Here is a 121,896-nt window from a genome sequence, read left to right as displayed (position 1 = left end):
TGCTACTATTAGTGTCACAGGACCTTTGGATGAGTGTTCTGTCTGTTTTCCACAGAGCCGCCTTTCCCAGGCTGTACAGACACAGAAATACATGTGAATTACCAATAACACCAAGAATATATATTCCCATTCACACACATTCACACATTCCACGTGCTTTTAGGAACGAAAGTGGTTGTTGTCATAAAGAGTAGAGCCAAAAAAGCAAATTTAAAAGGTTGGGGTAGCATCTGGTGGACACCATCCCAGGTTTCATCAGGGGAAAAGGTCACGATGGAAGGGAAGAACACACTGAAGGAAAAGGGGTTTAGGACGCGACAGTGTGAGAGACACAGAGACAACCTACAAAGAATTCAGGAGGAGGAAAAGCAAGTTGCTGAGGGGACTTGAAAAAACGTCATGTGAAAATTATTCCCTGGGAATTCCCTGGCGGTCCAGTTGGTAGGATTCGGCGCTTTCACTGCCGAGGGTTGGGGTTCGATCCTTGGTCGGGGAACTAAGATCCCACAAGCCTCGCGGCGTGGCTAAAAAAGCAGAAAGAAAGAAAGAAAATTATTTCCTTAAGTCCATGTGTTTGTTTAACCCAGAGATAAGATAGAAGGGTGTTTTCAACCCAAAAGAAAAATTGGGTCTTTTCTGTGTGTCCCTTCCCTTCTCCCCAGATGCAGAGCTATTTCCAGTGGGCAAAGAGAAATTTCAGTTCAATAAGAGAAAACTGCCTAACAGTGAGAGCCATCCAGTATTGGGACAGGGCTTCAGGAGCTAATGAACCCCAGAGGCCCCCGCGTTCTCGGAGGCTTAAGGTGCTGTTGACAGCGAGGTCTTGGGAATTGCTGGCTTGTTTGTTTCCACCTGGAGCACCGTTACCACTTAATGCTCTTGAATGTAATGTGGTCTTCTGGGAAACTTTTAATTTAATTATCTGTGAGCAGGCTTTTCCTGATACTTAATGAAGTCTTTACAAAATCGGCTCTACTATAGCTAGGTGGATACTAGTGTTCTGGTTTGGAGTCAGTTCCTCTGCTGACTTTCTCTCTCTGTGGATTCACAGGGGGCATAGGCATCAATTCAGCAGTAGCTAGAAGGGGAAACCCTCCAGCTTATCCCTAGGAAACATCAGTGAGAAAGCTCTTTTATTTTTATTTATTTCTTTTTTCTTTTTTTTAGACTTTTATTTGTTCCTAACGTTTTTATTGGAGTATAACTGCTTTACAATGGTGTGTTAGTTTCTGCTTTATAACAAAGTGAATCAGTTATACATATACATATATCCCCATATCTCTTCCCTCTTGCATCTCCCTCCCTCCCACCCTCCCTATCCCACCCTTCTAGCTGGTCACAAAGCACCGAGCTGATCTCCCTGTGCTATGCGACGGCTTCCCACTAGCTATCTATTTTACATTTGGTAGTGTATATATGTCCATGCCACTCTCTCACTTTGTCACAGCTTACCCTTCCCCCTCCCCATGTCCTCAAGTCCATTCTCTAGTAGGTCTGCGTCTTTATTCTCGTCTTGCCCCTAGGTTCTTCATGACTTTTTTTTTTTTTTTTTTTAGATTCCATATACATGTGTTAGCATACGGTATTTGTTTTTCTCTTTCTGACTTACTTCACTCTGTATGACAGACTCTAGGTCCATCCACCTCACTACAAATAACAACTCAATTTCGTTTCCTTTTTATGGCTGAGTAATATTCCATTGTATATATGTGCCACATCTTCTTTATCCATTCATCTGTCGACGGACACTTGGGTTGCTTCCATGTCCTGGCTATTGTAAATAGAGCTGCAGTGAACATTATGGTGCATGACTCTTTTTGAATTACGGTTTTCTCAGGGTACATGCCCAGCAGTGGGATTGCTGGGTCGTGTGGTAGTTCTATGAGAAAGCTCTTTTAACTTGTTTCCTTCTACTTCTGTTGCTCAGAGAGCCGAATGAGATAGAGAAAAAGCGAGAGATTCTTACCAGGCCATGCAGAGGGATGTGGGTGCATAGTGGGCATGGATTGGGTAGAAGGAAAAGAATAGGGAGCCGGAATGAATTTCCAGACCTTCTGGGCACAAGTATAGACAAAAAGGTATTTTATAATCTATTACACTAATTTGGATTAAATATAGCATTGTCCTGATGAATCAGAGCAGACGACTGGAAATTGACATACCTGTTATTTCAAATGAGTTACGATTAAGAACTACAACAGAAGTGTATCTTTAAGCCGGATATTACATTGACTTGAAACTTCAAACAGAGCTCCTTATAAAACATTCTGAGAAAGTTGCCTTTGGTGTTGAAAGTTCCCATATTTGGTTTCAGGCCAAAAGTGACTTTTTCCCCCCTGCATGATTTAATAATAAGGCATTCAGTCATCCCGGGGCTGCCTGCCTGTGAAAAAGCACCACGGGCCTGCAGGGCGCTCCCCACCCCCAAACATTCTTCACATTTCACTGTCACTGCCCTGCCTGTTCCTATTAATCCCAAGAGGGGTGCTCCCTACCAAGATTCCTGAATGCAGAATACCTCAAGGAGGGCCCTTAGGCTGACTGCGACCTTGTGTGGAAATAGAGACTCACCACCCTAAATAAACAGAAGGAAGGTTTATTTATGGAGAGAGAAGAGGGGGTGGGCACGGAATCTAAAGGAGCAGAAGCAGGGAGGTTCATTCCCAAGCCCTCACTTTAGTAGGGAACCAGTATGGACCCCTGGAGGCTCTTTTAGGGACAGTAAGGGAAGTGATGCAGGAGGACACAGCAACCGGATTGTGTGGCCTTATCACACTGAACTTGCAGGAAAGAATGTTAGGGCTCTCTCAAAGCACAGTTTCCCTGATGGGAACCAGGAGCCAACTCAAGCTGAACAAAGTTTGGCCCAATTTCTCTAATTTCAGAGTTAAGGGCAAGTGGTCCTTCGTGGTCCTAAAACAGGTCTATTCACCTCCAAATCCCATGTTCTCAACTACCACACCTCCCTGGCTTCTGCTCAGTGTAATCCTAGAATCCTCCCTGAGCGTCCAACCACCACCACCACCCCCAGCACTCTCTATCATGTTAGCCTAGTTTAATACTGTTTTCATAGCACTTAGCACATCTTGAAATTCTCTTGTATATCTGTCTACTTACCTCCCCTACCACCAGACTGGGATCTCCCAGAGGGAAGGGGCTGTGTTTTGTTAAATGCTGCTCTATCCTGATGCTAGAACAGTGCCTGGCCTAGAGGAAGTGCTCAAGAGATCGGGGATGAGTGAATCAATGAAGGATCAAGTGAATGAATGGATGCACTAAAGAAGTGGGGTAGGAAATTTTCATTGGTGGGATGTTTAAAATAGAATACCAAGGAAAAGGAAAGGAAAATTGAGATTAGTCTGTTTGCAACCTACAATCACCTACTGCTTGCCAGCTCTCGCTGCCACTCCCAAGCCACCCAGCCCTACCTCAGGGTTCGGTCCCTAAGCCTGCCTTGCGAGACACCTAGTGGCAGTGTGGTCAAGGGCACAGGGAGGAAGTTCCCTTGGAACATGACCAATGACCTTTGATTCTGAAGGGCTGAGCATGACTGTGATCCGCCTATAATCTAGCCCCGAAATTCTCAACCAGAGGGGACCTCCCGGCATCTCTGGGGCGAAAGACAAAGTGAGGAAGTGTGTGGAGTTTAACACGGTCTGGGTTCTAATGACTTGTTCGCTTTTGGATCTTTTAACACATTATCAGGGAGCCTACGTTCAAAAAAAGCTGTAAGGTGATCTAAATAATGGGATCGGACAAGACTTACAGAAAATCTTAATAACCAGAGAGAGTCGAGGATGAACCCGAAACTTGGAGTTTCAATGCCCAGGAGGACAGTGGTTTCTATACACCAAGATGGGGGATTTAGGACAAGCTAATTCAGGGGATGAAGCTAAGCATAATCTGGAATTTGCTGAGCTGCAGGTGGCAGGAAGACATCCTGAGGAGCCTGCAGCGGAATGTAAGTAAGCCCGTGGAAAGGACAGAGCTAGAGACACAAGCTAGAACCTCATACAAAATCTGCATCATGCCCCGTGGAACCACAGAGATTATATATCTGGTCTTTGTCCCTAGTTCCTGGCCCAGAGATCCAGAAACCCTTGAAATTTCCAGAGTGACAGGAATGTCTTTGTTATGCTAATGAAATGACTCAAGGTGGGTCCCTAGAGAGCTTCAGGTTGGGGCTGGTCACCAGAAAGACCAATCACCTGATCAGAGGGTTGGAATTTGGGACCAGCTCAACCTCCAGGAAGGGGGGACTGGAGATGGAGTTCAATCATGTGGCCAATGATTTAATCAATCGTACTGACTTAATAAGACCACCCCCTAAACTCTGGGGCTTCCTGGTTGGCGAACACCCTGGTGTGAGGGGAGGGGGCCCACCCAGATTCCACATGGAGAGGCACAAAGGCTCTGTGTCTAAGACCCTCCCAGACCTGGCCCTGGGTGTCTCTTCCATTTGTATCCCTTATAATAAAACTGTAATCCTAAGTACAGCACTTTCCTGAGTTCTATGAGTTATTCGAGGGGAACCCTCACATTTATTGCCAGTCTGTCAGAATCACAGGTGCCTGAGACTTGGGGCTGGTGTCAGAAGAGAGGGCAGGCTTGTGAGACTGAGCCCTTAACCCTGTGCAGTGTGACACTCACTCCAGGTAGCTGGTGTCAGACTGTGTTGCAGGACAACCGCCTGGTGTGCAAACAGAGCACGTCCGCGTTGCCACGTGTATTATTACACAATGGTTGCGAAGGTGTTCAGGGATTTTTAGAAGCCTAGCTCCAAAAGGAAACATTACTGAATTTTATATTTTCTCTCTCACCATTCTGAGCCATTAACTGACAATGATTAAGAAATACTAAATGTCACAATGGGTGATGATTTTGCACACATTTTATCCAAGAAATACAGAGTTAAGACGATCACCCTCATATGGGACACTCCGTTGAGGACAATCATGAAATCAGAAAGGAAAAAACTTAATCTTTATCAGCTCGGTGGCTTGTGACCACCTAGAGGGGTGGGATAGGGAGGGTGGGAGGGAGGGAGACGCAAGAGGGAGGAGATATGGGAACATACGTGTATGTGTTACTGATTCACTTTGTTGTAAAGTGGAAACTAGCACACCATTGTAAAGCAATTATACTCCAATAAAGATGTTAAGAAAAACCTTAATCTTTAAACTTTAATATGTAAAATGACAGACTCTGAGGAAATACAGGAAAATTTATCTCTGCTTAATTCTAGGCCTCTTTATTCCATTAATTTTAGGATGCCACTGATTTTTAAGATGATGAGTTTATAACAGACTTTTGGGGGAGATGGGGAAGGAAAGTAACACTGTCACATTAAATATAGATCCATTGTAAGATGCTATTCATTTCAGAAATGCAACATGTAAGAAAATAATCAAGTGCATCTTAGACTTGAGAAAATACGGCAATATAGTAGTAATTAAGATTGTCTTTGCTTCTCTTTCACTTTCAGATGATTTGCCTTAAAGGTGTTCAGTGTCATCGCTTTTCCCTTAATCCATTTTCTGTTCTAAAATATTACTGTCTCAAAGCATAATTGTTTATTAAAAAAAACCGTCTAGATGGGGGATAATGTGGCTGAGATAAAACAAGGGCCTATTTCATTCCATTATTAGTATTCTGAAAATCAAAAAAAAATTAATTTATCACATTAACTGAATTTTGGAAAATAATTCTTCACCAATTACCCGTTAGTACCTTCTATACTGACAGAAACCAGTTTTGTCTCATATACACACATGAACTGCAGGCCTTCCATGGAGTGAGCAGGTGTCATTTCCCCACTAGGTCCTATTTTTCTATATGGAGAAGATGACTCAGAAGACATCCCTAGGGCTTCTGGATTGCTACATCCTTTCCCACCTGCCCTCCAGATGGCCGGCCCAAGGGAGGTAGATCCATAAGATTCAGAATTCTCTTTTTAGGGCTCTGTGCACTAAAATCCCCTCATAACAAGTAAGTCAGTGCTATACCTTTCTGACCTTGAAATTTCTGAGCTATCTATATGAAGTTAGTGAACTGCCCAGTGCAAGAAATGGGCTGCTATTGCTATCAGATAGCTAACCACAATCTTAAACAGACCAAGAGGCTGATGACAAAAATGCTTCAACCAAGATGCGTGGTCCTAGACGCAAGAGGAGGGGATATGGGGATATATGTATACACGTGGCTGATTCACTCTGTTATACAGCAGAAACTAACACAACATTGTAAAGCAATTATACTCCAATAAAGATGTTAAAAAAATAAATTAATTTTTAAAAAATTACCTTAAAAAAAAAAAAAAGATGTGTGGTCCTTACCCAAACCGAAGCAATCTGTAGCTAAGCCTCATCTTCACCTGCCAAAATCTTACTGAAAATATGTTGCAGAGGAGCCAGGAAACATGGCTTTCACTGAGGTAAGACTCATACCCTGAGATCCCTCTCTTCAGGGGATTTAAATGACCAATGTACAAAAACAAACCCATCCACGTATTAAGAAGAAAGGAGTGCTGTAAAATCCAGAGGGATATTTTTAGGTGACCTAGCACAAACCCTGGAGATGATGCTGATTAGTTTACAATAACTGACAGAACAAGAGTGGGTGTTAGGTGAGGGGAAAGAGTATACTATATTTACAGACAGTGTAATTAAGTTACTGACAAGGGAGCTTTCACGTTGGAATCTGAAGTCACTCTGTAAACATCAATTATGTATCAAGATTCCTATAACGCAGCTCTGACATCTGCTTTGAGTCCTTGTTGAAGAACAAGCTCTGTGACTTTGAAACAGAACCCAGATGCCTTGCTCTCCACTGCCCTCTCTCAAACGAATAAAGCTTATTAGCACTCACACGCTACACAGGACTTGTAGTTTAAGTGATTTACAGTACAGTATTGAACTTATTACTAAAACAATCATTCCCTTATTGCTGTTTTAATTATCACTCTAAAAAGTTCTGTGAGACAAGGAAGGAAATTTTCATCAGAAATTGACAACGGAAACTGGCAAGGGTATTGCCACTTGGTGCATCTAACCTCTGAAGCTGGAACAGCCTGCGGGGCAATGTGTACCATCCCGACATTTAAGGACAAGTGAGGTGAGTGGAACAGTTAATACTAGTTTCAGATGCCCTTCTGGCAGCTCAGAATAAGGAGGTCCAGCCTCCTAGAAACCTTCAACTACATCTCTAGGTAATCAAAGCCACCCCTTGAGAATGAAGGACGTGTCAGACATTGAGAGGGTGATTTATAAGACAATCAAACACCCATCTCATCACACCATCATGTATTTTTTAACCAAAGCAACTGAAAATGAACAGATTCTCTCTTTCAGATGAGTTGCTTGCATTAACAGTTTTTTGTTGTTGTTTGTTTTTCTTAAAATCACATCTCTGGAAATTCTTCCCTGCAGCATAAACCATTAAGCATTCTTTACAGGACTCAGGAATAAACTCAATCCTTCTGGCTGGCTCAGGAACACTGGCACGTGTTGACAGCCAGGACCGGGCACCAGGAAACCATGTGCTAACTGGCCGCTCCATCCCTCTTTCCTCTTCAGCGTCTGCCAGGTGGAGCCCCGACTTCCAGAGCGATTCTGGCTCTTGGTCGCATCCTGCTTGTTATCTCTGTCTGGCAAACAACTACTCTGTGCTTCCAGAACAGGCACCGGTGATAAGTTATTCTCAGCCCGCTCTGCCAAAAGTTTTTTTGGCCGACAGACTGAGGAAGACTATTGTTGTTGCTGGCTGTTATCTCTTGCCGACTCTGCTTGGCAGATGTGCGACTCCGTCTCTCTGGTGTGGAAACAAGGAGCTCGACTCTGGATGAGTCAATACACTAATAAACAAGGGGCACGGAGGAAATAGCAACCAGTCTTGAAAACAGAAAAAGAAACCCGTGGAGGTTTACTGGATGCCGAGATGTTTGTCCTCCACAGCACGCCTCTGCTTTATCTCACTTCACAGCCTTCCTATCAGAGAAATGGGGAAGTTCATCGTGTATCAAGTGCGAATTGGCTGTAATGTTTGTGCGTTACTTACATAGCACGGAAAGTATTTTTTGGTGCTGGGGAGTGCTGTTTTCTTTCATGGCGAATTTATATCTTCGTCATTCATCTCCCCTTTGGTCGGACCCCATATTCTAGGAAGCCCTCAGTCTATCAGATGGACGTTTACTGTCTCCTGAACTGATCCCCCTGAAATCAGGGAAACCATCCTGACTGTGGCTTCGGAAGTGCCTGTGGTGAGATAAAAACGGCGCGTGGGAGCCCTTGCGATGGGGAAGGCTCTGTCTCTGAAGCAGAAGCACAGGGCCGAGTGGGTGCACATAGCGTGTGCCTACAAACACGGCATGATGCTGGATCCCATCACTGGCCCCAGGGACCAGCACCTCTCGGCCTCTGCACGGGTCACACGGGGCCAAACGCCAGGCTTCAGAGATTCAGCAGGAACCCCGTGGGCCCGCGGGAGACGAGCACTCAACCTTGAAGGTGTGGCGTGTCACAAGCGGAATTCGTGAGGACATGCAGGGGGACGAAGCCTGCTCTAGTCCCAGGACCACCTTCCTCTCAGAGGTCTAGGATGGACAAGAGTGGTGTCACACAGGATTGGGATCACAGGAGAGGTGGGACTTCCTTGAGGGACTCAGGGACACCTCCTGTCACCCTGTAGTGATACCGTCATATGAGGGTGACCAAATCTCTCAGTTTCCTCCAGAAAATCCTGGGTTGACCCTGGCATATGTATTCATAATACCGTTTTCCTCACTCCAAAGTGTCTTTATTCGGATGGTAAGCCCTCCTGTCAGTCCACACCCTTTCGGGGCTCAAGATAAGCTCTCCTAATGCCACAGCTGCAATATTAGGGCCACTCACCACCTGGGCTTTTATTGAATGTGGTTTCAACAAACATTTGCTCAGCACCATGGGGCACACCAGCTGCTGTGCCAGGCAGAGGGACAAGGACATGAATGTGAGACAGATGCAGGGTAGATGGCCACCCTGTGTGAAATGCACAGCAGAGGGACACACAAAATAGGACCTGGGCGCTGCTGAAGCGTCAGCTTAGGGAAGAGCCGCCCCCCCCCCCCCCCGCTTGGAGAATCAGCTGGGGGACATGCCGGCCCACAGGCGGGGTGGCGGTGGCGGCGTGAGTGGTGGGACCAGAGAGAAAACCATAAATCCGTGGGGCACACGTGTTTCTTGCTGTGCCCCGGGAGCCTCATCAGCACGGGAGAGCAGAGCGTGAACAGGGGCACAGGAGCCCCTGCCTTTTCCCCTAAAGATATGCACAATTTTTATTTCCAATATTTACTTCTGTCGGTGCTTGGCTACTACCAAGTATATAAAGTGAGTCCACTCTTCTTTACGACTGAAGATCAACAAGGGAAACTTCTCCCTCGCTTGTCCTTCCTCATTCCCACTGGCAGCAGACCATCCTCCTGGTGTTCTCATCAGCCGTCAGCACTGATGCAACACTGAACGCATATGGGTTTTTCTCATTATCTTTTCAGTGGCTCAGTGAACATGCCTGCACTTTTTTTTTTCAGTATTTTATTTTATTTTTTTGTGTGTGTCTCCATATAAATTTTATTTTTTAACATCTTTATTGGAGTGTAATTGCTTTACAATGGTGTAAATTGGAGTATTGGAGTATAATTGCTTTACAATGGTGTGTTAGTTTCTGCTTTATAACAAACTGAATCAGTTATACATATACATATGTTCCCATATCTCTTCCCTCTTGCATCTCCCTCCCTCCCACCCTCCCTATCCCACCCCTCTAGGTGGTCACAAAGCACCGAGCTGATCTCCCTGTGCTATGCGGCTGCTTCCCACTAGCTATCTATTTTACATTTGGTAGTGTATATATGTCCATCGTGCCTGCACTTTTAAACCTTGCTTATGTTCACCCTTTCTACCTAGAAGGTCCTCAACCGTCTCCTTCATTTGTTGAAAAGCCGATCACACTTTAAGACCCAGTGCATATATCGACTCCTGAGAGAACCCAATCCCGGTCTCGTGGGATGAGGATCAGGACTGCGCCTCATCTAATTCTCTGTATTGATCCTTGACGGCACATTATCATGTAATTAGCATGTCATCACGTCCTAGCAATTTGTGGACACTGTCCACAGCTAGACTCCGAATTCCTGGACACCTGACTCTGTCTCCGAGTCACCTTTCCAATTCTAGCATTCAGCCTAGAGTTCAGCAAATGATAAATCCTAGTTTGAATAAACATAATCATAGGGTTTTATCTTTTAAAAGTGTACAGCTCAGTGAATCATCCAGAGAGAACAGTCCTGCATGACTATCACCCGGTCAAGAATTAGAACATTACCACCACCCCACAAGCCCCAATCACTACATTCTCCCACCTCCCCAAGGATACCACTATTTCGACTTCTGTCACCACCAGATATTAGTTTTACTGTTTTGAACATGATATCAATGGAGTCATATCGTATATATAATTTTATATTTAGCTTGTTTCACTCACATTACGTTTGTGAGGTTCGTCCATATTATTATATTTAGCTGAGTTCGTTCACTTCGGGGGGGCAGTACATTACTTCATTGTATGAACATACCACAATTTATGTATCCATTCTGCAGCTGATGTTTATTTGGGTTCCTTCCAATTTGGTGTTCTTACAAACCATGCTCTGATAAATAGCCCTGTGTGTGTCTTACGGTACACCTGGGCTCACATTTCTGTTGGGAATGGACTTGCTAGGTCTTTGAGCAGATCTATGTTCAGTTTTAGTAGATAATGCCCAAGTTTTTCCAGAATGTGCCAGTTTATACTCCTACCTGCAATATACAAATTCCCATTTCTTCACATCTTGACCAACACTTGGTGTGGCCCATCCTTTAAACTGCAGCCATTCTGGTGTGTGTGTGTAATAGTGTTGCACTCTAGTTTAATCTGCAATTCCCCATGACTAATGTGAGTGGGCACTTTTTCATATGTTTATTGGCTATTTGGATCTTCTCTTTATGGGCTCCATGACTAATTTGTTTGGCTACAAATCCCTTGTTATACATGTTATAAATATGTTCTCCCACTCTGTGGCTTGCCTTTTTACTTTCTAACGTTATTGTTTGAAAACAAAAGTTGTAGATTTTAAGGAAGCCTAAGTCTTGTCATTCGTGGTTAAATTTTAGGATCCTGCGTAAGAAATCTTTCCCTTCAAAACTCATGAAAATATGCTCCTAAATTATCTTCTAGAAGCTTTATAATTTTACCTTTCATATTTAAACCTGCAGCCCATGTGGGATTAATTAAATTAAATTAATTATTTAATTAATGATTAATTAATTAAATTAATTTTTGCGTGGTATGGAAGTTGGGGCCACATTTTATTTTCCATGTGGGTATTCAATTCACCCAGAGCCAATAATTGGAAAGACTGTACTGTTTCCTACTGTTACATTTTTCATTATATCTCCTGCCCCTCACCTTTTTCTGTATTTTCTAAACTTTCATTTTTTCCATGCTTCATTCTGGATATTTTCTTAAGATGTTTCTTTCACTCCACAAGTTCTTGCTTCAGCTGTATCTAATCTGCTAGAAAGCCTATCTTATTTCCTTAAACATATTAGTCAGTTATTTTAAAGTCTGTGTAAGATAATGTCATTATCCAGATCCCCTGTGAGTCCATTTCTATTGTGCATTTCACTCTCTTGGGATTTAATCACATTGTCTTAACTCCCATGTGCATGATTATATTTGACTGAATTATGGACATTTTACATGAAATGTTGTAGAGAGAATTTAAGGCATCGGATGATGGCTATATTTCTCCAAAGAGGAATATAAATTTGCTCTCAACAGACATCTAGGGCTGTAGCAGTTTCAATTATCTCAATCCAAGCTGGGATTGAGGCGATTCACAGATGAACTACAGTGTCTGTGATGAATGGTCTATTTCAGTACGTACTGACTCCTTTCCAATCTAAAGTGTTTGAGGTATGCCAGCCTGCTGCCACGATGGACCCCAAACTCAATTTCTGGATCCCCAGTCCTGTGAGTTTGTCAAAAACTTTGCTCAGCTTTTCAATCTCTCAGCTACCACTTCTGGAACAGGCAGAGGTCCCTAAGGAAAAAATGGGCCCAAATGCTCATTTCTCTGTAATTTTCTTTTCCCTGATCTTGGCACTATAATTATTCACTAACTTGTTTGCACTCTATATATTCAACCAACTAAAAAAATATTTTATTGTTCTCTGAGGGGGGTTGATCTGAATTGACTAGTCTGCCCTTAACTGAAGCAAATCTCTACCATAAATGTTTTATCACTGCCACATATTAAATACCTATCCATCCATGGTACTTTGCTGAGAGCATAGCAGTGTACATAATACATTTCACGTAAATGAAGTGTGCAATTATTTCTAATTCATTACAGAATATATTTGCAGCATCACTTGTTAGAGAGCGTGTCATCACTGTGGGATCTGACAGGATGGTAGGGAGCAGACAGTGTACCTTAATCCCGTAGACTTTACAGTATGGAGGGATCATTTGGGTCACCTGGACTTCTTTCTCCCCATATGACAGAGGTAGTAAATGACCCCAGGCAAGGTGAGTAATTCATCCAAGATCATACAACCAGCTAGTGGCACAAGAAGATTTTTAGAACAGTTATCACACTTCCTAGAGCTCTGAGTTCTTCCTTCCATAACAACCTGGTTTGCTGTTTGAAAGCATCTACTTTTGAGTTGGAATTTCAAGTATGTTGATATTAGGAAGGAAATGAGGTTAGAGCACTTGACCTGATAGGACATTCCAATCATTAGGTACAACTTGAAAAAAAAAAAAGGCTTAAAGGCAGAAATAGGTTGATCAGGTGAAGAAACTGATGGATTGTTTTGATGAGAACAATGAAGAAAGCAGACAGGCTGCCCAGCTCTTAAAAAACATGCAGACGGTGAACGCTGTTAAGGAAGCATCTTAGAATAGAAAAGCGAGGCTCTTGTTTTGCTATCTGCAAAAGGAACTACCCTGTGCTTTAGTTTACAAAGCAATTTTTTTTTTTTTTTTCTGGCAGCGAGCAGCGTGTGTGATCTCAGTATGTGGGATCTTAGTTCCCGGACCAGGGATGGAACCCACACCCCCTGCAGTGGAAGCTCAGAGTCTTAACCACTGGACCGCCAGGGAAGTCCCTACAAAGCAATTTCATGCAACTGACCATAATAATGGTGAAATTGAGCAGGCATCACCGAAGGGAGGCAGTGGGCCACATCATGTCCATCAGTCAGTGCCGTGGTAAAAAGCAGGTCAAGACGAAAAGGAATGGCCAGGAAGGGAGGAGGGACATCGTACAAAACACATTCAAAGAGAAATAAAAGTTTTGTGGAAAATGGAAATTTTTTTCTGGACTCATAGATTTTATAAATGTGGGTTACCGTTTAACTGTACAGTACTCAACGTAGTCACAGAGGAGTTTGCAGCGGTTTTGTATCAGGTGCTGCGAAAGTCCAAAACATTATTAGTTACATTGCGTGTCTCCGTAACATCTCTGCTAGTGAAGACACCTGCTAGGGTGCTGGGGACTTTAACGAGAGACTCCTGGGAGGTTATGTTACTAGCATCCCTTTGGAGCCATATTCATTTGTTCATTCACATACTATGTCACTCACAGGAGAAGCACTTATTAAAATTTATGCTAGGAATGAAGGAAACAGATAAAAGACATGGTTCCTGCTGCCAAGAAGTTGCTTGCCTTACCGATGGAATTTCCCAGTACCCCGTGTTGCTCTTGGCTATGCGAACATTAGATTCTTAGATTTCTACTCAAGCTTATTCCACTTAGAAAACGAGGCCTCACTACTGTTCTCTGAGGTTGTCATTCAGGTATAAGGTGGGATCACAGGTCCTGTTACAGCACCTGAGTCACAATGGCAGCCTCTGCACAGTGACAAGACTGCACCCCTTTCCCTAAAACTGTGTGAAAACAGAGAAACAGTATCATAACATTGCTTTTAAATCTTCATAAAAAAAGAGAGCCAGTGCTCTGCCCAGGAAGGAAGAAAATAGCTGTATCACTTCTGTATATTTGCTAGGACGCTAATGTCAAAATGGGCCCAGACGTTAAGGGACACTGAAGCTGGGGTGGCATCGTTGTTTACAAGTCAATGGAAAGCAGATCAGATCAGACACCCAGTTCCTTGGTTACACTAGCCACACTCTAAGTGCTCAGTCCTCACATGGGGCTGGTTGCTGCCATATTGGACAGCTCAGATACATAACGCTTCCTTCACCACAGAAAGTTCCATTGGACAATGTTGGAAATGGACTGGGTCTCCTAAAACGGTGGAAAGTTGGGATTGCACATTGTGCCAGTGGGTTTGGCTAGCAAAAAAGGAATTCTAATTAGATATAATGAGAGATCTTCTTTTAAAAGTTCAGCTGGAACTTTCTAGCATGTAATTAAGCCAAAGAATAATGACCGAAACAAGTTTCTCCTGGCTTTGGGTGTTTGGATACCGACTGTTTTGAATCTTGTCTGTAGGACAAACAAGACGCCATGCCCCTGTGTTCGGCCACCAGGTGGGCCCGGGATCACTAACTGTAGACACCATCCAGCTACTGGCTGACAGCAAAGGCCCTGCCATGCAAAGCCCTGAAAAAGGCAAGCGGGGAATTCCCTGGCGGTCCGGGGGTTAGGAATCCGCGCTTCCACTGCAGGGGACCCGGGTTCGAGCCCTGGCTGGGGAACTAAGATCCTGCAAGCCATGCGGCGCAGCCACAAAAGAAAGAAAGAAAGAAAGAAAGAAAAAGGGAAACGCATTCATCCTGCACACTGAACAAATGCTCTGTCTGCCTGCGACTGTATTCCACAATGGGGGAGAAATGCCTTTAACAAGAGGGTCCTCTTATTCATGTGACTGGACACTTAAAGGTCTGCCCTTGACCTGATCACATGGGAGGGACAGAATGGAGTCCTTCGGCGGTGGGTTTTGTTAAGTGCAACTTACCTTGCTCACCTTGACGTAATATTCCATTTTACACCCCAGTTACTTGCTCAAATCCAAGTCAACCTGATACACATTACTCTTGATCTTAAAACATAAGACAGAGGTAGCTGGGTGCAGTATGTCTTGAGTCATGTGGGTAAACGAGACCTATAACAATGTCAAATAGGTAACCGGGGCTTAATGAGATTGGTCAGCACTAGTGTATGTCTTCTGTCTACCCCCTGGTGGAGGGATTCATTACTAGTTGGAGCCAAAGAAGGAAAGAGAAAGAGAAAAAAGCATGAATTATTTCCTGAATATCTATTCAGTCCCTCCCTCAGTCATCTGGGGTTTGTTGTTTATGCGAGACTGCCAGCTCCACAGGAGGGGAGCTGAGATCCGTTCTTTCCCTTTGAGCCCGTGCTTTCCTGGGAAAAGCAGGAGCAGGACAGCAGCAGGAGGGCGCTGCCAAAACTCTTCCCTCTGAACTGAAGGGCCCATCACTCTGGGTGCAAAAAAAGAAAAAAAAGAATGATGAGCTTTGCTGCCCTGGCAGGTCTGGAATCCTTCCTTTGGCTGTGGATGATATCTAATGATTCAGAGGAAGTACTGTCCATTCTTCAAAGCAGACCTAGCCAATTGTGTAATGTTTATTCTGAGGCACTGGAAGAAGCCAAAAAAGAAGGGAGGTTGGGGAGAAATTCCTTCCTTTGCAATGATCAGCTTACACCCTGCACCACCAGGTCTGATTACCCTTATCTTTTCTTGCATAACGACAGTGTTATGACTGCACAGAAGTGACCAGACTTCCAAAAAAAAAAAAAAAAAAACTCCAGCCACAATATTTGACTTTATGCCTCTGGCAGTAAATCCCTTAGACTGGCCACACGCTGCGTGAGAAGCTATTTCCTTTGATTTATTCATTTACCAGTTCTCACCTCCATCAGGTGTCCCTTGTTCTTACATTAGCGAAGGAGGTGAAAAGAAAAGTCTGTTCGACTCACAGACATAGAGAACAGACATGTGGTTACCAAGGGGGAGGGATGGATTGGGAGTTTGGGATTAGCAGATGCAAACTAGTATACACAAGATGGATAAACGACCAGGTCCTACTGTATAGCACAGGGAACTATAGTCAGTATCCTGGGATAAACCATAATGGAAAAGAATATGAAAAAGAATGTATACATATGTATAACTGAATCACTTTGCTGTACAGCAGAAATTAATGCAACATTGTAAATCAACTCTACTTCAATAAAATTTTTAAGAAAGAAAAGTCTGTTGGTATTGCATCATCCCTTTCATTTAGGCAGATTTCATCTAATCTAAATATCGTTTCATCTCTTTTTCTCATATTGCATACTGATTTTAAAAATTTGTTCTTTTTAAAAACTAGCTTTTTAAAAAACTGAGTAATACCAGGACCCAGTTAAAATTATTCAGGCACCACAATATATAGAAAAAGTAAGTATCTCTCCCGCTGCAGACCCTTGTCTCCCCAGGCCTCACCTCCAAGCCAGTCGTTATTACCAGCTGCTGTGTAAACTCCAGAAACAGCCAAACCCATGTGTGTGTGCATTTCCTCCTTTTAAAATGCATTTTCACATAACAATATATTTTGGAGGTCATTCCATTTTGTCATCAGTAGTGCTGCTTCATCCTTTTTCATGGCTGCATCGTATTCTAGTTTGAATACATAATTCATATAACCAGTCTCATACCGATGGATATGTATGTTTCCAGTTGTTTACTCATATATGAAAAGCTCCAACAAAGGCCTTTGTATACATGTCTTCACATACAAGTATGTGCACTTTAAATGCTGACAGATATTTCCAGACTGCCCTCCAAAGAAATTACATCAACTTATACTGTCACGACGGTATATAAGAATCCTTGCTCCCCACTTCCTTGCCAAAACCATCTAATAATATTCACAATCTTCCATCAAATGACAGCTCTACCTGAAAAACTACACAAGGTATAGGGACCTCCAAATAAACATTGGGTCCTGACACTGAGCCTTCTACCTTATCTCTTTTTTTATATAAATTTATATATTTATATATATATTTATTTATCTTATTTTTGGGTCTTCGTTGCTGCACACGGGCTTTCTTTAGTTGCAGCAAGCAGGGGCTACTCTTCACTGCAGTGTGTGGGCTTCTCATTGCGGTGGCTTCTCTTGTTGTGGAGCACAGGCTCTAGGCATGCGGGCTTCAGTAGTTGTGGCTCCCAGGCTCTAGAGTGCAGGCTCAGTAGTTGTGGCGCACGGGCTTAGTTACTCTGGGGCATGTGGGATCTTCCTGGACCAGGGCTCGAACCCGTGTCCCCTGCCTTGGCAGGCGGATTCTTAACCACTGTGCCACCAGGGAAGCCCTACCCAGTCTCTTGTGAAACCAACGTCCCCTGTATAAGCCCTAATACCTAACAGAGCAAAACAAACAAGATGAAAAAAACAGAACGGGATGTATGATCAAACCGACTAGCGCCGCCTAGAGGCTCCTTATTTTCAGTACTGCCAAGTTTGCAAACTACTTTGTACTGGTAATTGTGCGTGTGCTTTTTGAGGGTGGGGTAGTGAGAGGAATCCATAGTTTTCATCAGATTCTCAAAGTGGTCTGTGACTGCTGCCAAAAAAGCTAAGAATCACTGACTTAGATAATAAAAAAGAAAGAGAAAATTAAATACGTATAAAAATTCAAGTGCCTGATTTCATGGCTTAATGTAGATAAATAAATAACACTGTAAACTTATACTCTTAATACATAAAATAATGAAATCACGCTAGAGCATTGATTCTCAAATTTTGGACTCAAAAAATTTCTAAAACAGTTTGTGGACCAATATGGTTTTGCCAAAGTTCTATTACATCAAGTAGAGATGGTAACAACAACAACCAAAAATTACTATGTTCTGTCATCATTTTATAAGAGTATTTTAACACCCAAAAGTAGGAAAGATGTAACCTTAGAGTAAAAGGCAGTCCTTTAAATTGAATAAGTTTAACTCTTTAAAACTCCCTACTCTGCCCCACATTTTCTCACTTCACCATCAGCCCTCAAGTCTGAATGACACAGACAGGAAAAGGCTGTCATGCATCACCAATGTCTGTGGGCCGACCCTCGGAAACTACTGCTATCAGGGACCTGCTTTTTTTTTTTTTTTTAAACATCTTTATTGGAGTATAATTGCTTTACAATGGTGTGTTAGTTTCTGCTTTATAACAAAGTGAATCAGTTATACATATACCTATATCCCCATATCTCCTCCCTCTTGCTTCTCCCTCCCTCCCACTCTCCCTATCCCACCCCTCTAGGTGGTCACAAAGCACCGAGCTGACCTCCTTGTGCTATGTGACTGCTTCCCACTAGCTTTCTATTTTACATTGGGTAGTGTATCTATGTCCATGCCACTCTCTCACTTTGAGGGACCTGCTCTTATATTCAGGAAAGTTGGGGCTCCTTCACTGTCTTGTTTTTGGTCTGTGCAGCTGAACAATGTAGAGGAAAAAGCACCAGATTTTGAGTCTTGGATTTGCCATTAATTAACTTCAGTTAAGTTACTTAATGCCTCTTTGAACTTCAGTTCTTACATCAGATGAGAATAGTAACCCCTTTCCTGCCTACCTCCCAGGACCGGTTCAGATAAATAAATATGTGAGCAAGGTTTTTTGTAAACTATGATTTATGATACAACATGCAAAGTTTATTCAGCTAAAGAGGAGTGAGGTCAGGACTCAACCCCATGACTCTCTGGGGATCCCATATTCTTAATCATTAGAATATACTCTTTCCTAACATGATATAATTATTACTGTTATTACTACAATTCTTATATGTTTTCATTCCAACCACTGGCTGAACATACAATAGTTACTAATTTGCAAGACTCGGGGTCCTGTGATATGTTAGCAATACCTGTGCCTACAGATGTCAGCTTTTAGTCTAATTAACAAAGGATTTGCTCAGGAAACATTCAGTTTGATTTCTTTTTATCTTCAGATATTAACCTTTGTACATAATCATAAGACCTATTAGGTAGAACCACTCGGCTATACTGCTAAGAAAGAAGGCTGAGCATTATTGTACTCAAACTGAACATATCTTATCTGGTGAAAATGTAAAAAATGGGATGTGAAATTAGAAATGTCAGGTCTTTTGAGCAGTGTAGTCACTTTACTAAATCTTCTGTAAATTATAGGTAGGCATTAAAACAGTATGTGAGGCTTAAAACAAAACAAACAAAACTAAACAAAACAGTACATGAGCTTGCTGAAGGCAAAAAATTATACTCTAAGGGACTCTCTGGTATACTATATTTTTCTCATTCATTCAATTTTGTGATTATCTAGAATAAAACATTGTTGACTTTTTCTTTTAATCAAGACAAAATCATCTCTAGTTAAAGCTGACTGTAGCTTTGGTAGGTCAGGGAGGTCAGGGACATCAGGGAGGTCAGGTCCACAGCGGGGAAGCCATGGCCAGGGCACTGGCAGCGGGACGGGGTCTCCCAGCAGGGAGGGCGGCACTGAGGGCCCCCCACTTGTGCTGCCAGCTGTGCGAGGTGGTGACACCCGGGCCAGCATCCTCCCACGTGCCCCTTCTTCCTGTACTTTATTCCCCCAGTGTGGGGCCATGTGACCGCACGCCTTTCTTGGTGGTGTCACAAGCGGAGTCCCAGAACCGCCCCCCTCGCCACCCACACCCTCAGCCCCGTCCGCCAGCTCGCTGGCCTTCGGGGTCTCTGTGGCCTCCAGCCTCAACCCTCTGCCCAGCTTCTGAGGCCCTACAGAACCAGCTTCCACCCGATTTATCCCATCGCTGTGTCATGACTCCACCGACCCGACCTTACGTCAGGCGTGAAGAGGACGCCACCTTTCTTCAGCAGACACATTGCTGGTACTTCTTCTCCTCTCTGGAATTTTCTACCTGCTCCCTCTGCAGGGTCATGTAATACAGGGTATAGGCTTTGGAGTCAGACAAGAGTAGGTATGAATCTCACTCACATTCTTTCTATATATATTTTTAAAACATTTATTGAGTGGGTACAGTATGTCAGAAACCACTAAGTTCCTTGTCTCATTAGTTTTTTCATCACACTAAATCTATGAGGCAGCTGTTGTTATTGCCCCCAGTTTACAGGTGAAAAACTCTGCAGTTCAAAGACATTAAGCATAGCCAGTCGGTAGACGAGATGGGATACAAATTCCTGGAATTCAGAGCCAATAACCTTAACCGCTACTTATTAGCAACCCTCTAGTTATATGAGCTTAAGCAAGCTATGTAACCTCTCTAATCCTTAACATTCTCATGTATAAACGGGGATATAAACGTCTACTCAGCAGGATTAATGAGATTACGTATACGACGCTACTATCAAAGAGCCTGGAGTCCAAAAGAGGCTCCTAAATGTTTCTCTCTTCTTTTCTGTCCAGTGACATTCCCCTTATCTTTTACATCCTGCCTCTTCCATGAAGGGTCCTTGAAAGATGGAATGAACTGTGTCAGCCCACCGTGGTCTCTTCCTCCTGTACAAGCCAAGAGGTCTAAAATTTAGTTTTAAATTGTTTTCCAACCGTTTCATGTAAGTTAGTTTTTGTTTTTTCACCTAAAGTGTTTCATTAGCGGCAGCCACATATTATACTTCATTTACATCCCTTGTTCTTTGCAAAGTACTTGCAAGAACGAGATAAATGTGGACTGGATTAGCGATGCAGCCCCTGGATACAGTCTAAGACAGATTTTGCTTTAGAAAAATTTCATTCTATATTTCAAAGTGCTTATAAAACAGGTATTATGGTAAATGCAGATTCATAATCTATCGTTTATCCAGCACAGGTAACAATGAATTGAAAATGAGGAACAAACTGGAACTTAACTGATATATCTTACTGAACTGCTATGTTACCAGGGAAATCATGTTGATACTAGAAAACATTAATAGCATCCATCCTTAGATATATACCGCAGCCATTAGGATTTAAGTGTTCCAGCCATGTGTTGATTATTCACAGCTGGTGATTTCCCTCTGCGGTCGTTAGAAAGACGATGAAGGTAACTGGGATTTATAGAATTGGCTAACGATTGTGTTAAGCCAGTCCTGGGAGTGAGCCAAGATAAGAAGCCAGAAATGACTCCACTGATACAAACTAGAGCCAAACAGCCAAGGCGACTGACTTAAGGCTCCAGACACGGTCTATTCTCCATAAGCTCCTAAACTATGCCTAAGACCACTGAAATCCGGCCCAGCAGATGCCACAGAAGGAACGGGGTGCCAAGACCTCGCCGGGACCCTTTCCACCCGCAGGGCCTACCTTAACCACGTCCCAGAACCGCACGTGGCTGCTCCCCGCCCGTCACCACATGCGGGCCCAAGTCCCCCTGTCAGGCTTAGCTTCATCCTGGACCCTTCGCTAGACCTTGACTTTTACCTCTTACCTTTTCACCAAAACAAGTTGACCCATTTCCACCTACAGTTTCTCCATTTGAGTCTCTTGACGTGAACGGAGCTGGTGGGAGTCAAAAGGAGACAAGTCCACAGTGTGGACACGTGGCCTTTAGGAGCCGGAGGGAGGCCGCCAACTATAGTCACTGTCAAGTAAGGTCCGGGCTAAAGGGAAAGACGTCTTAAAGGAAGAAAGTCTCAGGTTAGCTATTTCCACTATTTCTGAAGAACTGGCCAATTTCTGATACAATCAGAAAGAAACAATTTTAAATGCCAATTTCATACTACGTTTTAAAAAGTTATATATTTCCTTAGAGAAATATGTCAAACACTTTGACTTGATGTATCTGAATGAAAAGACACTAAATCAATACCTAAGCTTCCAGGCAGGGAGAAGATTTATGAAACCCAAACAAGCCAGCCTGAAAACAGTCTATGTTTCTGGGACAAACTTCCGGAGACAGCTTCTATAACCTCCCTGAGTAATTACAGTGTCTCAAGTTTCTCTTCATTCTGACTGTCCCTCCCAGTGACACTTGCACACAATATATTACACCTTTTATTTAGTAGGGAGGGTATGTCAACACAAAGTCAAATATTCAGATGAAATTCAAAGCAGGCAGTCTCCTGGAAGTTTCTAAAGAGTTTTACAACTGGGATCCTACATTGGCATCCCAATGACTGTGCCTAATTTTGTCTCAGGACACGAAGAAAACCTATGTGTGCATCCCTGATGAAATAATTTGTTGCAAAGTTTTCCTTCATATGAAAATTCCAGAAGGCAGTGTCTAAATCTTCATCTTAATCGCTCCTTTTTGCCATGAACATCATTAGGCTACCTGGGCGATGCCTGGATGGTTAAGGGTCACAGAGAAGATGGCTCTTATTACGAATATTTACCAACCCATATTTAAGATAAAGGAGCCGCAGGGTTTAAAAAGCTCTCACACTACTATAAAACATGTAGCCTCATTCTTTCTAGAAAGTATAAATTTCTTGTCCAGAAGAGTCTGAAACAGAAGTCTCAAATTCTCTTTAGGAGTAAAAGGAAACAATGTCATAAAATAAGTATAGTTCCAGAAACTGCAGGTCATCTCTAGGATGGTTCCCATAAATAGACAAAAAAGGAACCCATGGCCATCCTCTCACAAGTACAGGGGTCCCAAAGCAAAGATAAACAACTCACCCAGCCAGAGCCCCTCTCAGCAACGCCAAGTGGGTAGTAATTCATTTCTGCTGGTCACTGGGTTCCAGTGAAGGAAACTGAAATGTCATACCTTCATTCACAACACTGTCTCATGGAATTATTTTTTCCGGATTCCTTGGGAAGTTAAAGTATTTGAGAAGAATATCAGGAACTGTTGTTTCAGCCTGTTTTGTGAGTAGATAATCGCTTTCCAACTCCATTATTGCAGGAAATGATGTGTATGGCATTGTTCCTAGTGGGGGGAGCATTGTGTTTTAGCCAGACCCGTACATGCTTATTAAACAAAACAAAAGCGTGCAGCCTAAGTCACTTCGCTGAACTCAGACTTTTTGAATCTGGTCTCTAGATAAGAGCCTGGCCCCAGACAACCTACCCACATACCAATAACATTCTTTTGAAAGGGTGTAAGGAAAACTTGTTTTGAAAAATTTCACCAATACTACTAAAGGTGGCAAATGAATAACTCCAATAAATTAAGTGCTATCAAAATGGGTTCAGCAGAGACCTATTTGAAAGGCTTGATTTTTCTCTCATTTGGGTCTGAATCAAAGACCAGCCTGGGAACTAGAAGTAAAACACATTTCATCCTGAGAAGTACCTTTGAGTCCATGGAATATATTTGCTGGTTTCCCTGAAATGTGACATCACTTGTGGTACCAGCTGTATGGGTGAGCCATCTAAGTGTTTAGAAAACTAGTATTTCTTTGGCTTTAATATGTATTTTAGGATCATAGAAAGCAGTCTGATCTTGCTAAGTGCTCCAAGAAGAGAGAGCTGCTATGGACTTCTCTTTCAGAAGCTTAAGCTACTTATGATCATGACCTATCAACCTTTTTATGGGTGGATTACAGAGAGTAAATTCCTAAATGGACATCTAGGATCGACGGTGATGATAATACAACTGTTATAAAAGCAAATATTAAATACAGCACTTATATGTCAGGCTCTGTTTAAAACATATGACATAAGTTAACTAATTTAATCCTCAGAACAAACTAGGTAGGTTTTGGTACTTTTACTACACATAGTTTACAGACGAGGATAGAGAGGCACAAAGAGGTTAGGTAACTTGCCCATGGTCACCTAGTTAATAAGTAGCAGAGGTGGAATTTGAACTCGCAGTGAACACTCTTACCCCTCAACTATCCCACCTCTGGGAACCTCTGGTGGTTCTCAGACACTTCTGTCCGATTCAGTTATGATACAATGATCTTGTCTCCTCTTCATAGAGATTATTATTTGGATGGTTTGTTAATGAAATGAGAAGTACCAAACATTTTCTGGTTAGAGTCTAAATATTTTTAATAGAAACACCATAGTTCTATTATAATTCAACTTTAGTTTCCAGTAGTTTCTGTAGAGAGATTTTATTTTTCCCTGGAATGGTATGCTGCAGTGCTATATATGATACTTCAATAAAGAGGAAACTATTTCTATGGAATGTCTAACGCCTAGCATTGTCATTCAAAAGCTTAAGGATCTTTAAATGATTTTTTAAAATTCATTACTAAATGTAGAATTGAGTTTAAGAAATACCTCAGTTCTTTCATATTATACCTTAAAAAAATCAGGTGTAAAGAAATACAGGTTCAAAGACTATAGCATATCTATCCATCCATCCATCCATCCATTCAATGAATAAGTCCCACATGCCAGGTACTGGGAATATAGAATGGATAAGGCAGACAAGGTTCCTGCCTTCATGGGCTTATGTTCTAGTCAGGGGAACATTAAATACCAATGGGAGGGTGCTATTTAAGACCTGAGTGGTCAGGGAAGGCCTCTCGGAGGAGGGAGCGTTTGAACAGAGAGCTAAGGAAAGAGAGGGAGGGAATCTCGGTGGGATCTGAGGGAAGAGCATGTCAGGCAAAGGCTCCCAGGTGGAAATGAGCTCAGGTGTGTTTGAAGATCAGCAAGAAAGCCAGCGTGGCCAGATGGAACTAAGCGAGGTGTACGGGGAGGGAGATGAAACGTGACATCAACAGGACCTCACAGGCCATGCGAAGGGGTTTGGATTTTATTGAGCGGGAGGGGGTGTCATTAGAGGGTTTAAGTCGGTGAATGACAAGATCTGGTCCGTGCTTTCTAAAGGATCCATGGCTGCTGCGTGGAAAATGGATTGGGTGGGGCTGGGGGAAGCAAGAGGATGAGCAAGGAGACTGGGTAAGAAGCGGCGGTGCAGGGAGAACACCGCAGTGGCTGAGACCAGAATTGCAGGCGTGGAGGTGGTAAGAATTGGTGGTTAGACCGGGGATAATGAAGGCAGAGCCAACTTGCTAACTGATGGACTGGATGTGGGGCGTGGGGTGAGAACTGATGCCTGGATTTTGACCCAAGCAACTGGATAAATAGTGGTGCTGTACACAGAGCTGGGAAGACTGGGGGAGCAGGTCTGAGAGGAAGGGGCGGCAAGGTCTCTTCAGACACCGAAGTCTGATGTATGTTCTAGAGACCTAAGTGGAGGTGCTAATCGGGCAGCTGAATATATGAGGGCGAAAGTCAGGGCTGGAGATATAAACTGGGGCGTCGATAAAATCATGGGACGGGCTGTAGGGAAGAGAACAGGTTGGAAATCCGTGAGGCACAGCAACAATCAGAGCCTGGAAGAAGAGGAGGCCCACAGAGGGGAGAAAGCAAAGCAGGACTGTGTGGCCGTCAGGAACCCAGGTGAAGAAAGCGTCTCTAGAAGGAGGGAGGGATCAACTGTGTCAACTGCTGATAGAGTAACATGAACCGAGGACCAAGCATTGGAGTTGGCTTGATGGAGGTTCCTGGTGACCTTGGTAAGAGGGGCTTCAGTGGAGGAGAGGTACTGAAGGCAGGGCTGGGCTGGGCTCAGGGGAGAATACAAGGTAAGGTAAGTTCTTTCCAGGCATTCTGCTATAAATGTGAGCAGATGGGATGCAGCAGCAGCGAAAGGGTAAATGTGGAGCCTGGCGGATGGGGGGCGTCTTGGGTTTAGGAGGCAGTTCTAACATGCTTGTAATATGTTTAATGATTTTGCATAATCTTTAAGTTTTTATTTTTTCATCTTCTACAAAATGGAAATAAAACTAGTTTAACTGATTATAACTAATGTTTGAAACATGCATTTTTCTTCTGTACACATTTAATCAAAGTTTTGTTTTGTTTTGTGTTTGTTTAAGATACGATGGGCACCTACACTTGGCTCAGCCAGTCCGCTGGCCACAGCAACTATGCATATTGCCTCTTACTTTTCACTTGCTGTAGCCTTGAGTTTTCCTTTTCCGAACACTTACAAAGGAACTTGTCCTTTTCTTTACTAAAATTGAATCTAGGTGGGCAATGGAAACGAATCCTCCACCTGGAGAGAGGAAACCAGACCTCACAGGTAGGTCACCCGCCTCCCCCGTGGGGCTCTCTCCCCTCTCCCTCTGTCACCACCAAACATATTTGAGACTGGGGGTCAGCTCCTTCCTTAATTCCCTCCACACAGCGGAGATCATGTTGGAACATTAAAAAAAAAAAAAAAGGGTTTCACTAAAGACTGGGGGCCACAAAATGGAAACACTCACAAAATATTACCAGATAATCTGGTTTATAAAGCATAACTCACTCATCTTTGGCCCAGGCCCTCCTACAAAGACTCCCTGACTACCTCCGTATGAGGCAGAGGTCATCTGTAACCCCTACCCACTAAGGCTGCTATCAAGTGTGTCTAGACTTCAGAAATTCCAGATGAGCAGTGAGGGGAGGGGACAGGAGTGGGGGAGAGAGGTTTCCACACCCGCCTGGTCCTCTCTAAGAATCACCACTTTTTCCGGTGATTAACATTAGGAATGTCCACACATTCCAGGACTCAAGTGTGGTCTTACTCTGTGTCCCTAATGAAATACCTCCATGAGATGATAAGAGAATAAACCCAGAATCGATACAAGAGATACACACAAACACGTGTATCCGATACAGACGAGAGGAAGGCGTTTTGTCCTCCTCTTCGGCGTGCAGACACCAGTGGGACCCGGCACCTCCAGCAGCACCGACTCACTTCGTAGTAACCCATGTCTGGGATGGCGGGATGAGTTCAGGCAGGAAAGAAGGGAAGGAAAGAAATGAAAATAAACCCTGGGGGCTGCTCCCCCAGTCCCCTGTCACCTCTCCAGCCCCAGTGGAAGCCTATGGGCAGCAACCTCACAGCCAACTGGTCGGCTCACAGAACGTCCCACCTTAAGAGGACCAGGGACAAAATGCCATGGGAGCTCACTGAATCTGCAAATGGAGATTCCTTTTATCCGGTGGTGAGTTTAAAGAACTATCACCGTCACCTAAGTATGTTAAAAATTGTGTGTGTGTGTGTGTGTGTGTGTGTGTGTGTGTGGTGGTGGTGGTGAGGGATGCTTCTCTTCTCTCATCTATTTCCTATTCTCAACAAACCATTTAAAAAACTTGAAAATCTCTTTAGCACCAGATAAGAAACAGTGATACTTCATTGGGAAGTGGGATGGAGAACTTTCTGTTTCAAGGCAGTAAGTGTAACAACAGCAAGGAAAGCAGACTGGAGGGAGGCTGGAACTGGGGATGAGGGAGGATTCGGCCTCTACCAAAGAAGCCTCCCTTCAGGAGTGAAGGGATTCTTCCACCCCCGTTCCTACCCGGCAATACTGCTTCCAGAGCTACAGTCCAGCTCCCACAAGTTGAAACTCTAAATACATCTCAAAAAAAAAAAGGCCTTCAATATAGTGGCTGATTACTAGCTTACATCACTGGTCCTGCTGCTGATACTATAATATTTGGAGACGCAACAGTCTTTGTGGCTAGAAAAGCCTAATCACTATGTACATCGTTTCTATCTGAAGATTCATTCCCAAACAGATATATATTTGGCAATTGGGAGTCACTGTTTTTTCCAAAAGATGTCAACCTTCTACTTTCACAGTATATAGTTTATCTTAAAAGCTTTCCTGAGAGAAATAGCAAATATTATAAGCTAGGTGACAGACCAGAAACCTGATGGTGTAGACTAAAAATAATAGAACATGTTCATCTAGTCTTTATTCAGCCACTGTGAAACACAAATGTAACAAAAATAGCAAGGGTAATTCAAACCTCACTTAATCAAACTCATTACTAGCCTTATACTATGGAGAGAACTTTTTTTTTTTTTTTAACACACAGCACATGTTCTAAGCATGGGATAGAGAACAGCACAAAACACATTCTTTGTCCTTGAACAATTTAATATTCTGGGAAAGGAAATGGGAAATCCTTAAATAGGTTTAGCTGCCTAATAAAAGCCCATAGTATTTTCTCACTAATGTATAAAAGCAAAATATTTATCTAAAAGATAAAGATGTCTTTTTGATATCTTAACATCTTTTGGTCTTCCTAATAGTGATGCTGTTCTCAAAAGCAAAAAAATTCAGTCACTTGGGCTACCAATTATGATTATATATAAAAAGGCAACAGGGCTGATTATCTAAATTTTGTTGTCATAAGAAATATAAACAGTGCATAGACATACCTATATATGGATGTTAAAAATTCCCACAATCTTAAATTCCAAACTGAGATCTTCATCGCTATCCCTGCCCTGTCTAGACTAGGAATTGCTATTTTCAGCCACATTCTCAAAAACCCACGTGCAGGGTAGCAATTTCCGCTATCAGTCACACATCTGAGTCTATACAGCAACCTTCCTGTCACACTGTCATTGTGCCACAGTCTCATTAACCTACAGGATATGCACAAATTAATAAAGTTGGAAGTAATGTGAAAATTGTCTAAGTGATGTTAAGTCTCTGTAAATTTAACGATGAAAAGCATAACTGAAACTTAGGTCTTTTGACTCTCAAACAAGTGCACTTTACAATTTCCAGTCTTATCTGATATTTTCAACACCAAAGAAATCTAGCAATTATTGTATGAACTTGCCAGTATTTTCATTTGTGTTTTTGATAAACAAGGGCAGAAACTGAGCTTTATGCATTTTTTAAAAATCCCTACAATTTACCTAGGAATACAAAGTGGCTGGACCACAGGTGCTTCATAAATGCTTACTGAACTAAACTGAACCAGATATTTTGCCATTCTTCTCACTCTCCAAATCCTACAGAATTCAAGTTTTATCTTTATTACTAATGATTCTCTGATTATAACTTACAAAGATAGTTCCTACTAGGAATTTGCTTATTTTAATCATAAACTGTTTTCTTGGTAGAGCATGGTCTTTGATATAATACCGTGTAATACTATTGTCCTGGTTTTTCTATTTCGTTATTACATGTGCAAAACTGATCATAAATTCCATTAAGATGGAGTGCTATTATTGACTATAGTTCTCTTGGAATACAATCCAGACACAGCACAATGCTTCAATGAATAAATGTGTATTAAATTCTACTTTGGCTTCCATACTTGGTGGGAAAAAGGTACCCTGACAACTGGCTCTTTAATTCCTACTATTATTTTCCACCAATTACCATATTTTTGTCTCTAAACATTAATTTAGAAGTTATAAAACTATAATTTGGAGGAAAGAACCAAGGGTTTTTTCCAAATCCATTTAAAAACATTATGGGGAATGCTCTGTTTCTTGACTTGATTTTGGCTACACAAGATGTAACCTAATGAATTGTGTACTATTCTACACTTCAATATAAAGTCCAAAGCCTCACCAGGGGGTTTTACTGTACTTTTACTGCTAATAATACCTTCACATCAATAATATAATTTAAAAATCTATATGTATGAAACATGAAGAAAGTTAGGAAAAAATACAATTCTCAAAAGTACTCTTAACCCTCCAGGGATACTATATATATGCTTTCTTAAATTTTGACATTTTTGCTCAGGATATAACTCAAATTCATTATTTCTTACACATCTTTGTTCATTGATGGTATGCACCCATCTACACAAAACTGCTTAGATAGTGGGGAAAAAAAAAATCTGTTATCACAGTGACACCTGCTGGTTTTTAGCTACAAATTTTAGATCCCGAGTAAAAAACAAATTCTTTAGCGTCAACATTTTTCTTAGTAAAATTAAATATTTTTTCCATCTTAATAAATTATTTATTTGACATATAATTAATTTTAAAACAAATTTATTCAATATACAATGGACCGCATAAGGTTTGTGTGTGTGTATGATCACAACCTCACTGTAATTTTATCAACTATTTTTCTAAAAAAGATACATCTCCAAAAAAGCTGCTTAAGCATTTCAGAGTACATGAAATTAAAAAAAAAAAAAAAAAAAAAGATTTAACTTATGGCCTTCTATTCAGATTCTCTACAAATTCTGTTTTAAGGGACTCATTATAGTAGCCTTAAAAATATTTACAAAATTGTCTCTTTGAAGAATTGTAATTTAAAAAATATGGACGATTTCATAAGTCAAGAATTTGATCTAGAATTCTTTTCTTGTGATAAGAACTTTAAGATCCGCTCTTAGTACTTTTCAAATATACAATACAGTATTGTTAACTACAGTCACCATGCTGTACATTACATCCCTAGAACTTATAACTGAAATTTTGTATCCTTTGACCCCCCGCAACCCATTTTACCCACCCCCTACTCCTGCCGCTGGCAATCACCAATCTGTTCTGTTTCTATGAGGTTTTTGTTTGTTTTAGGTTCTAAATAGAAGTGAGATCATTTAGCATTTCTCTTTCTCTGATTTCACTTAGCATAATGCCTTCAAGGTCTGTCCATGTTGTTGGAAGTGGCAGGGTTTCCTTCTTTCTCGTGGCTGAGTAATATTCCATTGTGTGTGTATATATACACACGTCACATCTTCTTTATCCATTCATCCACTGATGGACACTTAGGTTGTTTCCATGTCTTGGCTATTGTAAATAATGCTGCAATGAACATGGGGGTGCAGATGATCTCTTCCAGATAGTGACTGTTTCTTTCGGATATATACTCAGAAGTGAAACTGCTCGATCATATGGCAGTTATAGTTTTAATTTTTTTGAGGAACCTCCACGATGTTTTCCATAGTGGCTACACCAATACAATCCCACCAACAGTGTATGAGGGTTCCTTTTTCTCTACATCCTCACCAGTACTTGCTATCTCTTTTCTTTTTGATGACAGTCATCCCAACAGGGGTGAGGTGATATATCATCATGGTTTTGATTTGCATTTCCCTGATGATTAGTGATGTTGAGCATGTTTCATGTACCTGTTGGCCATTTGTTTACCTCCCTTGGAAAAGTGTCTATTCAGTTATACAAGTTCCTTATATTTTTGGATATTAACCCCTCATCACATACATAATTTGCAAATATTTTCTTCCACTCTGCAGGTTACCTTTTCATTTTGTTGATGTTTCCTTTGCTGTGCAGAAGCTTTTTATTTGCTATAGTCCCACTTGATTATTTTTGCTTTTGTTGCCTTTGCTTTTGGTTTCATATCCAAAAAATCACTGCTAAGACGAATGTCAAGGAGCTCACCCCCTATGTTTTCTTCTACTAGTTTTATGGTGTAAGATGGAGATGTCATTTCAACCTTTCCATGTGGCTGTCCACTTTTCCAACACCATTTATTATAGAAACTGTCCTTTCCCCACTGTATATTCTTGGCTCCTCTGTCATAAATTAACTGACCATATACATATGAGTTTATTTCTGGGCTCTGTTCCATTGGTCTATGTGTCTGTTTTTATGCCAATACCATACTGTTTTGATTACTGTAGCTTAGTAATATAGTCTGAAATCAGGAAGCACCTCCAGCTTTGTTCTTCTTTCTCAAGATTGCTTTGGCTATTTGGGCTCTTTTGTGGTTCCAAACTTCAGGATTGTTTATTTCTGTGAAAAATGCCATTGAAATTTTGATAGGGATTTCACTAAATCTGTAGATTGCTTTGGGTAGTATGAACATGTTAACAATATTAATCCTTCCAATCCATGAGCATGAAATATCTTCCATTTATTTGCTTCTTTAATATCTTTCATCAATATCTTGTAGTTTTTGGTGTACAAATCTTTCACCTCTTTAAATTTATTTCTAGGTATTTTACTCTTTTTGATGCAATTGTAAATGAGATTGTTTTCTTAATTTCTCTTTTCAATTGTTCATTGTTAGTGAATAGAAACACAGCAGGTCCTTGTATACTGATTTTGAATCCTGCAAGTTTACTGAATTTATTAGTTGTAAGTTTCTGAGGTGGAGTCTATGATAAACAATATCACAGAAGTAAAACTCTATTTGCAGATGACACTGACTTCTCTTATAGTCAAAAGTTTCACTCATAAATAATACCTCTATGGAGACTGGAAGTGTTCAGATTGAAAGTCTATGTGTGCCAGAAGCAAAAAAGAGAATTCACAATGTATATTGGAGGCATTTGTGATTCCTCCAGATTTTCATGAAACCTTGGGTTTAATACCACAAATCTACTTCTATCTACATACTCATATAATAGGGACCTGGGACGTTTTCACAAACGATATACAACGTCCTAAAAAGAAAAAAAAAAAAAGAAATCCAAAATGAAATATTCAGATAAGAGTTACACAGGTTCAAAGTGAGACTGCTATACTCTTATTTGCTTTTATTAGCTCATGAATAGTAAAAAGAATCCAATAGAAGTAATGGAAACAATCAAATTAGCTCACAGATAATAATAAGAAAACACAAAATAGAAAATATTGAATATTAGGCACAATGATTGAAAGAAAAGGTACCATCCTTTATACTAGAATATGGACAAGGTCTTTTGGGAGGGAAATTTGAATATAATAAAATCAACATATACCTAACATACCTTTCTGTACAGAGGAATCTCCACTAGCTACTGAACACCAAAAATGCTAGAAAAAAATTTTAACTGTATTTATTTTTACTTTATTATTTTTTTCTTATTGGAGTATAACTGCTTTACAATGTTGTGTTAGTTAACTGTATTTTTTATTCATGGCCAAGTTTATCGCAAATTAATGAAAACAACTGAAGGGAGAATGGGAAAAAGTGAAATTCTATAGGATAATTTGGCTCTGGAACTGATAACTGTCCTAAGTCCCCATCCCTGTGGCCTAGAAGAACCCCCGTTTTAAGGACCCGTGCCTGCATGGGGGCAGAAATCACGGCCTGGGACTGCGTTAGTCTGCTTGGGCCACCATAACAAAATACCACAGATGGGGTAGCTTACACAAAAGAAATTTATCTTCTCACAGTTCTGGAGGTAAGAAGTCCAAGATCAAGGTGCTGGAAAATTCTATCCTGTTGAGGCCTCTCCTGGTTTGCCGATGGCCACCTTTTCTGCTGTGACCATATGATCTTTTCTCTGTGCGCACGTGGAGAAAGGGTGCTCTGCTGTCTCTTCCTCTTCTTATAAGGACACCGGTGCTATCAGATCAGGGCCCCACCCTTCTGACCCCATTCAACGTTAATTACCTCCTCATTGGCCTTGTCTCCAAATACAGTCACACTGGGGGTTAGGACTTCAACCTATGAATCTTGGGGGACACAGTTCAGCTCACAACAGGGACTGAGCTGGACTGCAGTACAATTGGCGAATCCCCAAAGGGCACCACTCTCAGTGAGTGAACTAGGAAAACACCTAAAGTTTCCCTTCTTTATTCCAAGTAGAGCTGTGAAGGATGAAAAAAATCTCTAGGAATGTCTTTTCACAGCCTGACACTGGCATACATTTGAGGAAGAAATTCATACTGCCTGTGAGTAAGTGTCTGTGAGCACACACACACTGAGTGACAGGGAGGGAGTGGCGGGAAACTCAAGGTGAAAACTGACTTTGAAGTGGTCCAGGGTTAGAGGGCCATAAGAAACAAAATGGAGGTGCTAGGAAAAAACCCCAAAAACCCCAAAACACAAAACATACCAAAAATTTCCGAAAATAAAGTTCAAAGGAATGTAAACTCACAATGAAAATTCACTGATCACATCAGAAAACAAGTCACCATAAACTTGTTTCAGACAAAACAACAAACAACTAACTGTAGATTCAGATTCACAAAAAAGGAGAAAAATACAGAAATCATCATATGCAGAATGCAAAATAAGTACAAGAACATTTAATATGTTCAAAGAAAAGAAAAAGAGGGAGTAATGGAACTATCCCAAATGACCAAGGAAGTTTGAAAAAGAACCAAACAACACTTTTGGAAATGAAAAAAATATACCCATAATTAAAAACTTGACAGGTTAAATAGGTTAAAGACAGTGACGAGACAGAATTAGTGGACTGGACAACAGATTTAAACAAATCATCCAGAATTCAACACATAGAGACAATGAGATAGAAAATACGAAACGGAGATAAAGCAATATGGAGAACAGAGGGAGATGGGAACACTTAAGTCTAATTTGATCTCCTAAAGGAGAGAATCCAAAGAATGTAAAGGTACAATATTCAAAGAGGTAAAAGTTGAGAATTTCTCATAATTCATGAAAGGCACTAATTCTCAGATTCAAGAAGCTCAGTGAATCTGAATAGATTAATGAAAAGAAATTCACAGTAGACATGTTGCAGTATAATGACATTTGATTGTAGAATGCCAAAGATAAAGAACTTAAACATAACCTGAAAGAGAAGACAGATTATCTACAAAGGAATACTGATCAGACTGACAAGTGTCATACTGGAAGCAAGATGACAGTGGAACAATATCTTTAAATACTGAGAGAAAATAACTGTCATCTAGAATTGTATACCCAGATAACTTTCAAGGATAATAAGCAAATACTGACTGTAAAAAATAACTATTTTTGGAGTTAAACTGAGATAAAACTAAAATTCTAGACACTTATAAGTTAAGGGGAAGCAATCACTTTGTTCAGAAGTCTACTGTTCAAATAAGAGTAAAGACATAAACTTTAGATTCTGTTAACTATGCAAACTAAATTTCACGGTAAGCACTAAAAAGATAAAAATTGAGTTTTACCTTTCAAACTAGTAGAGGAAAATTAATTGTAAAACAAAACAAAACAAAACAAAACTCAGTGTGGAAAAAGAAAAGAAAAAAACCCCAAAGGCAGTGAGGAAACAAAATGGTGGGACAAAAAGCACAGTAAGATGGTACAGCAAGCCCCCTACATGTGAACAAGTTCCGTTCTGAGAGCGCATTTGTGAGTCCAATTTGTTTGTAAGTCTGACAAAGTTAGCCTAGGTACCCAATTAACACAATCGGCTATATAGTACTGTACTGTAATAGGTTTACAATACTTTTCACACAAATAATACATAAAAAACAAACACAAAAAATAAAGAAAACATTTTTAATCTCACAGTACAGTACCTTGAAAAGTACAGTAGTACAGTACAACAGCTGGGATACTGGGGCTGGCATCGAGTGAACAGGCAAGAAGAGTTACTGACTGGAGGAGGGAGAGGAGGTGGGAGATGGTAGAGGTGAAGGATCGTCAACAACAGGAGACGGAGGGCAAGCTGCAATTTCACTCACGCCTGATGTTGATGGCACAGGCTCTGGTTCCTTGCTGGATTCAATTCTATCTACCCTCTTGTAAAAACGATCCAGTGATGTCCGGGTAGGAGCTCTTTTTTTTTGTCGTCACAGATGACACGGTAGCACTGGATCGCATTCTGAATGGCTGCTGCAACCCTCAAGTACCATTCTACGTTCGGGTCCTGTGCTCAAAAACTAACAGTGCCTCCTCAAATAAAGACAATCCCCTTGTCACTTCCTGTGTCGTGAATCTCTTCTGTTCTTCAGTTACTTCTTCTTCCTCTTGTCTCTCTTCCTCTCTGTCCTTTCTCTGGGCCTCCAATTCTGTCAGGTCTTTATTAGTAAGCTCCTCGTGTTGCACAGCAAGGTGTTCAATGTATGAAAGACACGTGAACTAGCTTATGTGATTGGACAGGCGAATGCAGGTTCACATCTTTGAAAATTCCCAACTTGAAGGTTCATATCTAGCGGACTTACTGTATAAATAAGTCCTAATATATTAGTAATTTCAACAAATGTAAATGGATTAAAGTCTCCAGTTAAAAGATAATTAGATAGAAAGAAAAAAAATCTAGTTAGTTTTTAAGGGGCACATGAAAACATGATATAAAGGTCCAACAGAAGAATAAAGAAATATATACCCTACAAATTATTAACCAGCTGGTGTGGCCTGTATAAATCTCTCTTTTAGAAACACAGATTTTAAAGCAATATAAACTGATACAAAAACATTACTAGAAATAGAGGCTGTGACTACAAATATAAGATTCAATTCTAAACTTGGAAGATATAAACAATTCTAAACTTGTATGTACCTAATAACAAAGCTTCAAAATATATGAAATAAAAACTGACAGAATTACAGGGAGAAATCAGAAAATCCACTAGAGTAGGAAATTTTAACACATCTCAGAATCTGGAAGATCAAGTAGAAGAAAAAAACAACAGTAAAACAGAGACAATTTAACCACCACAAGTAACAAGTTTGGTCTAATGAACACCCAACAGTTGGAAAATATGCATACTTTTAAGCACTAACACAACATTTACAAAAACTTAGCATATTTTCGGTCAGATGGCAAATCTCAACAAATTTTAACATCTCAAGTCTTATATGAATCTATTCTTGGACCACAATCCAATGAAAGCAGAAATCAATAATAAGAACAGAACTCAAAAATCTACGTTAGGAAATGGAAAAAAAAAATCCACATATATAAGTCAAAAAAGAAATCATGATGAAAAATAAAAAATACTTATAATTTAAAAACAAATATTTCTATAGCACTTTAAGTTGACAAACATTATTTCGTTTATCATTAGAAACTAATCCTGTGAGGCACACAGAATCCATATTCTCTCTGCTTGACAGCACAACAGCAGAAATGCTGTATGTTATGTAACGACTAAAGCTACTTTTTATATATAAATAAAACACATATCAAAAGTGATTTAAAAACTGGGAAATATAAGTGAAAGTGTTCACTACTAAAAATATTAAAGGGAAAGAAAAGCAACCCTCTCTTTTAGAAGCTATACTGAACAGCTAAGAAAGTCACAAAGAAAGAATTTAGTATCAATGTTTAAAGCTCAAAAAGTCCATTAAATCATTTTGGTTTAAGAAGTCTCTTAGATCCTTCTATAGTATATACAAACTCATATGGTAAAGTATTTATTATTCATATGAGATGAACAAACACTGTCAGAAATCTTTGCACAAGTTGAGGAACCATTCCTGCTCACACACAGGCCTGACCTCCTGGTTCCAGCATCTGTTCAATGGTGCATTGGCAATTAATGGCTCTCCCAAAACTGCCTATGGTACAAAAGGAATTTTCATTTAAGGTTCCCCTCCCTTTTCATGTGTGGGATATTTTGGGAAGTATGTTTTCTTTTTCCATCCACTGAAAGAGAATTAAGAAAATTCCAACATGCCTGAATGTCAGCAAGTGCTCTTTTTCGTCCAGGTACCAGAGGATGATGGATGAACCTGTCAAGCCTACAGTAGCGGACAGAGGGAGTTGGCAGAAGTTCAGTGTTACTGAAAGAAATCTCAAATACTTATTTCATCTCCTCTATTAACTTTAATCACATTTTCAACATGCAGCCAAGAATGAAGCTTTGACAGCAAGCCATAAATTTACACAAGCAAGCATTGTCACTTTTCTGCAGTAGCAACACTGAGATAACACAAGAGTTGAGTATCTTCTTTCTTGTGCCTTTCTTTACTGAAGAGCAATAAAAAAAAAGACCTGAAAGATTTATCCATACCTCAAATTCATTTGCCATAAATCTCTTAAAATTATTGCATTTAATTCTGCTTGGTTTATGACAAATAAACAATCAACTTAGTTCCTCAATTAGATTGTTAAATGCAGATTTTTAAAGATCACAGTGATGACAGAACTGGTATATGTTTCATCTTAATACACCTGCTTATGAGAACAGACATTAAACACTAAAAAGGATTTACATTTAACATGGATCATTTGCCATGTGGGCAAATACTTCTGGTTTACTCAGAGCCAGAATCTTTATATGGTTCCAGAGGGACGCCTTGGCAGATTTTGCTGATTACTCATTAAACAGTTGAAACATGTATAGACATTATTTATCTTACAGAGCTTACCCACAGCAAAACACATGTAAAAATGAGGTAAATCTGTGGGCAAGATTATGGTTCTTGGAAAGGTTAAAAGTCAACTCTATTTTTGGTAAGCTTTTCCTTGTGAGCACATTTTAAGAGCTGAAAATATGAAGTGCTGGACGGCCACAAACTTAACAAGCGTGTCTTGTCATCCAGGGAAACACGGCATTACTCTGCCACGCAAAATCTGCAACTTCTCCCAACAGGCCATTCAGAGACCAACGTGGCTCTCTTTGAAGGGCAGAGACAAAGTTTTGACTCTCTCCAGTGTGGTCTCCGCTCCCAGGACAGTTGTTTCTCAGGGCATGACTCCCGGAGTAACACTGCACACATTCCTCCAAGAGCCAGGGAGGCTCCGACAGGCAGCCGCTGTATCGGCCTTCTGAGCCACAATAATAAAGTGACATTAACCCTGCGTAAGAATGAATTAAATCACTTTTCTAAGAAGTCTGTATTTACAGTTCTCCGAGTTAATCAATGGAAACTAAGACCAATCCTCATTAACAAAGCGCATGTTTATACCATTTTCCTCCTACTTCTCCCCATTTACAGATATAGGCAGATACAGGACTTAAAACTGGGAAGATGTGGCATTCTTCTTCTAGGAAACAGCTAAGACTCCGGTAGCAGTTTCTTTTTTCTGCAGAAGAGTGCCACTGAATACACTGCTAATAAACTTGAGGCAGAGGCTAAGCGGTTTGGTGGGAGCGGTTTCTGAGGGGAAGTTAATGTTTTCTCATCAGTTTGTCACTCTTATGGTTCAAGTTCTCCGAAGGCTGGACATTTTGCCAGGCCCTTCTCCATCTCGGCGTATTGTTCTTTAAGCCTCTCCATGGCTTTTCTGTGCTCTTCGTCCACTTCAGCCTGTTTGCTGTGTTGTTCTTTCATGAAATCCTCCCACTGCATTATATGCTGTTTCTCACTAGCTATTAAATGGTCATTATGCATCTGAGAAAAGAAAATTTGAAAGTCATGGGACATTTTGCAGACAATTATTTTTCTGTGCAGAGACAAAAATAACTACCTCTTGATATTTGCTCACTACAGTGTAACAATCGGCTTATAAGTCACAATGACAAAACTGCTTTCTAGTTTTAATGTCCAACAAGAACATGACATATTAGAAACATCTAAGGCTTCTCTTACTATGCCCAAACATGGGCATTCACATTTCTGAAATTTCAAAAATGTCTAGTATTTTAAATGACAGAACCAAACATAATCCAGGTAAATTTTCATACCTCTATTTCTCCTCAAATTCCATTTAATCACATATAATTTAAAAATTAAGTTTAAAGAATACATGCCAAAAGAATTGTTACTTTAAGAAATTAAAATGCATGTCTCACATAAAATATTTTTTGGACACATTAAAAGAATCACAGATTATTAATCAATGGAAGAGAACTTAAGAACTCTCTCTTGGTTCAGTTCCAAAACTTAAAGCAAATAAACAGCAAAAGCATGTGTCAAATATCTAAGTTCATCTTGAGATGTCCCTTAATATTTCTATATGAGGACAAATTTTTTCTTTTGAGTAACACAACAATAAAGATGAAACAATATATAAAGTAAAAGGCATAAATTTAATATAATTTAAATTATTATCTTTGAATATGTATTGGGTTGGCCAAAAAGTTCGTTCGGATTTTCCCATAACATCTTACAGAAAAATCTGAATGAACCTTTTGGCCAACCCACAAAGAGCTAAATACAAAAAGAAAGTATAAAAAAAACTTTATATCTCTGCCTCAGTATTCTACATATGTGTCTAGAAGTTGTGCCACAGACTAAGTCCTGTTAAAAAAAAATAAGCACTGTGACAGATGCAAACTATCAAAACCTACAAAGCACCCAAAGGCTTACTAATCCCACAGCTCTAATGAAAACAGGAGGACACCTGGTTACTCAGAATACTGGTAACTCAGATGCTGAGAGAGCTATCAGGAAAAAGATGGAAGCCGTGTTTTCCTGCCACCCATAATGCCGCCCATTATCTTCTCTCTCATCTGGGCCATGATGAGAAGCAAGGTGGAGAAGCCATGGTGCTCTAAGTATCCATGAAAGGTGTATTTCTGCTAGTTGTTTTGTATATCTTATCTACTTCTGAGGTTACAGGATTCTCATTTTACAGATGAAGAAATTAAGGCTTAAGAACACTAAATTTACTTCTCCATGGTCACTGAGCTACTACATTGTAGACTCAAACTTAGGACTTGCTAACACCCAAACCTATGGCTTTTCTATCATGAAGTGCAAATCAGATCTTTCCAGGGAAGTTTTACATAGATGGCTAAAGGTCTTCTGCAAGACAAAAATCACTATTGCAAGAGTTTTTTTCTGCCAGTCTGATCTAAAGTTCCTCAGCACCAAGGCGAGAGGTTAGAAGTGAATGTGAAGTTTCAGTTATAGTGAAACATTCCCCTAAAATATGTCCCGCAGACCCATGTGATCTGAGCAGGCAGTACAGTGGTGGGGAGAGAGGGTTAGGATGGGGTTTGCTGATCCAGTAAGTTTGGGAAACAGGTTAAACAAAATTCAAAACATTTCTTAACCTTTCAGCCTCATGGACAGTAATTCTTCAAAAGATGAATAAAACATGAAGAGTTCATTAAATTCTTTTCATGGAACTTTTACAAAACTATTATATTTTAAGAGAAAAGTCATAGAGAAGAAAAATGCAAATAAATTTCATCAAAATGATACCTTGCTTTGGCTGAAACTTGATTTCTAGTAAGTACAGAGGACACTAACCCTGCATGCTCAGAAGCTGTTAACAGATTAGTCTTTTCTTCTTAACTGAAGCACTGTCATTAGCCCGGCTGACCCTGTGATCCGGGCCATGAGGCAACAGCCCAGGTTCTCCTTCCCACCAGGCAGCATGCTGCCATACAGCTCAACAGAGGAAAATGAAGATTTGGGAAGTGGATAAACCTGGCTTCAAATTCTGGTTCACCTGTTACCAGTTGCATGACTCTGGCCACGTTAAACTTTAATTTTAAAATGAGGAAAAGAGTATTTACATTCATAAATAAATCTGTATCATGTCAAGTTCCTAGCTCAGTGACTACAGTGCTTAATAGAAGGTAAGCATTATTATACAGACATGAGCAATGCATCTAGAAGGCAGATCAAACCACTTTTTAATCCTCTTCAATTTAGGGTTTTAAATCTTTAATTTTAATAATCTGATTTTAGCAATAGATTTTTATAATTCAAACAATACAAGGCAACTCGAATAAAAGTAGTAGTTCTCCCCTCCCAGTCCCATACTCAATTCAATCTTCCTGGATGATTCCACTATTTACCACTTGGCTGTGAGAGAAGACTTTAATTAAGATATTGCCAAAGACCAGTATCTCCATTTTGCAGCTTCAGAATATTATTACCGAAGACATACACATCCAAGCAGCTTTTCCAGATGACCTATCACTTCTTGGCCTCCTAGTCCAGGCGAAGAGAAGCTGAATACTAACAATTCCCTAACCGAGCGGAAAAGAAGTTCTGCAGACTTGTGGTTCCTTGGATAGCGGAGGGAATGATTGGGAGTGTGGGATTAGCAGATGCAAACGTGTGTGTGTGTGTGTGTGTGTGTGTGTGTGTGTGTGTGTGTGTGTGTGTGTGTGTGTGTGTGTGTGTGTGTGTGTGTGTAGAGAGAGAGTGTGTGTGAGAGAGAGAGAGAGAGAGAGAGAGAGAGAGAGGGAGGGAGAGAGAGAGAGAGGGAGGGAGGAACACCAAGGTCCTGTATAGCACAGGGAACTATATTCAATATGCTGTGAAACCACAGTGGAAAAGAATATGGAAAAGAAGATATATATATGTATAACTGAATCACTTTGCTTAAGCAGAAATTAAACACAACATTGTAAATCAACTATACCTCAATAAAATTTTTAAAAAAAGGTCTGGAAGTCACTCTTATCTATCCTTTCTTAGTCTCCCACCTTTAATAACAATAACTGCTTTGCAATCTTGCATTCTCCACAACAATCAGTAAAGAAAAAAAGGGAGGGGTAGCTTGTGTATTCCTGTACTGACAACACTGTAATCTTTACCTATAAACAAAAGTCAGCTACCAGAAAATAACATCTACCTGAAACTTAGTTGAGAACTTCATGGTAAGAACTTTAAGTGGTCAAAAAAAAAAAACAAAAACGCACATGCACGCACACACACACACACACACCCCAGCCCAAAATGACAACATAACACAAAGTCCATTTAAAAATACTGCAGTATTCATGAAAAACTCTTCTGATTCTGAATTTATTTGCCCTACCTTACACACAATTCTAACCAGGTTAGTTAACTGTTTTCCAAAGCTATACCATATTAAAAGTCAAATTAAAGAAAATGCTGATAAGTGAGATAGAAAGAAATGATAGGCATCAGCCTTACAAAAAAGAAGACAGATACAGAAACTTAGAAACAGACAGTATCTGAGGGCATTTGAAATAGAGAAACATTTTTTTCTCTCTAATTCCCTGAGGACATCACCATTTTCACCATAGCGTAAAATTTTACATTCTCAGTAATTCCTAAAGAATTCTCTATGAATTCCTAATTCATAAAGAAAATTAACTTGTAACATTTAATAAACTTTTTATAAAAACCAGAAAAGTGTGGAATATACTGTTAAAGATTTCCATCCAAAATAGTTAAAGTGATAAAAGTACTATATGCTTCAAGATAAAAATCTCAGCTTTGTGGCTGACCTGGCTATATGCAATGATTCGTGTTCTAAGACTTCTAGACACATGAGGTTTTATTGTATATAACAGCAGAAAAATCCCAAGTTAGCTATATCTCACATATCATCACCCAGGAGCAAGTTAAAAACTATTCTAAGCCAACAGGAGTGAAGGTTACCTCAGGGCATATCTATTCAAAATGTCAGGAAATGCAGTCTGGGCAGTGGTAACCTCACCAGAACAGAACAACAAGGAGCTGAACTGCTCCTTGATCTGAAGCAGCAAAGACGCCACCTCCTCATGAACCGAGCCCATCCTAAGGGCAGCATGCCTCCAGTTCACGCAGAGCAAGTTATAAACGCCAAAGATTTGGCCTAACATGTCAATGAGTCTGTTTACAACTAAAAAGAACTCTCAGAAATAAGGAACAATCTTTTATAGACAGTGAGCTAACTGCAGACCGTCATCGCCTGTGCACAGTAATTCGGCTTTCACGTTTAATATAGGGGGCTTCTACGTCAGATTTAGTCTGAAAGAAGGACTCCTCTACAGTTGAAATGCGTTTGAAAACTAATGATCATATCTAACTATTCGTTATGTGCAACAGATTCACACAAGACTAACAGAAGGAACACAACATAGTAATGGAACTACTTACCATTTAAAGCTTAAAATTACCTGTAATAGGTAATTACGGTTAGCAGTTAAATTTCTAGCAGCTACCAAAAGAGTACATACTAAATTATACGTTTAAAACTTGATGTTCGGGCTTCCCTGGTGGCGCAGTGGTTGAGAATCCGCCTGCCAATGCAGGGGACACGGGTTCGAGCCCTGGTCTGGGAGGATCCCACGTGCCGTGGAGCAACTAGGCCCGTGAGCCACAATTGCTGAGCCTGCGCATCTGGAGCCTGTGCTCCGCAGCGGGAGAGGCCGCGATGGTGAGAGGCCCGCGCACCGCGATGAAGAGTGGCCCCCGCTTGCCACAACTAGAGAAAGCCCTCGCACAGAAACGAAGACCCAACACAGCCATAAATAAATAAATAAATAAATATTAAAAAAAAAAAAAAAACTTGATGTTCATGGTGGTGGCAGTAATTAGGGTCTTTGGTGAGCAATTTGCAAAACTCTATCAAAATAGAAAGTATAAATACTTAAGGCTCAGTAATTCCTCTTATATTAGCATTTCCCCTTAATTTTTATTAAAGAAGTATCACAGATCTTAGAAACAAATTCAAATACAAGAATATAAAGGGACAGTCCCCCCTCAACATACACATACAAATCCTTTCCCTTGTTTCCTTTTTCCTAGTATTATTACTAGTTTGATGGGTACACTTACGCTTTTTCCTTTGTTCATACAAACCTATTTACTTAATTACAACAAAATGTAGTCATACGACACATGATGGTCTGCAGCTTTCTTTTTTCAATAGCGATACAATATGTACTAATGGCATACCAACAGCACGAGGGTGGGAGAGCTCTGCCCTGGGTGCAGGCAACAAGGGGGTGCACTGTCTGAACAGAATTTAAACCAATGACACACACAACTGAAAGACTGGTTTTTATTATCACCAGGTGCTGGCAATACTGAGTAATGTCAGTGATAAAATACTCTTAACCCCCAAATCCTTCTTTGGTCTGAGTTCTAAACAATTATTGAGGTTACTGTTGAAGTTTAGTAATATATAAGTTTCAAATTAACACACTTTCATTGTTTATCCTTTAATAAACCTTGAAGTTAATTTAAAGGACTTCCAGTTACAGAGCCAGTCCTGAACAAAGTGAGTCAGCTACACACGTTCATTTCCAAAAGTAAATTCCTAACAGTTCAGAACCATGTCAGCTTTCTTTAGATGCTCAGCCCCTCTAATCCCTGAATTACTAAATGTCCTTGCATTTAAAAAATGATCCAGGACTTCCCCAGTGGCACAGTGGTTAAGAGTCCACCTGCCAATGCAGGCGACACAGGTTCAATCCCTGGTCTGGGAAGATCCCACATGCCAAGGAGCAACTAAGCCCGTGAGCCACAACTACTGAGCCCACACGCCACAACTACTGAAGCCAGCGCGCCTAGAGCTCGGCTCCGCAACAAGAGAAGCGACCACAATGAGAAGCCCACGCACTGCAACGAAGAGTAGCCCCCGCTCACCGCAACTAGAGAAAGCCCACACGCAGCAATGAAGACACAACACAGTCAAAAAATAAAATTAAAAAAAATAAAATAAAATAAAAAATGATCCAGCAGAGCAACTGCAGAAATAAAACCTGAATTAGTTCAAATCTATCATTCTATGTTACTTTTTTTTTTTTTACTTAAATTTGTATGTTTCACTCTGTAGTTAAAATTTTTATACTGTGGGCACACTGGGAGCCACTAAAATGGTTTCCAAAGAAATAAAGATAGTATTACAATTTCTAGAATTCATTGTGAAATGTGACTTTTATGAATCTCTTCCAGACTTATTCTTATGTTTAATACTTTCCCAAAAGACATATCTGTGTATTTTATCACAATATAAATAATTCAAATCAAGTTCCAGAGGTTTCTTCCTAAATGAAATCAATTGCATACTCAAAGAAGTGGATACATTTGTTTTCCCAAGATAAAAAAGAAAATGCTAACTTTAAAAGAAAATAAAGAGAAAGTTTATTAATGAGCTATAACTGTGTACCAAAAATAATTAGCTGTAATGGTTTTTGTCTCTTTCTACAACAGAGAAAGAAATAGTAATAATAACCCAGCTTACTTATGTCCCATTGGAGGTACATCTGAAGAGAAGTCAATCCTGAAGGCAAACTGTGTCTAGCACCAGGTCTATAAATGAACTCATGGATACATAATAAAAACACATTTTTGCACGCATTAATCTAAGTCGGTAATTCTCAGTGGGGGGTGATTTTGGGGCTCCTGTCCCCCAGGTTTTTGGTTATCACAACCCAGTTGGGGGGGGGGTGATACTGGCATCTAGTGGGTCGAGGCCAAGGATGCTGCTAATAAACACCCTACAGCATGCAGGGCAGACTCCACAGCGAAGATTTACCTGCTCCAAAATGTCAACAGTGCAGAGGCTGAAAAACCCTGGTCTAAGGGAAAACTCTGAATAAAGCAACTAATGTCTAAAAGGTTCTTTGGAACATCTGTCAGCAATACGTGTGCCTTTAATTTTACATATGCCTTACACAGATAAATGAAAAAGTATTTACTTCAATAAGAAGTATCAGAATAACAACTGCCAGTAATTATTTTAAATATTCAGAATATTATGTACAGTCATCCGTGGTATCCGTGGGGTTTTTGGTTCCAGGACCACCCCCCCACTATGGATACCAAAATCCATGGATGCTCAAGTCCCTTATAAAAATGGTGCAGTATTTGCATATAACCTGTACATCCTCCCATATACATTAAATCATCTCTAGATTACTTATAATGCCTAATACATATAAATGCTATATAAATACAGTGTAAGTGCTATGGAAACAGCTGCCAGCATGTGGCAAATTCAAGTTTTGCTTTTTGGAACTTTCTGAAATTTAAAAAATATACATTTTAAATATTTTGGTTGAATCTGCGGATGCAGAACCAGTGGATGCAGGGGGCCGATTGTACTGATCCATTACCCTGCATTTTCAAACTCTACCAAGAAAAAATGTATAAACCATGCTATCTCATTGCTCTCATAAAAAAAAAAATCATACAGAGGGAAAACTGAATTTAATAAATATCTGTGGACAAGATGAATCAAAGGATTCATGTTTACTTTATTATTATCTCTAGTCTGGTTGAAAAGAACTTCAATAGCTGATGCCTGTGCGTGAACCTAAGTTTAAACCAGTGAGATATTAATCAGCTCATCATCTGCCTTTGACAGCTTATTTAAGTCAGTGAAGTTTATAAGCCAATTGTATTTTCATTTCACTACTCTTATTGCTAGTGCCCAATATGCAACTTGTATTAGTTACCAGTTTTTAAGACATATGTCAAATAACTGGGGAATGTGCATTTATTGTTCTTCTGAATGTACTTTTAGATATCAATTGTGGGAAATGTGATTTGGATGAATGACGTTTATCATAACTTACTTCCCACAGAATTCCACAAATTGTCTTGACATAAAAGAATGATTAATGGCAATAGTCTATTTTATTCCATTACTACCCCCATCTTTCTTTGTTCTGAGAGCCATTCAAATATACAAAATGTAGCCAATAGAATAACCGAGGCAACAATTAACATTAGATTGTAAAACGCAGCTAGAGGTCAATTTTGCTTTGTACATATTTGCTAGATGAGAAATTAAACTTTACCTCTTTGTCTTACATATATGTAGTCTGAAACCTCTGCCACACGAAGTTTTGGCAAAATCAGACATGGCAGTTAAAAAAAAAAAAAAGACCTTAAAGATCCATATTTCAAATGTTCTGCTAACTAGATAAGCACTAATAAAAGAAATAAAGACTACATTTCAATATATTCTAAAATACTGATTTTTAATGTGTATTCCATTAAAAAAATAGTTCAATAACATTCTCTGAGATAGTACCTATAAGAAATATATTTAAGACCAAAATACCCCAAGGGCTTTATTATTTCTTGAGGCCTTTTTTTTTTAAACCAAGGGACAGTATCTTTCAATTTAGAAAATCAAGTGCTTCACCAACCCTACAGACCACAGCAGGGCTCTTATCCAGAGTGATTGCCTGCATCTTAAACAAACGATAGAGGTGGTGGGGAAAAAAAGCCACCTGACATTTGGAAAGTAAAGCTATTTCACATAAATTATATAACACAATATATCAGGTAAGTAGAACATCAATCTATCAGGTAAGTAGAACAAGTATTTGCTTTGAAGCTCAAGGACTTGTCCAAGGGCATACAGTTAGCTAATAAAGGCAAGTACCAGAAATAGAAGACACCAGGTATTTTTTACCCAATCTGGTAATTTTCCTACTTACATACAGTTAATACACCAAACATGAAAAAAGTTCAAAGTGACAAGAGGAACCATCTATCCCAATTATAATTTAATGTTAGGTTAGTTCTGCTTAAGAATGACAGGGATTGCCATTTTATCAGAATCATAACTGCCCTGAGAATGTCTTAGAAATAAAGACCAATATCATGTGAGTGCATATTCACGTAAAAACACCCCTTTTTTCATTTTTATTTTGAAAGCCAAGAGAACTGCATAAGTTACAGCCAGTAACAGCCAGCACAGCCAGTGTTCTATCAGAAAAAGTCTTTCTGATTCTCAAACACAGGTATGTTCCTGGTGCTTCCACAACAAATTGCTTAACATTGAATGCTTGATTCTCTACACTCCTCTCTGGAAACATCCATCTAGACAGTCTACGTACCAGCTCCGTGAGACCACTGACTTCTCCCATCTTTTGCCTTTGCTTCCACTATATCCCTTATCCTACAGTATCTTTCTTCCCATCTTCTATCACTTGAATTCCTACTCACTGATCAAGGTTGGGCTCAGATGCCACTATCTTCCTAGTAAATTACACTTCTTGCCAAGATCGTGCAAAGTTCTTTGTAACTATCACAGCCCTTACTTTATCCTACATTATATTAGCGTTAGTGGTTTGGGACTCCTAGACTTTTAGCTCCTACATGTATGAACTGCCTTAAACTTAAATTAAAATCTTTCACCCCCAGTGGCACCTAGCCAAGCAGAGACTAAAAAAATATCTGCCGTCCAGCTGGGCATGGCGCACTGAAGCCCCCCATGGCTGTCCCCACCGTGCTCTCTGGACACTGTGCAAGCACTGCACCCCGACACCAACTTCCCTGCCCACGGCTCTGCCCTGCCATGTTATCAGTGTTCTCGCAACAGCCCTACTTCCCAACCTGGCCTGCTGGGATCCTGTTCCTCTCGGGCAGCCTTCCCACCTGGCTTAACTGTCTTTTCAGTAAGGCTTGATTCATCAAATTGTTGAATTTTTAAATTTATATCAACATTAAGAGTTGAGCAAAGGGTGGAGAAATTTAAACTCGGGCAAGGTTCGTATTTTTTTTTTTTACAGTGCCAGATCAGTACCATTATTATGGATAAACCACACATTCAGGAAAAATGGAAATAGTAACACTTGTTGATATAAACACGCAAAAAGGCATTATTTTCAGAGTGACTCAACATTTCTTAACAAGCGTACCCCCACTAGTTTAGAACAATAAAGTTATAAAAATACTTCATGAAAACTGTAAGTTAAAACACCAAATTATTACAGGAACTTAAATTCTTGTGCTGTTTTTCCACATCTGAATTTAGTTAAGATATAATTCAAATAAGCAAAGCACTACCCAGCAAGTGATTCACACACTCTTATGACTATTCATTAAAGAACCCATCCACAGGCATGAATGCCTCCTTTTCTAGAAGAAATATACATAATATACTCAAGGCCTCAGGCCTTAAGATTTATATTTCCAATCTGGTGGGTATTTTTTGTTCCATGTAAAAGTCCTATTCTTTCCCCTCTAAGAGACAAATACCACTTTCAGGGAAAAGTTGAAAAGGAGAAAAAGAGGTCTGCAATTTGAATTATAAAAATACAGATCGTGCAATTATGTGACCATACCTCCTCAACACATCTTCAATGAATTAGCCATTTTTTAATCTTTTAAAATCACTGCATAAGAGAAAATAAATTCAGAGAATTTTTTAAAATCAAAAGCAACTGCTAATAATATGATGATAATAAAAGCCCTGGAGTTACAGCCTCCATTATCCAAATGGTCCACTTTTACCTTTTTTCGCTCCTGTTCCCTCTGTTGGAGTCTACAGACCGAGTCAGTAGCTGCTTGCACTGAAATAAAACAGAGTGGGTTTTCAATCAGCAGCCCTTGTTCAAGGAGAAACTTACCTGGATTAAAACAAAAGCAAAACCAAAAACAAAAAACAACACTTGTACTGTTTTAGAGCTCAAGAAACTATGCAAAAAAAAGCTGGTATTATTTTGGTCATGGTAGGGTGGCTAAAAGGGGGAAAAAAAGTATTCAGGATGTCATAATGAGAACCACTATCATTTGTGAGCTTTGAGCTGCAAGCCAAGGGCATTTAGTACTAATTCCAACGATAAGTCGTCATAATGACCTCAGAATTCTCTAAAAAGATATAAAACACCTGATAAATGTATCATTCCATTCTGATGGATGGAGACTTTACAGAGTCTCTCTGATTCATTAACTTCCCCTGCCCCTTCCTCACTGGTACCCCTGATCTCTTGCAGGCAGGACTTGATACCCAGAATGCTTCGACGACTTTCTACTATTCTTCTCACCTCTTCTAATTCATCCTGGCTGCCACTGCCAGATTCAGGTTTCTCTGGACTGCTTCCTTTTGAGTCATTTCCCTTTTTAATGACTTAAAACTGCTAGTAATAATTACTGTAGTTATTTGCTGAGTATTACTATGTGCCAAGAACTGTGCTAAGTACTTTCCATGTATTACTTCTCTTAATTCCACTTTCCTACTAGGTGAGGATCACTATCCCATTTTACAGATTTTTGTCATCTGTAAAAAAACTGAGGCATAACGCAGTGAAATGTCACTCAAGGAGGTAATACGACTAACAGGCACAGAAAGCAGGACTTAAAATCAGACCCCTGACCCTAAGACTTGGCTCTTACCTTCAGGGCTCTACCTCTCTTATAATTTCAACAATGAAACTGGTTTTAATCCATCAGTCGTGCAAACCTCTTCCTTTACCGGATCCATTTTATTTCTGTACACAAACGTTTTCACTTAACTTCGCTGGTTGGCGTGCGGGCTAAGAGTCAGCCTTCCTCAGTCAAACCTCGAGTTGAACTTTAATGACGTGTGTGACTGACCTTGGGCTTGTTTGCTTGCTCATTCATTCAGCCATTTGTCAGGTATTTACTGAGCGTTTGCTATGTGCCAGGTGCTACTGTTGCTGCTCCTAATCTCTCAGAACCTTAGTTCCTCATTTGTAAAATGAGCTTAACAACTAATAAGAGGACTTCAGAATGGACATGAGAAAAGGATGAGATAACGCAGTAGACAGTATGCTTAAAAATAATTGAAAGATTAATAATAAAAGCCACTCAGAGCAGTTCTTCACACATGGTAAGCAGTCAAGAAATGTTACTGTTGCTATTATTCTATGCACTGTCCTCTCCCTACTGAAAGTGCTTTCCTTATTCCTTTCCTCTAATTAAAATGTTTATATGTCTCAAAAGCCCAGTTCAAGGTTTAGTGCCTTCATAAAGCCCTCCAGTTGAATCCTTTCCCTATAAGGATTTTCTCTTATTTGAAATTCTTTTACCAGGTATGTGTATATCCTACCACTTTATCTTGCATTTGCTTAAACAATTTTACCCAGTTGTTTCACAATTACGCCTTTCTACCTCACTCAACCCAGCCCCAAGTTCAAAGTTCCATACAGGGCAGGGGCTGTGACTTCTCTTTCAGAAAAATGTTAGGCCCCTCCCTGAGAGAGTATGGCAAAGAGAAGGATTCAGCTTTTAAAAAGTCATGTTTTTATCAGTAACCATTCATTTTAGTCACATCAAAGATAATACTTTAGTACTAAAAATTAAGGTTCCCAATCATTGTTCTAATAGAAAAATTGAAAACACAACAAAATAGGAGTTGATTAGCTCTGCCTTCTTTCTGTGGTATATTAATATTACATCATCTCTCCCGAGTGGTGGTTCTATCATTTCCTGTATTTCTCTTTTTCTTGGCTCTGAACATAACTTTTAAAAAAATCCATTTTGTGGTCTTTGGGTGCTTCATCATTTTCAGATCATTCTGGGCTTAATCTAAAAGAAGAGTTACAGGACTATGACATTTATATTTTGTCATTTGTTATATACTTTAAAATTTTAATTAGAACACATTGGACAAAGGCACACTTTAGTTCCTTATCAGGATTATCTTGGTACTTACAATATCCATTTTTAGAAATTTCAGTCCCTGAAATTTTTCATTCTTTATCCACATGATAAAAAAGGTTTGCTTTCTGAATTTAATGAAATCTGCTCTTCTAAAACCTAAGAAAATCACCTAACTACCCTTTCTTCCCCTTTCTTCACAAGTAGAGACTCCAAGAGGAAAAGGGCCATTAATCTAAACCTTCCTATCACTTCTACACCACATATTGGTCATTCCTGACTCAGTAAGAAGCCATTTCCCCTGCTGGTCTCAGTGTTTCAGGAGACTATATTGACTTTAAGGAGTTAAGAATTCATAAAATTATTTTCTCTAAACCAAAAGATTACTTGAGGAGATTAGCACCACACACAGTAATTGTTACATACAACAGCTAACAGTGTCCCTATGTCCTCACATAAAAGAGAAACAAATTCATTCTGTCACAGTGCGTATGTGTAAACCGCAAATACACACCTAAGAAAGCAGCTCTGGTTTGGCACTCGGAGCAAATGTTGGCTGAATTCTCATTCATTCATTTCAATGAACAACTAGTGTGTACAGACGGAAAAGATGTCCCAGAACCAAGCCTTAGGGCACCCCAATGTCAGAAGTCAAGGAGAGAAGTGGAAACTAACAAAGCAGACTGAGGAGGAGCAGCCTGTGCTGTAGGAGAAAATCCAGGAGAAAAGGTGGACCTTCCTTATGACCTTTCCCGCAGAAGCTTCATTCTGAAGTTGAAAGAGCTTGAGCTCTGGCGGCAGAAGGACTAAGTCTGCATGGCGGTTCCTCCAACTATTAGGGAGAACCATGGATGTTAAAACACTTTCAGTTTCCGCAACTATAAATGTATTGGGAAGAGGGTGATAAATATATACTTTACACAGTTAAGAGGGTCAATGAGGAAAATACAGGTAAAAAATCTAACTACTCAAGCGCCATTAAAAATTCGTATTTTAAGTCATAATGAGTTCTTAAAGTTTTCTAGCTACAGAGGCAGAGTGAAGCAAAATCAGACAAACTTAGTCCCCTAAGTACCTTATAAAATAAATTAACAGTTTTTTAAAAAGGTAAAAAAAAATCCATCATTTACTGAACAACGAGGAATTATATAATTATATTTAAACTTTGAAAAGTGGTGGTCAAGGACTTCCCTGGTGGCGCAGTGGTTAAGAATCCGCCTGCCAATGCAGGGGACACGGGTTCCAGGCCTGATCTGGGAAGATCTCACATGCCATGGAGCAACTAAGCTCGTGCACCACAACTACTGAGCCTGCGCTCTAGAGCCCGCGAGCCACAACTACTGAAGCCCCGTGCGCCTAGAGCCCATGCTCCACAACAAGAAGCCACCGCAATGAGAAGCCCGGGCACCGCAATGAAGAGTAGCCCCCGCTTGCCGCACCTAGAGAAAGCCCGCGCACAGCAACGAAGACCCAACACAGCCAAAAATAAAAAAATAAACAAATTTATTAAAAAAAAACAAAAAAAAAGTGGTGGCCAAGAATAGGAACACAGAGTCTATAAAGAACTGAGACTCCTCACCTCACCATAACCACTCCAACCCCCCAAAAATGAGAAAAGGAAAACGGACTGGGACTTCTCTGGTGGTCCAGTGGTAAAGAATCCACCTTCCAATGCAGGGGATGTGGGTTCGATCCCTGGTCGGGGAACTAAGATCCCACATGCCATGGGGCAACTAAGCCTGCTTGCCGCAACTACTGAGCCCGCGTGCTCTGGAGCCCATGTGTCACAACTAGAGAGCACATGTGCCACAACTACTGAGCCTGCGTGCCGCAACTAAGACCCAATGCAGCCAAATAAATAAAATATCAAAAATTAAAAAAGAAAGAAAATGGATTGACAAAATTCTTATAACTTTAATATGCTTTAATTTGTAGAGAAACAGATGAGGGGGGTAGGGAGAATGGAATACAATATGGGAAAGACAGATAAAGCATCCTTTCTGAAAGAAAATCTAATAAAATTCTCCACAGGTACTCTGTAACACAAAAAAACAATATGAATTTATTAAAAGAGATCAAACATGAAAAATGAGATTGCAGAGCTAAGGAGACAAACTATAACATCATTACAAATCTAAAAATAAATCAAAAAATGGAAAGAAATTGAATAGTCTAAGCCCAAATAAACAATTGGCAACATTATTACTGCAGAGCCCAAAGCAAATACTATAAACCCTCATTTGTAAACAAAGTTAAAATTCACAAATGAGAGGTTGGGGAGTAGAGGCAAGAGGGAAGGTAATAAGTCCTGGCCCCTCCATCTCACACCGACTAACTAATGCAGAAACAATAACACGGCTCTAACTTCTGTACCTTTTTTATAATTATTTTTCTTTGAATGATCTTTTAGTAACTACTATCTTCTATAATAAATACTTATTTTAAGGTATTTCCTTAAATTTTACTTGAGATTTTGTTCTCATAAATTCAAATAAAATTTAAAATTATTACCTTAACTTAAAAACTGTCTGATCCCATTCTTGTCAAAAGTTCTCTCTCCCCCTCATAACTTCCCATCTATTCATTCAGCTACCGCCCCTCCATCCTTCTATTTGGATATATACAAAGATGTCGGGAATGATAATCACCAAAGTTAAAAAGCAATGGTTATCTTTAGGCAATTGAAGTGATTTCCTGCTTCTTTTTCTTTCTTATTTTCTTCTTTATTTCTACTTTCTTATTACTTAGACATATATCCTTTTGTTTAAATAATAAAAAATAAAGTCACTGCTCTTAAAACTTAATTTGAATGAGGAATAACCTAAAGGCTTTCTGTCCTTCTTACCCTCTAAAATCAAGGGCTGCGTCCTCAATACTAAGCAAGATCTTGAGACAACAAACTTGGTGAAGCTTACGAGTCTATGAAATAAATAATAAGTAGAACACAGACACTAACCAGTGTCTTCAGGATGAGAGAAACGTACTTTACGGGTCACTCTTATGTACCCTCCTAGAGCTCTCACTTACTTTCTGTGTTTTTTAAGGAACCACAGGTGGGTTTTGGTTCTGAAGCCTCTGCTCATCCAATGCTAAGACACTCAGCTAGGATTCTGTAACCGTCTCCATACAAACAATCCGAGACGTGCCCCCCTTAGTGCTCCACAGTTGCTCGGTTTCGTGCACGACGATCGACCAGCAGCTTAAGATCCATACCACCGAGTTCTAAGATTCTCAGCCGACCACACTCCCAGCTCAGCCCTCAAACATGCACAGAAGACATAAATGAGACAGACCTACTAACAGGCACAAAACAAAACTCAACTGTCACTAACCTTGTAAAGTATTAGTTAGATCAGAGTATACTGCCTAGATAAACTCACTTATAAGCAAGCCAGCGCCATGGCTCAAAATGTAAAGTTTTTAAACATGAAATCCCGCAGGAACAACAGCTGGGCCCAGGCCAATTTTTAAAACTGCACTGGCTCTACAAGCAGATAATTATCTCCATTATCCCCGTGAGGCTCATGATAATAGCTACAAGGAAATACTTAGGCTGGAGCTTACTGAGGAAGCCATTCCTGCTTCTAGCAGCAGAATTAACTCCAAAGCCACCGCATGTCTCTAATGCGAACAATAAGGTAGTCCTCAGAGGTTAAAACTTTCATTATTACTTCACATTCTGTGTGCTTTATTTCTTTCTTTCAGGAGAATACATTTACAGTCTGGATTCCCTGTTACCTGTAAAACTTTTCTATTTCATCGTGAAGACTATACTTTTAGCATGAGGCCTCACGTCAGAAATAGCTTTGGCCCAAGAACGAAACAAGTCAAAATAACCATTCACAGTTTTCTTTTTCTTACTAAGTTTTATCCAATATATTTTTATATACTCAAAGTGTGTACAAGGAAAGTTATAAGCACATCTCAAAAGTAAACATAAGCATTCTTATCAATAATAATTTGAGTTTTACTTTTACTGTGATGTCTAGAAAGCTTGTCAAGGTTAAGGAAGTGATGGTATGAGCGAACAAGGGTGTGTTTGCAGTTACCGTGCAAAGCCTGAAGTCAGTTTTAGACTCTTTGCTCTTCTGCTCAAAGAAACCAAATGTGATTGTGGGAGGTCTGTCCTCTCCAAGCTCCTCTGAGCATCAGAGGACCCAGGCTAACCTGGACTTGCACACATACTCTTACGTAACTCAGCCATTAACCAAGCCCCCCTGCTACCTTCCCTCACAGGCCATTACATTACCCTCCAGTTTTGCTTTCTGCTTTCTCCCCAGAAAGATACTGTTTCATTTTGCCCTCCATCGTCATCTACCAGCATCACCTGTCCTTGGACAAACTGAACAGTGTCAATATGGATCCCAGAAGCCCGGAGTTTCTGATACACCTCTAATTTTAAACTCAGTTACTAATAAAACTCTTTTTATTTTATAGTTTAATATGTTTAATAAATACCCTTTTAAGCAAACATCTCTCCATGTTAAAATATTTTGCTTAATGAAAAAAGTGATAAAACACAAACGTTGGGCTTCCCTGGTGGCGCAGTGGTTGAGAGTCTGCCTGCTAATGCAGGGGACACGGGTTCGAGCCCTGGTCTGGGAAGATCCCACATGCCACGGAGCAGCTGGGCCCGTGAGCCACACCTACTGAGCCTGCGCGTCTGGAGCCTGTGCCCCGCGACGGGAGGGGCCGCGATAGAGAAAGGCCCGCGCACCGCGATGAAGAGTGGCCCCCGCTTGCCGCAACTGGAGAAAGCCCTCGCACGAACCGAAGACCCAGCACAGCCAAAAATAAATAAATAAATAAATAAATAAATAAATAAATAAATAAATAAGAAAATCCTTTTAAAAAAAAAAAAAAAACACAAACGTTTTTGACAGGTTTTTTTTTTTTTTTTTTTTTTTAGTTAAAAACTCTAGTATCCTGTTTGAAAAAGAAGCTTCATTTCATATCCTAATTACTGGCCATCAAACTTTTTCTTATGAATAAGTTTTTTTTTTTAAGGTAAAAAATGTTTCGATTGTCTTACATCCTAGAAGGATTATCTTGTGCACCCATCTTGCTTTGGAGATGAATGCTCTTAGCATCAAGGGCAACACACACTAACTGCTAGATAAGCACTTTATCTGTGACTTCCCTCTCCTGGCTCCCGCTTAAGAATTCTCTCTCCATCTCCCAGCAAATACTCAAGGACATCCATTTCGGCAGAGCATGCATCTGAAATAAAGCAACATAAAAAACTCTCTGGCTTACATCTCTGGAGAACTTGGGTTAAGTTGTCCTGCATCGTTTCCCTACACGTGGGAAGAGTATGTTCATTTGTTTCATGGATCATGTTCTTCAAGTTTTCAAGAACTCGCATTTCTCGAAGACCACGTTTCTCCTATTAAAAGAAAGTAAACGGCTAGTACATATTATGTCTTAAATCTTAGTAATTACTTTCTGGGATTTCCACCCAGGTTTTGGTTATGTTATTACTTACTACTGAAATTTACACAGCCTCCTTCTAATTATTTGGCAATAAATGAGGTCACAACCTGGAGGCATTTTTTTAAATTATGAAATGCTTCAAAAGTTGCAATGTAATATTTTTATACCTATGTTTAAAAATGGGCATGAGAAATACTAGAAGAACAAGAAGAGACCTAGACTCCATGCACTTCAACTGTGGCAAAGAAAGAAATGGTCTGGTTTTAAATTTTATTTTGTTGTTCTTACCATCATAAAGCTTCTATTATTATGCTCTGTATTTTTCATCTGATTCCACTTTTCTCAACTAAAAATGTGTGGTAAAAGTACTAGCATGTGGGTACTTCCCTGTGCAGAAAAGAGTTAACACTGAGTGCCTGAGACCTCCTCCTTACAAAGGCCTGCCTGCAGGGTTGGCCTTTGGCTGGGGGCTGGGAACTTGAGCAGGAAACAGCTCCCATGGAGGTATAAGACACCTCTTTCCTTCTGGGAGTCTGGAATTTTGATACGTGCTAGGCAGAGGGTGCCTACTTGTCCAGTCCCCACTAAGAACCATGGACCCCCAGGTTCAGACGAGCTTCCCTGGGAGACAGTATTTCATGCGTGTTGTCACAACTCACTGCTGGGGGCATTCTTGGAAGTTTCTGCCTGGCTTCCTGTAGACGTCTCCCCATGCACCTGTTCCCTTGGCTGATTTTGCTCCGCATCCTTCTGCCATAATAGAGTTCAGCCACCAGTACAACCACATGCTGAGTCCTGTGAGTGAATCAATGAACCTGGGGGTGGTCTTGGGGACCTCCAGCCCATCCCCCCTTCTGAAAGCTGAGCTTAAACCACCCTTCCACTTGGGTGGGCTAGACTTAGTGACCTGCTTCCAAAGAATAGAGCAGGGAATGAGAAAAATATTAACTTTACAGTGGAGTCAACAAAGGTGACCTCATCAGTGATGTCATGGTGACAGCATGCACCTCCCAATGTAATGTGACAAGAAGGGCACTTTAACCTCTCTGGTACTCTTTCCCAAAGCCCATAAACCCAGTCTAATCTTAGGAAAAACAGCAGACAAACCCAGATTGGGGGACATTCTACAGGATACTGGCCAGGACACAAGACTGTCAAGATCAAGAAAAACAAGGAAAGACTGAGAAACTGTCACAGACCAAAGAGGACTAGAGAGACATGACAATTAAATGCAGTGTGGTGCCCTGGATTACATCCGGGAACAGGAAGAGGACTGCAATGGAAAAACTGGTGAAATCCAAATAAAGTCTGGTGTTTCATTAGCAGTAATGTATCAATGTCAGTTTCTTAGTTTTTACCAATGTAGTGTGGTAATTAATGTAAAACATTAACAACGGGAGGGGACTTCCCTGGTGGCGCAGTGGTTAAGAATCCACCTGCCAATGCAGGGGACACATTCGAGCCCTGGTCCGGGAAGATCCCACATGCCGTGGAGCAACTAAGCCCGTGCGCCACAACTACTGAAGCCCGTGCACCTAGAGCCCGTGCTCCGCAACAAGAGAAACCACCACAATGAGAAGCCCTCACACCACAATGAAGAGTAGCCCCTGCTCACCGCAACTAGAGAAAGCCCGCGCGCAGCAATGAATACCCAATGCAACCTAAATAAATAAATAAGTAAACAAACAAACAAAACAGAACAATGGGGGGGTGAGGGGTATAGGAGACCTCTGTACTACCTTAGTAACTTTACTGTAAATCTTAAAATAATACAAGACGAAAAGTTTACTTAAAAAAGGGTGGTAAACTTGATTGTAAGGAAATAATGTTAGTTACTGGGGGGTTTTGTTTTGAACCATTCTTATGAAGCAGCTGTGGTCAGATTTTTACTCGAATTTTTCCATAATAAAAAATTTTAAACTTATACAAAAGTTGAGAGAGAACGAAAGAATGAATCTTCATGTACTCATCACCAAGCTTCAACTCGTGGCTGACTTTGTTCCCCCTGTAACACTCCATACAGCCCCCTACCCACAATCCTAGGTTCTTTTAAAGCAATATTTCAACATCTACCTTTAAAAAACAAGGACTCGAAAAAAAAAAAAAAAAAAAAAAAAACAAGGACTCGGGCTTCCCTGGTGGCGCAGTGGTTGAGAATCTGCCTGCCAATGCAGGGGACACGGGTTCGAGCCCTGGTCTGGGAAGATCCCACGTGCCGCGGAGCAACTAGGCCCGTGAGCCACAACTACTGAGCCTGCGCGTCTGGAGCCTGTGCTCCGCAACAGGAGAGGCCGCGACAGTGAGAGGCCCGCGCACCGCGATGAAGAGTGGCCCCCGCTCGCCGCAACTAGAGAAAGCCCTCGCACAGAAACGAAGACCCAACACAGCCAAAAATAAATAAATAAATTAATTAAAAATCCTTCCCTCTACTTTAAAAAACAAACAAACAAGGACTCCTCTTTAAAAAAAAAAAAGAATGAAACCACAGCGCCCTTCCCCTCCCCCATATCCTCCTTCCCCTGCCCCCACCCGCCCACCCACTCACTCACTCTTTCTCAACAATAATTCTTCAATACTAAATATCAACGAAGTATTCACATTACCTCAAATATCCCAATGTTTCCTTCTATCCCCCAGTTCGTTTAGACCAAACTCTAAATAAGATTCATACACTGCAATTGGTTAATATGTTTCCTAAATCCTTTTTAATCTACAGATTCCCTTCCATTTTTTTTCCCGCCTTGCAATTTGTGGAAAAAAAGTGAGTCATCTGTTCTGCACAGTTTCCCACAATCTGTTTTTTAACTGAATGAATCCTAATGGTGTGATTTAAGATATCCTTTTGTCTCTTCTCTTTCCTGTAAATTAGTAATTAGAACTACAGCCTTGATCAGATTCACAGTTTTGTTTTGTTTTTTGTTTGCAAGCATATTTCAGAGGTAGAGATTGGTTCAAGATGGCAGAGTAGAAGGACGTGTGCTCGCTCCTTCTTGCGAGAACACCGGAATCACAACTAACAGCTGAACAATCATCAATAGGAAGACACTGGAACTCACCAAAAAAGACACCCCACATCCAAAGACAAAGGAGAAGCTGCAATGAGATGGTAGGAGGGGTACAATCACAATAAAATCAAATCCCAGGACCACTGGGTGGGTGACTAACAAACTGGCGAACACTTATACCACAGACGTCCACTCACTGAAGTGAAGGTTCTGAGCCCCACGTCAGGCTTCCCAACCTGGAGGTCCGGCAACAGGAGGAGAAATTCCCAGAGAATCAGTTTGAAGGATAGTGGGATTTGATTGCAGTAGTTCAACAGGACTGGGGGCAACAGAGACTCCACTCTTGGAGGGCACACACAAAGTAGTGTACGCATCAGGATCCAGGAGCAGTGACCCCATAGGAGACTGAACCAAACCTACCTGCTAGTGTTGGAAGGTCTCATGCAGAGGCAGGGGGTGGCTGTGGCTCACCATGGGAACAAGGACACTGGCAGCAGAAGTTCTGGGAAGTACTCCTTGGCGTGAGCCCTCCCGGAGTCGGCCATCAGCCCCACCAAAGAGCCCTGGTAGGCTCCAGTGCTGGGTTGCCTCAGGCCAAACAACCAACAGGGAGGGAACCCAGCCCCACCCATCAGCAGACAAGTGGATTAAAGTTTTACTGAGCTCTGCCCACCAGAGCAACACCCAGCTCTACCCACCACCAGTCCCTCCCATCAGGAAGCTTGCACAAGCCTCTTAGATAGCTTCATCCACCAGAGGGCAGACAGTAGAAGCAAGAAGAACTACAATCCTGCAGCCTGTGGAACAAAAACCACATTCACAGAAAGACAGACAAATTGAAAAGGCAGAGGACTTTGTACCAGATGAAGGAACAAGATAAAACCCCAGAAAAACAACTAAATGAAGTGGAGATAGGCAATCTTGCAGAAAAAGAATTCAGAATAATGATAGTGAAGATGATCCAGGACCTCCAAAAGAGGATGGAGGCAAAGATTGAGAAGATGCAAGAAATGTTTAACAAAGACCTAGAAGAATTAAAGAACAAACACCTACAAGAATTAAAGAACAAACAAACAGAGATGAACAATACAATAACTGAAATGAAAAATACATTAGACGGAATCAATAGCAGAATAACTGAGGCAGAAGAACGGATAAGTGACCTGGAAGACAGAATGCTGGAATTCACTGCTGCGGAACAAAATAAAGTAAAATGAATGAAAAGAAATGAAGACAGCCTAGGAGACCTCTGGGACAACACTAAATGCACCAATGTTCACATTATATGGGTCCCAGAAGGAGAGGAGAGAGAGAAAGGACCCGAGAAAATATATGAAGAGATTACAGTCGAAACCTTCCCTAACATGAGAAAGGAAATAGCCACCCAAGTCCAGGAAACACAGAGTCCCAGGCAAGATAAACCCAAGGAGAAACACGCCAAGACACACAGTAATCAAATAGACAAAAATTAAAGACAAAGAAAAATTATTAAAAGCAACAAGGGAAAAACAACAAATAACATACAAGGGAACTCCCATATGGTTAATAGCTGATTTCTCAACAGAAACTCTACGATCCAGAAGGGGGTGGCACGATATATTTAAAGTGATGAAAGAGAAGAACCTACGACCAAGATTACTCTACCCGGCAAGGATCTCATTCAGATTAGACGGAGAAATCAAAAGCTCTACAGACAAGCAAAAGCTAAGAGAATTCAGCACCACCTAACCAGCTCTACAACAAATGCTAAAGGAACTTCTCTAAGTGGGAGACACAAGAGAAGAAAAGGACCTACAAAAAAGCAAACCCAAAAACAATTAAGAAAATGGTCATAGGAACATACATATCGATAATTACCTTAAATACAAATGGATTAAGTGCTCCAACAAAAAGACACAAGCCGGCTGAATGGATACAAAAACAAGACCCACATATATACTGTCTACAAGAGACCCACTTCAGACCTAGGGACACATACAGACTGAAAGTGAGGGGATGGAAAAAGATATCCCATGCAAATGGAAATCAAAAGAAAGCTGAAGTAGCAATACTCAAATCAGATAAAATAGACTTTAAAATAAAGAATGTTACAAGAGACAAGGAAGGACACTATATAATGATCAAGCGATCAATCCAAGAAGATAGAACAATTATAAATATATATGCACCCAACATAGGAGCACCTCAATACATAAGGTAAATGCTAACAGCTATAAAAAAGGAAATTGACAGTAACACAATAATAGGGGGACTTTAACACCTCACTTACACCAATGGACAGATCATCCAGACAGAATATTAATAAGGAAACCAAGCTTTTAATGACACACTAGACCAGATAGATTTAATTGATATTTATAGGACATTCCATCCAAAAACAGCACATTACACTTTCTTCTCAAGTACACACAGAACATTCTCCAGGATAGATCACATCTTGGGTCACAAATCAAGCCTCAGTAAATTTAGGAAAACTGAAATCATATCAAGCATCTTTTCTGGCCACAATGCTATGAGATTAGAAATGAATTACAGGGAAAAAAAAGTAAAAAACACAAACACATGGAGGCTAAACAATACGTTACTAAAAAACCAAGAGATCACTGAAGAAATCAAAGAGGAAATCAAAAAATACCTAGAGACAAATGACAATGAAAACACGATGATCCAAAACCTATGGGATGCAGCAAAAGCAGTTCTAAGAAGGAAGTTTATAGCAATACAATCCTACCTCAAGAAACAAGACAAATTTCAAATAAACAATCTAAACTTACAAATAAAGCAATGAGAGAAAGAAGAACAAACAAAACCCAATGTTAGTAGAAGGAAAGAAATCATAAAGATCAGAGCAGAAATAAATGAAACAGAAACAAAGAAAACAATAGCAAAGATCAATAAAACTAAAAGCTGGTTCTTTGAGAAGATAAACAAAATTTATAAACCTTTAGCCAGACTTATCAAGAAAAAGAGGAAGAGGACTCAAATCAATAAAATCAGAAATGAAAAAGAAGTGACTACGGATACCGCAGAAATACAAAGCATCGTAAGAGACTACTACAAGCAACTCTATGCCAATAAAATGGACAACCTGGAAGAAATGGACAAATTCTTAGCAAGGTATAACCTTCCAAGACTGAACCAGGAAGTAATAGAAAATATGAACAGACCAATCACAAGTAATGAAATTGAAACTGTGATTAAATTTCCCCCAACAAACAAACGTCCAGGACCAGATGGCTTCACAGGTGAATTCTATCAAACATTTAGAAAAGAGCTAACACCCATCCTCCTCAAACTCTTCCAAAAACCTGCAGAGGAAAGAACACTCCCAAACTCATTCTACAAGGCCACCATCACCCTGATACCAAAACCAGACAAAGATACTACAAAAAAAGAAAATTACAGACCAATATCACTGATGACCATAGATGCAAAAATCCTCAACAAAATACTAGCAAACAGAAGCCAACACACATTAAAAGGATTATACACCACGATCAAGTGGGATTTATCCCAGGGATGCAAGGATTCTTCAATATATGCAAATCAATGTGATACACCATATTCAACTGAAGAATAAAAACCATATGATCTATAGATGCAGAAAAAGCTTTTGACAAAATTCAACAACCATTTATGATAAAAACTCTCCAGAAAGTGGGCATAGAGGGAACCTACCTCAATATAATAAAGGCCATATATGAGAAACCCACATCAAACATCATTCTCAATGGTAAAAAACTGAAAGCATTTCCTCTAAGATCAGGAACAAGACAAGGATGTCCACTTTCGCCACTATTATTTAACATAGTTTTGGAAGTCCTAGCCACGGCAATCAGAGAAGAAAAAGAAATAAAAGTAATACAAATTGGAAAAGAAGTAAAACTGTCACTGTCTGCCGATGACATGATATTATACATAGATAATCGTCACGATGCCACCAGAAAACTACTAGAGCTAATCAATGAATTTGGTAAAGTTGCAGGATACAAAATTAATGCACAGAAATCTCTTGCATTCCTGTACACAACTGACAAAAGATCGGAAAGAGAAATTAAGGAAACAATCCCATTCACCATTACAACAAAAACAATAAAATACCTAGGAATAAACCTACCTAAGGAGGTAAAAGACCTGTACTCAGAAAACTATAAGACACTGATGAAAGAAATCAAAGATTACACAAACAGATGGAGAGATATACCATGTTCTTGGATTGGACGAATCAATACTGTGAAAATGACTATACTACCCAAAGCAATCTACAGATTCAATGCAATCCCTATCAAATTACCAATGGCATTTTTTACAGAACTAGAACAATAAATCTTAAAATTTGTATGGAGACACAAAAGATCCCGAATAGCCAAAGCAATCTTGCGGCAAAAAAATGGAGCTGGAGGAATCAGACTCCCTGACTTCAGACTATACTCCAAAGCTACAGTAATGAAGACATTATGGTACTGGCACAAAACCAGAAATACAGATCAATGAACAGGACAGAAAGCCCAGAGACAAACCCATGCACCTATGGTCAACTAATCTATGACAAAGGAGGCAAGGATATACAATGGAGAAAAGACAGTCTCTTCAATAAGTGGTGCTGAGAAAACTGGACAGCTACATGTAAAAGAATGAAATTAGAACACTCCCTGACACCGTACACAAAAATAAACTCAAAATGGATTAAAGACCTAAATATAAGACCGGACACTTATTATAAAACTCTTAGAGGAAAACATAGGAAGAACACTCTATGACATAAATCACAGCAAGATCTTTTTTGACCCACTTCCTAGAGTAATAGAAATAAAAACAAAAATAAACAAATGGGACCCAATGAAACTTAAAAGCTTTTGCACAGCAAAGGAAACCATAAAGACCAAAAGACAACCCTCAGAATGGGAGAAAATATTTGCAAACGAATCAACGGACGAAGGATTAATCTCCAAAATATATAAACAGCTCATGAAGCTCAATATTAAAAAAACAAACAACCCAATCCAAAAATGGGCAGAAGACCTAAATAGACATTTCTCCAAAGAAGATATACAGATGGCCAAGAAGCACATGAAAAGCTGCTCAACATCACTAATTATTAGAGAAATGCCAATCAAAACTACAATGAGGTATCACCTCACACCAGTTAGAATGGGCATCATCAGAAAATCTACAAACAACAAATGCTGGAGAGGGTGTGGAGAAAAGGGAACCCTCTTGCACTGTTGGTGGGAATGTAAATTGATACAGCCACTATGGAGTATGGAGGTTCCTTAAAAAACTAAAAATAGAACTACCATACAACCCAGCAATCCCACTACTGGGCATATACCCTGAGAAAACCATAATTCAAAAAGACACATGCACCCCAATGTTCACTGCAGCACTATTTACAATAGCCAGGTCATGGAAGCAACCTAAATGCTCATCGACAGACGAATGGATAAAGAAGATGTGGTACATATATACAGTGGAATATTATTCAGCCATAAAAAGGAACGAAACTGGGTCATTTGTAGAGACATGGATGGACCCAGAGTCTGTCATACAGAGTGAAGTAAGTCAGAAAGAGAAAAACAAATACCATATATTAACACTTATATGTGGAACCTAGAAAAATGGTACAGATGAACCGGTTTGCAAGGGAGAAATTGAGACACAGACGTAGAGAACAAACGTATGGACACCAAGGGGGGAAGTGGGGAGGGGTGTGTGTGTGGTGCTGTGATGAATTGGGAGATTGGGATTGACATATATACACTAATATGTATAAAATAGATAGCTAATAAGAACCTGCTGTATAAGAAAAGTAAAATTCAAAAAAAAAAAAAAAGAATATTTCAGAGGTGGGCTGTGCACTTTCAACAGGATGCTGGTAATATTCCGTCTTCATTTATCAGCAGGAATACTTCCATAAAGAGAAATTTCCCCTTGGCAACTATTTGGTTACTCTGAGATATGCTCATATGAAAGGCAGAATAAAACATTTGATTATTTCTCTTTATTCACCAGTTTCAAAAATAATGGTGTGGTTCCCTAAATTCGCTAAAGGTGTTTTTTTTTTGTATGTTTCCACGCATTCCTATGACTCATAGGAATATGTGAAGTTTTTAATCCATTGCAGTATTTGTCCCCACTGATGCTGAAATTATCCTGTCTGTTTCCAGGGAGAGCCTATCTACCCTGGCTCTGCAACGCTGCAGTCCAAACCCCAAGGCCCCTTAGCAGCTTCTTCGCTTTCTAGTGTGACCTGATGCTCCAGGCTCTTCTCGTTCATTTCCTGACCCAGACTGGGAATCAGCAGGTCTCTAAACACCACTGGTATTTAGAGACTGAGCACTAAGGGTCAGTCATCATTTCTAGCCCTTTGAGTGGACAAGGCTAGGAAATAGGTATTTTTGTGAAAAGAAAAGAAACATCTTAAGTTCACATTCATAATCAAACTTAAATTCAGGGGACTTCCCTGGTGGCTCAGTGGTTAAGAATCCGCCTGCCAATGCAGGGGACATGGGTTTGAGCCCTAGTCCAGGAAGATCCCACATGCCGCGGAGAACTAAGCTCGTGTGCCACAACTACTGAGCCTGCGCTCTAGAGCCCGCGAGCCACAACTACTGAGCCCACGTGCCACAACTACTGAAGCCCGCGCGCCTAGAGCCCGCGCACCGCAACGAAGAGAAGCCCCCGCTTGCCACAAAAAGAGAAAGCCCGCGCACCGCAACAAAGACCCAACACAGCCAAAAATAAATAAATGAATTTATTTTTTAAAAAAAACCTTAAATTCAGGACTACAGGATTTTTAATTACCCTCCTGTCTTTGTTTCTTTTTCAATTCTGAAAATACCAACAGAGTTACTCATTTGCTTTATCACCAAGTCAATGAAATAACGATACCAATGCCAGAATTAACAAAATGACTACTGAAAACAATTTCAGGTTTGTTTTTTTTTTAACTTTCTGTTCTGAAGGGTATTCCACTAGAAATGTACACAGTCAAATTACTGCGTTTTAAAGTTACCTGGAAGAATTTCTCTGCGTGGCAATGCCACCATCTAGGAAAACAGGTTTGCTTTTTTACACATTACTTGATTTTTAGGGATTCCTCCTTAAAATTTAATTTTCTTTTAAATTATGTAAAATATTTACATGGCTCCCAAACTACATCTAAAAAAATATATATTCAAAAAAGTCTAGCTTCTATCACTATCTTTTGTATCCTATTCCCTCTATCACTCTCTTTAGATAATTATTTTTACATTTTTATCCTGCCATTGTCTTAACTATAAGGATATACATCCACATATATACATATGTATATGTATACACAGATGTGTATATAAACATATATGTGTGTGTATATACACATACGTATAAATATATATATATATTTCAATTCCTTCTTAAACAGAAACATGATATTCAGACTTTTCTTATTTCACTTTGAGTCACGCTGATTCACACACACACACCCACAACGTATATAATCTTTCTCTATGTGGTCATGCGGTCTATTTGTTCTCTCTTTTGGGTATCTCTTTCAGTATTTCAAAAAGTTGGCATTTTTGTTCTCATGGTTATGTTTATACTAATACTTCTTACAATACCCCGGTCTCCACTCTGGCTCCTGTCTGTTGGTTCCCTATTCTAAGCAAGATTACTATTAGGTGGTCACCTCTTCTGTCTCTAGCCTTTCCCTCTCCCTCAGAATCTAATCTGCAATAGCATCCTTTCCCTCCCAGTTAATACTGATAAGGCAACAAGTGAGGACAGTCTCCTTTTCATATGCCCTCCCCTCTCCTTCCGTTTTCTGATAGGCTGTATCTACACGGGCAGAAGACAGAGCCACTGCATGTGACCTGGTTAGGCTGTCTCCCTTATAGCCATTGTTGAGCCTTAAATTACACGTTATAGTAAGTGAATTTGTACCGTCACCTCTCTAACAGCCCATTAATGACAATAATTAATTTAAACAACAAATAGGCCCATCTGGTATGTGCTTGTTTATATGTTGATATTTTTGGCTAAGGTGTACGGTTGACACCTACTACAAAAGGAAGACTATAAACCAACATCTGTTTATTTGTTATATGAATATTATTTCTGGGGTGAAAATTCTCAGAGCAAAGCACAGCACCAATGAAGCTTGGTTTCTGATGTATAACACCCCATAAAATTACATATACAGTTAATTTTTCTCAAGTTGAAATTAATGACAAGTGCTCAGGTAATGTGCTTCAAGACAGTGCCTGGCAATAAATGCTTCAAAATGTTAGCAATTGTTCATAATGTTAGTACAGTCACTGTAATATTTACATTAAAGATGTAACTTGATAGTATTAGAGAGGAAATGAGAGACCGATGTAATATTTAAAATTTTCTTTCCATCACAAAATGGTCAGTCCCACAAGTTTTTTTTTCTCACAAGTTTTAAAACCGTTATCATACATACGTGAATCTATTACATGCCACATGGGATCGACTTTTTCCTGACATTTAATACTCTGACAGCTACTCTTACAACCTAACAAAAATGAGATCAGATGTCAAATGAAATTCTTGTTTGTCCTGCCTTTTAAGGGACTTTATCTTTTTATCAGTACAACTCACGTTCAGACGCAGCAATAAGAACCCTCACACCTCCTGTAACTACTGTACTTATTTTAACAATTTTTTTTGCCTCAATTTTAATCAACATTTCCTCCATTTTTTCCCTATTTCTCTAACATCTATTTTTCTTTCTCAGTTCAAGTATCAGCCCCGCTTCTGAAGATTTCCCTCCCAGCTCAGTTGGGAGTTATCTCCTCTTCTGAGATTTCAATCACTTTGTGCTTATTTTATCATAATAATATCACCATTACAATCTGTTCTCCGCAGACTGTAAATTCCTGAAGGTAGAGACGGTTTCGTATCTACTTTTGCGTATCCGGTGTGACAGACAGCTCTGGATCCATCCCCCTCCTCTCCTCCTCTCAACACCCAAATACCACTTGGTGGTAAACCTGCGCGTAACAGACACAGCTAGCCATCGCCCACCTGCCGTCCTTTCTGCTGCATGAAGCGCACGCGCCATGGCTGGGCTCCCACAGCTACGCTGTGAGCATGAGCCTGGGGTGAGAGCAGCACGGCGGTGAGAAAGAAGCAAACGCTGGAGGAAGAGCTGATGTCTAGGGCTGCCACACCAGCCCCAGGCTCTGGCTGCTGTGAGAGAAAAGTAAGCACTTAGGAAAGCCACTCTCCTCAGGTGTCTGTCACTAGTGACCAAACACCTTCCATATGATACACCAAGGGATTCAGGAACCAGTCAATAAAGCAGTCAGAGACTGAAGTTTGCTGAAGATGAGTTCGTGCAGGACTGCGCAGCCCCTAAGCACTTCATAAGCGCTGACCTGCACGGCCTCCCCTCTGTCCCACACGAGAGAGGCCCCGGCGTCCTGCAGCTGGAGAGAGAACAATGCAGAAGACCATGCCTTTACTCGCTGCCACAACCAGACAGGCTCACTGGAGGCGCCCTGCCGGGGTCTCTGTTCATCGTATTTACTGGAATCGCGGGGAATAAAAGAGCTGTGTGCAGTTGGGAGCAAGACAGTCAACTGTCCTGAAATACTAACAAACACAAAAAGAGAGCTTAAAATATTACAATAGAACGTCGGTAATTTAAGTAATGCTGCCACCGTGTGGCACTTAGTCCCTTCTTTAAGAAAGAAAATTTTATAAAGAAAAAGATTATCGTTGCCACGTGCGTTAACCTTTAAAAATATATAAACTATAAACGAGTTTCCTTTTAAATGCTAGCCAGTTTTTCTTCAAGTGAACCACATTTAAATGACCTAGAGAAGACAAAACTTAAGGACCTACTGTGTGGCACAGGGAACCATATTCAATATCATGTAATAGCCTGTAATGGAAAAGAATCTAAAAAAGAATATACATATATATGTATGTGTGTGCGCGTATACATATATGTATAACTGAATCACTCTGCTGTCCACCTGAAACATTGTAAATCAGCTGTACTTCAATTTAAAAAAAAAAGACGAAACTCGTAGGAAGCCCTGACAGCTCTGCCTCCCATTCCTCCAGTCCAGCTGTGCAACGCTGGGGAAAGAGCACTTTTATTAAACAGAGGATGTTTTTACTGGGGCCAAGATAGAAAAAAGAACGGTAAGTAATGCACATATCCATTCAAATCTAAATCTCTAAAATGCTTTCAGCTTTTCTCTCGTAATTTGAGGGGAAAGGTCAGTGTGTAACAGACAGAAAAGGTAGCCGAGCCTGACGTACAGTTAAGTTTCCAGGAGACACTAAAAAAGACGGACCGGGGAGGTGACTGCGTGAAAGGACGGCATCAAGTACTTTTCAAGAAGAGGAGTCATGTGACCAATTAACTGGAGAGAGCGCAAACGCAGCTGAGGAAATATTTTTGAGCCCTTCAGAGACCATTCTTCAGTGACAACATGAGCCTGCCCTGCTGCATAAAGGCTGGGCCCCTGTCTGTCTTACTCAGGGATACAGCACTGGTTCCTGACATGAGGTCTCACACAAAATAAGTGCTGAAGACATTCTGTTTCACTTTCTATAATAAGCTTACATCTGTCATACCCAGTGTGAAAATTTTATTCTTTAGTAAACATTTTCCTGAGATGTCTATGTCATTTGCTTAGCAAATCGTTGTTTTCCCTAAAGATATTAAAAACTGAACCAAAACTCATTCAAAGTATTGCAAATTCTGAATACAATTTTGATTTTACTTGCTCCCATCTTTCTCTTAATAATAACAGTTACCAACACCTGCCTAACATTGACATACCAGGGATTTAAAAAAATGATATATTACTTAATCCTCACAAAAACTCTGCAGCATGTATTATTGTTCCCATTTTAAAAAAGAGAAAACTAGGCCTTAGTAGAGCAAATAATCACAGCTAGGAAGAGGGATACAGGATTTGAGCCCAGATATGTCACACGTCCAGCTCCAAGGCCCATGTTCTTTTACGCTTCAGCACAGCCCTGTCTCCAAAGAGACCCTGAAGGGCTGAACAATGCAGAACCCAGGTAACTGCTCTCCTCTCAGGCACACGCCCGTCTTCTCTCAGCCCCAGTTAACAGAGGTGTTGGCTTCAAAAGGGAGTGAGCTCTTCAATATAATATATTCCGCAGCATAAATGTAATAACACTTCTTTCATCATCCATTCAAGACTCAGTCTTGCTTGTACAGCCCTTTCACAGGAACCACCTACATTACCTAATGAGCGCTCATCCACTAATCAGCTGTGTGACCTTGCACACATTTCTTTCCATCTCTGGGCTCAGTGAAGCTGCGGGGTTGGATTAGAGAAGTCATCTTAATTCCAAAATTCTATGCTTCTTTTATAATATATAGTAGGCCTTTAGAGATACATTTACAAACTTTTTAAAAATAAAAGCTATTTAGCATTTCAAATTAACCAGACTGGCAAAAAAAAAAAAAAAAAAAAGATGACTTATGAAAGGATGTCGGAAAAGCCAGGTTTTAGGCCAAGCTCTGTTAATTGTGTTTTTGAATCATATTAAGTACCTACAATGCACAAGACATTCTTTCAGGCACTTTGAACACAACAGAGCATAAGAAAGGTAAGTGTCTATATTCTAGGAAGGACAATGGGCAATAACCAAGCAAAGAGTAAGGAAAATATAGGTAGTAATAAGAGCTCATGGAAAGCAGAATTCAAGATGGACCCTGAGAGCGCCACCCCTAGGATATACACACCTCTCAGTTACTCAGTCAAACCCTAACCGAGGTGCTGTTGTGTAGCTATTCTGCAGGTTTACTTAAAGCCCCAAATCAGCTGACTTTAAGAAAAGGAGATTATCCCTAGTGGGCCTGACTCCATCAGGTGAGTCCTTAACAGGGATGGGACTCTTCTCGGTAAGAGAGGTTTAAAGCATGAAAGGGAGACTTCACTTATGTCTTTGAAGAAGGAAGGGGCTGTGTGGCAGGGAATATGGGTGGCCTCTAGGAGCTGAGACCGGCCCCGGCCGACAGCAAGCAAGGAAATGGGAACTTCGTCTACCTGGGCAAGGAACTGAGTCCTGCCAAAATCCTGTGAGTCAGAATGAGGACCCTGAGCACCGAGTAAGAATGGAGCCTGGACGGCTCCTTGATTTGAACCTTGTGAGACCGTGAGCAGAGTACCCACCACGCTGTGCCCAGACTTTATTCCCACTACTTTATTCTCACTAATTGAACTGTTAATAATCTTTACATAGCATGATGAGGGAATAGTCTATGGTTAATTTTCTGTGTGTGGGATAATTATTCTTACCCTGTAACAGCAATAGTAATGATGACAAAGATAACTACCAGTTATTCCTAGGTACCAGAAAATATTCTAAGATACACACACCTTTAATCTTCACAATAACCCCGTGAAGCAGGTATTATGCAGATTTTGAGTCTCTTGAACCCAGAAATGGTGTCTAATGCAGCAGCTCTGTCTCTCTGCTTTGAGTGCTCTGTACCACAGGCTTCCTGTACTTTTAAAGGGTTTATGGAAAGGTTCTCTCCTTTTAGCAGGTTTAGACTTCCTGCTTGGTTGGAGTCTCATCTGAAAATAAAACCCCAGGAATTCTCTGGCGGTCCAATGGTTAGGACTTGGTGCTCTCACTGCCAGGGGGTTCAATCACTGGTTGGGGAACTAAGATCCCGCAAGACACAAGGCCAAAAAAAAAGAAATAAAAGAAAACCCCAACTTCCACAAAATCACAAAACTGCTTGTGTAACATCATTTACCATCTACCCAACAGTAGCTTGGGATGTTACTATTCAATGCACAGTGAACCAATTATACATGTGCAAAATCACAGTCAAACGAAACAGAATGGCAGGCTAGTGCATCAGGACTGTTGGGACATAGCACACAAGGTGGGGTGGGAGACGGTAAAGCTAGAAAGATAGGAGCCGGGTCATAGAAGGATGCTGGGCTTTGTCCTGTAGACAGAAAATGATATCAAAGGTTTTTAAAGAGTTAATGTCAGAGCGCTCTGGCAGCAGGGTGAAGACTGGATTTGACTGGGTTGATAAAGCAGGCATACCAGTCAGAAAGGACAGAGATTTGTTAGGTAACATTTGGAAGGCTTGATCATTGAATGTAACCTAAAGGGGAGGGAATAGCCACGGGCGATTCTCATGTTTTCACTTGAGTGCTTTGGGTAGATGCTGCTGCCCCAAATGAGAAAAAAAAAATATAGAAAATGGGTGTGCAAAACTGACCCATTCATCTGTAAAATCATTTTTTTCATTGTATCTCATTTTATACATGAAAACCTGAGCTCAACAGACAGTAAATACCCGAGAGCAGGCACCAGAACTGGAGCCCAAGGCGCCTGCTGTCTCCTCTCGTGCTCCCTCCATTCATGTCAGTGCCTCTGAATACTTTGTATATTTTATGAACACATGAAGAGAAATCATAGATTTTAAAACCAGGGGATTTGCCTTCCGTATATTAACACCCTAACAATTAGGGCAGTCTTTTTACAAAATAGGTTTCAAATACTCACTTCAAATTCTTTCACAAAATAACGGGTTTCACCTTGGATAACTGGTCTGTGATCTAACAGCCTTGAATGAATTTCTCCAAGATCTGTAAAGACAAAATGAAATTCATGGTCAATCCATGCTAAGTGGCACAATCTCTAGCTTTACTCTTCCTGTTCCCCATAAATGTATGAAGGTTAAAATCCAGTTCAGACTATGGATTATCCAGTCAGTAAATTGGTAAAGTACTTTTGAGAGCAATTTGGCAATATCTAATAAAGTTGAAGACATATACCTAGCAATTTCATGCCTAAGTATGTGCCCTAGAAAAACTCTTAAACAAAGGAAAGAGAAATGTATAATGTTTACTACAGCATGAATATAATGTCAAAAGAAAAAAAAAGGGGAATGACCTAACATACTCATAGGATGGATATTACAAATCAGTGAGTGAAAATGAATACAGTGGGGTTACATTTATTAACAAGGATAAATCCCGCAAAAAAGCAACTTTCAGAAGGATAAAGCCATTTATATAAACTTTCAAAATATGCAAAATCACTTCCTGTTGGGACATCTACAGAAGCCATAAAGCTATAAAGAAATGCACGAGAACGATAAACACCAAATTCAAGACAGCAGTTACCTTAGAGGAGGGAGGGCTGTGCAATGAGAGCAAAGGGCACAATGGCGCTCTTCATGTGTGTTTATTAAGATGGCTGGTGAGTGTTCACGGTAAGTCTCCATAAGTCATAATTAAGGGAAGAAAGTTCGGAATTTTAACTGTTTTTGGTGAGTCATCCCGGGGCATATTCTGCTCTCGTACCACTTACCATATTGTCCTGAAATTTCCTCTCTACTCCAGTGAGTATCTCAGAGACCAAATTGTTTGTATCATCCACAGAGGGTTAACACACATTTTTCTATATGACTGAGAAGCCATTACACTGATTTTGGGACATGTGCGGCTGTGGCCTGATGTAATGGGAATTTACTTAGTCTTTGGAGAATTCAGTTCTGTTCAGAAGTGGGTAATGATCACCTCTGAAGCCCTGACTGCGCTCCAAAACTTAAGATGTGAAGATCAGGGGGAAGAAAAGATTCTAAAACACACAAGACCACAGAAATTAAGCTGGTTTTGTAATAACATTATAACAACAAAACAAACACATTATAGTAATTCAGAGTTGCAGGCGTCCCAAGGATTACAAACAAATTCTCAGTTTAATAAAGGGAAGCCACATATTTCCACATAAACTCAATCCTAGCCCTGCTACAGGCAAAGCACTCTTTTGTTGTTTGTTAACAAGACAAAAGATATAATCCTTTGTTCTCCAAAGTTCATACTCTAACGTGGGAGTTAGACAATCTCTTCACACAAAAGATAGAAATAAGCACTTCAACAGACTATGAGACAAGAAAAGACACAGTAAACTGCAGATCTCTCATTATCTAATAAAGTTCTGGCCCTGAATTTGCAGACCTTTAATGTAGTATGTGGATCTTTGCCCCTCATAAGGAACAATTTACTGCAGAGTAAATTTTTCTGATAACACCCACATCGTCACCATTGTCACCTCACTGCTTCTCACATCCATCCCTTCTGTTCCATCCTTGCTTGTCTTGGACTATTTCAACAGAGTGAGTCACACCCCTCTTCAACCCACTCCATGTACAGTCAATTCTGCTTATCTGCAGGACAGTAGGCCCTTTGTATTCTCTGGTTCTGCAGTTACAACTTCACTTTATAAAGTAGGCAAGTTCACAAATGGGCCTCCTGCAAGACAAGGATCCACTGTACCTGCCTGAGTGCTCTATTTAAAACACAGATCTAACCACATGACTCTTGTACTTATTGCTGTTCCATAACAATATGGAACATTCAACAAAAAGTCCAATCTCCTTAAAAAGGCAAGAATTCTTCTTCGGTCTGATTTCCACGTGTAGTTTCCCAAACATGCCATGCTGACTCAGGCTTCCACGCCTTTGCTCATGCTGTTCCAAACTAAGTCCAAAATATCCTTGCCCTCTTTTCTCAGCTACTAACCCTTTATTCTTCAAGACTCAGGTCAGACACTCCATGCCCCAGGAAGCTCCCCCTGTCTCCTAACAGCCAACCACAGCCCAGAAAACCTCAAACACCTGGGGCCTAAGTATTGAAATCATTTATTTATATATTTCCCTTTCACTAGACCCTGGCAATAAAACTCGACACATATATTTTCACAATCGATAGTCTTCAAGTAAGATGAACTAAAAACAGATTTTCAGAATGAAAATAGTAAATGGTTCCACAAAAAAACCCAAGGAGGTTCTAGACATATTTTCAATTATAACTCAATTTTGAATTAACCTGAAAAACTTCCTTTGAATTACCTTCTTTTAAAGGAAGTACTACATGTGAAACTAATATATTGTAAATCAACTGTACTTCAATTAAAAAAAAAAGTACTACATCAAAATCACAAACTTCTGTGCATCAAAGGACACAATCAACAGAGTGAAAAGGCAAACCATGGAACGGGAGAAAATATATGCAAATCATGGCTGTAAAGTGGCTAATATCCAGAATAGAAAAAGACCTCCTACAACTCAACAACAACAAAACACACTACCTGATTAAAAAATGGGCAAAGGACTTGAACAGACATTTCCCCAAAAAAGATTTACAAATGTCTAGTAGGCACATAAAAAGATGTTCAACGTCATTAACCTTAGGGAAATGCAAATCAAAACTACAAGACACTGGGACTTCCCTGGTGGTCCAGTGGGTAAGACACCGAGCTCCCAGGGCAGGGGGCCCGGGTTCAATCCCTGGTCAGGGAACTAGATCCCACGTGCCGCAACTAAGACCTGGCGCAGCCAAAATAAATAAATAAATATTAAAAAATAAAAACAAAAACAAAACTACAAGATACTACCTCACACCCATTAGAACGGCCACTACCAAAGAAACAGAAAATAACAAGTACTGTTTAGGTTGTGGAGAAACCGGAACACTTGTGAACTGTTGGTGAGAATGTAAAACGGTTCAGCCACTATGGAAAACAGTACAGTGGCTGCTCACAAAGTTACAAATAGATTTATCATTCGATCCAGCAATTCAGCTGTGGGTATATACCCAAAACAACTGAAAGCAAGAACTCGATATTTGTACATCCATGCTCACAAGGGCCAAAAATGCGAAGCAACCCAAGTGTCCATGGGTGAATGGATACCCGAAGTGTGTGTGTGTGTACAATGAAATGTCTGAATCATATTCAGCTTTAAAAAGGAAGGAAATTCCGACACCTGCACGATTTTACGTATATGAAGTACCTAAAGTAGCCACATTCAGAAACAGGAAGTAAAATGGTGGCTGCCAGGGGCTGGGGCGGGGGAAAGGGGAGACTGGGGACGCGGTGTTTAATGGGGACACAGCTTCAGTCTGGGAAGATGAAATAGTTATGGAGCTGGATGGTGGTGATGGTTTCACAACAACGTGAAACGTACCAATGCCACTGAATTGTACGCTAAAATATGATTAAGAGAAACTTTATATTCCACGTATCTTACGGTAATTAAAAAAAATTTAAGTAATAGCTCACTAAGATTGCACATGTAAACAATTAAGGCCTAACACCCCTGCACTACGCCCACACTACTAACTAGATTTGAGACACCCTGAATTCTACACAAACCTGACAGATACGGTTAAAATGCAATAGGCATGAACACGAGGATGCCATTCCCTGGGCAGCGCTGAAGGGCGCCGCAATCCTACAAAGGCTTCAACACTGCAAGACGGTAGGGCTGCCGGCAGAAGCGAGGGGTTAAGAGAGGACGGAGATGAGGTGTGGTATTTAACTGGCAAAGATCTTCCTGCAGGAAACAGTTGTTGAGAGCTTGGAGAATCAAACCAATTCAGGTTCTGTGAGAATCCGGGCTGTAGCTAGGTTGTGACCTTCTCCCAGCTCAAAGCTCGTCCACGGGACGAGTGGACATCGGTACACGTGTTGGGGGGCTTTCGTGTTTTAAGATGCCTTCATGTTCTCTCGTTTCCACCCTGCACGACCCAGGAGCAGACAGGGTCAGGGCGAACGGCCTAGGCACACACCTCCTAAGCGGCCTGCCTGGGGGCGCGGGCCCTTCCCGACTCCCAAGCTCAGGGCATCACACGTGGGTCGCGAGCCCGCGTCCACGGCAGCTCCACGCAGGGTCCCGGCCTGGGGGAGGGGAGAAGGCAGCCCGAAGGCTCCCGGCTGCGGCTTCTACGAGGAAGCAGGAGGGGCTGGGGCAGTTTGCTGTTACTGGGAGGCACCTGGCGCGGGGAAACAGGCGCCAATGCACAATGACCCCTCCCCCACCCACCGCAAACGCCAGGCCGCCCGGGAGCCGGGGGTCGACCTCGGGCTCGGCCCCGGGTGAGAGGACGCCGCCTGGGAGGTGGGGCTGCGCTGGGACCACCGGGCCGAGAGCCCTAGTACTCCGTACCCTTGATAATGAGGTGGGCTGGCGAGCCCCCGGTCCCCAGCGAGTCCTTCTTCTTGCCGCCGCCGCCGCCCGAGGCGGCCTCACAAACCACGGGGGTCTCCGTCCCTCCGCCGCTCATCTCGGCCAGCTCCGCCCACCCGCGGCCGCGCTGCGCCTGCGCAAACCTACGCGGCCCGCTTTCCCCGCGCGGGATTTTTGCGTCATCAAAGGGCATCGGGGACGCTGAGTCTACCCAGCGGGAGGTTCCTATAAAGCCAGTATGGTGTGGCCAGGGTCGTGAGCTTGAAGAAGCCGGTGCCGCCATGTTGGGTTAGGGCAGATGCTGCCGGAATAGGAAGGTGTCTGAAAGTTAGGGCTAAACTTATTCCTCCCTAAACCTGCTGAAATTTATCGTGGTTTAGAGAGGTTGGCGGAGAGAGGATCTAGTCATAGATGAATATGAATAATAGTGGTGTAAATACAGTATCTATATTATTACCTGCCACCAGTATTTAATGGAGGTTGTTGACGTGCGTGCTTTGCCACATTTGCTCGTCATGGCAACTGCGGGAAACAGTTTTGTCATTTCTTTCTAACAAAAGAAGAAACAGGATTAGAGATTAAGTAATTTGCCCAAATCACTTCTCAGACTCATTCATGCCCATGTAAAGAGCAAAATCGTCTGTTCTTGGCATTTGTATTTACAATATCTCAACCAGTTGTTATAGGGAATAAGATAAAATAAAATGCATGTAATTATGGAAGGGACCGTAATTTGCTAGGCTGCTTTGATTCGTAGCCCTGAAGAGACAAATCCGGTGCTGACAGATTTGTATCTAGTGCTGCTGTTTGGTAAACTCCTTAGAGTTGATCTTGTAGTCTCAACAAGTTGTCACTCCCTTCCTGGCACAGGCCTTCCCCCATAGCCTCTGCTTTAGCTCCTCTCTGAAGTACCTAGATAATAGTAATTGATGCAATTTTCCTGAGGTGTTTCACAGACGTGAACCCACCCCCATCAAATGGAAGATGTTAACTACTTGATGACTATGAGCATGTAGCCCCAGGCCTCCCGGAGCCTAAGGACTGATAAAGTTAACCCCTGTGACACCACCCTGTTCCTTCATCATCAGCCAATCAGAGTATTGTGCACGATCTGATCGCGTACCCTGCAGACCCCTCCCCCCACCTTGCACTTGGCCTTTAAAAATGCTTTGCCGAAACCCTTCAGAGAGCAGGAGGCTTTTTAGGACATGAGCCACCTTCTCTCCTCGCACGGCCTTGCAATAAACCTTTCTCTGGCTCCAAACGCCGACGTTTCAGTTTGTTTGGCCTCACTGTGCGTCGGGCACATGAACTTGCGTTAATATTTGTGCCTGTTCAAACGACAGACGGTGCAACTTTGCAGTGACTCCTTCATCTCCTGTGTTCACCCAGCGGTTCTAAGAATCATCTCTTAATCTCTCCCTTCTCCCTCCTCTCTTCCTGCACTGTCCTTACCGTCAAGGGTCTCTCAGTCACCAACATTTACAGTCTAGGGCCTTGTATATGACAGGATGGAGGAAAGTGCAGCACATGTGTGGGACACCTGGGGGCAGGAGGTGGCCAGGAACGACTTCCCAGAGGAGGTATATTTTGTCTTCAGAACTGAAATGTTGTGTAAGTCACGTGGGGTGCGGTGAAGATGGAACTTGGGGTTTTCTAGCACAGGAATAACAAAGAGGCATAAAATAGATGAATTTATAAATAGAATGTGAACTTGGTTAACTGCATGTTATTGGATCGGGCTTCTAACCTTTTACTTCCCTCGCTTTGGCATTAACCTCTAGAAAACGTAATTATTTTTAAAGCCCTTCGTTATCCCCCCCACTTCTAGGCACTTTTCGTATTCAAGTTTCCTTCTGCATCTGCCAGACTAAATCTTCTCTAAGCTTGTCTTCTTAGTTTCTTTGAACTACTGAAAAGCCTGGGAAGACTTGATACTGAGCAGGACACTGTGGGGCTCCTGGACACAAAATTCTGTGTCCCTCATTTCTCGATTACAGAAACTCGGCTTCATTCAGCCTCCATGACCTTCCCAGAGTTCCAACTAGCAGGTTCAAACAGTTGCTAATTAGGGAAGGGAGGGGATGCGGAGACAAGGGAGGAACAGTGAAAAGAAACAGCAGTGTCAGAAGTTCCTTAATCGTCCAGTGGATAGGACTCAGTGCTTTCACTGCAGTGGCCTGGGGTTCAATCCCAGGTTCCCCTGGTGTGGGAACTAAGATCCCGCAAGCCACGCAGTGTGGCCAAAAAGAAAAAAAAAAATAGTGCAGCCTTGGGGCAGGGATACATAACAATATCTTTGCAGATACTGAAACCCCTACCAGGTGGGAGAAATTAACCGTAATAAGCACGTTGACCCCAGACCGGTTAGAACCAGAAGGTTGACGATGCTGACTCCCACTTACTTCCCCACCAACCAATCAGAAGAATGTCCACGAGCTGATCACGCCCTCTTTGAATCATTACTATAAAACTTCTCACTACCCCCCTCTAGATTGGGACACACAGTTCTGAGAGCAGGAGCCCGCTGTGGCCTACTTTGCCTGGCAAAGCAATCAAGCTGTTCTCTTCTACTTCACCCAAAACTCTGTCTCCAAGATTTAATTTGGTGTCGGGGTACAGAAGCCAGATTCGGCTTCAGGCTCCCTCTAGTACAGTGAGATTGATACTTCTCCCACATTAACATGGCTGTTAAAATTGCACATTCTGGGTTCTGCCTCCCCAGATTCTGTTTCAGTAGTTCTGGAGTAGCTGCTACCTCCCCTTACCCAATTGCCAGTTGATTATGATATAAGAATTCCAGGTGCAGCAGTTAAGACTTTGGAATCAGACAGAACTGGGTTCAAATTCTGGCTGTGCCACTTGCCTGATGTTCCTTTTCTACAGAATAGCAATAAGATATCCATATTATAAAGTTGTGATGATTTAAGAAGATAATACCTGTAAAGTACTTAACAGTGCTTGGCACATAGCAAATGCTCAATAAATACTATTTCAATAACCTCTATCTCCTTTTAAAGCCCTGTTATAATCTGCTCTTTCTCCCAATCCACCTTTATTTGCCACCACTATAATGTCTTGCACGTGTTTTGCGCTTCACAATTTATAAAATGTCATCACACATAACATACCATCTTCTCATTAATCTAATTGGGATAAATATTAAAATACCCATTTTCAGATACAGAAGCTAAGGATCAGAGAATGTGGGAGAGTCTCTAAGATGGCTGCGATGTTTCCTCCCTTCCCGCCCATCAAGAGATGGAGTTTGTTTCCCCTCCCCTGGAGTCTGAACTGACCTTGTGACTTGCTTTGACGGGTAGAACATGGTGGGCCTTAAGCCACCTGGCAGTTTCTGCTTTTGCTCTTGTCAGGAAGTCTAGGCTGTCCTGCTGGGGAGAAGCACGGGAAGATGAGACGTCCCCTGTAGAGAGAGGCTTTATAGGTGAGAACGGAGGCCCCCTAGCAGCCAAGGGTGAGGGAGGCCTTCTTGGATCTTTCACCCCAGCCATCAGCCAGCTGAATGCAGTCCCATGAACTGCAGTGGAGTGGGTACCACCACGTGAAGCCAGAAAACTGCCAAATCAACCCACAGTGTTATGGAAACAGGAGGGAAGGGGGCAGGACACAACCTCTAAAAGAATGACATAGCCATTGAGGATATGACAAAAACTGGCTAGAAACCATGAGGTCCAAGACGGCGGAAGATTCGACTTCCAGTGGACCTTGAGCCTCATTATACGCTTATTGTAATACATCAGCTAAATGACACACCCACCAGCGCCATGACAGTTCTGAGGCTGACGATAAAAGGCCAAAAAGTGGGCGGTGGCCCAAGTCCTGGAAATCCCCGCCCCTTCCCCAAAATAGTTGGAATAATCCTCCCACTCATTAGCCTATGAAATTACCCAGCCCATAAAAACTAACCACCCCATATTTTGGGGCCTCTTGCCTTCTGAGATGGCCCACACTGTCTGTGAAATGTGTTTCTCCCATGGCCACTCTAGCCTTTTGAGACAGCCCGCATTCTGTCTATGGAATGTGTATCCCCCTAAATAAATTCATTGCTTACCTATCACTTTGTCTCTCACTGAATTCTTTCTGTGCTGAGACATAAAGAACCTGAGCTTCATTAAGTCCTGAGACCAGGTGTGTGATTTCAATTAAAAGACAGTGGGTTCCAAGTCCCAATCTGAATTGTGCCGTTTCATTATGAGAAATAATAAATTTTTGTTGTTTTAATACACTAAGGTAGGTGTGTGTGTGTGTGTAAATTATGCCCACCTCTTATAGAAAGGATTTCACATGGCTTACAATGATCTGTAAATGTACTCCCACAAGATGGTACCATAGTTATCAAATAGCAGAACCATGGTCAGAGCCCTGGTCTATGGACTTCAAGGCTGGTGCATTCTAAAACAGCAGAGCTCAATCAGCTGGGGTGGGGTGGGGAGGTGGTCTCTCTACTATGTCATGACTGTGCCAGACATTATTTCTGCCTCTTTCTTTTTAGACACCCCCTTCCTGGAATGTTTTCCTTGCCCCTTCTGCCTGTTCAATGAATTGAATCAACTTTATTTTTGTTGTATAATAAAGACCTTGGCTGATCTTTGTCCCTGGTTCCTGGAAGATAACCTCTAAATCCTTGGAATTTCCCAAGTGATGGGAGTGGCTTTGTTATTCTTGGTGGGCCGGAGGTTATGCTAAAGCGCTCACTCACACTGGTCCCGGGATGGTTTCAGGATGGGGGCTGGCCATGTATGAAAGACCACCATGTGATTAAAGGGTTGAGGCTTTGAGCCATGTAATATCAGCTTGACTTCTGGCGAGGAGAGTGGGCTGCGGATTGAGTTTAGTCATGTGGGCAATGATACATCAACCATGTTTTCACAGTGAAACCCCAGTAAAAACCTTCTGGACAGCCCAGGTGACCTTCCTGGTTGGTAGCCATACTTTAATGTGCCAAGAGGGTGAGGCAAACTGAGGACCCAGAAGCTTAGCGTTTGGGACCCTCCCAGACCTCGCTCTACGCATCTGTTCATTTGGCTGGTCTTGATTTGTATCATTTACAATAAAATTGTAATCATAAGTACAGCAATTTCCTGAGTTCTGTGAGTCATTCTAGTGAATTATTGAACCTGAAAGGGTAAAGTGAGACCTCCTGACACTTGTAGACAGCTGGACAGAAGCTCAGGTGGCCTGGGAACCGCCAGAGCTTGTGGAGCCTTCTGGAGTCTATGAGGTCTGGGCTAACTCTGGGAGTCAGTGTCAGAACTTGCTGCAATTGAACGAACACTTACATGGCACTTACGACAGGCCAGCTAATGTTGTAAGTGCTCTACACATGCTGATCCAGTTAGGGCTCATGGCAGTCCTCTGCAGTTGGTAGCATTATTATTCTCCTCATTTGACAGGTGAGGAGGCTGAGGCATAGAGAGGCTAAATGCTCAGCTGGTTTGGGGCAGAAACAACCTGGTCCCTGCATACGTGTTTAAGTGTAGGTGGTGGACAAAGAGAAAGTAGGGGAGGGTGATCTGGAGAGAAGGAAGAGGGAAGCCAAACTACCTCTAACTGGCCTTTTCATTTCCTCATTCAAACACGTCTAATAAATATGGATTGAGCACTTTCCGTGTGCCAAGCGCAGTGCTAAGGGCTGGGATATAGCACTGACCCAGCCTTTTCCTCCCCTCACGGAGGCGACATCTACCAGAGGGGACAATATTAAATCCCTATGCAATGACTTTCCTGCAATTCTGTTGCTTACAGCCTGTAGATACACGTTCCAGCTGTTTGATTGTCTTGTTCTGCCCAGTACTGCGTTGCGTTGTTCTCTGGGATGGTCAGGTCCAGAGTACACCTCGGTTTCTTTTTCCTCTTTTACAGAAATCTTTAAACTGCAGCTCAGACAGCAAAGAGCAACTGAAAGAAGAGTTCCAGTGGCAGAGCCCTCCTGCCAGACACCTTGGGCTGGGGGCGGGGCTTCTCTGTGTCCTTGCTCTGTGACCCATGGAATCTCAGAGTTTTGAGGACAAAAAGGACTCTGTCATCTCCCTGAAGGGCTTGTGTTATCTCTAGCTGTCTCCGGATTGATGAGACGTTTCCTGTATTATTTAAATAAAACTTTTATTGAGATAATTGTAGATTCTCATACAGTTTTAAGACATAATACAGAGATTCGTCCTACACTTTGCCTGATTTCCCTCCACTGGTAACATTTTGTAAATGTGAATATCATAACCAAGATATTGACATTGATACAGTTCATCAATCTTATTTAGATTTCCCTAGTTTTACCTGTACTCATTGTATGTGTGTATGTGTGTGTGTGTATTATGATCTGTATAATTTTATCACGTGTAGGTTTATGTACCTGTCAGCACAGTCAAGATATTGCACAGCTCCAGAGCCATAAAGATCCCCCTTGGCACCTTTTTGTAACCACACCTACCTTCCTCCCTGCCCTACGCCATCCCCTGGCAACCTATGATGTATCCTCCATTTCTAAATCGTTTTGTCATTTCGAAAACATCACCTAAATGGAATCATACACAAAGCACTTCTCCTGTTGTTTTTTTTTTTTTAATTTTTTTTAAATTTATTTATTATTTATTTTTGGCTGTGTTGGGTCTTCGTTTCTGTGCGAGGGCTTTCTCTAGCTGTGGCAAGCGGGGGCCACTCTTCATCGCGGTGCGCGGGCCTCTCACTATCGCGGCCTCTCTTGTTGCGGAGCACAGGCTCCAGACGCGCAGGCTCAGTAGTTGTGGCTCACGGGCCCAGTTGCTCCGCGGCATGTGGGATCTTCGCGGACCAGGGCTCGAACCCGTGTCCCCTGCATTGGCAGGCAGACTCTCAACCACTGCGCCACCAGGGAAGCCCCGACTTCTCCTGTTTTAAGAATAGCTGTTCTCCCCCTGCACAGCGCTCTATGCTTGATCCTTTTTTAGAGGCTCTCAGTATCAGACACTTCTAAATCATGGAATGGTAAAGGGATTTTGCCAATTATTGTGCTTCTTGAGAGTTAAGGCATCTAAAACATGGAAATAATGCTAATTTAGAAGAAGTAAATTTCTGACTTCAGGGTAAATTATTTGCTAACTCCTTACTGAACCTTATAAAAATTAGAAAATAAAAATAAAATGTGTATTTAATTACACGCCTCTTGAGAACAAAATTAAAACTCATTCCTTAGTATAAGCCCATCAAGGATAAGCATAGCTGCGGGAGTGGGCTCCTAGATTTATTTTGCTTTTTATCAAATCCACTTCACGAGATTTCCTCTGGATATTTTCTGTTGGCGTTACTGTTTATCCTTTTTTTGTCTAACCTATTTTTGAAGTGGGTTAAAAAATTAAAAATGGAAGAAACTGATGAAAATAAAGGAGGGGAAAAGATTAGACAGTCTTTTGGGGTAAAATACTAAATATTACTGTGTGTTAATCATACGAAGTTTTGGAAATGCCTCTGGCATGCTAAGCCCAGAGGCTGTGTGGTGTGAAATAACGCGCTGGGTATTGGCATTGGCAGCGACTAGGCAGCGACTTTACAGTCGTGGACTGATCGTTCCTGGACTGAATCCTGCTGTGCTCCTTAGAGCTGCTTCCGGTGTAGCTCCGTCACTTGGAGAACATGCAGTGCTTTACCGCGAGAGCTGCTACAGACAGAAACTCCTGGGACAGAGCCAACCAATCAGAACTCAGGACGCTCCATCACCAGGCTAGGCCCACCTCCAGAAAACTGGACTTAGCTATGAAAAAAGACAGGAGCAAGAGTTTTTGGATGAGTGCAGCTGCTCTGTGTCTGATTGTCACCCAAGCTTCGGACAGGTGTAGTATAATGGTTCTCATGGTGGGGTCACCACATCAGATCTCTTGAATCAGAAACTCCAGCCGAGACCCAGCAATCTATGTTTTGAGAAGCCTCAGGTGATTACCACTCATGCTCAAGTCTGAGAACCACTGCTTTCATGTAATGTCTGTCACCCATGCCTCAAACTTCTGACAATGACAGTCAGCTCTACATTTCTTTCATCTAAGTCTCAGGGCTCGAGTCAAATGCCGAACAGTCAGGAACTGGTAAGGTCAACCAGAGGGTTAAGCATTTCTAAGATAAGGGTGTGTGCGTATCTGTGTGTGTGTGTGTGTGTGTGTGTGTGTGTGTGTTGCAGGAGATTGGGAAAACTGGGGCAGTGGAGGAAGGATAACCCACCTTGCATGAAAAGACTGGTTCATGGACTGCACCAAAGAAACTTTGGAATTTGTAATCAGATGGCTGGAAGTTTGTGGTCTTGGTCAAAGCAGGCCTGGGGCCTTGCTGTTTAGAGCGATGCTTTGTCAGGTTAGTTGTGTGGCTACTGTATTTCAAGCTTAACTTGGACAGACAGGCCTGCCAGGCACAAATTTCTCAAGCAGATGATGTTCGGGAAGGCAAAAATTATCCACGGCAAGACCGCGAGGACAGATGACCCTTAGCAGAAATGGCGAGCCAAGTCCGCAGGATCCCTAATACAACTGGCTAGCCCTAGGGACCCAGCCTCTCTGAAGTGGAACAGACAGCACAGATGAGCCATCAAATAAACTCGCCAGGCTGGAAGAGATGTGACGCTTTCATTCTCCCCACAAAGAAACGAAAGTTTAAAAGATGAAAATATTCCTAAAGGAATCACGATAATGGAAGAAGAAACCCTTGAGACAGAATAGCAAAAATGGCCAACATCTCAAATTCTCCTGACTTCCTGTCTCTCTTCTTTTGGCCTCTCTCGTAAGTGAAAGATGAGTTTTGCTAGATAAGGTAGCAGTTGGAATTAGTTTTATTCATCGGCGGCAGGGAGAGTAAAGGAAGAGCCTGCAGGAATATGGGCTCCAGCAACAAGTAATCATTATTACAAAATCAAATTCCCCATCTCATCTCTGATATGCCTGTATGTAACCCTAGAGCTGGGCTTCAGTGTTATAAATCCAGCATACAAGACATGGAGCAGATAGAGCCCCTGGTGTATCGAAAAGCTCTGGCCAGCAAGAGCGATATATGATAGCAAATTTCTCCCCACTGCTTTTTCAATAAAATTCACCCAGAGCTCCAGGAAGAGTTGGGAATGTAATTCAGCTTCAATAAATCAAGACTAAAATTAAGATGGCCAGATATGTAGCGGCCTACTCAGGTGTATGGAGAATTTCAAATTTAGTGCCCTGGTAATGGGTAGGAGCAGGTAATCTCATTATGGAGAGAAAGAAGAAATATCGCTCTCTGGAGCTAAAAAGCTAAATGCTCGAATCCACAAAACCACAACATCTCTGCCAAAGCTGGATTAATATTAAAGTTTGTGTAACATCTGACTTTTTTTTTTTTAAAGGAATGAAGTCAAATGATAGAAAAAACATACATAAATGAAAAAGCTGTACTTCACAATCATTCTAATTTGACTCCTTGTCAAAGAGTTGTGTATTTTCTCTCTCGGTGTGATGTACGTGTACCTGATTGCAATAGAGTTCTATTCTTTCCTAACAATATCTCTGCTTAAATTTTTATCAACACGTCTTGAAGCTATTCTGGAAGGACTTTTAGCAGGGCTCTCACACGATGCACCGGCAGTGGGTGATCTGCCCATTCTTTCCACTCCTACCTTCCTGCCTTGGTCCCTGCGGTAAACCTAATGTGCCCATTACAGACTGTGGTGACTACAGATTCAGGTTTAACTTGGGGGAGCCAATGGGGGACCTATATGCTTAACAGGGAGTAAAAACGAGCATGCCCACACATCTGTTAAAAACCTCCATGCGGTAATCTTATGCTGAATCTGGATGGGGATGGAGGAGAGTTTAAGTTAGGTCACTTTTTCTACCATCTTGTGACGGAACTCCACAAATCACTTCATGACATCTTGGATGCTTTGGGTATAAGTGGGACGAAAGACAAACGGCCTTTTTTTTTTTTTTTTTTTTTTTTAGTATTTATTTGGCTGTGCTGGGTCTTAGTTGCGGCATGCATGCGGGACCTAGTTCCCTGACCAGGGATCGAACCCACAACCCCTGCACTGGAAGCGTGCAGTCTTAACCATTGGGCCACTAGGGAAGTCCCACAAATGGCCTTTTGATATTGCTTCCAGTTCTATTATTTCTATTTGGTTTGTTTACTTATTGATTTTTATTTTGGGGGCAGCGCCGTGGCTTGTGGGATCTTAGTTCCCCAACCAGGGATTGAACCCAGGCCCTCCACTGCAGCGTCCTAACCACTGGACCCTGGGGAATTCCCTTCTATTTGGTTTAAAACCATTATTTATTGTAATTAGTGGAAAATCTGTGGATCCTCGACTGAAGAATGATCCTTCCCTACTTGGAATTTTTGACCTGTTCTTGAAAGTTGCACAGGGTGTAGGGAGACAGGGCCAGTATCTAGTCAGGGCCGTCAAATCAAACCCCAGTGCATAAAATGGTGATGGGTGATGTCCTCCAATTCTGCAGTTGTACAGTTCCCATTCACTCCAGCCGTGGTCTAACTGGGTGGTCAGCATGTGGGTTAGTCTCTGCCTCTGCCCTACCTCCTAAAGTAACATGAGATAATGTGAAGGTTGTAAAGTGTCTGGTACAGAGCCCAGACACAGTAGACACTCAGTAAATGGTATCTGATTGTTTTTATTTACTTTCAAAGAATGCTGAGCGGCTGGCTGCCTCCCCAAGGATGCTTTACCTGCTGTTTCAGGAATCTGTTTACAGACCATTGGATTGGAAACCCTATGAGGGCAAGTGTGTACCTGTGTTGTCCACAGGGCCTAGTCGACTGTCGACACACAGTAGGTGCTAAAGAAATATTTGAGGGTTGTTTTTTTTAAATTGAAGTGTAGTTGATTTACCATGCTGTGTTAGATTCTGGTGTACAGCAAAGTGATTCAGTTATACATATACACATATCCTTTTTCATTATAGGTTATTACAAGATACTGAATGTAGAGGGATTATTAAATTTATTAATTTTTTTAAAATTTATTTTATTTTTGGCTGTATTGGGCCTTCGTTGCTGTGCGTGGGCTTTCTCTAGTTGTGGCGAGTGGGTTTCTCACTGCAGTGGCTTCTCTTGTTGTGGAGCACGGGCTCTAGGCGCGCGGGCTCCAGTAGTTGTGGCTTGCGGGCTCTAGAGCGCAGGTTCAGTAGCTGTGGCGCATGGGCCCAGTTGCTCCGCGGCATGGGGGATCTTCCTGGACCAGGGCTCGAACCCGTGTCCCCTGCATTGGCAGGTGGATTCTTAACCACTGCGCCACCAGGGAAGCCCTAGAGGGATTATTGAATGATAGTGCTGTAGGCTTCTGGGACTTACGGAAAGAAAATGGTGGAAAGGGGCATCTACTTTTCAGAAGGAATGGCATACACTTTACTTTAGAGGAGTTCCGTTGATCTTTTAGGGAAAAAAGAAAAAGAAAAATAGTATGCTCCCTTTTTTCAATGGCTTGAAAGATGTGAGGACCAGAGATTTTTAAGCTGGTGAGTAATACAATGGATTCATGTTTTACCAAAATCACAAGATGGGGACTTCCCTGGCGGTCCAGTGGGTATGACTCCATGCTCCCAATGCAGGGGGCCCGGGTTCGATCCCTGATCAGGGAACTAGATCCTGCATGCCGCAACTAAGACTGGCGCAGCCAAAATAAATAAACAAATAAATATTAAAACCACAAGATGCTCTGACTAGTTATCTTATCTGCTCTTGTTGAGCAGGTGCCTCAGAGATGGCCGGTGGGAAGAGGCTTATGGATTAGTTAAGAATTTGACTTTATAAAATTGTGGGTTATGATTCTACATCTTCCATAGCAGTTTGTCCTTCACTGATCACTTTCTGTGTGCCAGGCACTGTGCTAGGTAATTTTTATACCTTCTTATTGCAAATTAAATGAGATCAGTCATCTTCATCTCTGTTTCATAAGAGGAATTTCACATGCAGTGACTTATCCAAGGTCTCATAATTAATATACGGTGAGGCTAATGTATTTGACTCAGAAAGAAAGAAAGAGAGAGAGAGAGAGGGAGGGAGGGAGGGAGGGAAGGAGGGAGAGAGACAGAGGAAGGAAGGAAGGAAGAGAAAAAGAAAGAAAGAAAGAAAGAAAGAAAGAAAGAAAAGAAAGAAAGAAAGAAAGGAAGAAAGAGAGAGAGAGAGAGAAAGAAAGAAAGGAAGGAAGAAAGCTGCTTTAGGACTTCCTTTGCGGTCCAGTGGTTAAGACTCCGCGCTTCCAATGCAGGGGCGTGGGTTAGATCCCTGGTTGGGGAACTAAGATCCCACATGCCACGTGGTGCAGCCAAAAACAACAACAAAAGCCTGCTTTATTAAGCTATAATTCACATATCACAAAATTTTCCCATTTAAAGTGTACGAGTCAGGCATTTTTAGTATATCCAGAATTGTGGAAACATCTAATTTATTCTCAAAGTTCTGTACACTTTTGTTTTATCCAATGCCTAGGGCAGCTTCTTCTAAGGTTGGCAAAAACGAATTTCATACGTTGGTTAAGCAGAACTTGCCAGGCGCACTGGTGTTTACGGACTGAGTTTGAGCCAGACACTCGACTGAACCCCAACCCCTGGATACTGGCTGTGACCCGGGGAAGTTCCTTTACCAATCTGTGCCTCAGTTTCATTGTCTGGCAAAAGGGGATAAGAATTAAAGGAGTGAATTCACTTAAAACACTTAGAGTGGTGCCGAACACATACTGAGCGCTCAATAAGTGTCAGCTGTTAGTGCTGTTATTAAAAGTGCATTAACAGAACCTCATAACTCAGTACTGCAGGATCCTAAAATAGTTTGTGAACCTTGAAAACCGTGATCAGTGAAAAGTATTCATTCTATGGTATTCGAATTCTTTGCAAACTGATGATCCATGGAATGTCAACAATTTACTCACAAAAATTCTTTTACAACTGGATTATTTAGCATTCAGAAAGTATTTACCCATTTAAACACTACTTACCGTGCTAGAGATAGCTAGCTGCCTACCTAGCTGTATCCCTCTCTTCCTTCTTCCTCATTCATAGCACAAGTTTGGTTCTGGCTGGCAATGTGTGTGCTAAAGGACTACATTTCCGGCCTTTCTCCCAGCTGGGATGGCCAAAGACATGTAAATAGATTTTGCTGAATAGGGCTTCCCGGAAAGGTCCTTCAAGTGGACTGACTCAGCTGGGAGAGGAGTCTTTTTGCCCTTCCTCTTGGCCTCCTTCCTTAGGTCTTAATCATGGACTTGAAGTCTAGAGCCAATAGCCATCTTGGACCATGAGTTGAACTTGAGAAAGAAAACTACTTGCTCAGTATGAAGAAGCAGCTAGGTGCCTAATACCAACTGTGGGCTGTCTTCTTTCACATAAGAAAAAAACAACCCAGTTTAATGTTATTTGGTTTTTCTGCTATACACCTGTACCTAATTGCAATTCACACTTACACTTTTCTTGGTTAGCTCAAAATGGACTTAATACTAGATTCTTTCAACACACATCAAGCATTTACTGTTACGTGTCAGTTATTGTTTGGACAGCTGCGAAAAGACAGCCTCTGCTCCCAAGGAATTAAACATCTGGTGGAAGAGACCAGTGATCAAAAATAGCACAATGACGTCAGTGCCAGATGGGAGGCAGGGGGAGGTGGGTTGGTCAGCGTGGACTTGACTTCCAGGACACATACTGAAGAGGTCATCAAGTGAGAAAGAAAGGGCATTTCAGGTAGAGAAATACCTGACGGAAATGACCCAGGACGCCCCGCAGCTTTTCTAAGGGGAAATGAATTGTTTTGATTTAGACGCTGAGAACATCTAAACTTATCTAACCTTTGCCTACGGGAGCCAGGATTTTCTCTTTCTGCCACCCCTGCATCTTCCAAGATCATCCTGACACGTAGTAGGTGATAACCTACTGAAGCAATGATATGCTCTGCAATGAAGAACTGACTAGCAGATGTAAGATTCACAAGGGGGACTTCCCTGGTGGTCCAGTGGTTAGGACACGGCACTTTCACTGCCGTGGGCCCGGGTTCAATCCCTGGTCAGGGAACTAAGATCCAGCAAACCATGGGGTGCGGCCAAAAAAAAGACTCACCAGGTGGAAGTGGGAAGAGGATACATTTGGCAAAGAGGTATCCGGTATCCTCTGTCCCCTGCTTCCTCACAGCTGACCTACACTGAAGGAAAAAGAGTGAAATGGTTGGGACTGGCTAGCCCATCTCTTGCCTATCCTGTCTATCCTGCTTACCTCCCCGGTCCAGGGGAGACCAGAGAAGTGTGAGGGGAAGGAGTAATTTGCAGCAGTGGAATTTAAGGTGGAAGCCTTACAGCAGACCCAGCTGGGGCAGCGGCATGCGTGAGAAGTCAGACTGGGCCTGCCTCTGTAGCACACGTACTAACTCCCAAGGGGAACTTGAGCCCTTTAGTCTCTGAACATGCAAATACAAGTCCACAGTTTCTAATATAAAGGCTACTTTGTAAAAATTAAAAATGCTCCCAATAGCAATGAATTGTGAAATCCAATCCTGTAAAAATTATCTTGATCTATTACAATATACTCAATACTCTTGGCCTATTAAATCTCTTGACTCAGTAACGTGAAGAACAAAAGCGGGAGGAGTGGGGGGCCTCTTACAAAGAGAAACCTTTACTGACAGCCATGGGCTGTATGTTAGGCTTTTTCACATATGGTTTGTCTCCACAAACCCTCAACATTTAGAGTTATCTTTACTTTTACATTTTATGTTTAGAGATTAAGAAAATATGGTTAACTGATTTGCTTTAGGTCATGCATTCGGCTAGTATGTGATCAAAGCAGGACTGGGCCAAAGGGATGGACACTTCCCAAGTCTCTGCTCTGTGCACTTGAGCTTTGAATTGTACTCTACTGAGACTCAGAGTCAGCACCAAAATGTTACACAGCATTAACAGTGAAGCGCTCAAAGACAATTTTTCCTGTTATTTGTAAATATAAGCTCTTTAGCTCTCAATCATTATTTATTTACTCAGCCACTAAGAGTTATAAACTGTATAGGTTTGTTTTAATACAGTATGAGTCTTTGCTCTTTACACAGAATGTCAACAGCAGCCTTTCTATGTTGGTTTTTAGTTTAGAAAAATCTAGTAGTTACCAAGTCCAAAATTAGTGGGATAGTGGGAATTTCCCATTGCTTTTTAGCTACTGCATATTCCAATGAGCCCAAAGACAACAAAAGAACCATTAATTCGAGGGAATGTATTTTATTCCACTTCCCTCTAGGGCAGTAGTTTCACCTCAATGAATACTGACTACAGGAAAGAAACAAACAAAAAATGACTTTTTCAACCACGTTTACTGGCTCACATAAATATTTGAAAACAAATCCATCTGTCTTCCCTTTTTGTCTCCTTGGCACAATTTATCCTAGTTCTTAAAAAACAAACTACTATAAATATTCAGAAGGGGAAAATTAATTTATAAGATGAAAGAGGTCAATAAATAGCCAAATATATCAACCATCGGAATGACTATTTTTTTTTAAGATTAAGCCACTGATTTGCAACTTTTATTAAAATAAATTTCATCTCTAAAAACAAGATAATTGATACCTTGATCTCAACTCAAGTTTTGACAGCACTTTAAGTTTTACATAAAAAAACTGCAAAATTTCAACTAAAGAACAAATAAAATGTTGGGACACAAGTTTATACTTTAAAAATTCTACCAACTTCAATGAATAAAGAATGGCTGCCTATCAATTCATGTCAGTCCTCTGGTCCAGAATACACTTTCCATTTAAAATATCTTAATCACTCTTCTGTACAGCGCAGATGGCTTCTAGTGGGAATTAGTATATAGTCTGTTCTTGATGAAGACAACACTAGACAGATGTTGCCTGATGCCTGGATAATGCTGAATGTGACAAAACCAGCGAGACACGTTAAGATATTTCTCCTTTTCTTGAACTGTCAGGTCAACCTAAGTAGAGATTAAAAACACACACACAACACAGACATTACATAAGTGCAACTATTAATACCATTTGAGTAGGAGATAGAAATTGGGGAAAAAAAACCCCCACAGTTCTCAAAGCCAACATATTCAGATAGGAGTGAACCATTTCAGCCACTTGGACGAGCCCACCATTTGTTTAATGATTTCATGTTCAGTTCAAAACCAGATGTGCTTAGGGGCGAAATCTGAAGTTTTCAACAAATGAAAAATTTACATTAACACAGGATCTGGAGGACTAAAGTTTGTTTTTTTACTTTATTGTAAAGGAAAATAGAAGAAAGGAAGAGAATAGCTTCTGAGAGACTAAGACATGGTTCTTTCTCCAATATTTTTCGCAAACCTAAAATAAGAAAGGTTTATTGGCTTCTAACATACTTAACAAGGGAATACAATGTAAACTCAAATACATATATATATATATATTTGTAGATGGCTGGTGTATATGTATGTGTAGACAACTGTTTCTTTCTACTAAACTCTGGGGAAAAATTTTACTGAAGAAGACAATGACTCATTTAATGTTAGGGGATTATTGCTTAATACAAGAAGGAAGGGCTATTTCTGGGGTGTATGTGTATGTCTCAGATCAACAACAGACCTTCTGAAGTCTGTTTTGCAATAAAGCTGCACTCGATCTTTAGAGGATGTAGCAGTTCACAGAATTTACTGTCAAGCTACAAGGATGCCCGGAGATTTGGTTAGGGAAAGATGCAATCAAAACAGTGGGTGCCTATCATTTCACTGGGCTCAGATCCCAAAGTAGGTGACTTGAAGCCTTTTCTTTGAGCCAAATCTTGGATTAGAATCATGAAGAGGTGTCAGGTAAGGAGAAGCCAGTAGGACGGCCACGGACCAGGTAAGATTAGTGTAGTTCCTTCTGTTGTTAATTCATTTGTTTAACATATTGCAAGTCTCCATAAAACTGACAAGGAATGTTCACACACACCAAAAATCTCAGTCACCCTCACGCACTTCAAACCCATTAGCAGTATGCTTGTTGGAAGGCGCTTTTAGCAATGGATGCCCTATGGCTGTTCAGAATTTAGCATATACTTGTGCCTACAGGCAAACACTCTGCTAAGTCACCAGGTGAACAACACTGAAGGACAAATCACTCTGGTATCTAATAATTATTACAGAATAGAAAATATTATTAGCAATAAAATTAAAAGGTAGACATATAGCATTTTCTCAATAAATGTTTAATTGAACTTGTATTTTCATTTCACATTTACTATAATGCAGTCTAAACAGAGAAAGTGATAGAAGTCATCCTGCCTTCCTTTTTTCCTTTTTTCCTTTATGACATTAGGATACAATTGTATCAACATCTGATCTGTTAACATCTTTGGTGTCAAATGTCTATCTCTGTTGGACCAGTTTTACTAGCAGGGGGTCTCACTGCTACTGTTATGTAAAATTTAAGTTTCTGGTCTAAATCCTACACAGCAAGCTGCTACAGCAAATTACAAAAATATTCTCATCTTGTTTAAGGGGGTGGAGGGTTGCATCCAGTCATCAGAAACGTGTGACTGTAACTGTTCACCTATAACATAGTTAGGCCATGGCAAGCAGATAAAAAATTAACACATTAGTCAAGAAAATTGGTCAAGAATGTCTTTTTTTTAGTGTAAAAGTTACTTTTTATTAAAAGAGAATTCATGGTTTCACATGTAAAGAATTATATTTTTCCTATCCTGTGTGCTGTACATAGAAGGCACTTAAACAACCATTGCGGAATAAACCGAGTATCAGTCCATATTTCAAAGGGTAAAACACATTTTGTAAAAGAGCTAACTTTTTGTTCTTTTTCTAAATCTTTACCATAGGTGAACTTCACCACTGACTTCTAAAGAAAATACAAGATTTTTAAGAAGTTCAACTACTAGTAAACATAGCTGCAACTCTAACAGGAAATGGGGGTGAGTTTTCCTTCCTTCCTTCCTCCTTCCTTCCCTCCCTTCATACATAAATACATACATACATATTTACATACGTAAATAAAATTCAAAACCAACTTCAACACACCTCTTTACTGACAGTTAAAGCAAAAAGTAGCAAGTATTACTCCAACTTGATTTCATGTCAGCTTTTGAAATACATGATGAATCCAATCTGACTGCTTACAAATTTGACTAATTTAAGAACTCTTTCATTTTAAAAAGTCTCTGCTCAGCCGTTTTGTGAGATGTTATTTTTCAGAATGAATTAAAATGCACCAAGAAAGCATTTCCAAACAATAAAGTACTGATGCTTGTTTGATCTACGTTCAAGTTGTTCACTCAGATTTTGACACAGGGGAAAAGGGCAGTGTCTATTTACTGTTTACACTTCAGAACAGCGTTTGGTATCACCCGGACTAGCATATGCTGCCACCAGGCCTATCACTGAAGATTATAACAACAGCAACAAACTACAACACCTGGCAAAATCGATATTCTCCAACTTAAAAATTTCACTTTTTCGATCTCTAGTGTAAGGATTACAACAGACCCACAGCACAAAATAACTGTTATTCCAGGAACTTCTGAAGTTTCTTCTAACATTTCCTAATTTATTCCAATAATTTTTAACTAGATCATCTATTTTAGAGAATGTAAACTTGTTCATATTCCCTCAGAACATTTTGCTAGAAATGCAGCACTTTTTCAGAAGGCTCAGGTTATGCTTAACCTTCTGGTTTAAACTGTGGAGCTTGCCCCTTGAGTCTGAGAAAATTGTGACTGACCTCGCTTTGTTACCGCCACTACTTTTTTGGTAGACATTCTATTTCTGAACGTACTGTAAACAGAGAAACAAACAAACAGAAAGATTTTACCCTCACCAAACTTATATTTTTTTTTAGAACTTTTGGGATGGGATCCCCATCTAATATTTTACTTAAAACTGGCTTTCCATCATTCCTTTCTAACTGACTATTTTTTGCTCCTTCTTTTTTTTACAACAGGAAACACAATGCGCTTGTTCTAGTTACCATTTCCTGCTTCTTACTGGTCAGAATGCCAGTGAGTCTACAGCGATGCTTGGCCCTTCTACCTAATCATTCCTTCTTATTTATATTGGCACTCTGCGACTAGTTTGAACTTTAAAGCCAAACAGATAACACTCTTAGTCACTCATTTCCAGGCAGACATGTGAGAAGCCCTCTGAGCGGCGCATCCCAGATCGGGGTGAAATGCTGCTTTGCCTCCTTTCCAACTGGTACCACGCTGCCTCTGGGGCATTCTTTACGGCGTGCTGGGGCTGTCGGCAGCTCTTTTTACTCTTCCTTTCTTTCTAAAAGAATGACACCTCCACTGGTGCTCCGAACTTGGAGACAAATGTAGCTCATTGATAACAATCTTATAGTCAAGCAGCACGTAACTTTACAAAGGATTTTAATAATCTTGAGTAACAGCCTGTTCATAGGGACTGCTATCTACGGAAGAAATCACTTTAAGAAAGCAATGAGTCACTGGGGTGACAATAAACGGCCACAGTAACTGGCCGTTTAACAAAGGAAGAACAATGTAATATTCCTCAGAGGGCATTAAGATGGACCAGATCTCAGAGTAACGCAGCCACCGCTAAAATCGGGCTCACACTGAAACAAAATACAGCAGGACCATTTGATGCCTTGAAGGTTCCCTGACTGCTGTTTTGTATACTGCACGGATTGCGCTGACTTACATATTAAGTATTTAATAACGTGAACAAGTAAATGAAGGAACGTATGAGGGCAAAAATAAATGCACTGCCATGGCAAACAAAGCGCCAGAACTGTCTGATGAACACAAGCAGGAAGCCGATCTGAACCTCCCGTCTACTCTGCCTGAACTTAACACCTAGTAATCACTTTTCTTCTCACCTGGGTATATTTACACTTCACTCAACAGGAATGTCATTTAACACCACAGGGCAACGCTGTCACAGCACAGGTTTCATCTGTGAGGCCTGCTCCTTGAGAAGGTGTTTACTTCTCTGATACAATCTGCCTGCACGTGGACCAGGGTAGGAGAGCTGCTTTGGTTATGGACTCATTTTATGAACCCAAAGGAACGGTGAACAGTGATTTACGTATCATTTCACTCAATTTTGTTTTGAAAACAACAAGCATGAGATAATCATAATACTGTAATCACTAAATATAAAAAGGATATACATGTCAAAATAGGGAATATAAATAGGCAGAGATCATTGAATATTGTTAACAGAAGCCTAGTTTTTTTTTAAGTTTTATTTTATTTACTTTTTTTGGCTGAGCTGCGTGGCTTATGGGATCTTAGTTCCCTGACCAGGGATTGAACCCGGGCCAGGGCAGTGAAAGCCTGGAATCCTAACCACTAGGCCACCAGGGAACTCCCTGGAAGTCTAGTTTTCACACGTGGCATTGAATGAAACTCTTCTAACTTGCTTGAAAACCATACGCCCTTGTGGGCACCTAGACTCACAGTGAAACAGCTTGGCAGCCAGCACTACAAGTGCTGTGCATTAGGACCCTGTCCACTCTGCTGGCAAAGAAATTCCACACAAGGTCCCTCCTTCTCAGGGTATTTCCTTTCCCTATCGCATGACCTGTATAAGTCAGAGAGGGAAGAAGGTAAATATACACGTTGGTTTGCAAGAGTTACACTTCCTTGTCATCTTTTATTTTTTTAATTAGAGGGGAGAAATGCTCATCTTCTTAATGACAGCTTGTGTGTGATTTCTCCTATATAGCTCAGCGGGGAGATAGGACTGAAGGCACGGATTTGGACTGACCAAGAGTTGGGGATTTGAGTTACACTAAGGGGATCTAGGCTGGATGGGGAAGAAAGCGTACAGGTTTGGAAAGAGGGAAGGAAGTGAGTTACTTCGGATAATGATGGAACTAGGGGGTAAGATTAAGAGCTAGGGTAAGAGATGGCACAGAAGGTGCGGTACTGAAATCGAGGCGTAGAGCTGGAGCAGAAAGGGGACGGTGGGGTCCAGGTGAGGATGCCAAGTGAGGATGACAAAGGGTGGCAAGAGAAGGAGCCCCAAAGAAAAACAGGAACAAGAACAGGAATCAAGCAGGTCAAGGAACAGGAAGCTCCTATGTGTGATGGATCCATGGAAGGAATATTTGCATAAGGTACCTTGTATAAAAATAATTCCTTTCACTTTCATGTGATAAGTTGAAAATTCAAATTTGATTTAAATTCAAGACAAAACAAATCATTCTGAACATCACAGACAAAAACACCAGTAACTATTCAAATACTCACAATAAAGCGATGAAGTCCATAGTATAAGAGGATATCTGCTAATGTGAAGTTATATCCTGTAAGGTAGACTTTATCTTCAAGATATGAATTAAGATCCTAGGGAAAAAATAAAAAATATTAATTTAAAAAACAGTAATAATAAAGTTAACTATATATTTGACTTGAAACATTTAGAAGGCTATTAGAAAATACAATACTGACATTTAATTTAATAAATTTAATCTTTGACAATAATAGATTCGAATTCATTCAAAATCATAAATCACATAACAATCAACTCATTTTTTAAAATAAGGTAAATATTATTAGCCTTATTTTAAAGAAATAAGAAAACATTAGAAAATGATATTCACAGTGCCATCTCTGATCATTTCAAAGACTCCAGTTTTTTTTGGGGGGGGTGCATTTTGTAAATCATGCTCATGTTGGATTTATTTTTTCCATTAAAATATAAAAAGCTCCTCAACAATTCCTATTTTTTAAAAAAATTTAATTATTTTATTTTTTTATTTTTGGCTGCGTTGGGTCTTCATTGCTTCGTGCGGGCTTCCTCTAGTTGTGGTGCGTGGCCTTCTCATTGCGGTGGCTTCTTTTGTTGCGGAGCATGGGCTCTAGGCGCACCGGCTTCACTAGCTGTGGCACACAGGCTCAATAGTTGTGGCTCATGGGCTCTAGAGCGCGGGATCAGTAGTTGTGGTGCACGGACTTAGTTGCTCTGTGGCATGTGGGATCTTCCCGGACCAGGGCTCGAACCCGTGTCCCCTGCATTGGCAGGCAGATTCTTAACCACTGCGCCACCAGGGAAGCCCAACAATTCCTATGTTTTAAGAGAATTATAATTTATTATAATTATAATAACTATAATATTATTATAATTATTAATTACAACAATTATAATCAATATTAATATCAATTAATTATATATTAATCAATATATCAATATTATAATATTGATCATATTAATTATATTAATATATAATTAATATTAATTATATATTAATATTAATTATATTAATATATAATTAATATTAATTATATTAATGTCATTAATAATTACTATTATAATTATTATTGTTGCATTTTAATATGCATATATTTTTAACTTTTTAATTGAGGTAAATACATGTAACAAGTAAAATTAATCAAATTTTAATTTACCACCATAACCATTTTTAGGTGCATAATGCAGTAAGTGTTAAGGGTATTCACACTGTGGTGCAATCAATTTTCAGAATTTTTTCATCTCAGAAAACTAAAGCTCTGTACTTATTAAACTACTCCCCCTTTCCTTCATCCCCCAGGCCCTGGCAATCACCATTCTGCTTTCTGTTTCTATGAATTTGACTATTTTATATGTTGTATATAAGTAGAATCATATACTATTTGTCTTTTTGCGACTGGCTTATTTCACTGAGCATGATATCCTCAAGGTTCATCCATGTTGTAAAATGTGTCAGAATTTCCTTAAGGCTGAATAACATTCCACTGTATGTATAGACCACATTTTATTCATCCATTCATCTGTCAGCAGACACTTGGGTTGATTCCACCTAACTGCTACTGTGAATAACACTGGCATGAACATGGGTGTACAAATATCTCTTTGAGACCTAGTGTGAATTCTTTTGGTATATTTCCGTAAGTGGAATTATTGGATCATACAGTAAATATGATAATTTTATTTTAACTCTTGATGAATTGCCATACTGTTTTTCATAGCAGCTGCACCATTTTACATTCCCACCAACAGTGTACAAGTTTTCCAATTTCTGCACATCTTCACCAATACTTGCTATTTTGGTTTTTATTTTTGGTAGTAGTCAACCTAATGGATATGAGGTGGTATCTCATTGTGGTTTTGATTTACATTTCCCTAATGATTAGTGATGTTGAGCATCTTTTCATATGCTTATTAGCTTCCTATATCTTCTCTGGAGAAATGTCTACCTGAGTCCTTTGTTCATTTTTAACTGGGTTCTTAGTTTTTTGTTGTTGTTGAGTTGTAGTTCTTCATATATACTGGATATTACCAGATATATGATTTGCAAATATTTTTCTCCCATTCCATGGGTTGCCTTTTCACTCTGTTGATTGTGTCTATTGACGCAAAGAAGCCTCACGTTTTGATGAAGGCCAATTTATCTATTTTTACTTTTGATGCCTGGGTTTTTGGTGTTATATACAAGAAATCGGTGCCAAATCAAATGACATGAAGCCTACCCCCTAGGTTTTCTTCTAAGAGTTCTACAGTGTTTGGTCTTATGTTTAGGACTTTGATCCATTTTGAGTTAATTTTTAAATATTGTGTAAGGTAAGAGTCCAGTTTCATTCTTTTGCAGTTGGATATCTAGTTTTTCTAACACCTTAAAGACTCCAATTTTAAACACCATTTAAAGCTACAGAAAGTTCTCTGTCATTTGTTCCTCAGACAATGACCATCAATTTTTAAAAGGTTAAGCACTGAGCTCCCTAAACAGCTGAGAGGCACTTTTGAAGGAAAAAAAACTTTTAAGTACATGTTAAAAAATTAAATAAAAAATTTAAAGGATCCTAATCTAAATCAGAAGTATTGTCTGATAGACCAGCATAAATAAAATCAATTAGTTTCCTGAGAAAAGAAAAAATCTAGACAAAAGAAAATATATTATATACATATTTTTGGTTTGAAATTAACATGTAGTTTAACAGCACAGGAATTTACATTAAATTGCGTTCACATGAAAGGAGACAAAAGATTCATCTCACCTTCAGAGAAAGATTTATAAGTATCAGATATTCTCCCAGGCTCCTCTAAAGACTAGTTATAAAACACTGCCCCAGAGGTCAATAGCATTCATTCTAGAAAAATTTCTTAAGCTGTAGAGAGAGGAGTCTGTTTTGATTCTCAAATCATATGCCAAATGCTTGGCACATAGTGGTTCAGTAATCAGTAAATGTTTGCTGAATTGAATCTGATCTCTTTGAGTTTGCCCATGCCTTCACTTAAAGACAGTAATTTTCAAAAAGGTATATGAATATGGGACTGTTAGGGGTGGTACAGATGATGACATAAAGGAACATGGACATAAACAGGGAAGCAAATATATAAGAATCAAAATAAAATTGGGTAGAGAGGGTAAAATACACTGGTATATTACAGGCTACCACTTAAATTCTATAGTAATCTGCTTAATGGAGATGGTTTTTCTTCAAATGTTTTCAAATGAAACAAGTTTGATAAAGCATAAGAATAAAATAAATATATCTACAATTAATGTTAAGAAGCATTTTTAAAAAGGTCTGAAACAATAATTCAACACCACTTTGTACAGTATATATATTCTTAAAATAGAATCCATATCTATATTTTAGCTATAAAGACTCTTTTAAGGTTATATTCTTTAGTTATAAAGACTTTGAAATGGAGTTTCAAAAACTATGACTAGGTAATATCTTTCTGATTAGTGATATAAATCAAAATTTTCAGAAATTAAATTCTGATTTTTCAGAAATTCAGAAATTTTTCAGAAATTGAATTCTGAAATTCAAAACAATTTCACACATTCAAAATATTCAGGGAACAGAACTAATGTCTGATGTTCATTACATTTTTTTTAAAACAAGTCTTTCTGATGCCATTGCCAAACTTTAAAAAATATTTCCCTCTATAGAGTTCCACCTGATTTTTCTTCTTCCTCTTAACTACCTATTATTAAACCTTCTAATAATATTGAAAAAGCAGTATAATAAACAACTATATATCCTCCATCTAGATCCAAATGTTAGTGTATCATAATGCCTGCTTTCTGAAATTACACATTACCTTAATTATGAGCCATTGTGGTTTTAACTCTGAAATGGAACTTTAGCAAGTAAATGAAATCCTTTCACAATATCCTTAGTAGCAACATTTTAAAAAAATGAGTAATAAAAACAGAAATAGCCCAGTATAGAAACAGGCAAAGAATATGTATAAGCAAATTTTTAAAAATAATCAAGATGCTCATAAGCATTATGAAAAAAATGCCACGGCATTAACAATGTCAAGGAAAAAAGTGCGAAGTAAACAAAGAGATCACTTTTTGGTTTGTTCTGGTTATGAAATTGGGGTGGTAAAGGAGGAAAAGGGGTAACATCCAGGGCAGCAAGGGTTTTGTGGAAGAAGCCACTGTCAATACACTTTTCTGGAAGGCAGAGGAGCAACATAGCCCTAAAGACATATACAGCTTTGGCCCAACCATTTCCCTTGTAGGGATTTGCCTAAGGAAACCAATGGGAACGTGTGAAAATATTCAGCAACAATCCAACACTACATGAGGACAGACTAAATCTTGACACAGGTATATGACGGAGTACTAACAGGTTATCAGAGACCGTATAAGCGAGTATTTACAGACTTGAAAAGATGCTCCCAACGTACTGTCAGTGAACAAAAAAAGCCAAGTTACAGTGTCCAAGAGTGGCCCATTTTTAAAATACACCACATATGTATGAGAAAAGAAAAAGCATGTGAAGAACACAAAAGGGAGTCAATAATTCAATATCTGAGGACCGAATATAAGTGTTATTAACAGTTCTCGCTTGATGGTGGGACTACAAATGTTTGAAATTTCTCTTATTTGCTTACTTATATTTCTTAAAGTTCTACAACGGATACTGCCTTTTAAATAAAAACGCTATCATGAAATAGCAAAAAGCAAAGTAAAACAGTAAACAACCCTTTCTCATCTGGCCCCAAATCACACATACATCTGTCTCCCCCACTGGTCTGAGTTCTGTAAGGGCAGGGGCTGTGCCTAGTGGGTCACTGTATCATCAGCCCCTAGGACCGTATCCTACTCATCACTGTAGGGACAGATGAGCAAACAGTGGCAGAGCAAGGGCGACAACCCAAATCATCCAGTGCCTTGTACATTTCAAAGATGGTCACATCGCCAGCTGGATTCTCCCAGTTGAGACTTCAGATAATAATATTGACATATCCCAGACACAATGTTTTATACTTCTATGCTCCTAATACCAAACCTCTGAATACAACTTTTGAACTTATACACCCAATTTCAATGAAATATTTCAGAATTAAATACTTCACTACTAATGCTTTCTTTTGGAAAACTGTAAGAGAGAGTTATATTTACTTTTTATTTGCCTGAAAGCTCCCATTCACTTAGAGGGAAGACATGCTTGCTTCCCTTTGGGAACGCTGCCACTCGTGGGTATTAAAAAAGAGTTGTTGATCAGGACAGACCTATAAAGGAAAGAGACCTGAAATTTATTTTCTACCAGTTCTATTGATGGTATCTGTCAGGAATACAGTTTAAACCATTTCTCCCAGAATGATAAATGAAAAACTTTCAGTACCATAAGATCTTCTTGTACAACTTATATTACCAATTTATATTATAATTGGAATAAAATTAGGAAACAGAAGGGATTCTTACAATGACATGTGGTTGTCTGGGTGATCTCTAAGGTTCCTTCAAATTTTAAGCTTAAAAAAAAAACAAAAAAACCCCAAAACAACACTTTATTTTTATATAATTAACAAAAATAATTTTATTTATAAAGATTTTTTATTCTTAGTGATTCTGGAGCCATATTTGGTTTATATTTTATATCAATAGATTCTTTAATTCTAACTTGACCTCTTTAGAAAGAAAATACAAATCCCAAAACAATCAGTCTCAAAGGCGGGAAATGTGGGCTTTCTCAGATCAAGTGGACAGTTTTTTACAAACTACAACCCCCAAAACTTTGATTCCCCCTTGGCTTTAAGAAGGTACTTTACTGCTTAGGGAATCAGGACTGCTGAGTGGGGGAAATGAATATCAAGCCATCACATTAAAAAAATCATACAAAGCTATTATTATTGACTATGATTAGTGCTGCAAAGGAAAAGGACAGGGTGCTGTGTTAGGAAAGAAAAGCATTTAGAACAAGGAAGTGCATCTGTTTGAGAGACAGTAACCAAGGACGAGCTGAGGAAGGGGTATCTGAGCTGAGGTCTGAGCTGAGGGGCTGGCAGAGTCTGTTCCAGGCAAAGGTAATAACAGCTACAAACTAACATGAGGCAGAAGGAAACAAGTAAAGAAAGCCAACAACTTCAGTTACGGAATCTCAGGGAAGAGACATCCCTGTTATTAAGAGTTCACACATTTCAGCCTATAAAGAGACGTGGCGCTACCTTCAGAACAGTTCGGATGTCGTCTTTATTGGAGTGTCCATCTACTTGAGTTACCCTGTATTCTAACCACTGTTGAACCACTGCTTTTTCCTCCGCGGTGCTCCCCAGCAAATATTCCTTGTTGGCCTGCTGGACTAAGTGAGCTGCTATGGTAGTCAATCCCGTTAGGCTTGGACCATTGTTCGTCTGAAGAACTGGAATCTTAAAAAGAAAAAAAGTTCTTCAGATAAATTTTAAAAACAAATACCATCATGACTGTAAGTTCTAAGTAATCGCTAAATCCCAAACTGTTTTTTCAAATACCCTTAAGATATTAAATTACCTACAAATGAGTCAAGAAAATAAGAGTTACATAATTTACATTTGATAATAGATGCCTGATGCTATGAAACTGGTAATAACATTGCAAAAATTAGTAATGATGCTTCTGTATAATTTATAACTACATATGTACAAAAAGAGAAAATGGAAATCCTAATAATACCACATTAATTTTGATCAAGATTACCCATACCTTATTTAGCAAGGTGAATGAACATGCTTAAATAAACCCAACTTCTGTAACAACAAAAGTAAGAAACAGTTATAGTGAACACTGAATTCGTGTTGATACAGCTAGAACCACCAAATGAGTTCTATCCTGCTTTAAGTGATATGTGATCTAATATGAATAGTTATCTCATTAACTAGGTGTGGACTAGTGATGGTGATTTCCTTGCCATGGATTGCATATTCATCAATTCTGGAGTCATTTAGAGTGAGGTCACTGATTATAAAAGTCTCATATAAAGTATGGGTTTCAGGTAATCACCTGAAAAACAATCCTACTTTTTAAGTTTCCCCTACTGTAACAGCAATCCAAAGGCTCAGATTATAAGAAATTGCTAATTAATTTAAATGTTCTTAATGCGCAACTAAGAGAAGCATTTTGAGAAATTTAAAAGAAAATGGAAAGTATCACCAATGGGGAGACTGACCAATTATAAACAACAAGTATACAATCTAAATGGCCTCAGGAAACCAAAAGAGAATATTTCCCCTGGAAGACGGCTACTCTTTTCAGCCATCTGTTCAGTTCAAATAGTATACTGAACTCGGATAGCGATTTTCACTGTTCAGAGCCCTTTCACACTTACATCTAGGTCAATGTGACCATGTGAAGTATACGGGGAGGTTAACATTTTATGGATACAGATTCAAAGGTTACCTCCTAAATGATAAAGGAAGCAACCAGAGGTAGTCTCAGCTTTCCACTTCCTCACCGGCTACTTTCCATTCATTACTTAGCTCCTTAAACTCTGACTTTTGCCTTCACCCTCAAATGAAACCATTACTTCTAAGATCACCAATAACCTCCTTTAAAAAAACGCATTAAAAGAAAACAATAGCAACTCACTGGGGATGCTGCCAATGTTCCATTCCTTGACTGTGTTTGTGTGCATTTTATGGCAGGTAACTCACTGAGATGCGGTGCTTTTAGGAAGGGGGAGGGAGGGAAGGAGGGAGGGAGGGAGGAAGGAAGGAAGGAAGGAAGGAGAGGAGGAAGGAAGGAGAGGAGGAAGGAAGGAAGGGGGAGAGAGAGAGAGGGTGGGGGGAGGAGGGGAGGGAGGGAAGGAGGGAGGAAAGAAAGACAGGAAGGAAGGGAGGGAGGGAGAAAAAAAGAGAGGGAGAGGGAGAAACGGAGAAAAGAGAGAAAGAAAGAGGAAAGAAAAGGACTCACAACTGCTGACTGTGGGGGTAAAATGAAAATTCTAGAAAATTATTTGGAAAAATAAATTATCCACAATCCCATCACCGGAACTCAAAAAATTCCCGGTTACTTTCTCATCTAATCATTATATCTTCTAAGACAGGTAAGTAATTTCCTCCTCAGTTTACAGATAAAGAACCAAGGTCACCAGGCTTGTAACTGCAGAGTCAGGGTTTCAATAAAGTACATTTGGCTGGAAAGTTCATTCTCTTTCCTTTACGCGGCCTAAGTAGACAAACCTCATGCAGCTGCAATCACGGGACACATACCACTTCACATTCATCTTCAGGTTCCATGGTCTTCAAAGTGATCACTTTCAATGGCTACATAAATAATATTCCAATGTGCTGATGTACGTAATTTAATAACCATTCTCCTAGAGCTGGATTCCTGGATTGTTTTCAAATTTTTATTATCGATAATATTGCAGTGAATGCCTTATTGCTGGCTATTGCTGTCAGTTGTCTTCCCCCCAAAATGAATAAATCTTACCATATATCCTCATCCCTTTCCCCAAACACATCAACGAAAACCTTCAATAGCTGTCCTCTGCTTAAAAAAAAAAAAAAAAGAAAGAAAGCAAAAGAAAAAGAAAGGTTTAATTAAAATAAAATAAGAAACCACACTGTGAACTCCACAGCCCTCACAACTGGGCCTCGAACTACAACTCTGGGTTTACTTTGCATTGCATCATCCATCGTATTGCTCTACTTGTTACCCCCAATTACCCAATCTTTCGTAATTTACTGGTCTTACACACTTTAAACACCAGCTTTTCATGTAGTTTACAAACTCATTTTTAGAGTCAGAATTAACTTTCTCTTCCACATTCCTCAACAACGCTTTCCTCCATTTAGCAGCTCTTCTGTTCTGATTAACATGAACTGTCGACAACTGTTTCTCATACTGGATCATAAGCTCCCTGAAGGCAAGACTCAGGTTTGGTAACGTTCCCTAAAAAACAGAAACCAAACCAGAGAGTAGGGGCAGAAGGGGAAGAATCACCAGGAGTACAGAGGCAAAAGCACAAGCTGGCCACTCGGCTCCAATGCCTACTCTGCACCAATCAGTGGGCTGCTCTCAGGCAAGTCATGTTATCCTTTCCAGACTTCGATCTAACTTACGTGTAAAAACTACAATACGACTGCTCTGGAGACAAGATTTTAACATGGACCAAATGAAGAACAGAAAAAGTCACAACAAAAACCAAGTATCATCTAGAAAAAAATCTCAAAGGGGCAAAAAACGTATATAATCCAAAGTTGTCTTCCTACATTTTCCTCTGATACATTGATTCCTCCACCGCAACCACCCACCTAATAAAACACAAACGTCCTTCAAAGCCCTCAGAAATCTGAGTCCTTACGCCCCACCAGGCAATCTCCAACCGCGGAACTTCCCCCCTCGATCTCTGCACGCTGCACATTGAACTTGACCTCACAAGGCCTCAGAAAAACCGAATCTCCCAGATTGCGCCAGGACCCACTACGTGATCTCTCTTACGTCTACGCTGCAATGCAGCACTTTTCAGTACTGTAACTAACACAGCTGCAACGTTTGTCCACCCAGCTAAAAATCAAGCTTCCTGAGGGGAGGGGCATGTCCGCCTCTACCACCTCCGTATCCCCCGGCCTAGCACGGTGTACTCGGCACCCCGTTTGCTCTCCGCAGTCGCTGCGTAATTCTGCATGAAAGGTACTGTTACAGCAAATGCTGTCACTGAACGCACACGCGGGGCCTCCAGCTCGGTCTACCCGAGGGCTCTCTGAGGACCCCCTTGCTTTCCCAGAATGGGATGATGATGACAATTTCGCAGGAGGAAAAGTTCAGGCCAAGCCCGAGAGGAGCAGGTGCCCCCTTCCTCCCTCCGGGAGCCGGGGCCGCAGGAGGAGACCCGGCGGCGCAGACACGTTGTGAGGAGGAGAGGCGCGGCACCCTCGATCCGCCGCCTCCGCCCGCCGGCCCGGTCCCACCCCGGCTCAGCAGGCCGCGCTCCCGTCCACCTCTCCCCCTCCGCGCTGCCTCAGCTTCTCACCTGGCGCTCGCCCTGAGCGCTGTACTTGTTCCCTTTACTCAGCCCCAGACACTTCTCCAGCAGCGTCAACTCAGCGGCCGCCGCCATCTTCCGGCCGAGCTCTCGGCAGGGGCGGGACCGGGTCAGCAAGGGTCTCCTGCATTGGCTGAGAGGGACGTCCTGCTCTCACAAACGTCACCGGCTACTGGCTGAACGGAGGGGGGCGCGGAAGGTGCGCCTGTGCGCAGAGGCGGGGCTAAGTGAGGGGCGGGGCCGAAGGCGGGTCGGAGTGGTGGGGTGGTGTGACAGGTGGAGAAGGAACTAGCAAATCTCAGGGCTCCAGCTCAGGGGTAGCAGTAGAATTCTGAATTTAAAGATTATCAAAGAATACTGGGTATGTTAGATAGTGTCAAGTTATTTGTATAGCCCATTCAGCCATTACTAGTTTTAATGATCTTTATTTGCAATACCAAAAGATATAATAGCGATATAATTTATGTATATATATTTATGTTTTATGTATATTTATGTTTAATTTATGTGTGATAGTGATACAATTTATGTAGCTTTTGGTATATAAATAAACAATGCACAAAACACTTTCTCCCTAAGATATTCTAACATCTTTAAAGTAGAAAATGGGTAGTATATGTTGAACTTAGAATATTTCCAAAAGATTTATGAAAAATAATTTCCACATTGAAGAATGAAAAAACAACGTGTGTATTAGTCTGAGAGAAATGGGAAGGAAACACAAGGTAGTTCATCACTAAGTCAGAGATATAGTTTAGTGGGGAATGCTGTCACTGTGTGACACCTTCCCTACCCTAAAATGCTTAAAGAGTTGATTATGGCAGCAGACATAAATGTAAAGAAAAGAAAATTTGACCAAATCGACATAAACAAAAGACAAAGGATATTCCGGTGTAAGTGGATTATTGTGCATTAATTATCTGTTTATTTTCCTTATACAGAGAGTTGAATAACTATTTCACTCCTTCCAAAAAGGCCAGTCCTCTGAGAGAATTCACTCATCTATTTTCAGTGTTTAGGTACACGTTTTGCTTGCAATAAAATATTTAAAAACATCTGTACAGTTATCTAATTCCAATGGGCATTATATTTAAGATAAGCCTTGACCTAAATCACCTAACCTGAGATTTGATTTGAATTCCAGTATAAAGTATCAGAAAGGACATGCACCCAGTGGTAAAAGTGATAACTCTGGGAGAGTAAGATTGGATATATGGGTGGAATATCACTTTTTAATTTATGCACTTCGATTTGAAATATTATAGATTTTGTAAGTTAAAAGAAAGTTGTTTGTTTTAAAGTAGTTATAAGTTTCTTTCTTCCCTTCAAGTCCTGAAGGTTTTTACATTGTTATTTATTTTTTGAATGGGTGATAACTTCACTTGGTTTGAAATTCAAGGGCACAAAACGGTACACAATGAAAAGTCTCTCTCCATCCCTCACCCACAGCCTGGGGATGGTTGCTTTAGACAGGGCATCAGTGAAGACCTCTGAGGAGGGGACAACTGAGCAGGAATCTAACAGAGAACTCGCCAGCCATGCAAAAACCCCAGGGAAGAGTGTCCCAAGGCAGAAGGAACAGCCAGTGTGAAAGCCTAGAGGCAGGATTGACCTCGGCATTTTCAAGATGAGGCTTGAAATTATGACCATCAGACTCTCCACGATCCCATTCTGTGTCCTACTGGTAACCCCTGCAGTGAGTTTGGAGTGGATTTTTCAAGACCTTTTATTGGGCATGTACACACATATATATGGTACCTTAGGTGTCTCCTTGATTTTTTTCATACCCTATGTATCGTTTGGCAATTTGTTTCCTTTTACTTAATAATGTGTTGGAGACTTCTTTCATGCCACTTACACACCTCATTCTTTTTAGCTGCTGCTCAGCACTTCAGACAAGAGGTGTGCAATGGTTTCGCCATCCGTCATCCCCTTGTTGGATACTTAGGTTGTTTCCAATTTCTTGCCCTTACGTCACTGCTGCCGTAAAGATCCTTGATCAGGCTCCTGTGTACATATGCAAGAGTTTCTCTAGTGCAGGGGTCTTGCTACTGTAGATCAGGGTTCAAGGTCTCCCAGAGTGGGGTGGAGAAGGGGAGAGGATTGCTCCATTCTTTAGAGAAGAATTAATGTCAGAGCATGGCCTGTCGAGACAGTTGGTGTGCGGGGGGCAGGCCCTGAAGGTTTTTAACCTTGAATTTCCTTTTCTTCCCTGGTATTCCTCCTTTTGCTGTGGACGTGCATGACTGGGGAATAAAATTGGTTGACTGCTGCAGTGCTTCTGAGCTGAAAAGGAAAGCAGGTGGTTTCACATAAAAAGGGGCAAATTTAAACCAGATTTCAGGAGTCAGACATTCTGGTTTCTGATTAGCATGAACTAGTGGTGTCATTCTGGGAAGGCAGTTAACCCCCTTGGGACTCAGTTTCCCCAAGTATAAAACAATGGGCTTGGATTAGATATCCTCTCTGGTTCCTTTTGGTGCTGACATCCAGCTTTTTCAATACTTCGAGACTTTTGCCTAAAAGTGAATATGTATTTTTGTACCACTAATGTAATTTTGTCATTGTAAATTTGTAATGTAACTGTGCTACTAATGCAGTTTTGTACTGTTGGCTGGAAGGGCCTTTTATTGTGGCCAACTGTGGTGTATAAGTAAAATGCTTGCTTGTTTGAACAGACTTTGGGGGTGGCCATAGAGAAGGGAGTCTAGATGTTCCTCTCATACTCTCTAGTCTTAATACCAACAGAAGAGAAAGAGGACCAGAAGTACATGTAGACAGGGCTGCTTTCCAGGGCATGCTTAGAAGGACCCTGTGCTTGGTATAACACTCTGCTGTCTCCATCTTGAAACTCTTAATAGCTTTTAAAAGGGGGCCCTGCCTTGTCTTTTTGCACTGGGCCCAATGACTTATATAGCCAGTCCTGCATGTAAAGCTTATTACCTTTGCTCTCTGATTTTATAGGCTAAAAAGATTCCAAGAAACATTTGAGGCTTTGACATTCAGTGTCCAGACAAAGGCAACTGAATATATCTTTCATGAATGTAAATCTATTTCAGAAACTTGGACAAGATCTAGCTTGGCTGCCTCTGTATACATTATTCGCCTCTATAGGGAATCCAGAAGGAAACTAGTGCTTGCTGAGCACTATTGTGTGTTAGGTGCTTTAAGCATAAGTTATTTCATTCAGTCCTTCACAGCGATGGGAGATGTGTGGCCTCCAGTTATCAGTCAGGGCTTTTGGATGCAAAGGACAGTATCTACTCTGATTAATTTAAAGGATATTAGGAAGCTCACAATAATGTCAGGAAGCCTACAGGAACAATCTCAAAGCTAGGGTTCCAGAACCAAGCTGGAGAATTGGCCTGATGAGGGAACTTCTACCGCTGATGTCATGGCTACAAAGTTTTGCTACAAACATAAGAAATTAGATTTTTCTGCAGCCACTGCTGCTACCAGCACCCATGCCACGTCTGCATTAGGAACATGACCTTAAAATCATTGGGAAACTGCGTCTCTCTCACCGTTGCCTTTGGAAGTTGGTTGCCCTGGCTACCAGCTATTCCCTCAAAGAGGGCATCTCCACGTGCAGTGTCTTTCCGAACATTGCTCACTTCTTCTTCTTCTTTTTTTTTTTTTTTTGAAGTACAGTTGATTTACAATGTTGTGTAAAGAGCACATGGAAATGAGAACAGCTTGTGATCGCCTTACTGGTATTAATTAAAAGAAAAAAAGCTGTTGTTTCCATGTAGATGCTGGAAGAGCAGGGGGGAAAGTGAAATAAAAGATTACTAGCGGGGCTTCCCTGGTGGCGCAGTGGTTGAGAATCTGCCTGCCAATGCAGGAGACACGGGTTCGAGCCCTGGTCTGGGAAGATCCCACATGCCACGGAGCGACTAAGCCCGTGAGCCACAATTGCTGAGCCTGCGCGTCTGGAGCCTGTGCTCTGCAATGGGAGGGGCCGCGATAGTGAGAGGCCCGCGCACCGCGATGAAGAGTGGCCCCCACTTGCCGCAACTGGAGAAAGCCCTCGCACAGAAATGAAGACCCAACACAGCCATAAATAAAAATAAAATAAAATTAAAAATTAAAAAAAAATTAAAAAAAAAAGATTACTAGCGAACTCTAATATTGTTCATAAATGGTAACTGATAGGCAGCATCCAAAAGAAGAGGCGATTAGAGTTATTATATAAAGATAACCTTAGAACAAAAACACTAACTTTCCTAAACACCAAGGGAAAGAGAACACTCAAGCAAAAAAAAACAGACCACATAAGTGGATGACTGTAATCTTCATGAGTGTATATAATTTATATAACGTAAATCAATATGACAGAGCTGAGGCCAAGTATATCGATTATATTAATAAATATATATGGGTTTAACTGACCTATAAAAGGAAAAGGGTTTTCGAATTGGCTAACAAAGCAAAATTCACATTACGTAGTTTACACGAGCACATCCAAAACAATACAAATGGTACTTTATAATGCTACAGGCGACAGTACAGAATAAAGATAAAACATTAATTAACATTATGTACGCACTAACTTGACAAAATTTTCACTAAAGCAGATACAACAGGAGATGCTAGGAGAAATAGAAACCCGGTAATAGTAGGAATCCTTAATATATCTCTCTCAATCCAAGACAGAGCAAGTAGAGAAAAAAAATCTAGAAGAATATAGAAACTCTAGATAAGACAGTCAAGAGTGTAGAACATGTACGTATATACAAATCTCTGAAAGCTGATACATGGAGAAAACACCTTCTGTATCAGTTTGCTGTGTTTGTTGGGACAAATTCCCACAATTTGGGTGGCTTAAACAACAGAAATTTATTCTCTCACATTCTGGAGGCTAGAAGTCCAAAATCAGTTTGATTGGCACAAAATCAAGGTGTCAGCAGGGCTGCGTCAGTCCAGTCTCCAAGGCCAGCATGTTCAAATCTCTTTCTGTTTTATCTTTGCATAGCCTTCTCCTCTGTGTATATCAAATCTCCCTCTACCTCTCTTACAGACACTTGTGATTGCATGAAGGCCCAATTGGATATTTCAGAATAATCTCCCCATGTACAAATCTTTAATTTAATCATATCTTTAAAGACGCTTTTTCCTTGTAAAGTAATATCTCCAGGTTCTAGGGATTAAGACCTGGTATATTTGGGGGCCATTGTCGGACTATTTCCTATCTGGCTCTGTTCACGTAATAGGCTTAGAAACAAGGGTGGTCCATAACACTGAGCACCTCTAGTAACCAGATTCTGGTTTCACATACTATTCCCCACAAAAATGAATGAGTGTTCTTTGGAGTATTGGCTGATTCCAGATCTGGGGCAGGACATGTAGAAGATGAATCTAGATCATCTTGTCATGGCAAAAAGCAAAGGAGTTATCAAAGAGTAATACCAAAGGACAGGATAGGGCCGTTTGATCGTCAATAAGAATAATTGCAATGAATTGAAACACTTTAAATGTGTTTAAATCTATGAGGTCATAATGACACTAAAAAACAAAAACAAGAACAAAATCAAAACAACTTTCATTGGTCATTGGTCATTATCAATTCATTATTTTGAAAAGTGTTAAATAAAGGAAACAAAGTTACATTTTTTTCTTGATTATCCTATAGATACTCTATCTCAGGGAAACCAAATAGTGATGAGGGGAAAGTTTCTCTTTATAGAAGTGTTCCAGCTAATAAATGAAGATGAAACAATAGCATATCACTGTTTTGCATCCCCCAGTGAAATAATGGATCCAGGCAATGATTATCAATAACTTCACATCACACAAATAGAGGCAAAGAGACAGAGTGAGCTTCTGAGAGAGGTACAATCATCACCTGGGAGGTAGTCTTGCCAATTGAGTCTGAATCTGATTAAGCCTTTTGATCTAACAACCACTTCGGAGGAAATAATAGCAGAAAAGAGGAACATGTGAAGTGACACCTTGGAGATGCAATCAGCAAATTCTAGACCACAGAAAACTCTATAGCACAAATGATCTGATCACTTCAATAAGTAACTTGCAAAGAAAAAAGACAAGACAGAGGGGAGGTGGAACTGATGAATGTTAAGAGTTATAATGACATATCAATCAATTACAATGTATGAATCTTTTTTTTCAAGCCTAATTCTAACAACAACAACAATAACAACAAAAACTGTTAAATAAGAAAAATGTTGATGGTCAGTCATGACAGTGAGAGATGTCTACAACACTCCGTTTTATATGCCAGGGATATTAAGTTAACTTGCCCAAATCTACATAGCTAATAGATCTGTGCATGAATCACCTGGAAGTTTTAAAAAATGCAGAAGTCATGCCATACTCCTTGGAGATCCTGATTTATTTTGTCTGGGGTGGGAACAGGCATTGGTATTAAAAAAATGCCCCCTGGTCATCTTAAAGATATCGAAAAGATACATGCACCCCAATGTTCATTGCAGCACTATTTACAATAGACAAGACATGGAAGTGTCCACTGACAGATGAATGCATAAAGAAGATGTGGTACATATATACAATGGAATATTACTCAGCCATAACAACAAATGCAATAACGCCATTTGCAGCAACATGAATGGACCTAGAGGGTATTATACTAAGTGAAGTAAATCAGACAGAGAGACAAATATCATATGATATCGCTTATATGTGGAATCTTAAAAAATGGTACAAATGAACTAATTTACAAAACAGCAATAGACTCAGAAAACAAACTTATAGTGTTCAAAGGGGAAAGGTGGGAGAGGGATGAATTAGGAGGTTGGGATTAACAGATACACACTACTTTATATAAAATAGATAAACAACAAGGACCTACTGTATAGTACAAGTAGTGGGAACAGTACACAATGTCTTGTAACAATCTATAAGAGAAAAGAATCTGAAAAAGAATATATATATATGGGGACTTCCCTGGCAGTCCAGTGATTAAGACTCCACACTTCCAGTGCAGGGGATGCGGGTTCGATCCCTGGTCAGGGAACTAAGATCCCACATCCTGCACAGCGTGGCAAAAAAAAAAAAAAAAAAAAAAAAAAATATATATATATATATATATATATATATATGTATATCTGCATCACTTTTCTATACACTTGAAACTAATACAACATTGTAAATCCACTATACTTCAATTAAAACAAAGAAAAAAATTCCCTGGTGTTTTTAACGTGCAGCCAGGGTTGAGACCACCTTTAACAGATGCAGGATCTGGGGCTTCCCTGGTGGCGCAGTGGTTAAGAATCCACCTGTTAGTGCAGGGGACAGGGGTTCGAGCCCTGGTCCGAAAGATCCCACATGCTGCGGAGCAACTAAGCCCGTGTGCCACAACTACTGAGCCTGTGCTCTAGAGCCTGTGAGCCACAACTACTGAGCCCACGTGCCACAACTACTGAAGCCCGTGTGCCTAGAGCCCGTGCTCTGCAACAAGAGAAGCCACCGCAGTGAGAAGCCTGCACACCCCAATGAAAGAGTAGCCCCCGCTCACCGCAACTAGAGAAAGCCGGCGAGCAGCAACAAAGACCCAACACAGCCAAAAGTAAAAGTAAATTAAAAAAAAAAAAAAGACGGAGGATCTGGAATTTCGAGTCAACTTTGGGGTTCTGAAGCCCACACAGTTCTAACTTCCTATTGTCTCCTTTCCCTGTTTTTATGGTGAGCTGACGCTGGCTGTATTTCCTTCACTCAACAGTAGGCATAAGAATGAGGAGAAAGGTTGTATTTTACTTACAATAGTCAATATGTGTATTTTTAGATGATCTGCATATTTGCCTTGGAAATATCCATGCGAAGACCACCTTGCTCATAATAAAAATAACTTGATGATTTGATTTTGTCAAATGGAACACTTCTCTAATCTGCTGTTGTCCTAGTCAAGTTTTAAATCCACAGTACCTGGAGATACAAATTAAATGTCAAAGGAAATTAATTTGTCAAGTGGAACACAAACCAGCTGATTTTCTTTTCTGGAGCAGGCCTGACAGCTTTCTGTATGTCATATCGGCATCTGTTAAAATGAGCCGCATATGCCAGAAACCGTGACTGTATCAGATTGCTCTCAGCAGCGCCTATTTGAAAATGCTCAGTTCTAGGGGAACTTTATTTCAGAAGATGTTGGGATTTTAAACCCAGGTTTCATTGCCCTCAACCGCGTGCTAAATAAGGTGATGCATGTGCAATGCGTGCTTTGATTTCTTTGTTGCAGGTACCTCTCATATCTACGTCTGTCCTGCGTTTATCCCAAGGGTTCTTTAAGTCATTACTATGCACCAGGCACTGAATTAAGCGCTGGGGTCACATGGACGAAAAATCCCTCAGGTGTAGGGTGTCTGGAGGGAGGAAGCTTGAAAACAGACCATTAGAATCGTGTGAGAGGCCAAGAGCAGGAAGTAGAGAGAAGGGCAGGAACACACAGAGAACTGGGGAAGGTCAGGGAGGGTCCCTGGGGGTCAAGGTGTCTGAGCTGAGACCAGAGGGAGGAAAAGGTGTTTTTCAGGTGAGGGGTGAGATGGAATGGAAGTGGAGAGTTCTGGGGGTGGGGGTGGGGTGGGGATTGCACATACAGAGGCTGTAAATTGAGGAGAACGTGATTCTTGCAGGAACTGTCCTGGGTCAGTAGGGGAGAGGGAAGCTGGGCAAGCAAGTAGGTGCTGGATCAACAGGAGTCTTTTTTTTTTTTTTTTTTTTTAATTAATTAATTTTTATTTTTGGCTGCGTTGGGTCTTTGTTGCTTCGTGAGGGCTTTCTCTAGTTGCGGTGTGCGAACTTCTCATTGCAGTGGCTTCTCTTGTTGCGGAGCATGGGCTCTAGGTGCACCGGCTTCAGTAGTTGTGGCACATGGGCTCAGTAGTTGTGGCTCGTGGGCTCTAGAGCATGGGCTCAGTAGTTGTGGCACACAGGCTTAGTTGCTCCACAGCATGTGGGATTTTCCCAGACCAGGGCTCGAACCCGTGTCCCCTGCATTGGCAGGCAGACTCTCAACCACTGCGCCACCAGGGAAGCCCCAGGAAAAATTTACTAAAGGAAAAATCACTTCCTTGCCACAGTCCCCCAATCCCTCGTTCACCGATTTCCTGAACCACCAGCTCTGGGCTCAGAAAGTGGCCATTTATCATCTCATTGCATCCACCTCCTCATTGTCCTTGTTATTGGAGGATTTATCAGTCATTGCTGCACGTCTTGTGGGATCTTAGCTCCCCGACCAGACCAGGGGTAGAACCTGTGCCCCGGCAGTGGAAGCACAGAGTCCTAACCACTGGCCAGCCAGGCAATTCCTGAGTTTGGAGTTTTTATACCTTGTTCCCTTCCTTTATTTGGCTGTGCAATAGAATCTAACCCTGCTTTTGATGTTTAAAAAATTTTTTTAAATCGAAGTATAGTTGATTTTAAATGTGTTAATTTCTGCTGTACAGCAAAGGGACTCAGTTATACACATATATAATTCTTTTTTATATTCTTTTCCATTACGGTTTATCCCAGGATATGGAATATAGTTCCCTGTGAGCTACAGTAGGACCTTGTTGTTTATCTGTTCTATATGTAATAGCTTGCATCACCCCAAACTCCCAGTCCAGCCCTCCCCCACCCCCTTGGCAACCACAAGTCTGTTCTCTGTTTTTGATGTTAGACAGTTGATAACATTTAGGCTTCCACCACTGCCGCTCTACACCCCTGAAATCTGGTACTTTACCAAAGAAAACCCCATACACCTCCTGAGCTCTTAAAACCAAAAGGAAGTTTGAAACTCGCAATCCCAGCCTGGCCATGGGAACCCTCTTCTAGCCCCCAGGCATGATGAAGACCAAACTCACGCTCTGTTCTTTGCTCTTGCCATTCCAGATGGGCTTGAACCTATTCTTCTCTCCCCAGAGTCCCTTGTGTGCGGGTAATAGACTTTCTTTCAAGTTCTCTTGGTGCCTGAAGAAGTGGCATCAGTTGAGACAGCCAACCTGTTAACTGAGAGGGAGTCCATCTCGTATTTGTGGGATGATCAGAAGACAGCCTGTGTTATCTGAGAGTCCTTGGTAAGCTCGAGGTTGTCATACTTTTCTCTTCTTGCTAGTTCCTGCGTGCCTCAGCACCCCTTTTGGGTTTTCTCAATCCTTTCCATGCCTCTGTAAATAGTCCTTTCATTTAAAGTCTCCTGAATCATCAGAGTTGGATTCTGTTTCCTGCAAGCATCCTGGTTGCTACTGGAAGAAGAGGAAACAAGTTTGGTGAGCATCTAGTCAGTGGCTGTCACATTACGGTCAGTGCCATTCTTTGGATTTTATCCTTGGCTTTTGACAGATATGGGTATATATGCATACCGGCCTAAGAAGATGGGATTTGATTAGGAAATTTAGTAGAGGAACGTCTTCTTCATGCACTTGACACTCAAGTGTCATTTTGCTTTAACCCTCTTTTGATGGCATTTGGACATGTATCGGAATGAAGATTACTCACCTGAGACTGGACTTCGATTAATACAGGACAAGCATGTTTTACACAAAGCTTCAGTGGAAAGCCAGATGAAGTTCTTAGTGAGGAAGCACTGCTGTAAAAATCAGTCTGCAAACCAGACACAGGTTTTCCTCCAACTCATCCTGTTGAGATGCCCATGGATGTCCCTGTCTTAGAATCAGAGGATGCTGGGAATAGGTCCATGCAATTAACATGCTAAAGAAAATCAGAAAGAGAAGAATTGCTCCTCCAGTGCTGCTTAGAATTCCATAGATGACCTGGCTGCCCATATATTATTCTCAGTTTTTGGTTTAAGTTAGGCAACTGAAACTCATGTTTCTACTTCGTTTGATTTCATATCAAGCATCCTCCAAATTGAGGGGCATTTTTTAAACTCTGTTACAGTTTGTGAACAAGAACCTCCAAGGAGGTTTGCTGTCTTTGCTCCTGATTTGTGTGCTCTCACTAGCTTGAAGCTCTTTCCAGGCTCTCTGGTGTTAAATTAATAACAAATGATGTGGAGCTGACAGGTAGGTGAAGATATGGAGTGCCATGATATTAAAAAAAAAATCTCAATCTATTATGTAGCACAGTGTGAAACACTTTGTCAGGTTTTGCCTGTAGGTATCTTAATTTTACTTAAGTATTTTGCTCACATCTTTTTGAACCCAGAGGATGGAAACATAGCCCTTAGCAGCTCTCTGGCAGACTTTGTAGCATATATGACTGTAATACTGAATACCGAACTGTGTCAGTTTGGGGGGGATTATTTGAAACCACACTGAATACAACAAAAAGGATAAATATACTTTCTTAGTGGAGGAATTGTCTGATTCTCATTTGAAGTTATAAGGGGTCCTATTTTGGATCAATGTCAACATTATTTCTCACAAGCAGAGCCATCCAACTCTGTCCCAAATGAGTGTGCTCCTTGTCATCGTAAGTATTTAAGCAATGACAGATCATCTGCCAAGAATTCCTAGGAAATGATTCTTAGCAAGTATGCAGAATATTGACAGAATAATTTGGTGGTGTTCAAACTGCATGCATTCAATTTGTTTCGTATTTTAAGTTTCAATGCACTCTTTCTTTAAAAAGAGTTCATAAGGAAAATTTCAAACATACACACAAGCAGAGAGAATAATATAATAAATCCCTATTAATGGTCACCCAGTTTCAACAATTATAAAATTTCTTTTGAAGAGAAGTGCTACTGTGAAAAATGGATGTAGAAACTGATGGACTGGATAATGCCTGAGGTCCCACGATTCCATTTTATAGGTAACATAAGCCTCCCTGTCTTGAAGGGCCATTCTCTCCGTATAAATTGAAAGAGAAGATTTTGATGTGTGCCCCTCCTGAGCTGTCCTCTTGGCCACTGACCCTCTTCATCTCTTCTGCCAGCTTTGGTGTGGACAACTATTATTCATTTCTCTGCTGGTTACAATTCCTCGATAAGTATCGCTTGCTCTCCTTGTGCCTGTGGAAGGGTAAGGATTTTTTTTTTTTGCCTGGGCGGTGGCATTTTGGCTGACCAGCTGCTGGGGACTTTGCAGGTGACTGTTATGCACAGATAGGAGCTCCCATGGACAACGTCACTCCACTCCAGGGAGCCGGGAGGGGACACTGCACACTCCCTGAAGACAGCAGCCGCCTCCTGGCACTGAGAAGCTCCACATTCATTTCTGCCCTCTTCCTTTGTTTTCTTATACATCTCCTGAAGGGTCAAGGCAACTACAGGGAATTACAAGAGAAAGAAGCCTAAAATTATGCTCCAAATTTGACTGTTTCATTTAGTTCAAGAACTGGTCCCTGGGCTTCCCTGGTGGCGCAGTGGTTGAGAATCTGCCTGCCAGTGCAGGGGACACGGGTTCGAGCCCTGGTCTGGGAGGATCCCACATGCCGCGGAGCAACTAGGCCTGTGAGCCACAATTACTGAGCCTGCGCATCTGGAGCCTGTGCTCCGCAACAGGAGAGGCCGCTATAATGAGAGGCCCGTGCACCGCGATGAAGAGTGGCCCCCACTTGCCACAACTAGAGAAAGCCCTCGCACAGAAACGAAGACCCAACACAGCCATAAATAAATAAATAAATAAATTAAATAAACCCAAAGTTAAAAAAAAAAAAAAAAAGTAAAAAAAAAAAAGAACTGGTCCCTATCCCAGAAGGATGTTCAGGATACCCTCATGGATATTCCCAGATCTTCATCTCATTTCTTCCATCCGCACATTTACACAATTTCACAAAGGTACCCCTCTTTTTAAACCTCCATGATGTGTCTGTCCGTCGACCTTCCAGAAAACCCTATCTTATATTCACTGAGATTGGTCCCTCTCTTCTGGCCAGTATATTTCCCCGAGTCTGAGTTATTCAGTCTAGAACACCATTCCAGGGGGAAGGGCTCCAGGAGGACATTACATTTTGGCTTTGCATCGTTAATTCCAGGGAGTAGTTCAAGGGAGATACCAAGGCTCCAAGTTCAATGCTCACCAGGTTGGCCACTACACGTCTTTGTTCTCCATTTTTTTTTCGGTGAGTCATTGATAAAGCAAATACAATTATCCATTTCCTAAGGCCAAACTTTCATCCTAGTGTAAGCTGTATAGTTGAAACAAC

The 121,896-nt window shown here is 40.7% G+C and overlaps 2 protein-coding genes and 1 non-coding gene across 7 annotated transcripts; 1 reads left to right on the top strand and 2 right to left on the bottom strand.

The window, feature by feature from the left end:
• Positions 1-206: 206 nt before the first annotated feature.
• On the bottom strand, positions 207-77,811 carry BLOC1S5 (biogenesis of lysosomal organelles complex 1 subunit 5). Of its 4 annotated transcripts, none has more exons than XM_057554769.1 (5): positions 77,661-77,811; positions 73,211-73,293; positions 56,496-56,625; positions 49,131-49,189; positions 207-524 (listed from the first exon to the last, which is right to left on the bottom strand). In XM_057554769.1, exons 1-5 carry the CDS (start codon positions 77,776-77,778, stop codon positions 354-356), a joined length of 561 nt encoding a protein of 186 aa, XP_057410752.1. In that variant the 5' UTR covers positions 77,779-77,811; the 3' UTR covers positions 207-353. The 4 variants fall into 4 exon arrangements, with proteins under 4 accessions (XP_057410752.1, XP_057410753.1, XP_007173984.2 ...); XM_007173922.2 differs by lacking the exon at positions 207-524 and adding an exon at positions 34,831-38,627; XM_057554770.1 differs by lacking the exon at positions 56,496-56,625 and having other exon boundaries at positions 367-524.
• Positions 77,812-84,323: 6,512 nt separating this feature from the next.
• Positions 84,324-108,972, bottom strand: EEF1E1 (eukaryotic translation elongation factor 1 epsilon 1). Of its 2 annotated transcripts, none has more exons than XM_057555545.1 (4): positions 108,817-108,972; positions 105,032-105,232; positions 98,869-98,964; positions 84,324-84,510 (listed from the first exon to the last, which is right to left on the bottom strand). In XM_057555545.1, the coding sequence occupies exons 1-4, from the start codon at positions 108,901-108,903 to the stop codon at positions 84,433-84,435; spliced, it is 462 nt and encodes a 153-aa protein (XP_057411528.1). In that variant the 5' UTR covers positions 108,904-108,972; the 3' UTR covers positions 84,324-84,432. The 2 variants fall into 2 exon arrangements, with proteins under 2 accessions (XP_057411528.1, XP_007173986.1); XM_007173924.3 differs by lacking the exon at positions 84,324-84,510 and adding an exon at positions 92,874-93,607.
• TRNAE-UUC (transfer RNA glutamic acid (anticodon UUC)) lies at positions 91,627-91,699 on the top strand. The gene has a single exon. It is a non-coding gene; the product is annotated as a tRNA-Glu (tRNA).
• Positions 108,973-121,896: the final 12,924 nt, after the last annotated feature.

This window comes from Balaenoptera acutorostrata, chromosome 10 (genome assembly GCF_949987535.1).
Source record: "Balaenoptera acutorostrata chromosome 10, mBalAcu1.1, whole genome shotgun sequence".
Lineage (NCBI taxonomy): Eukaryota > Metazoa > Chordata > Mammalia > Artiodactyla > Balaenopteridae > Balaenoptera > Balaenoptera acutorostrata.
Note: the sequence above shows the minus strand (reverse complement) of the source record. Positions and strands in the feature narration are given on the sequence as shown.

What these genes read in the sequence shown, in the direction of transcription:
- EEF1E1 (XM_007173924.3), bottom strand. Translation starts at nt 108,903, where the DNA reads ATGGCGGCGGCCGCTGAGTTGACGCTGCTGGAGAAGTGTCTGGGGCTG. An exon ending in GCGCTCAGGGCGAGCGCCAG is followed by an intron (nt 105,233 to 108,816) that starts GTGAGAAGCTGA and finishes TTTCTTTTTAAG; the next exon opens with ATTCCAGTTCTTCAGACGAA. An exon ending in ACATCCGAACTGTTCTGAAG is followed by an intron (nt 98,965 to 105,031) that starts GTAGCGCCACGT and finishes TTTTTTCCCTAG; the next exon opens with GATCTTAATTCATATCTTGA.
- BLOC1S5 (XM_007173922.2), bottom strand. Translation starts at nt 77,778, where the DNA reads ATGAGCGGCGGAGGGACGGAGACCCCCGTGGTTTGTGAGGCCGCCTCG. An exon ending in AGCCCACCTCATTATCAAGG is followed by an intron (nt 73,294 to 77,660) that starts GTACGGAGTACT and finishes TTGTCTTTACAG; the next exon opens with ATCTTGGAGAAATTCATTCA. An exon ending in AACCCAAGTTCTCCAGAGAT is followed by an intron (nt 49,190 to 56,495) that starts GTAAGCCAGAGA and finishes GTTTTATTTCAG; the next exon opens with TGCAAGCAGCTACTGACTCG.